Source organism: Dipteris shenzhenensis, chromosome 16, assembly GCF_047967505.1.
Source record: "Dipteris shenzhenensis isolate YYH24624 ecotype China chromosome 16, Dip_SZ_1.0, whole genome shotgun sequence".
Taxonomy (NCBI): Eukaryota; Viridiplantae; Streptophyta; class Polypodiopsida; order Gleicheniales; family Dipteridaceae; genus Dipteris; species Dipteris shenzhenensis.
Window position 1 is genome coordinate 41,384,627 of NC_141611.1, and position 113,859 is coordinate 41,498,485.

Genomic DNA, 113,859 nt, shown 5'->3' on the forward strand with positions numbered 1-113,859 from the left:
TGGGTACAATAGTAGCGACTAGTGAAGCTGACAAAAGATGGAAGCTCTTATAGACGATGAAAACACAGAAGTAGTAGAAGACCGAGGATGCAAATGGAGATGATAACTTGAGTCCCTAACCCAATGTAGCCAAACAAAATCTACAACTTGATGTCCCATCAGATCAATGGTTGCATGCGTATCCATATCTTTAGCATGATGATTCTGCATTAATGTGCCCACAATATTTAAAGTACCACGTGTTTGCATGATATGGATATCTTCCACTATCACTAGGCAGCTAGCTGGCACTTTGGTTAATGTGAAATTCACCAAGGCATTGTTGACTGAGTGATCTACATCCAAAGCACCTTCTTTGTCCAAGGAACTCATTGTATGGCTTCACTTTGCTTCCATCGTATAACTCGAAGAATACATTCCCTTTCATATCTTCAAGTTGAACTGTCCAATTGGGAAAGGCTTTAGCTAGCTGATAGAGACCATCACATGCTAGTTTGAAGGTCATTTTGAGAGGCCCCAACTTAGCATTATAGAGTAACATGAGCATACCCTTCTTTAGATGCTTACACATAATATGCATATCACGCCATGCCTTCAATGCTACAAAGTATCACATGTTGTGACCAGGCTGTCACAGGCATAACTCATCCAAGTGGCTTAGCTACTGCACAACACTTGATTGATTCTAACTCATCCAAGTGAGGCTCGATAGTAACTCGAACACTCGGAACGATAAATTATAAGGGGAGGATTGCTTCCAATGTGAAGTCCATACGAAAGGATGTAAGAATTGTAGTGACCTTATAAGAAGTTTGATATACCCCCATAAAGCAAGAAGAAGTTTATTATCCCATTCATCGTTAGTTGATTGCACTATCTTTGTGAGGATGAGCTCAAGTGTTTTGTTAGTGGACTCGACTTCACCATTTCCATGAGGATAATAAGTAGTGGAAACTATATGCATGATTTGGATTTATTCTTGAGCAACTATACCACATCATTAAGGAAATGTGTACCTTCATCACTAACAAGCTACAAAGGGCATCCATATCTATAATATTTTCAAAATAAACTTAGCAATGTTCTAAGCTAAGTTGTCTCAGAGTGCCTTAACTTCTTCCCACTTAGTAGCATAGTCAATGGCAACAATGATGTATTTATTATGTGTAAACCTCATAGGTTTTAAAGGACCAATAAAATCCAAACCCCATCTTTGAAAGGATTTCCACGGACAAGTGGGTTGTAATGGCATAGACTGATTGTCTAATAACCATCTAGTGCATTAACAAATGTTGTAGTATATACACTTACTTTGAGCATCTTTGAATAAGATTTCCACGGTGAGTTGCCTGCACTTATCCCAAGGCATTGCATCAGGAAATGTACCATTAGACAAGTAATCCATCAACTCAGCATTCTCATATTCACAGTAGTCAATCATTAGGGGAATTTTGGATACTGGGGGCACTCTCCGCTTGGGAGAGTAGTAGTAACTTAGGTTACCCAGAAGAGGGGTTGGATAGGTGCACAGATTTGGCACCTGCAAACACTTTGAAGCATCCGATCTTAAGTGTGTGGGAGGAAATGCATGACTCTACTAATGCAGTAGTTATTACAGAGATGAAGTTTCATGAGGTCCAAGAAAGATTGTAGGCAGAGAGGGTGTGGAAACACCAGAGACTTGAGAAAATTACATAGGCCTCATCATCTGGCACCACCTCTAGGGGAGGAAGATGGAGATCATGATATTGAGGAAGAAGATGATGATCATCAAGAATCACCCGAATTTATTGAAGAAGATGATCAAGTCTATGGTGACCGTACGATGCCAGAGTACACTGATGATATAGGAGATCAACTTAGTATAGAGTTGGAGATAGACTTGTTTGGCACACTAGACTTGGCTTAGGATGATGAAGCCAAGTCTCAAATGTGGACATGAATATATGAGCTTCAAACTTGATGTACATGCTCTTGTACTTTTATTCTTTCAAAGGATCAAACATGTATGAAAAGAAATTTTTTTTGTCATTGGGTAAAACTATCTTTAAAGGTCGGTATGGAGAAAAACACTCTCTCTGTAAAATGTCGCTATATAACGACCTTATACAAGTCTGGCAAGTGTCGCTATATAGTGACACTTTTATAAACATTACTATATAGTGACGTTTATAAAAGTGTCGTTATATAGCGATGTTTATAAAAGTGTCACTATATAGCGACACTTTTTAAGCCTACTTTGCATACCAATGATTAGCACCTCGCACGCGCTAAACATCGATGCTTAACCGTCAAAATAAGGCCCGTGTGTAGTAGTGGTGATTACTAGTCTCAAGTCTTCACAAGCTTTAGCCTGCACCCTAAAGTTAGTAGAGTAACAATCCTACCAACACCTCGGGAGATGCACGCCCAAGATGTGATGCTCTCTAACCTGAGAAATGGCCTATAGAAATTGAAAGGGGTGCACAGCTTAGATCAACTAGCTATAGAGAGGGCGACATTAGCTATGTTGGTGTCACCTGAGACAAAGTAGAAATGGCTTGGGTGCACAATGTCAAAGATGTTAATTAGAAGGACCAATGTGGCTCCAGTGGTTGAATGTAGAGCAAAAGAAATGCACAATCATCCCAATCCGAGAAGTTTGTGGGCTTAAACAGAATGCAAGAAAAGGAGAGATAGCCTAAGTACAAAAGTCATTGCTATAGTGATGACATTTTGGCACGAAAATATGAGAGTTTTTCCAAATAGAAAGGACATCTGTAAGAAGCAGACGAGATGCAAGGTGTTTGAGGAGCACATCATACACATGCTAGATACAATGCAGGCCAATGGTGTCTAAACCAGCCCAGTGGTTGTTTGTGATTGAGCTTTGGGATAGTTTACTTGTTTCATATCTTAAACTAGGCTTGGACTAAATGTGATTGTCCTAAACCAGCCCGGTGGTTGGAACATCATGCAACCATAGGCTGGTTCAGCTCAATCACCAGTTATGTGATTGTCCTGAACCAGTGTGTCAAACCAATCACCGTGCTGGCAATAACTTATCCTACACTACTACCATGCTATCCCTACACCACTACCGTGCTATCCTAAAATTTGTTGCACAGTGCTATACTAAAACAATGCACTTTAGACTGTTTATCGTTTCGTTAACCAACAAATTTCATCCCATGCTTGTTTTTAGTATATTCGAACAACCACCATGCTGGTTTCCCATAACAAATCCACACATCCTACAAATCCATTCATCTTGTAATAATAGAAGAAAACCATCGCGCTGGTGGCTGTTAATATCCTAGTGCAACCATCCACCGTGCTAGCAATAACTTATCCTACACTACTACCATACTATCCCTACACTACTGCCATGCTATCCTAAATTTTTTTGCACAGTGCTATACTAAAACAATGCCCTTTAGACCGTTTATCGTTTTGTTAACCATCAAATTTCATCCCATGCTTGTTTTTGGTATATCCCAACAACCCCCACGCTCGTTTCCCATAACGAATCCACACATCCTACAAATCCAATCATCATGTAATAATAGAAGCAAACCACGGCACTCATGGCTATTAATATCCTAGTGCAACCAACCACCGTGCTGGCAATAACTTATCTTGCATTACTACCATGCTATCCCTACACTACTACCATGCTATCCTAAAATTTATTGCACAATGCTATACTAAAATAGTGCCGTTTAGATTGGTTATCGTTAACTACTAGATTTCAACCACCGGGCTACTTAAAACATTTAAGTACTAACATGGAAGCAAGTTGATACAAAATTAGGTATTATGAGCACCATGAGAAAGTCTAAAATTCCAAGAAATGTTTGCAAGATTTTTATTTTTTCAAAATATGACATTTTGCAGCTCAAGGAAATTTCAGACTCCCAACTATCTTATTAGCCTCTCTTTAGCAAGCATCTCCCAGTTCTTTAGGCTAGTCTGATGTAGAATGGCAGACCTTAGATTACACACTGCTTGCTTGACTCTGCCAACTTATACACCCATAGTAACTCCTCATTTTGCTAGGGGTCCTCTTCATCCTGGTCTTTGGGATCTATACATCTTCATGCCTCTATCATGTCCTACCAAAAGAAACCTACATCATGAGCTTGACAAGTACCTTAAAAGAGCAAGAAAAACAATAGCCAGGGAAATTAATATTCACAGTCTCTGCCAACTCCAAGTAATACACCCACCACCGAAGCATGTCCTCCTTGCAGCGATTTTCCTCCTTAATCTCTAGGTCTATTTTTGCAAGGATGCCATCCAACATCGTTTTTAGATAGAACAAAAGCATTTAAAAGTTATTTGGGTATGCCATATATTCGTTGTAGGTGGATCAGTGTACAAAGTTTGGATCGTTGTACAGATTTTTGGGGCTACATTTCACAATGGGTTCTTAGTTGTGTATGCACTGCACTTAAATAGGGAGGGAGTTCATTGAGCCTGACCTTCTCAATCTTGAGTCTCATGTTAGTTTGGTAAGTGAAATCTTTGAGTTCATTGAGCCTGCTGTGGATCTTTGATATGGGCCACTATCAAATGCTAGCATTTGTTCTCCATTTGTTTGAGTTTATTGGGATCCTCTTTCAGGTCTTGTATCTCATTTTTCTGCACTACAGAGCATGAAGTAAGTTTGTTCTTTTGATCCTACTCCACTCATACTTGGGATCCTCTTTCAGGTCTTGTATCTCATTTTTTTGCACTACAGAGCATGAAGTAAGTTTGTTCTTTTGATCCTACTCCACTCATACTTGTCACCTATCAAGTTATGTTGCTAAGCATTCTATAATTCATGCATTAGTTGTACTTGCTCTTGGAATACATCCTTAAATTGTTGTGTATTTTGCAATGGGTCTATTCCGTGTTGTTCTCCCTTTTGCAAGTCATACGATTTCTACTTACAAATCCTAGTATGGTTATTGCATGCATTTTACTCATTGTTCTTATTTCATAGATTATATGCTTTGTAAAGGACAAGGGAGACTTATCAAGTTGATATACAAAATCATTGACGTGAACTTTCCACTCCCTTGGGACTTTGTGGGAGTTGGAGGAGAGGATGGAAGATGACTCAAATGGGATAGCCCATCTTCTCCCTCACCTCCCCCCATTTGGCATGCCTCCTCCTATGAACCCTTTTCCTAGGTGCAGGAGCTATGGGCCCTCACTAATTTTCCTTCCCTCCTTGACATTGTCTTCTTATGAGCCTCTTCAACACACCTCAAAAAGGTTCATCCCCTCTTCTTCAAATCTCCTTCAAATGGACCCGCAAATGTATTTGTTGGAATCCACACCTGATCCCCTCAAGATACTTATCAACCTATCAACAATAAGGGACCCCCATATGGGCTTGAAAATGGTCCAGATGGGCAAGTGCAAGCACATGCTCTAGTTGGAAGCAAAGAGGTTCACTCAACAAACTCCCGTCCCTCTTATTAAGGTGCCAACCAAAAGTCTAAGGGAGGATTCTTTGATATCCCCTTCCTTATGAAAAACCTTTTCCAATCCTTTTTGGATCAAAAGAGGTGCAAGTACCAAACAAGATTCATGACGAGAAGGCTCACAAGTAGAAGAAAGTGAATGGTTCATAGGTAGCCTTGAACCCATAAGAGTGAAGAATTGGGATAGCTGTTGTACAAAAGTCTCCCCAATTCTTGCTTATTGGGTGGTCTTTTTGGGCACACAATGAAAATGTATTCTCATAAGAAGTCAAAATTCAAGCCTACAATAGATAATCCCCCCCTCTTGTGGTCCCAAAGGACAAATACATTCCTAAGACTAACAAGCCTCTTGTTGACTCTCCCTCTGATGAGTAGAGAGGACAAGGATCTAGAAAGGAAGTTGAGGCTAGCACTAGTAAAGATAAAGGAGACGTCTCATTCATATCAAAGAACAACTTTGAAACTTTGGCAAATTAGGAAATAGAGGCTTAAACACAAGATAACCAAAATGAAAAGGTGGAACAAGGGTCGTCCAAGGATTTTGTGGATGAGATAGATAATGATGATGCCATGGTTAGTGAAGGGAATGAGGAAGACGATTCAAAGGAAGAGCTCCCAAGCCCCCAAATCTCAAAGAAAGACTTTGCTATTCAAATCTTTAGCGATAATTCAAAATAAGAGGAGACTTTCCTAGGTCAAAGAGTCAATGACAGAGTCCCAACCCCATGGCAAGAAGGAGCACAAGAAAAATCCTAAGTAAGCCAATTTCTTTTCTCACACTCAATGTATGTGGTGTAATTGGGCCCTCCAAGGGGGAAATTATTTCTAGTTGTTTGGGAGACAATCTTACGGACTTTTTTGGCTATTCAAGAAGGTCAAGGTTACAAATCAAACCTTAAAAACTAGATTTAAGTATATAGAAAAAGAGAAGAGTATGGTTTTATACCAAGTATAAAGAGGGCTGATGGAGATGGCCATAGGTGTTCTCTCACAAGGAACTGACAAATAGTGATCACAGATGGATTACTCTCTCATGTGTATTAAAAGGAGTGTACTTCATTGTGGACTTGGTATATGCCCCCACTACTATGCAAGATAGGAAAAATACTTGGTAATCATTGACAAAGTTAAATGGAAATGCAATTGTCCTAGGTGACTTATATGGTAGAAGACAAAAATGGCAGATGGCAGGGCAAAGGAACAGTCATCAAGGGTACTAAGTTGCAAGTTTGGAAAGACCTCAAGGGTCAATTCACCTTTGGGACTCTGGGCAGAGTCTACTTGTCCCAAGATCTCCTAAAAGAACTTGTAATATCAACACATACTTTTTCTTCTCTCAGTCTGTCTATCACAATCCACTCTACTTAATTTGTGATTTTGGACTAGGAAGGAAAGCCCCTTCATGGTTTAACCTGATCTACTAATAAAGATTGTACAAAATCAAATTATTAGAGATTTGGAATACTCCCCATGTAGTTGATGAATCTCATACTGAGACTTGGCAAAGTGCAATTGAAGACACTCAAACAACTAAAAAGATGCTAGGAAGAATAGATCTAAAATCATGGCAAAAAAGATGGACCAAATCGTAGCCAATATAGAACAAACATTGGGGCAAAAAGGATGGAACAAATTGCAAACCAATATAGAAAAACTTGAAGTTTTAGTTGGAACGGATATATCAAGGCCTAGGAAGACTTCATATTGGCAAAGAAAGAGTACAAAAGACAAGAAAAGTTAGGCTAATTGACTCCAAGGTTTACTTTAAGGACTAGTGGACAAGGAAAATTGATAGGCCCATGAAGGAAACCCTCAAGGTTATTAGGAGAAAGAAAGTAAATGAAGAAATCCATCTCTTGCATAAGCAAACTCATCCCAAAAGAGGGTAAAAGGGAAGAGTTAAAAAATTAGAGACTCCTCACCATGTTGAACTCTAGTTACAAATTTTTTGCCAAAACCCTTTCTTTAAGGATCCAAAAAAGGATGGACAAGTAGATACTTGAGGATCAAAAGGGTTTTATCAAGGCCGAACATCCTCTTTAAGCAATGGTCAATGGTTGTGATTATGTCAGAGATATAGATTAGGATATTTGCTTTCTAACACAGTAGATTTTAACAAGGCTTATGATAGATTGGAATGTTTTTTTCTCCTACAAGCCCTTCAAGACATGGGACTACGACCAATCTTTGTGTCTTACATTAGGATTTTGTTGACAAATGCTTCAGGAAAACTATGTGTCAATGGTGAGATGACATAGTCCTCTTTAAAACAATTTCATGGGGCAAGATTGCCCCGTAGGCCCCCTTCATTTTTTTGTTGCTACAGATGCTCTCCACCCTTATAGCTTGTTTGTATCAGGTCTTTCATAGTCTCATAGACCCATCGGTCTTCCAAAGGCTTTAATAAACTTTCTCTCTTTCTTTATTTCTTTCTCGGATGGCTCCAAACAAAGTACAAGGGGGAAAATTAAATGAATTGAGCTTCCTTCTGGAAAGCATTTGGTCAATCAACAATTTGCAGATGACACTAATTTAACCCCAAGAAACACTCAACAAGATGTGAAAGGGGTTATAGAGTGTCTTGATATCTTTTGCAAAGACTCTGTTTCTCTCATCAACCATACAAAGTCTAGGTGCTCCACACTTAGTCGTGGGGACTAGATAGCTCTTGAACACTGTAGGCTGCAAAAGGATACCCAGGGGTCTTATTAGACCTCTAGGTACACCAATGGGTTTTGACATTTTCCTGAGGGACAGATGTGATTGGGTTATGGAACGATTCAAAAAAAGGATGGAGACAGATGGAGAGGTTTTTAGGCAAAAAGATGGTCTTAAACACCATCGTATCTATCCTGTTGAGAGTGCTCTTCAACGGAAGCAAGAACGGAAGAAGGAGAGAGAGAGACAGAGAGCCACACAAGTTTTGGTGGGTGCAGAACCACCCTAATCTTCTTTTTCATTCATTTATATATGTGTTTGAGTATTGTACATAACCGGGGTAAAGGCACAATGACCTTTAACCCCCACAACCTCCCACTTAAAGGACAATGTGCCTTTAAGGGAGAACAACCAATGAGCATACTATCCAATGCCCATCAATACACGACAATACTCAAACCGCTGACTAGGTAGACTCTTCGTCAGCATATCTGTAGGGTTATCATCTGTATGAACCTTGACAAGCTCTATGCGCTTGTCCTCAAGTACCTCCCTGATGAAATGGTACCTAACCTCAATGTGTTTGGTCTTTGCATGAAAGACCGGATTCCATGCTAGCTGAATAGCACTCATGGAATCACTATGCAATGTCGGTACACCTGTATGAATCCCCAAATCTCCCACTAGCCGATCAAGCCATATAGCCTCCTTGCAACCCTCTGTGGCTGCAACATACTCAGCCTCTGTGGTAGACAAAGCAATGCACTTCTGTGTGCGAGACATCCACGACACTGCACCACTTGCAAAGGTGAACACATAACTAGAAGTGGATCTCCTACTATCCACATTCCTTCATAGTCTGAATCTGTGTACCCAAGTACACGCATGTCTCCTTTACCAAAGTAGATGCACATCTCCTTGGTACCCTTCATGTACCTCATGATGCACTTAATTGCCTCCCAATGCCTCTTTCCTGGATTAGCCATATACCGTCTAACAACTCCCACTACAAATGCAATGTCTGGTCTAGTAGCTATCATAGCATACATAAGACTCCCAACTGCTAATGCATAAGGAACCTTGGCGATCATGGCCCTCTCCTCATCTAATTTGAGACTATCTGTATGACTCAGTTTCATATATGGAGGCAATGGAGTACTCACTGCCTTCCCCCCCTCCATATTGAAATGCTGCAATACTTTTGTAACATACTCTTTTTGTGAAAGCCAAAGGAGTTTCCTACTCCGATCACGCGTGATGCGCATACCAAGAATATGACCTGCAAGTCCCAAATCCTTCATATCAAAGGCCTCATGCAACTTGGCCTTTAATGCATCTAGCTCATAAGTATTCTTGCTAGCCAATAGCATATCATCCACATATAGTGCCAAGATTACCAGGCTATTATCCTTAGCCCTTTTAGTGTAGAGGCAGTGATCAATTTCACTCCTCCTAAAATCTTGGGACCGAATGAAAGCATCAAACTTCTGATACCATTCTCTAGGCGCTTGCTTAAGACCATAGAGACTCTTCTTTAGCTTGCAAACTAAATGCTCTTTGCCCTTTTCTTCAAAGCCTTCCGACTGCACCATGTAAATTTCCTCATGCAAATCCCCATGCAAGAAAGCTGTCTTGACATCCATTTGCATAAGCTCCATATCCTCTACTGCCACTAGTCCAAGCATGCATCTAAGTGTGGTCATTCGGAGAGAATATCTCATCAAAGTCCACACCCTTCTCTTGCTTGAACCCTTTAGCAACAAAACGGGCCTTGTACCTAGGCACATCATCACCTGTGACCTTCATTTTGTAGACCCATTTACATGGCAATGCTTTCTTTCCATGTGGCAAAGAAACCAAGTCCCAAGTCTTATTCTTCATAAGTGAACTGATTGCATAGCATACTCCAACTTGCGTTGATCCTCACGCATCATAGCCTCTCTATAGCAAGAAGGCTTCCCACAATCAGTAAGCATCACATAGTCTACCCCTGGAACAAACCTATCAGGCGATCTAGACACTCTAGATGATCTTCTCAATGGCATTTCAGCTTGCTGTCCCACCTGCATATCAGCCACATTTGGCTCATCATTTCCACCAATAGATGATCCATCATCTACCCTTGATTGTATACCTGTGGGAGTACTTGGTGGTACCATTTCTTGTACATTTGGTGCATGGACAGCTTGCTGTCTATCAACATATGCAGGTGGATTCACATCCTGAAAAGTGATTCTCCTCATTTCCACATCCCTCATGGGTGCCTTATGCATCTTCTTCTCATTGAAGACCACATCATGGCTGCATATGATCTTCTTTGCTTCTGGATCCCAGAGACGATAGCCCATCTCACCACTTTCACCATAACCCAGAAAGATGCATTTCCTAGACTTAGGATCTAGCTTCTTTCGAAGCTCTTTTGGCACATGTGCATATGCCTCACACCCAAATATACGCAAATGGGAGTAAGAGGGCTTCTTGCCACACCATGCTTCTTCAGGAATACCACCATCCAAACTCTTACTAGGTGATCTATTGATCACATGCACTGCAGTCTTCATTGCCTCAGCCCAAAAACCACCAGAAAGACTTGTATTGGAAAGCATGCATTGCAACCTTTCTTGAATGGTACGGTTCATCTTTTTTGCAACTAGATTTTGCTCTGGAGTACGAGGGGATGTGAGCTCCCTCTTAATCCCACGTGTATCATAGAAATGCTGAAAGTCATGAGAGAGATACTCTCCACCATTGTCAGTCCGTAGGCATTTAAGCATTCTACCTGACTGTCAACCAAGGCTAGCCATTTCTGAAATACCTGGAACACATCACTCTTCCGAGCTATAGCATAAGCCCACACTTTCCTAGTTGCATCATCAATGAATGTCACATAGTATTTAGCCCCGTCTAATGACCGTGTAGGCATGGGACTGCATACATCTGAATGCACCAAATCAAGCTTTTCAAACTCTTTCTTTCCCCTTCTTTTATGGGCTGATTTAGTCTGCTTCCCATAGAGACAATGCTCACAAAATTCAAAATCAGAGAAACTCAAATGCGGTACATAACCCAAACGGCATAAGAGTTTCATTCCATTCTGGCTCATGTGCCCCAACCTGCAATGCCACAAAGAAGTGCTTGGCTGCTCGGTTATTGCAACCACATGATCAAATATCCCTGATACATGTAAGGGATACAAAGTCCCACACTTGGCACCCCTGGCCAAAAGCATAGAGCCCTTCTGAATTTTCCAACTCTGAAAGCCAAAAGTGGTGTGAAAACAAGCATCATCTAGCTGACCCACTGAAATAAGACTCTTGGTCAGCTTAGGCACATGTCTCACATGTTTCAAAACAAATGCAGACCCATTTGCAAAAGAAAATTTTATGTCACCTGCTCCCACTATGTCACATGCATAGTCATTTCCAAGATGCACACAACCTGTCTTTCCACTATCATAAGTGGAGAACCATTCCCTATGGGGAGTAACATGGAATGAAGCACCAGAATCCAAAATCCAATCCTGGGAATATGCATCATCTGAAGTGGTAAGCAACTCTACAGATAAAGTAGACATGAAGAGAACATCATTGTCACTATCATGTGTGACTGCATTGATCTCCTCGATCTTCACTTTTCCTTTGTCCTCCCTTGGACTCTCTTCCTTTTGATTTGCACCCCAATTTGCATTCTTTTTCTTATCCTTTTGCTCTCTTTTCAGCTTGTAGCAATCCTTTTTCATATGGCCCTTCTTGCCACAGTGGTAACACTCAATGTTTCGTGCCCTGGATTTGCTACGAGACTTCCCTCTTTCTTGGGACTTCCCCCTGAGCTGTGATCTACCCCCTTGCACATTTAAGGCTGCATCCTGCTTGTTGCCATCCATAGACTTCCGTCTAATCTCCTCGGCCAACAAGCTACCCACAACATCATCAAATTTCAGTACTCCACCAGGTGCAGAGTTACTGACAGCTGTACGGAAGGTATCCCATGAGGATGGCAATGAACATAAGAGAAATATTGCCTTAGTCTCCGCATCAAAATTCATTTTCTGAGCCTGAAGCTGGCTGAAAATAATATTGAATTCATTCAAGTGAGAAGCAATGGAGACCCCTTCCTTCATCTGCAGCTCAAACAACCTCTTCATGAGGTAAACTTTATTAGAGGCAGTTTCCTTCTCATAAGTGGCACACAGTTTCTTCCACAAATCTTCTGTAGTCTGCTCATTTACTACTGTGAAATAAACTGACTCTGCAAGATGAAGTCTAATAGTAGACTTTGCTAATGCATCCAACTCATTCCAATCATCCTCAGACATATTTGCAGGCTTAGCTTCAATCCCTGCCAAGGGTTTAATCTGCTTCTTTTGAATAAGCACATCCCTTATTTGTTCTTTCCACAAAGAAAAGTTTGTCCCATCAAACTTTTTAATGCTAAAAAACTCCTTTTCAGACATGGAAGAGGATGCCATGATGCAAATAAAGCAAAATCCCAAATGCTAGTGCCTCAAGAGAGAATCACATCAAATACCAAGTGCACCCAAATGTGTATGCCACAATAGAGTGAAATATCACCAAAACTCAAAGCTCAAAGCATCAAAAGATGCATCTAACTCATGTGCATATACTATGCATCCATATGAGCAAATCTGGCCCAAAAGAAAATGCCAATAAGTGCTAAATGACTCAAGCATAAACACCGTCCACTGGCATATGCATCAATAATATCTCATCCAAGAGAGCATAGCACTATCAATGCATCACCTGAAATGTGTCAAAGCTGTCCCTCAGCATAAAATAGCATCCATGTGCAAAGTGTCCATAAAAAATAGCATCCCACAAGGCAATTTGGGCCTATCAGTGCATCCAACAAGGACCGCAATGCATCCAAATGGCCTATAAATCATCCACTACAACCCAATGCATACCACGAATGAGCGCGCACTGCTCAAACTGCAACCAGAGTGATCTGCATAAGGTATGCTCAAGAAATCATAGTCCCACGGTAATGACCGCTACTGAAAATAGAACCTGAGATGCCTCAAAACATAGGCGCCATTGCATAATCGGACTCAGCAAGAAAATCTGCAAATATCTCTCTTCTGCCAGAACTCCAAAATCCCAACCGATGAGTGAGAAATGGGAGTCAACACTTATCCACTGCCATGTGGCATAAATCTAAGGTTTCAAAACCTTAGAATGAAAAATGCATAACAGAGAGACGAAATCGAATACACAGAGATCTATAACTCTGAAAATCCTCCACCGAATTGCGCAAGAACTGATAGGTAGGGGTTTTTAGGCGTCCAGAATGTAATGGGACAGACGGTTTTGGAAACCGTGGTCTCAATCACTGGGTCCAACACACGGACTGAAAAACGTTTTTGGAAACAGAGCTGTTTGTAAACTCCACCGGAGTGTGAATGATGAGCAACATAGAAGTTTTAGGACCTCCTGAGTCCACTGGAACTGACAGATCTGCAAATGGTTGCTCCAAACTTGAGTTCCAACACCCGGGCAAAAAACGCAGGAACTAACACAGTGAGTCAGAAATCCAATGAAATGATCCCAGATTCAAGAATGAAGGTGTTTCCAAGCTCCTGAAGTGAAGTGGACACCAAAAGCAAGCAATAGTTGCCTCTACAAGTCAATATGAAGTCTCTGTCATCGAACGGAACAGGGAAAAGCTCAAAAAACAACTTTTTCTTTGAAACCACTTAACAGGCTCTCAAAACCACTTCGCAAAGCCAAATTGACTTTTCCAAAGGTTCCTCCAAGGTCTCTGCACACTCGGATGCAAGTAAAGTCACCCACAAAGCTTCCCACAAAGCTTCTCCTTCCTCCCACAGAGCTACTAATCTTCCAAGCATTCACGCACGCTCAACTAGATCACCCGAGCTCTCATACCAGTTGAGAGTGCTCTTCAACGGAAACAAGAATGGAAGAAGGAGAGAGAGAGACAGAGAGCCACACAAGTTTTGGTGGGTGCAGAACCACCCTAATCTTCTTTTTCATTCATTTATATATGTGTTTGAGTATTGTACATAACCGGGGTAAAGGCACAGTGACCTTTAACCCCCACACCTATAGCCATCTTCTATTTATCTTATTGGCACCCTTCAAAAATAGCACTTGATAGGTTCCTTAGCAGATGTAGCTCTTTTTTGTAGGGAGGGAATAAGGAAGTCTTCAAGGTCGATGGAGTTACTACACAAGACCCAAGTAGGAGGGGGGGGGCGAGTAGGTGTCATTGATCTTTAGCAGGCTACTACTAAGCTTGCAACTAGTTGTATTATTAAAACCATTCTGAACCTAGGCCCAACTTTTGTGTAGAAACTTCTCTCTAGTCTGACTCATAAGGGCTCAGAAGTGGGAAAATTATCCTTTTATATCTGCTACTTGTTCTTCTGAGTCCTTTCGTACTAAAGGCAGTGCACTTTGGAGATAAATTTGGAATGCCTTTAAATCAATCAAAAGTTAGCTAGTTCTATTAGGGGAGTGTGCATCCATCAATCTAGACTGCATCTGGGTTCTTATGATACACAAGAGTGCTCGTCTGGATGATAAAGACCTCACCATAGCCAGCTTTCTACTCAAACAAGGTTTGCAATGTTGGGGCAACTTTGGCATAGGGACTAGCTTATATGGAAAACTTGGTAGGGAATTCACGATCTCAAAATCAAGTTGAAGGTAAAGTATCTTTACATTCATCTTGTATAGTCTAGACTTTAGAAGCTTCAAGAATCTTTTGTTGATGTATATAAACATCTTCAAATTATCCTTTAAAGCTTGGTCTACAACTATACTACTTCAAAAGCCTGACATTCAATTTTGAGCTCCTTGACCAGAGATTGACCAGAGAAAATGAGTACATTGTTTGCAACACCATGGCGTTGAGAAAACTCCTATAATAGCCTCAATTCCAATGCTTAGCTATGATTTCAAGGTGAAGAAAATTTGTTTAGCGTATCAATATAGCTGCAAGAAGATTTCAAAACAAAATAATACTCGCAACAAAAGCATCATGTTCATTGAAGCCATCCATTACTTCTAGGCCATTTCTTTCACTAGAACTTAGTTTGTTTTGCATTTTTGTAACTCCTATTGTGGAGCGGGTAAGGAATAAAATGAGCACTTGTAAATTATGTGAGCAGGTAAGAAGTGATAGAGGTTGTCATTGGATCAATTACCTCTAGTGTGGCGTTGTGGTTGCAATCCTCTCCGGTTTTAATTACGTATTTCTTATATAAATCAACTAAAATAGGAAAGCAATTTAAAGTGTTTAAGTACTTTAGAAGGTAATCTATTTTTTGCACTCAAGGCACATATTTGCACTTTGATTTTAAATAACTTGCATGCAAAACATGTAGTATTTTTTGAAATAACCAAAGTATAAAATTAACAATTAATTAAAAGGGCAAAAAGCATTATAACTTAGGAAGGAGGGCCACGTTTGCTTAGCAATGGGCAAATCTTTGTTTTTTTCTTCGATTCCCATGACTTTACAGATTTTACAGATCTTTAGTTACAAAACTACTCTTTAGACTACTGTCATATTAGTATGCAATCTAATTCTAAGATGGCATTCCCGTGTCCTGCTCTCGTCCTACTGGACTGACATATATGCTAGTCGGCCTGTCGTTGCAGAGTCGGGATCGGCTTCGGCCCCCACAAGGTGCCTGCTACGCCAAGTTGCCTACAACAGCACTCGAGCTCCCTCATTTTCAAATCCATAGGTTGAACGGAGGCTGGAAATGTGAATCCATAGGTTGGATTACAGGCAAGCCCCGCAATGCTTGGAATTACCTGTCTCCATCGTGCTAAAGTTTAGCACTGTGTTTCCAGCGGCTTCGAGCGTGGGAACAACTCGACGTGGCTTACGCGTGGCGAATCGAAGGGTTCCCTTGAACCTTCATGGGACCGATACTTTGACCATGCACTTGTGCTTAGACAGAAAGAGTTGACTCGGGAAGATCTTGACGTACTTCTACGTTGCATGAAATGAAGCCTCCTTCCCGCCATGCAGACACTGTTGTGAGATTGAGAGCCTACGCAGTACCTCTCTTCAGCGATCCTTGCTCAGCAGCCGCATGAATTCCACGATGCCCCGAGAGATCATCACTATTCAGTGCGGTCAATGTGGAAACCAGGCATAGTTTGAATCTGCATAGAAAGATAGAGAATATCCTCTTTTCCGAGGAGATTAAACTTTTTAGATTGTAAATTCGACGGGTGATCGTGCAGGTTGGATGCAGATTCTGGGAACTAGCTTTGAAAGAGCATGCAGCTGCCAATGCCTCGGCGACCTTCGACTACTCACTAAGCAGGTCTTAGTTCGTTATATAGTTCGATATTTATACGGATGAATGATTGTTTTCCTGTCCACAACTCTCGACCTTCGGCCTTAAGCACTGTAATTGCGAAGTTTAATTTCCAAGTCGTCCCTTGGCTTGCGCAGTTTCTTCCGGAATATGGATACCAGATACCATCCTCCAATAGGCATTCCAGTGGGGGAAGGAAATTCCTTGATCCATTCTCTAAAGGTGCCGGAAAGCCCTGGCTCTACAGAGTAATGTAGCAGTCAATTTTGAAGATGCTACTTTTTCGATCATAATAGAATAAAAATCATGCGTTTCGTTCTTCATCAGAAGAACATCAATGATGTGTGTGTGTGTGTGTGTGTGTGTGAGAGGGAGAGAGAGAGAGAGAGAGAGAGAGAGAGAGAGAGAGAGAGGAGGCCGGCCTGGGGGGAAGTTGTCAAGAAGTATAACCGTGTATGTGGACGATGACATTTGTAGGTGAGTAAATCCATGTCATGCCTAAAATAGATGAATTTATCTGTCTCCTCATTTGTGAAGTGGCGAAGAAAATAAGACTAGACTGTTGGATAATTAGTGTCAATACCTCACCTGTTAGGCCCCAAATGAGGAGTGTTAAGGGCTTGACACCTTTCTGTGTAAGTGTGTAGATGGTGTTACATTGGCACCTGTAGGGGCACTGAGAGAGGCTGTACATGGGCAGCAGACACCTTTTAGATAGTGTCATATTGCGATTGAGAGAGGCTATCACGTGGGTTGCAGACAGGACGTTGCAGCAACGGCCACATGGGCCACGTGTCCTACAGGGCCTGGACAGGACAGCTATAGGTGAATGTAGAGATAGAGCAGTACTGTAAGAAGTGATCTACAGAAGGTGCAGCATATGAGGCTCAGGGTGGTGCCTTACCTTAGCAGAGGTGTTGGTACACTTTTGGAGCTCCTTTTTGTACTGATTCTTATATTTATTTATGAGATCGTTCTGTACATACAGTGGGTGTTGTACCATGGTATTTCTTCCTGCACTAGATATTTCGAGTTCTCAGCTGCTGGCATTGGTTTATTTACATGTTGTATTAGCTGTGTTATGCCATAGACAAGTGCATGTCTGTTTTCCAACAAAGACATCCTGTTAGTGTGTTTGGAGATCAAGCCCGTTTTGTCTAACAGTAAAAGGTGTCGAGTTTAATCTGATCCCAAAGACTCCTATCATGAACAGGGTCACAAACTGCAGCAAAAAAAACTCTCATAAAACCTGTCCACAGAGCCTTTTTAGCTACAAAGTGCTCCTAAAGATCTAGAGGGCTTGAAAACTACTTAACACAGCAACCCAGATTGACAAACACAACTGCCATGCAGCTGAGAGAACAGTTTAGTCAAAATGAACACCACTAAAATGCTCAAGAAGAAACATCAATGCGAACACAGCTGAGACAAGAGGGAGAGTAAAAATGAACACCCCTGAAAAGAAAACGCAATGCAAACAACAAACTCATAGCATAGTGACTACTAAGCTCAAAAACACAAGCTGGTAGCTTGGCGGCCAGTCTATTGGTGGTGGGCAGCTCACCTATAATAGGAGCCCAATAGCTTATATTATCCTCACTTCCATTCAAACCTCGCAGTACGGTAAAATCTAGGGATTGCAGTTTTGCTGCCCTTGAGCAGTATGTGGGGGCAGCAATTGGAAACTACAACTTTCGTACTTGAGCATGCGGATTCTGTGAAGCGATGGTATTGACTGCACTATACTACTTTGCTGTGTATTCCCAGAACTCAGTATTTCCCCATTCATCCCCTCATGCACTTGGGAGTAGAGTGGACTGAGTATAGTGAGATCCTCGTGTCCACTTTGAGGGTTAGCATAGAATGCTGCCCTATTTTCTGAGACACACAAAGTTGAATAGTAGTTTAGAATATGTAGCGTATTGTGGCTCCATGGGCCATGATCGTAGGGGCTGCCATGACAGATCTTTGCTAGGTACAGATCCCAGTTTCCACCTGTCTCCCAAGGTTGGGGCTAGTTCTAGAACCTATACATGCAAGGCGAGTTGTATGTGTTTGCAGAATGGCATGGCTTAGATGTGGAGTGTGGGTGTTACAATCAGTAAAGCCTCTGCTTTGGGACGAGACCTCATATGGCCCATATTCTAACCTGCAGCCTGGCATAGTTCCAAGACGTGTCCACATGTTTAAAAACTTTTAGATTCTTTCCCAAAACTATACACATGCTTAGATATGTATTAAATAATCTCATTCTCCAAATAACAAAACAAATTAAAAAAGAAAGCCTAGGCCCATCATTACCGTTTCCGGGTCAACAATGAACAGCTTGGAAGGCGATGGAATAAAAGCTATGTATGGGAAGGACTACACTTGTTTGAGCTGTAGGTAGGAGCAGCACTTCGCAACCTACATAACGGATGTACTAGATCAGTCCAAACTATGTGGGCCTATAGTATAATATTTTGGCTGTACTACACTTTGCTTTGTATCTCCATAACTGACAATTTTCTCATTCATCCCCTCGTGCACTTGGGAGCAGGTGTGGATTGGAGAGTATATTGAGCTCATTGACCCCTAAGTTTCTGCTTTGAGGGTTAGCATAGAATGCTGCCCTGTGTTCTCGCACAAAGTAATGCTGCTATAATGCACAAAGCCAATAAAATTAGTAATCAGTAGAGCACATGTAATGGATAATAACACCCTGTCACATTCCCTCATGCAATTCTTAACTCTTGTCTCTCTAATCCGAATTTGCCTTAGCTTTTATTGCTGATTGAACTCATGCGCAGCCCGGTCATAAAAGATGCTTCTGCTGGTAAATACTCCAAAGGAATGATGCGGGCTGGCGACACATACAAAACTTGGGCTTGGGGAGGGAGGCTGGTGGCTACCTCCATAGTCTTGTAAGTGACCCGAAAATCTTCCTTCCTAGGAATAACACACAAACTATGTGTTGGCATATACAATGCCGTAGGCAAAACTTCCAAGAGAGGAGATAGAGGCTAGCAACATGATGAGGTGGCTCAGGAGTACCTTTCAAAAGAACTTCGACCGATGTTGAAGGCCCCTCCTAAATGGGTGACTACTTGCCAACAGTGTCTAGCTCATCTAATATTGATAGTACCCGGGCCGTAGAAGCGTCCAAGGCAAGCTGTGTACGGTGGGCTGCTCGGGTGGTGCCAATTGCCTAGGAATGATGGGTGCTAGCCGTCTTGGACCTAGAAGTGTGTGCCGTCTTCTTTGGTGTAGCAGCCCACAAAAGGAGTTTCAAAAGCTGACCCTCCCTAGCTTGCCTGATCTTCATCATCTTCGGGGTCCCTCCTTGACCTTTTAGCTGGGTGCTCATCAAGGGGCGGCCAGAACATTTTCTCAATTCGTTTGACAGTGCGGAGGCAGTCCTCATATTTCAGATTTTGCTGTTTGAGGTCTGCATTCTCAGTCTACAAGCGTGCTACTTCAGTAGTAGGGTCTGCTAATTCCTGAGTGGCCTCCAGATCCAGGATGCGCTACATGTGACCTTAGTTCCTCTCTAAGGGTGTTAATCCACTGCTCTTCTTCAGTGAGCAGCTTCTTGTCTTCTTCCTACTGGAGCTGCAAGGCAGTGTCCTCTGCCTTAAGCTTTTCGTTGCTCTCTGTCAACGCTTGAAACTTGACCCGCAATGCATCATAATCCATCTGTAGGCAAGTCTGAATTGCCTGGTGTACTTGGTTGCTAGTAGCATACTCTCTTTGCACAATCCGAACAAACCACAGAGGCACCTAGTAATGTGAGACATGGTACATGGTGCGTATGGCATTGGCGACTTCAATACCCATCTATTGGCACACTTCTGTGTGCTGGTCTGTGAAAAGGAGTCGTCTTCAACAAAGAAATTTTCCTTTACTCCCTGGCGCTCAGAAGAACCTGGTGGAAGAAAGGCAGCCTGGGTGGTCAGGATCTTTCCGCCCATTTGAGGTCGCTCCCTGACTGGTTAGATGGGGACTCTAGACCTGTAGTCAAGGAAACAGTAGCAGGGGCCGAACCAGTAATAGGAGGGGGTGAAGATGTATAGGGAACCTCTATAGTAAGGAAAAATTCAGGAAAATGGCACTAGTGGCGGTGTCAGTGCCACTATTGCACCGTGTGCCCTTGTTTTCGAATAAATGACTATGTCCACACTGAAGCCAGGCAAAGAAGTGAAGGCTTCAATAGGAGTGGAAGTAGGTGCAGAGGTAGCAATAGAGGGAACTGGCTTCGAGGCGGGAGCTGGCTCAGAGGTAGGGATGAACTCACAACAACAAAGATGGGTGCAGAAGCAGGAGCATTGACAGCAATAGATGCTGAAATAGAGATGACAACAGTGACGGCTGCAGAAACACAGGCAAAAATAAAGGAGGTAGAGGAAGCAAGTGTTATGGATGCGGAAGAAGAAAGGTTGAGGAAGAAGCCTCGGTAGTAGTGATGAACGAGACCGGTGGCAAAGCTTGGGGTATTGTGGTCTAAGCAATAATATTGGCTAAGGGCACAAGCCAGGGTACCTATCCCAAGGAGTCAAGCGAGTGATGGTCCCAACTGGTTGTGGGCTTGGCCCTTGGCCACTTTCTTCACTTGCTAGCTGAAGGCCTTGGTGAAGACTGTGAGCCAGTCCACAGCGGGAAGGCTTGAACATAATCTATGGCTGCCAGAACATATTTGTTCAGCATGTATGAGCAGTCTTGAATGTGAAGGTGCATGGTGGAGAGGGGGAGAGAGAGAGAGGGTAGGCGAGGGAGAGAGATAATGATACTCAAAGAGAGACATAATGAAATGGAAATGAAATAGCAAGAGCAATGAACAAAATGAAAGTGCTTACATGTAGACCAAAGAGCTTGTAGGCTTGATACTTGATTGATGTGACAAGTAACAAGTACAGCTCTTATATAGAGCACACACACACATATGAGTACCAATGCATATGGGATAACTCTCAATGTGACACGTGGCATCCATAGGACACACTAGGCTAAACTCACACTAGGACTCACTAGAACAAACCAAAATTGACTCAACTTGACTCCATTTCCTAACACCTCCCCATGGAGCAAAGGTGAGTGACTACTGGAATGGAACCAAGAATAGAACATGACAATGACGGTCATCGAACTGTGCAATGACGGTCTAGAACTAGACATGGCTCCCATGCTAACTCAGAGGCAAGTGAGCATGGCTCAGAGGCTAGGGAGCATGGTATAGACTAAGAGGCTCACCTAGCATGGCTTAGAGGCTCATCATGCATGGATGCATGACCAACTCAGAGGTCTAGGAGACCAATGCACCAACATCCTGGAACTCACATGTCAGGTCTAATAAATAGACCTATCAAAGCCAATACATGGCTCCCACAGTACATCCCCATCCTAGCCCCAGAGACTAATGAGGGACATGGAGCCACACATGACAAATATAAAATCAATACATCATTTTAGGAGGACTATCCAAGGCTCAGAATCTTTATTGATCCCAATCATAGAAAATAAAAATATATTTCATTCATTTTATGCATAGCAAGGGCAGAGAACCTGTAAATGACCCCAAGTAGCTGCTGCACATAAGAGTGCATATCCCGATCCGAAGAAGTATGTCGGTGAAGAATATGGCAAAAATGCTCCAAATGATATGTCGATGTCGGCCATGGGAGCAGCTACAAGGAGCAATCACATGATGACTCTCAAATTTTTGCAATGTGAGTCACCAAGATTGGAGTAGAGCCTCAAATTTGAGCAAATATGCCCAAAGGAATGAATGTACCAAATAGTAATAAAATTACATCAATTTCGGGAAATCCCCATAAATTTTACATATCAAAGGATGCAATTATGCCAAAGGACTACAAAAGTCAGAAAAGCCCTAATTTTGGAAATTAGGATTCTGTAAAAAATTAGGGCTTTCAAAAATTTAGGGCTTTTAAAAATATGTTGCAGGAAAGTGTCCTAGCAACACTCAGGAGCCCTATGATCATGAAAGTGCCAAAAATTACTGAGTATAAGGGTGAAATTGCAAAACTCGACTTTTAGGTTTAAAAAAACATAGTTTTGACTGTTTTTCTCAGATTTCAGCATTGGATTTGCTGTTCAGAGTGCCTTCCAATAGCAATAGAGGTGGGTGACTGTAGAGCTAAAGGTAGCAGCTGAAAATCGTCTTCAACCAAACCCTAAATGGTACAAAACAGTGTGGCGGCTGGTAGAGAGGCCATGAACTTGCTGAAAAAGGAGTCTAGAGTGAAGTTTTAGCGATAAAGATCTCCACGACCAGCAGTTTCACCAATGGCAGCAGCTTTAAGCTTGAATTTATTGAAGAAGAGCAGCTCATGGAGAGGCTAAGGGCAAGAAGAGAACAAGATGGGAAGAAAGGAGTGGAAGGGAGCTCAATATGGCTTTCATTTGCGGGCTTCCCTCATCCTCTAAGGGAAAGGTAGGAAAGGAAGCTCTGATACCGAAGGTGCATGGTGGGGAGGGAGAGAAAGATTAAGAGGGTAGGCTAGGGAGAGAGATAATGATACTCAAAGAGAGACATAATGAAATGGAAATGAAATAGCAAGAGCAATGAACAAAATGAAAGTACTCACATGTAGACCAAAGAGCTTGTAGGCTTGATACTAGACAAGTACAACTCTTATGTAGAGCACACACACACACATATGAACACCAATGCATATGGGATAACTCCCAATGTGACACGTGGCATCCATAGTGTTGAGATATCGAGCTCCACTCGTGATATGCCAGGGTGACCGTTGTGCATTTATGTCACCAACTTGTTAGCTGCAAATGCGGTTGGTACACCGCCCATGAATAATAGCTGGATGACAGCTATCTTTATGTACTCTAGTTAGTGGCTCAGTTAGTATGCCACCTAGGTTAGTTGAGTTTGGTTTGAGACCCACATATAGGGTTCATCTATTCCTTTTGTACTTAGAGAGAGTTCTTTTGGCTTTCATAACTAAGAAGAGGAAAACTGTTTTCAGCCTCCACCTTTGTGTGTATTCTCCCATTGTGTATGTGAGAAAGCTGCAAGTGAGACTCCTTACTTCACTCCCACTCTCTTCACATGGTATCAGAGCTCGGTTCGTGGTAAGTAGCTCAAGAAAGCAAACCAAGTTCACGGTGTCTTGGTAAGAGGATCAGTGTTGCTTTCCTTTTTCGAGTTTGGGAGCAAATCTCTGTAGGTAGCACAGCCGAAAAGTGCAAGAGCTCCTTTCTCGTTGGGAGGGAGAAGAACCCTCCTCTAGCCTTCTGCGCTGCGGCCGCATAAGATACCGTGTTCCCCCTCTCCCAGCTCTGAAGGCTGACAGGGAGCGTCCATCCCTGTCCTGTGGTGCTGGAGTTTCTCTCAAGTTGGGAGACACTCTGCCTTGCCTAAGGGCCCCTGTGCCACTTTTCAGCGTCGACTGGCGGCGTTCAGCTGCGAGTGCTCTCTCTATGGAAAGTTCAGGAAACACGTCTTCAAAGGTCACATCCGCAGACCACTTTGGATGGGATCGAAGATCCTGTCGAGTTAGGACGTCATTTTTGTTTGCTACTTCCATGTCATCATCATAGTCATTTCCCAGATCATGGCCAATGTCAGCTCCAAGTGGTGGGCGGGGGAATCTAGTCTGAATACTTCCGTCCTCTTCTCCTTCTCCATCGTCTATTTCCATCATTTTTTCTCACCAAAGCATCAAACTTCAAACTCGTGTGGTTTTATTTTGGATTCAATGGAAGGCAGAATTAAAGGTTGCCCTTTTGTTTCTAGCATGCTGCTGGATTGGAAGCACATCCTCTCTCATTTGGAATGGAATGGACAAGATTCTTTACAAGGCAACTCTCTCAAAGAAGATGTAATTCAAGATAATGGGTCTCCTCTTTCTTTTCCATTGGCTACTATAGGGGCACTTGGGCCCTCATATCATATCACTTGGAGCAGCAAACAACTAGCAGATAGGAGCAGCAAAGAGCTTCCCTTGGGCCTATATTCAGGAGGTGAAGGGAGCACAAGGAACTACAGACTAAGAGCTGGGTGGGCTGCCCACCTAGACTGACTTTCCAGATAGCCAAGTGGAAGAGACCCTTTGGACAGAGAGTCTACATATGCTCAGTGGAGCACACCGGCTCAGAGATCTAGAGGTGCTAGGCATATAATAGGAGAACCTTTTGGTATTGTATCTTATCTAGTTTGTGGAAGACGGATGGAAGCAATTATGCCCAAAGGAGGCAAAATGCTCAAATGGATGTACCAAATAGTAATGAAATTATATCACTTTTGGAAAATCCCCAAAAATTTTACATGTCAGAGGCTTCAAGTATGCCAAAGGACTGCAAAAGTAAGAAAAGTAGATTATGGAAATTAGGGTTTCTGTCAAAAATTAGGGTTTTGCAAAAATTTAGGGCTTTTCAAAATTTGTTGCAGGAAAGTTTCCTAGAAACACTCAGGAGCTTTCTGATCATGAAAGTCCTGAAACTCCCAACAAACACTAAGTATCCCAACCTGAAAATTCAAAACTCGACTTTTTTTTTTTCATCTGTGAGAGAGCTGCTGAGCTCCCCGTCCTGCTGCTCCCTGCTGCCCTCCGTCCTGCACCCCTCTCCCCTCCCTCCCAGCCCTTCCCTTCCCCTCCCTCCTCCTCTCCCTGCCAGCCCCTCCTCCTGGGCTGCTACTCCCTCTCCCGCTGCCCTCCCCCCCGCTGCCTCTCTTGCTCCTCTCCCTCCCTCTCGTGCTGCCTACCCCCCGCTACCTCTCCCTCCCTACTCCTGCTACCTCTCCCTCCCTACCCCCGCTACCTCTCCCCGCCTCTCCCTACCCCCCCGTTGCCCCTCCCTCCTTACCCCCTGCTCCCCCTACCCCGCTCTTCCTACCCACCCCTCATTGCCCTCTCCCCTCCTCTCCCTACCCCCCGCTGCCCGTCCTTCCTAACCCCCTGCTCCTCCTACCCCCCGCTCCCCCTACCCCGCCTCATTTCCCCTCCCCCACCCCTACCTTCTGCCCCTCCCTCCCTCCCTTTGCCCCTTTCTCAGCCTCTCCCCCGGCCTCACCACCTCCCTCCTTCCCTCCCCCTCCCCTCCTTCCCTCCCCCTCCCCTCCTGCCCTACCCTACCCCTCCCTTGTCTGCCCCCCCCCCTCTTCAACCCCTTCTAGGAAAAAGAGAGAGATTTTCTCTCTCTGGCAGTAGGTTTTCGGACGGACAAAGCATCTTTGTGTTCGTGTTGGCCATTCCACCTTGATTGACGAATGGGTTCCCATTCAGCCAATCCTCAGCCGCTTCCACCGGCCACAAAAACAGTTACCTTTCCCTTCGGCTTCACCTGGAGACCTCACAAGGCACCTCACCAATGTTTGTTTGCTTGGACGAGGGTTCTTCCAGGTGGTCTTTGATTCTCCAGAGTCAACAGGTTCAGTACTCAGGGCTAGTGTTTTGGCATTGAGCTCCTCATGATGTTTTTGACACCCTTCACTTTGGATTACGATCCGGTAGAGGAAGGTAGCAGGGTTACCTCACTTTTCATCAGATTCCCCAATCTTCCTCAAGTTTACCATCGACTCTTACCGTCCATAGGAGCCACTTTTGGGTTGGTCACAGAGACCCCCCCCCCTCCCTGGCATGCCTTCTTCAGCGGTAGAGGCTGTCAGATCGGATGGGGTTCCACAAGTCAGGGTCATCGTCTCTGACCCTGATATTACAGATGATCACATTATGCTTGAGCGACCAGATGGTTCCTTTTTTCGACAGAGAGTCGAGGTTGCTGGGAGACAGGATCAGTGTCGGATTTGCAGGACCCTTGGGCACTTCGCCAAGGATTGCCCAAGGAAGAAGAAAAGGCCAAACGGTTTATTCCGCCTTCTCGTCCTACTTCTTCTACACGCGTTACCAGAGCCCCCCCTTCTCGCCCAGGACTTTCGGGACCAGCCCCTAGACCTGGACCCTCTTCTTCATCGCGCACAGTATGATCAGTACGTCTTGCTCCTGTCATCCCCCGTTGGATGCCTGTGAGGGTTGCTGACACCCCGCCACCTCTACGAGGCACCTCGGACCATTCTCAGTTAGAGGCAGGTGATATTCCTGCATTTATAGGCGTAGATGTGGTTGCCCCAGTCCCCCCACCTACTCATCAGCAGGGGCAACCCATTTCTTCAGGTCCTATCATTGATGCTCCTGATCAGCCCCCTCCCTGTGTTAGTCACACTTCTTGATAGAGGTAAGGGGGTTTTTTCTCCTACTCCCTCGAGTGCAAGGATTCTTCGCACTCCTATGCTAGTTCCCTCCTACAGGAACTCTTTTGCAGTACTGGCAGATTTGGTAGAGTTTGAGACAGAGGAGGAGTTTGTACCCTCTACCTTGGGGGAGCCTGTTATTGGGATTCTGTTGGACAGGGCTTCCCCCTCTACTGGAGTGGGTTTTCTTTCACCAGTTGGTTTCCCTCTGCTTGACAGGAGGACTCTTTCACAGGAGAGGATTTTCTCCACCACCAGGTCGGGTAGGGCCTTTCACCCAATGAGGATTGTTAGTTGGAACGTTCAGGGCCTCGGTGGTATACCTCATTGCCGCCGTAGGCAGCTGATTCGTAACCAACTCCATCCAGGTGTTTCAGGTGGCCCCATTGATATCCTTATGCTCCAAGAGCATAAGCTGGATGGTAGAGATTGTGCCAAGTCAGGTAAGCTTCTTTTTGGCCATACTTTTTGGTCACCTGCCTTGGGCACCAGGGGAGGCATTTGCATTTCTATCTCTTCTGCGATGCTCCCCTTGGTCATTGGACACGGAGTCATAGTCTCCTTCAGAGCACAGTGGGTTATTTTGTTGATTGGGGGGCATAAGGTTGGCTTTCTTAACCTTTACGCACCCAACTTGAGAGGGGATCGTGTCCCCCTTTGGAAGGAGTTGCTCTTTTGGTCCCATATTGCAGATTCTTGGATTATTGGGGGCAATTTCAACATGGTTGAGATGCCTTTAGACAAAAGAGGGGGTAGGAAAGGTGGCATTCACTCCCTTGAGAGAGCAGCATGGGATGCCTTCCTTTTTTAGTTCAATGGCAGAGATATTTGGTATGATGATGCTTTTCACACTCAGCCACAGTCTCTTCTGTTTTCTTGGTCGAACAGGAGAGTAAGGATGCCTATCCACGCACAGATTGACAGATTTTATGTGGATGATTGGGCACTAGACAAAGATGGGATAGTATGCATCAACGGTGGGGTGTCCACTTCAGATCATTTTCCGGTTTTTTTGGTGGTTTCAGAGCCTCGGGCGAGAGGCCGCTCTACTAGTATTAGGATTCCAAATGCCTTCTATGCAGAGGAGGGCCTCACAGAGGCATTGCTATGGATTCGGGTTTCTCATCTGCAGGGTGGGCAGTTGTCCCCGTCAGATGTGGTTGCAACCCTCACTGACATTAGCAGCTTTTATCATTCTGTTGCTAGTATCAGGAGAGATGAGATTCGCAGGTGAGAGATTGCCATTCGGCAGTTGCTGGCAACTTTCTAGAGAGGAGAGCAGAAACGGCCTACAGATGCTTGGATTCAGGAGTGCCTTGCTGCAGCAAGGGCTCATCAGCAAACACTTTTAGATCAGAGAGCAGAGTATGCCTTTCACACCATAGAGTCTTTCTGGACGTAGATCGGAGGTAGAGTCAACAAGCAGTTCTTCTCTATCTTGGCCCTAGACATAGTAGAGAGAGTGTTTCGCAGCTTGTGGACTCAAACGAGATACTTCAGACACATCCAGATGGCATCATGTAGATTGCTTGAGATTACTATGCCTCCCTTCTGACTGCAGATCCTAATTCATAGGCCAGAGATGATGCTAGACAGGTTATTTGACAGCATATTCCTATGTTGGTGGATTGAGGTATGAGAGCCTCACTTGATGCACGCTTCACCAACATAGAGTTCAGGACTGCTCTTACCGCCCTTCATAAGGGTAGTTGTCCAGGGTCAAATGGACTTACACCTTCTTTTTCTATTATTTTTTGAGATCAGATTGGGGATTACATCACCTCAGCCCTGCAAGGCGTTTGGGACTTGGGTGAGATGTCAAACTCACTCTCGGAGGGTTTCATTCATCTTATCCCAAAAGGAGGTTGCAGAAATTTAGTGTCTCAGTGGAAACCGATCACCTTATTGGGGACTTTGTATAAGATCTTGGCGAAAGCCATCAGCCTGCGATTGCAGCCCATCCTACCAAATCTTATACATGACACACAGACACGCAGCATTTTTTATAACATATTCTCATTTTGGGAGGCTTTTGAGTGGGCTATGCATCAGGGCCATAGACTGGCAATTCTACTCCTGGATTTCAAAAAAGCATATGACAGAGTAGATTGGGGTTTTCTAGAGGGAACCCTTCTTCGCTTTGGATTTTCAGATTTGTGGAAAGAGGGGTTTCTGCTCTTTACAGGTCAGCCCATGGCCAGGTACTCATTGGTGGAGTCAGGGGAGACAGGTTTCAGATATCCAGATCAGTCTGACAGGGATGCCCTCTAGCACCCTTTCTATTCTTATTTGTGGTTGAAGCTATGAGCCTCTATATTAGACCTCAAGCTGATAGTTTTGGGCTGAGACTTCCATTGAGACAGGAAGAGGAGTTGTTGGACAGTGAGCTGGTAGCTGACACGGCTATTTTTTTGGATGCCACTCCAGAGACACTCACCTCTTTCAGGACAGCCTTGGATTTGCTTTGCATTGCACCAAGGGCTCACATTAACTGGAACAAATCCAATGGTTTCTGGATTAGTGATGAGGACACTCCAGATTGGGGTGCTGATATTGGCTTTACTTGGATTCAGAGGGGTGTCTCCGTCAGGTATCTTGGATACCAGGTTGGGGTGGGCATTTCTACAGCACAGCAGTTCGCTCCTGTGTTGGAGAGCATCAGGAGGAAACTCCTATTTTGGAGTTCGGCCAGACTTGATCTTGCATCCACAGTGGTGGTTGTAAACCAGGTACTGTTGGCTACAGCGTGGTTTGTTTGCTCTTGTTGGTGGCAATCTACAAGCAGTATCACTCAGCTCAAGAGACCTATCAGGAATTTTTTGTGGAGTGGATTAGACGGCACTTCAGATGTGATAGCGAGGATGGCTTCAGAGACTCTTATTCTATCCACTGAGGAAGGCGGTCTCAATATTATTGATCCAGACTTGCAATGTAGAGCCTTACTCTGCAAGATGGTGGTTAGAGGTTTGATGCCTAGTCAGGAGCCATGGAAGGATTTTTTCTTACGCAGTATACAGGCATGCACACCTTCTCAGGGAGGAGATTGGATGGACAGCCCTAGATGGATCTTTATGTCAGCCCATCTCAGATCTCCTGCCTCCCCTCTCATGGCTGCCATTCTAAAAGCTTGGGACAGCTTCAGAAGTACTCTTCGGAGGGTTCCACCCTCCGCTCTGACAGGCAGCCCGTCATGTGGAATGATTGCATACTAGATGAGCATGGTAGATCATTGGGCATGTCACACTATATGCAGTGGTCTAGATGGGAGTTAGGACCTGCATCCACGGTGGGTGCTTGGAAAGTTTTCAGGATGCTTCTAAAGGATCAGAGAGCTTGTTTAGTTAGTCACCTCAGAGGAAGTGCAGCTAGGATGCAGTAGATAGATGCAGCCATACTAGTGGAGTGGATGGATACGGACCATTTGCCTATCTCGGAGTCCACCTGGTTGGGGGCTTTTTCGAGGACAGGTATCCCTCTGCAGGTTACAGCCTTGCAGGATGCACATGAGGATACCCTTGTCTTTCAAGTTCATGCAGGAGGCAGACTCCATAGATCTTCAGAGGACATTCTTTTGGAGGCTCCTTTTCAGCCTGTCAAGAGCAGAATTTTTTCGAGGCAATGGCACAACTCCCACAATTGGCACGAACAATTCTACAGAGGCAGCAAGAACATGCCTCGCAACTCTCCTCTAGGAACAGCTCTCCGCGCGCGACAGCCACACCCTAATGGTTGCCACCCAAGCCACAGGGCAGACGGCCCTAGATCAAGCAGAGGAGTACCGCACAAAAGCTGAGGAGCTAGAGCTATCAGTCACCAAGCTTAAGGATGAGCTAGCCGCCACAAGCGAATCCCTAGTCCAAGCACTCATGGACCAAGTCGACAAAGCCAAGTCCTATCTTCGGACTGCAACAAATGAAGAACAGGTGCAAGCAGATGCACATCAAGCATGGACTCAGGAAGGCTACGAACGCCGGTTCCAAACATTGCAGGTTACATGGAGATGGGTAGAGACTCACAGTGGTATCTTGATCTAGACCCCGTTCTCCTGGCTCTTGGGTCTTGGAGGCTTTGGCTGTATGGAGGTTCCCCTATTAGATCCTTGCAGTGGGATCCAGGGGAATGGGAGTGGATAGATGCAGGGCACCTAGAGAAGAGCATCCCTTGCTTTCATTACACGGTCAGAAATGCCAGGAGATTCCAGCTCCAGTTGTAGAGGTTGGAGGCCCTCTAGAGCTCCTCATGATTGCAGTGAAATCCAGGTTTGGGACTGACCCTACATGTCCTCGATGCCACTCAGCAGCAGCTGAGTGAGTGCAACACTGCCTTTGGGAGTGCACTCAGGCGAGGACGATTTGGAAGGGTGTTGCTAGGATACTTTGCATTTTTCATAGAGCACCCTTCTTCATGACCTGAAGATCAATTGCTTAGTTGTCACTCACTGGGTGGTCCACAGGCTTTCTTGGAGGGACATGACACGGACACAGCTTTCTTTGTTCAATGACACCTTGTGGAGTCATGCTCCCTTCGGGATGTTCCGTTTACTCCATTCAGAGCTCCCCACGCTTTTGTAGGCACATCTTGGGAGATTCTAGCTAGTATTACAGCATGGCATATTTGGAGAGCCATATGTACAGAGGCTTTGGAGGACTCCGAGGTTCACCCTTCTCAGACTATGGCCAGTATCTGGGCAGATACTACACACTTTGATGGCCATTTGGGTGAACATATAGGGAACCTTCAGGACTGCTACTGCTAGGAGGGTTGCTTTTCTCAGAGTCTGGAAGGATTGTCCTTTCTTCTCTGACTCTCCTTCAGGGATGAGATGGCATTTTCAGCTGCCACCTAGGATTTTTGTTTGCTCATTCTGAGCTGTTTTTTTTCATGCTTGACATGATGTAGTCCCACACCTGAGCTTGCTATGCAGTTTTTATTCATACTTAATGAAGTACTTTTCTTGAAGGAAAAAAAAAATGACTTTTAGGTCAAAAAACAGTTTTCACTGCTTTTCTCATATTTCAGCACCACTAGATTTGTTGTTCAGAGTGTCATCCAGCAGCAATAGAGGTAGGCGATTGTAGAGATAAAGATGGAAGCTGAAAAACAACCTCAACCAAACCCTAAATCGTCCAAAATATTGTGAGGCTCGTAGAGAGGCCATGAACTTGCTGAAAAAGGGGTCTATTGTGAAGTTTTCACAATGAACAACTCCAAGACCAGCAACTTCACCAATGGCAGCAGCTCCAAGCTTGAATTTGTTGAAGAAGAGTAGCTCATGGAGAGGCTAAGGGTGAGAAGTGAACAAGATGGGGAGAAAGGAGCAGAAGGGAGCTCAAGGAGAGGATGGCTTCCATTTGCGGGCTTCCCTCATCCTCTACATTGAGCATGGAGAAGGAATGGAGGCTCTCAAGTTCCGTGGTGGAGAGAGAGAGAGAGAGAGAGAGAGAGAGAGAGAGAGAGAGTAGGCTAGGGAGAGAGATAATGATACTCAAAGAGAGACATAATGAAATGCAGTAGAGGTTGGAGGCCCTCCAGAGCCCCTCATTGGGACAATTTTCAGATTTCCGCGGAAAAAATTTTGGCGTAGGCTCTGGAAATCCCTCAGGATTAGAAAAGATCACTCTTTTCTTTTGGCTTTATATTCATGTAGGGATTGTAGTGAACTTGTAGAGATCCAGGTTCGGCGGGGCTGGCCCTACTTGTCCTCGTTGCTACATTGCAGTTGAGTAAGTACAACATTGCCTTTGGGAGTGCAGATAGGCGAGGACGATGTGGAAAGGTGTTGCTAGGATTTTTAGTATCTTTCATACTGCACCTTTCTATATGACCTGGGTTTAGTAGCATGGTTATCTCTTATTGGCGCTCAGGTGTTCTTCGAGGGACATGATCCGGATCCCCAGCTCTCATTGTACGGTGACACTCAGTGTAGTCTTGTTCCCTTCAGGATGTTCCTTTCACTCCTTTCAGACCTGCTCATGCCTCATTAGACACATCATGGGAGATTCTGGCTAGCATTGCAGCTTGGCATATTTGGAGAGCCAGGTGTACAGAGGTGATGGAGGGTACCCAAGTTCACCCTTCCCAAGCTATGGCCAGTATTTGGACCGACACAGTACACACTCTGATAGCCATCTAGGCGAGCATGCACGGATCCTCCAGAGCAGCCACCACTGCCAGGAGAGTTAACTTCTTTAGAGTTTGGAGAGGATCTCAGTACTCATCTGAGTCTTCTTCAGGGTTGAGGTGGCATTTTCAGTCTCCGACTTGGTTTCTTATTAGCTCATTTTGAGCTGTTTTTCCTCATGCATAAATTGATGTATTCCCGCATTTGAGCTTGCTCTTGCTTTTTTCGTTCATAATTAATGAAGTAATTTTCTTGAAAAAGAAAAAAAGGAACTGAAATAGCAAGAGCAATGAACAAAATGAAAGTACTCACATGTAGACCAAAGAGCTTTTCGGCTTGACACTTGATTGATGTGACAAGTGACAAGTACAACTCTCATATAGAGCACACACACACATATGAGTACCAATGCATATGGGATAACTCCCAATGTGACATGTGGCATCCATAGGACACAATAGACTAAAACTCACACTAACACTTACACTAAGACTTAATAGAACAAACCAAAACTAACTCAACTTGGCTCCATTTCCTAACACCCCCCCATGGAGCAAAGGTGAGTGACTACTGGAATGGAACCAAGAACAGAACATGACAATGACGGTCATCGAACTGTGCAATGACGGTCTAGAACTAGACATGGCTCCCATGCTAACTCAGAGGCAATTGAGCATGGCTCAAAGGCTAGTGAGCATGGTATATAGACTCAAAGGCTCACCTAGCATGGCTTAGAGGCTCATCATGCATGGATGCATGACCAACTCAGAGGCCTAGGAGATCAATGCACCAACATCGTGGAACTCAAATGCCAGGCGTGATAAATAGACCTATCAAAGCCAATACATAGCTCCCACAATACGTCCCCCTCTTGGCTCCAGGGACTACTGAGTGACATGGAGCCACACATGACAAATATAAAATCAATGCATCATTTTAGAAGGACTATCCAAGGCTGAGAACCATTATTGACACTTCAAACATTCATTTTAGAGGGACTACTTAAGGTAGAGAACCTTTATTGACCCCAATCATAGAAAATAAAAATATATTATGCATAGCAAGGGCAGAGAACTCATAAATGATCCAAAGTAGCTGCTACACATAAGAGTGCACATCCCAATCCAAAGAAGTATGTCGGTGAAGAATATGGCGAGGATGCCTTGAATGATATGTTGATGTCGGCCATGGGAGTAGCTACAAGGAGCAATCACATGATGACTCTCAAAATGTCGTGATGGGAGTCACCAAGATAGGAGTAGAGCATCAAATTTGAGCAATTATGCCCGAAGGAGTCAAAATGCCCAAATGAATGTACCAAATAATAATGAACTATATCAATTTTGAAAAATCCCCAAAAATTTTATATGTCAGAGGCTTCAAGTATGCCAAAGGACTGCAAAAGTAAAAAAAGCCCTAGATTCTAGAAATTAGGGATTCTGGTGAAAATAGGACCAGAAAAGAGCACTCCTACATAAGTGTATGACGAAACAATCTCAACTAGTGAGCCATCGAAAGTGAACTGGTCTCTATGCATAGTTGTTGTTGATGTGTTGAAGTTCATGACCTTGGTTTTACTAAGGTTGACCTTCAAATCATTTGATTTACAAAAAGACTGTAGGGCATCTAAGTGTATCTGGAGGGCCTTTGCAAAGAAGGATAGCAGTACCACGTCATCTGTGTACAATAAGATCTGAATTAAGGAAGCACATAGCATCCCTAGTATCTCCAAAAATGTCTCAAGGTCGTTTATATAGAGGTCAAATAGGGTTGGTGAGAGAGGACACCCTTGCTCGATCTCGATAGTACTCATGACCTCGTCAAGAGGTGACGAAAGAGGAGCAAAAGAGAAAGGGGGCTGCTGATAGAGTTAGGGCTGCACAATGGGTTGGGGGTCCCTTTTGGGGCTGTTCGATGAGTAGACGCCCCATCGGGGTTGTGAACATGGGCTGAATGTCCCTTTTGTAGCAGTGTGCAGCATGATGAACCCTCCTGGTGAGCACGCGCGTGGTGCTGGCAAGGCCTGTAGTAACCCGGCGTTGGGTTCTTGGAACCGGACAAATGCCGCACTGCTTGAGAGCTATGGTGGGCTGAGGGGAGAGCAATGGCGGGTTGGGGATCAACAACAATGGCAGGTTGAGGAGTAGCAATGGCGGGGGCTGAGGCAAAGCAACAATGATCAACGATGTGGCAGGCGAGGAGCAACGAGCGGGAGAGGGATGGCGGGTGGGAGGATGTACGAGCATATGTACTGTTTGTATGGAGTGGAAAGGGGTGGATTGGGCGGGATGGCAGGCAAGGAGGCAGAGTGGTAGGCAGTGGAGAGAGGGAGAGAGAGAGAGAGAGAGAGAGAGAGAGAGATTAAAGAATTTATTATTTGCAATGCAGGCAAGGGCTATTCTAGTTGACATGGAGGAAGGAGTAGTAAATCGTCTGCTAAAGGTGAGATAGCCCCCATTCAAGCAAGTTATTAATTCTTGTTGCTTTAAACAAGAAAAAGATTAATGCATAGGATGCATACTTTGTCAAGGGATATGCATATTAAACTCTATTTGCCCACAATGTCATGTCAGGAAATATGTTGTTTACGCCCTAATGCCCTTGGGAAGTCATGCGGCGATGACACCCAAATCGTAGTAAAATCCTTTGATAAGTCATCTCACATCTAACTCAAATGGAGAGCTGATCAATGCATGGAATGCCATCTATAAAGCTCATCATTCAAGTAGAAAACTTGACTAGAGTTCAACATGTGAGCCTAAGGGTCTTGATGCATCCATGATAGAATCCTTGAACTATGAACATCCATAGCTTATACCATACTCTCCCTCTCCATGGGGAAGATGTTGCTCTAAATTGAACAGTGACCAACCTACCATCCACGTGGCCAGAATATGCCACCTATGTAGCTTTCAGTTTGTTTTAGGCTAAGGCTTCCTGCCCTAGCCCAATTGGGCATTGGAATCTTTTGTCTAGCAATTAAGGCAATTATGTGCTCTAGTGAAATTCTTTTTGTTATCTGTGTTACGCATCATCCTTTTGGTTTATGTATTTTTTCAATCCAACTTAGTGGGAACTTGGGGATCTCATCTCATTGTGCTTTTGAACTTTTGTAGTGCTCGTGGAACCTAGGTGAGGTCTTTGACCAAAGATGTGCCACACTCTTCTTATACAAGCTCAGCCGGTCTAGACTCAAGATCCACCATTAGCCATATACACAAAAGGTGATCGCAGGCTTCTCCATACGTGACGAGATGGCCAAGGGACGTCAAGGCCAAGGCTTTGACTTTCAAGCACACCAAGTCAGTACGATATTGGACACAGGCCCCACAAACATCCATCCCATTAGAGGGACCTTCATTGCAGCATCTAGGCAATAGGCAGCCTCACACTGTCCACAAGTATGCCCAACAGAGAGGAGTCAAGGTTGGTAGCGACTAATCTTAGACATGCTCCATAAGCACTAGGATTCCAACAAGGAGTTCATACTACTCATGATGGACTTGATTCATGATATATGTTGGGATATGACGAGCTACTTCCAACACATGGAGCCTTTCTTGTCATTCCTAGGTTTACCAACTGCTTTATTTTATGTCTTGTTTTCAATGGTGTGATAGAAACCTCCAGTTCCTCCCAAACATATGTGTACTTCATGCTGACTTTAGTCTCTTTGTCCTTTTTTGTTTTTGTACCAGCGCATCAATAAACTAGGCTTTAACTCTCTTTTACTTGGGACTAAACCTAAAACCTTGGCATTGAGGAATATGTCTCATTTTGTTTTAGGAATTGATGTGCCCTCTTCCAAAAGGTGGGTGGGTAAGTTGAGCCTTTAGTTCTCTATTCCACTAATTAATAGCTATTGGCCAATTGATTGAATCCCTTCCTAAAGAACCCTCTCTACATCTCGGAGAGTGTTGAACACTCCAAATGTAGGGGTCTAGCAAAGCTTGAGCTGAATGAAGCGAATGCAAGATGAGCAACCCATTTGAATCATCTGGACCAATGTGCAATGGGGAGGCGAATTGCAAAGAATGCTCCTTACACCAAGTTTTTTATAGTTGTTATTGCAAGTCTCATAAGTCGGTGGGGAGGGGGGAGGGAGGGAGGGGGGTAAAGGGGGAGAGGAGGCAGGGAGGGAGAGGGGGAGGCGGGGAGGGAGGAGGAAGGGAGGCGGGTAGAGGGGGAGAGGAAGGGGGAGACGGGGAAGGGGGATGTGGGGAGGGAGAGGCCGGGAGGGGGAGGCGGGGAGGGAGGGCAGCAGGGAAGGGGGAGGTGGGGAAGGGAGGCGGTGAAGGGGCTGAGGGGGAGGGAAGAGAGAAGGAGGGGCTGAAGGGGAGGGGCTGAGCGAGGGAGTGGAGGGATGAGGGGGAGGGGCTGAAGGGAGAGGGCAGATAGAGGGGAGGAGCAGCAGCTCGAGGAATTTTTTTCTCGGCCTCCCTCTCCCTGCCTCCTCTCTCCTCTCCATGCTGACTTTAGTCTCTTTGTCCTTTTTTGTCTTTGTACCAGCGCATCAATAAACTAGGCTTTAACTCTCTTTTACTTGGGACTAAACCTAAAACCTTGGCATTGAGGAATATGTCTCATTTTGTTTTAGGAATTGATGTGCCCTCTTCCAAAAGGTGGGTGGGTAAGTTGAGCCTTTAGTTCTCTATTCCACTAATTAATAGCTATTGGCCAATTGATTGAATCCCTTCCTAAAGAACCCTCTCTACATCTCGGAGAGTGTTGAACACTCCAAATGTAGGGGTCTAGCAAAGCTTGAGCTGAACGAAGCGAATGCAAGATGAGCAACCCATTTGAATCATCTGGACCAATGTGCAATGGGGAGGTGAATTGCAAAGAATGCTCCTTACACCAAGTTTTTTATAGTTGTTATTGCAAGTCTCATAAGTCGGTGGGGAGGGGGGAGGGAGAGAGGGGGGTAAAGGGGGAGAGGAGGCAGGGAGGGAGAGGGGGAGGCGGGGAGGGAGGAGGAAGGGAGGCGGGTAGAGGGGGAGAGGAAGCGGGAGACGGGGAAGGGGGATGTGGGGAGGGAGAGGCCGGGAGGGGGAGGCGGGGAGGGAGGGGAGCAGGGAAGGGGGAGGTGGGGAAGGGAGGCGGTGAAGGGGCTGAGGGGGAGGGAAGAGAGAAGGAGGGGCTGAAGGGGAGGGGCTGAGCGAGGGAGTGGAGGGATGAGGGGGAGGGGCTGAAGGGAGAGGGCAGATAGAGGGGAGGAGCAGCAGCTCGAGGAATTTTTTTCTCGGCCTCCCTCTCCCTGCCTTCTCTCTCCCTCCACCCACCTCCCTCCTCTCCTCCCCGTCTCCCTCCTCTCACCTCCTCTCCCCCCTCCACCCTCTCTGCCTCCTCCCTCCTCTCCGTCTATCTTCCCCCCCCCCCGCCCCCCCTTCTTTGTCTTCAACCTCCCTCCTCTCCGCCGTCTCCTCCTCCGAGCTGCCTCCTCCTTCTGGCCGGCAGCCCTCCCTCTCATCCTCCTCCTTCCTTTCCAGGCAGCTTAGTACAGAAGGAACTTTTTCAAGTGTTCAAGTCGGCCTTACCCACCTTGATTGGCAATGGCTCTGTAGCCAATCTTCATCCACTCCCACCAGCCGTGAAAACATTAATTTTTTCAAAAGACAAGTTGTAGCAGCTTAAAAAAGACGTAGAGAAAGAGAGTTTGACATCACTCTTTGCTCGCATCCATGGGTCCCACCCTTCTAGATTACAAACCAGGGACTGGATGCTCTCTCCTCTACTTGGAGACCTCTCAAGGCACCTCACAGATGTTCATCTGCCTGGGCGAGGATTCTTCCAAGTTGTTTATGACTCCTCGGAGGTAGCAGGTACATTGCTTCTGGCTACTCCATTAGCACTGAGCTCCAGGAGGATTTTTTTGACCCCTTTCTCCTTGGGGTTTGATCCTATCGAGGAGGATAGCCGGAAAACATCACTCTTCATCAGATTTCCTGGGCTTCCTCAGGTGTACCATCGACTTTTGTATTCCATTGTTGGGATGGTTATCGAGATTCCCCCTCTCCCTGGGATGCCTTCAAAAACAATAGAGGCAGTCAGGTCGGATGGGGTACCGCGTGTTACGCTCTGAAGGAACATGGTGGACAGGGAGAGAGAGAGGGGGTAGGCTAGGGAGAGAGAAAGTGATACTCAAAGAGAGACATAATGAAATGGAAATGAAATGACTATAGCAATGAACCAAAACATGTAGACCAAAGAGCTTGTAGCTTGATACTTGATTGATTTGACACTAAACAAGTACAACTAAGCACACACACACATATGAACACCTATCCCAATGTGACACATGGCATCTATAGGACACACTAGACTAGAACTCACTATAGAACACACTAGAACACACCAAACTGACTCAACTTGGCTTCATATTCTAACATCCCCCCATGAAGGCAAGGTGAGAGATTACTGAAAGGACCCAAGGACAGAACATGACAGTGACAGGGCTACTAAACTGTGCAATGTCTGAACTAGACATGGCTCCCATGCCAACTGAGAGGCTGAAGTCTGAGCATGGTTCAGAGGTCGGACTGAGTACTCACATGGCTTTACGTCCCAAACCTGACTCAGAGGCTTATGTCTCAGCATGGATGCATGAACAACTCAAAGGTCCTGTACCATACATCCACGGCATCCTCCAATGATGAGGGGAAGATGTGAAGGAACGCATGCTCATTCTCCACACCTTTAGCTCTACATGCTGTGAGGAATTTCCTCACATGAGCTTCCGCATCCTTATGGAGGTGGCCTTTGAGCTTTTGAGTCTTCACGTGGACCTTGTTGAGTAGCTCGAGAAGTCTAGCTCTTTCTGCAGGACTGAGAATGGCCATCCCCACCCGAGAGGCTGAAGCAGATGGAAGAGTTGGAGGGAGTCCCGATGGAGAGGTAATGAGTGTGGGTGCTCTAGAGGAGGAGACCACACCGACAACACCTCCTGTGGAGGACCACAATGGGGAAGTCACTACTGATGTAGCCATAGAGAAAGTGTACACAGATGGTCCTGCATATGCGGAGGGTCTCGGTGTTGCAAAGGGAAAGAGTGAGAACATAGAACATGTGGGGGTTAAAGAGGATGGGAGAGCATTTGGGAAAGAGAGGGACGGAGTTGAAGTCATGGATGAGTAGGTAGTAGGGAAGGAAGGGGGTGGTGGAAAAGGCAACACGGGTGTGGATGGAAAGGGAAATGAAACCATCATGGCAGGTAAAGGCATGGCCGGAGTAAAAGTACCCCCGAGTGGGATAGATGTGGAAGAAAGATTAGCTAGGAGCCCGGAGCTATGCATAACAGATGAGGTAGCAGCTTGTCCAGATGAGGCAGGAGCAGATGGAGTTACCACTCTGGCAGAAGAGGTGGTTGATGAAGACATCATCGCAAGAGGAGGAGAGGGGCTGCCTTGACCTTGATGAGTCCCTGAGGAGCCCTTGTCCTTCGTAACCTCTTCTTTCACCTATTCTCCGCTTTGCACTTCTTCTCCGGAGTCCGGATCTGATGACCAAGGTTCGTGTTGATCCAAGTCAATGAGAGTGTCGATGAAGTTACTTGCTCTGGCTACTGCTCCAATGGGCTCACTTTGTGCTCGAGTTGAGGACTTCGCAAACTTACATCGCACGTAATGCTTCTTGTACCGAGTTTGGTCTACCGGAAGTCTTTTCTCCACTCTCCTCTAGTACCTCCTAGTTCTCTCACTAGCTCCTTCAAATGTTTCGAAAATACTCGGCATAAGACCTCTCTCTAGGACCCTAGATCACCACTTCACTTGTGCTACTCATCACCAGTAGTGTCCCACCTTGATCGCCATAAACTGTCTGGGGGGGGGGGGGTCCTAACACTTCTAGAAGTATTACCGGAGGCCTAGGGCCACTGGTGCAAGAAGCAAGCAAGACATGCCATAGGTGTCACTGATGGTTCGTAGGTGAGTGCTAGTCGATGGTGTCAACTATGTGCAAGTGGTACAAGTGCTGAAGTGATGTGAGCAAGAAGAAGACCAAAGCGGAACAACATCATAAAAGCCAACCCTCAACATGAATGGAGCAGAACTTCAACCACATGACACAGGGTCTGTTGTACCAGGTGAAGGGAGAGGAGGGGAGGAGAACACAACGGGAAGAGATCTTAGAGAAGAGAGCAAAGATGGGAAGTAGCATATTTCATTAGGAAGCAAGATGACTGATATACCAAGAGAAGATACACACGAGGCGAGCTCTTGACTCCCGCCTCTAACTCCCTCACTCACTCCTTTGGCCCCTGCTAGAATGTCCCCCCCCTTTCCTTTTTCCTCCTCTTCACCTTCTCCTCATTTGCTCCCCACTCGCTGGAGATCTCCTTTCCTCCTTCCTATTGGATGTCTTCCTGCATCCTTAGCCATTCCTCCGTTTGTCGGCCGCTTCGTCCTTGATGGCTTCTATAACACTCCAGCCTATTCTGAGTCAGTGTCCTGTGCTCCATGTGTACTCCAGTCTATTCCATGTGCTCCTGACACTAGTTGGTTGAAAGGGTTGGTACACCACCGATACCTCTTAACTGTTGGACTACTTCCCATGTGCACCAACAGGTGTACCCCGTGCACCATTGCGCCAGTACTTTCCTCTACTTCCCTTTGATCACTTTGACCATGGTGGGTCGAGATTGAGGTTTGGTACTCTTTAGTCATGTATTGCTCCCGTCATATCCAAGTCATGTCCAGGTCCTATACAAGTCATGTACTATCAAGTCATGTCCAAGTCATGTCCAAGTCAAGTCATATCCAAGTCATGTCAAGTCATGTCCAAGTCAGGTCTAACAACTTGGCATGTTGCTGAGGTGACCATGATGTGACCCAGGTGTGACTCTTGGTGGGAGTCCCGGAGACTCAGAGTACAACAACACCCCAGATGAAGGGGCTCCCGATGGAACAATACTAATTGTGGGTACCATGGAGACATACGATGGGGAGGTTGATGAGGTGATACCCTGTGCAGAGGACCGCACTGGTGGTGAACTCACTACTGATGTAGCCATAGAGGAAATAGATGGTACTGCATATGTCGCAAGTGCTACCGTTGCAAAAGTAGATGGTGAGGACATAGAAAACATGGGGGTCAAAGAGGATGCAAGGGCAGTTGTTAAAGAGAAGGATGGGGTCGAAGCCATGTATAATGAATAACTGGTAGAAAGGACATAGGTAATGGTAATGGCAACGTAGAGGGTAGGGACATGACCGGAGAAAAATGAGAGCCCACAAGCATCATGGATGTAGAAACTAGACTCAACGGAGTGGGGTTTTGCATAATAGACGAAAAAGTAGCTTGACCCTGGATGTCAAGTCCGGTACTGAAGTGGGCACTCCTCCCATTGAAGTGGCTGTTGATGAAGACATCGTTGCAAGAGGAGAAGAGGTGTTGTCTTGACCTTGAAGAGCTCCCGAGGAGCTTTCGTCCTTCATGCTTTCCTCCTTCACTTGCTCTCTGCTTTGTACTTCCTCTTCTCCAGAGTCCCGATTTGACAACTAGGGATCTTGTTGGTCTAGATCTATGAGAGTTTCGATGTAGTTGGTTGCTCTGGCCACTGCTCCAATGGGTTCACTTGGTGCTCGCCCTGAGGACTTTACCAACTTCCATCTCACATAATGCTTTTTGTATCAAGTCTAGTCGGCAGGAAGTCTTCTCTCCACTCTCCTCAAGTACCTCCTAGTTCTCTCACTAGCTCCTTCAGGGTATCAAAACTACTCGGCATGAGAACTCTCCCCTCTAGGACCCTCAAATGCCACTTCACTCTTGCTACTCAACACCAACAGTGTCCCACCATGATTGCCATAAACTATCTGAGGGGGAGGTCCGCTCACTTCCGAAGGTGTTACCGGAGGCCTAAGGCCATTGATGCGAGGAGCATGAAGTGGGTGATGCGTAGACTTATGACACAACTCTACCTGAGCTCCACTACAGTGCGTGATGCGTGAACCTATGACACAACACTAGTCGAAGATACTACGAAGTGCTGAGTACTGCTGAGTACTAGAACAGGAAGAACAAACCCAGAAAGGAGATAAGAAGGAACAACGCTAATAACAGATAACGGAGAAAGCGGTAGACAAGAGCACAACGTGAACAAGTGCGTATCATAGAATGAAGAGATCCTCATACACTAGCCTCTCCGAACAAAGATCAGAGATCACTCATCCACAACAATGCAACAATAGCAATACACCATAACAATGCAACAGGCGAGCTCGTAGCTCTAGCCTCTCTCCTTCTCACTCTCAATCCCCGTACAATGCTGAATGCATCCCCATCCCCCTCTTCACCCTCGCCTTTCGGATGGGAAATCCCCTCCCTCTCTCCTATTGGTTGTCCCCTCATCCTTAGCCATCCTACCCCGCTGAGTCTCTTCATGTCTCCTGCAATGGCCAGCTTGCGCCGAGTTGGTGCGTTGTAACTACTGCATGTGCACCGCCTACAGCTACCATGTATCTGACAAGGCACCGCCAGATGAAATCTATGCCACCAATTAGTCAGGTGTGCAGAGGTTGGCAGAGCGTGACTGCGCGACATGAAGACCCTTGACATGGAGACCCTTGACGCATGACCATGTGCTTGGGTGATGTAACAATTCCTGAACAAGGGGGCTCTACACTGCTCATTCCACCCAACCACGATTTCCCCCAAGAGCTCCCTTAGTTTTTTACTTCCTATATGGAGCCTGTCTCTAGAAATCTCCCCTAAACCCAATTCATGACATGTGGACCCCCTTTTATGCCAAGTGCCCTTTCAAAGAACCTTAATATTTTGACCCCTCTTGGCATCCTTCTATAATGCTAAGCATTAATCTTACGTGTCCACCGTTGCACTGTCAAGCCCTCTGGTTTCCCACTTCACCATATCCATACTCCCAAGATTATGGCTGACGTAACATTCCCTTTCCCTTAAGAATGGTTTACGTCCTCGAAAACAAAATTGGGAAACCTCCTCTAGAGACTGCTTACCCTTTCCCATGTTGAACTCTCCTCAGATCTATCTTTCCACTTAACCAGACATTCTTGCCATATAGTATGTCGCGTTCTTTTTTCTTGTTTATCTAAAATTCTTTTTGGTTCATGTGGTAAAGATGCAGGTTCAATGAGTTCAACTAGGACTTCATTTCCAATGAGATTATCATCATCTCCTAATTTTCTTTTTAGCCTACGGACATGAAAAACTGAATGTACTCTACATCCCTCAGGTAAGGCTAACTTGTAAGCAAGTTCTCCAATCCTCTTAAGTATTGTGAATGGTCCACAATACCTAGGAGAGGGTGTGACTTTTTTGTGAGCTTTTTGTCATGAGCTTTTTATCAATTTTCATGAATATTGCGAGCTTTTCATTCACTTGAGAGAGAGAGAGGGGGGGGGGGGGGTTCATGGAGTGGGGTGGGTTGAAAGTTTGGGTTGTGGTCACAGTTAAGAGGAGAGAGGGGGGGGAGGGGAGATAAACGAAAGGAGGAGGGACGGGCGCATGGGTAAGGTGGCATGGAGAAGGAAGGGGAGGGGAGTTGGAACATATATTCGTTATCATAGTGGAGAACGTAGAGGGGGAACTTATAAGGTATGCAAAGAGGAGTGCAAGGAGGAGAGAGAGGATGAAGAATGTGAAAGTTATGTTCATCTACTAAATGCAAAGGGGAAGGGAGAGAATGTGGGAAATTTGTTCATTTTCAAAGTGTATAATTTGATAAGTTTGACCTCATATTTGGTTTCCTCATCGAATTCCGGTCATTTTGAGTACCAACATGACCATATTCCGATAAAAATTGAAAAAATGGTGTTTTTATCATTTTGGCCTGTTTTGGGCCTATTTTGAGTCCAGCGCAGAAGCTTCGACCTCCTCCCCAGTTGCAGCTTCTTCCTTAGATCCAGCACTGCCAGATGTTCCTCTTGAGGATGGAGAGATCTCCGCGGCTGGGCAGACATCGGGTAGAGAGCATTCCTCACTCCCTCCCTTGGATAGGGTGAAGGGGATAGCCTACACTGTTGATCCTCTTCCCTCACAAGGGATCCTTCGTACTCCGGTGTCCGGATTGCTCCACAGGAACTTGTTTTTAGCCTTGGCAGAGAGTTCAGATTTCCCAGAGGAGGAGTTTGTGCCGGCTACTTTTGGGGAGCCAGTGGTTGGATTTCCTATTGACAGGGCTTCTTCTTCAGGTGCCAGGATTCTTTCCCCTATTGACTTTCCTCCACTGGGTTCCTTCCCTCCTTCCTCGAGCAGGAGGTCTTCCCCTGTTGAGGGGTTTGTTTCCACCACTGGGTCGGGTAAGGTGTTCCACTCTACATCCTCCCGTCGATGAGGATTATCAGTTGGAACATACAGGGCCTAGGTGGCGTCCCACATCGCCGCCGTAGACAGCTGATCCGGGATCAGCTTCATCCAGGTGTTACTGGGGGTCCCATTGATATATTATTTATTCAAGAGCACAAGCTGGATTATAGAGATTGTGCCAAGTCAGGCAAGTTGCTTTCAGGACATACTTTTTGGTCGCCTGCATTGGGCACTAGGGGAGGCACTTCTGTTTCAGTTTCGCAGTCGGTTCTCCCCTTAGTTGTTGGGCACGGAGTCATTATCCCCTCTAGAGCTCAGTGGATTATTCTTTTGATTGGAGGGCGTAAGGTTGGCTTCCTCAACCTATATGCCTCCAACATTAGAGGGGAACGTGTCCTTATGTGGAAGACTTTGCTCTCCTGGGCCCCCATTGTGGATTCTTGGGTGATTGGAGGTGACTTTAACATGGTCGAGTTACCTTCAGACAAAAAAGGGGGTAGAGAAGGCGGACTTCACTCTTTGGAGAGAGCAGCTTGGGATGCCTTCCTTTTCCATTTCTGTGGCAGAGATACTTGGTGTGATGATGCCTTTCTTATTCAGCCACAGTCCCTCCTGTTCTCTTGGTCTAACAGGAGGCAACAGATGCCTATTCATGCACGCATTGACAGATTTTATGTAGATGACTGGGCACTAGACAGAGGTGGATCGGTATGCATTGCTGCGGGGGTTTCCACCTCAGACCATTTCCCTGTTGTTCTGGCTATCTCAGAGCCTCACTTGAGAGGCCGATCTGCCAGCATCAGGATTCCAGATGCCTTTTACACAGAGGAGGACCTTACAGAGGCAGCCCTACGGATATGGTTTGCTCATGTCCAGGGAGGGCAGCCACATCCTTCACATTTAGCCGCTGCCCTCTCTGGTATTAGCGACTTTTACTGCTCAGTTGCTTCTACCAGGAGATGAGATATTCTCAGACGTGAGATTGGTGTTCGCCAGCAGTTAGCAGCTTTGCAGAGGGAAGAGCAGAAACGGCCTTCAGATGCTTGGATTCAGGAGCGCCTTGCTGCAGCGAGGGCTCATCTGCAGTTATTGCTTGATCAGAGAGCAGAGTATGCCTTTCATGCACGGGAGTCCTTCTGGATTCAGATGGGTGGTAGAGTCAATAAACACTTTTTCTCTACTCTTGGCCCCAGACATAGTAGAGAGAGTGTATCTCAGCTTATTGACTCACATGGGGTTTTACAGACAGAGCCAGATGATGTCTTACGCATAGCTTCAGATTTCTATGCCACCCTCCTTACTGCTGATCCTGAGACACACGATATAGAGGATGCTAGACAGGCTATTTGGCAGAGTATCCCAGTGTTGGTGAATCCGGATATGCATGTTCTACTTGACGCACCTTTCACCAACACAGAGTTCAGGACTGCACTTTCAGCCCTTCACAAGGGCAAGTGCCCAGGTTTAGATGGCCTCACCCTGTCTTTTTTCATTGCATTTTGGGATATGATTGGAGACTATATTACTTCAGCCATGCAGGCCATTTGGGACTCTGGCGAGATGCCTGAATCGCTTACAGAGGGCCTCATCCACCTTATCCCAAAAGGAGGTAGCAGAAATTTATTGTCCCAGTGGAGGCCTATCACACTTCCGGGGACTTGTTACAAGATTCTGGCCAAGGCTATCAGCCTCCGGATTGCAGCCACTTCTCCCTGATCTTATTCATGACACTCAGACGGGATTTGTGCATGGCAGAAGTATTTTTGATAACATTTTTTCTTTCTGGGAAGCTTCAGAGTGGGCCATGCAGAGTGGCCAGAATCTTGCCATTCTACTGTTGGACTTTGAAAAAGCTTATGACAGAGTAGATTGGAGTTTTTTGGAGGGCACCCTTCTACGCTTTGGATTCATTGATGTTTGGATTAGAGGTGTTTCCTCTTTGTACAGATCAGCCCATAGCCAGGTACTTATTGGTGGGGTAAGGGGTGAGAGATTTCAGATTTCGAGATCAGTCCGTCAGGGATGCCCCCTTGCTCCTTTCCTTTTTTTATTCGTGGCCGAAGCTATGAGCATCTATGTTAGATCTCAAGCTGACATCTTTGGGCTGAGACTTCCTATCAGAAGAGAAGAGGAGCTGCTTGATAGTGAGTTGGCTGATGACACAGCAATTTATTTGGATGCCTCTCCACAGACATTGATTTCTTTCAGGACAGCATTGGATTTATTTTGCTTGGCGGCAGGGGCGCATATAAATTGGCATAAATCCAATGGCTTTTGGATCAGTGATGAGGACACTCCAGTTTGGGGGCTTGACATAGGATTCACTTGGGTTCAGAGGGGTGTGCCTATCAGGTATTTGGGCTGCCAGGTCGGCTTGGGTATTTCTACCATGCAGCAGTTTGCTCCCGTGTTGGAGAGCATCAGAAGGAAGCTTCTCTTTTGGAGCTCAGCCAAGCTGGATCTTGCCTCTAGAGTTGTGGTGGTCAACCAGGTCCTCTTGGCCACGGCCTGGTTTATTTGTTCATGTTGGTGCCATTCTAGGGACTGCATCATTCAGCTCAGAAGACCGATCAGAAACTTTCTCTGGAGTGGGCTTGATGGCACAGCAGATGCCTTAGCCAGAGTGGCTTGGGAGACCCTCATCCTCCCTACACAGGAAGGGGGTCTCAATATTATTGATCCAGATTTACAATGCAGAGCCTTACTTTGCAAGATAGTGGTGCGAGGACTTATGCCAGGACAGGAACCGTGGAAGGACTTTCTTATCAGCAGCATACAGAGGTGCACACCTTCCTCAGGAGGAGACTGGATGAGCAGTGTTAGATGGATCTTCACCTCAGCACACCTCAGATCACCTTCATCCCCTCTCATGGTTGCCATTCTGAAAGCTTGGGCTAGTTTCAGAAGCTCTCTTCGGAGGATTCCTCCTTCCTCCCGGGAAGAGATTGATAGGCAGCCCATCATGTGGAACGACAGTATTTTAGATGATCGTGGCAGACCACTGGGTGCCTCACTCTACATGCAGTGGGCCAGGTGGGAGAGGGGACCTGCTTCTTCTTTGGGATCTTGGAAAGCTTTCCATAGGCTTCCAGAGGAAACCAAGTCAAGGTTGACAGGACATCTCAGAGGGAGTGCAGGGAGGATCTTGCAGATTGAGACAGCCCTTCCAGAGGCTTGGATAGACACAGATGATATGCCTCTCACTTCCTCTACTTGGGCAGGTACTTTCTCGAGAGGCGGGGTTCCACTTCAGGTCTTAGCCTTCCGAGATGCACAGGAGGATGCTTTGGTTTTCAGTGTCCAGGATGGTGGCAGATTGCTCAGATCTACAGATGATATACTGCTTGAGTCTGCTTTTCAGCCTATCAGGGTCGTAGGCCTTTTGATGCAGGGATCAGATTCAGAGTGGTTCTTAGACCCTGACCCCCAGTTACTCTCCACCGGGTCTTGGAGACTTTCCCTCTATGGAGGAGTTCCCATCAGGTATTTACAGTGGGACCCCGGAGAGTGGGAGTGGATTGACGCGGGGCATCGAGAGAAGACCATCCCCTTCTTTCGTTACACGGTCAGTAATGCCAGGAGATTTCAGCTCAGTAGTAGAGGCTGGAGACCCTCCAGAGTTCCTCATTGGGAGACTTTTGGTATTACTGCGGATCAGCAGAGGTACTTCTGGAGGAGGCTCTGGAAATCCCACAGGAATAGAAAGATCACCATCTTCTTTTGGCTTTCTATTCATGGAGGGATTGCAGTGAACCTTTGGAGGTCCAGGTTCGGAGCCGACCCTACTTGCCCTCGTTGCCTTTCTGTTTCGGAGTCTATTCAACATTGCTTATGGGATTGCAGACAGGCGAGATTGATTTGGATGGGGATAGCCAGGATCTTCAGTCACTTTGCCCATTCCCCACTCTTTATGACTTGGGGATCGGTGGCTTGGCTTTCTCTTACAGGACCTCAGGTTTTCTATGAGGGACTTGACTCCTCTCGGGCCATTTCGGTTCGACGTCATCGGGTTGAGTTCTGCTCGTTGGATGTGGTTCCACACCGTCCTTTTACAACTGTACATGCCTCTGTGGATACTTCTTGGGAGATTATAGCGAGCATAGCAGCCTGGCATATCTGGAGAGCCAGATGCACAGAGGCTATGGAGGGTACTCAGGTTCATCCCTCGCACACATTGGCTAGTATCTGGACAGACATCGTACACACTCTGATGGCCGTATGGACGGGTATGCAGGGGGACTCCCGTGCAGCCTCAGCTAGGAGGGCTTCTTTCTTCAGGGAATGGAAGGATTCTCCTTTCTTCTCTGAATCTACTACAGGGTTGAGATGGCACTTTCAGCCTCAGCCTTGGTTTCTTTCCACCTCACTCTGAGGGGTTTTTTATTATCCTCATGATTTCATGATGTATTCCGCTTTGAGCTTGCTCTCGCGGGTTTTTGCTCTTACTTAATAGAAGTCTTTTTCATGGAAAAAAAAAAAATGATCGGAATTCAACGAGGAATCCAAATATGAGGTCAAAAGTTTCAAATTATACACTTTTAAAATGAACATATCTCCCGTAGTTCCTCCCTTCTACTTTGAATATGGACATATCTTCCATAATTTTTTGCCTCCTACTACCACTCATATCCGCCCCCCCTTTGTGCATACTATACACTCTTCCACCCCTCCCACATGCTATGAAAATGAACATATCCTATATCCTCTCCCCCTCTTTCTAACCTCCCCATCTTTGTTATAACAAAACCACGTATGGATTTCTAAAAAAAGCTCGCAAAAACAAAGGAAATGGTAAAAAAGATCACATTAAAAAGCTCGCCAAAAGATTCTCCCCCCTAGGAGATAACTTCGAACATTTACCTGTTTTTAGTGATTCTGAAGATTCAGGCTTCTTAAGGTAGACTTTCTCATTTACTTCAAACTCCAACTTTCTATGGTGGGGATTTGCATAACTTCGTGCTCTATCTTGAGCTCTTCTTATGCTATCTTTAGCTAACTTAAGCGTTTGATTCATATCCTCAAGAAATTCTTTGGCGGCTTGAACCTTCTCTTTGTCGAGTCCCACGGTCATTGGGGCTCTTGGTTGAAATCCATACATCATCATGAATGGACTGAAGCCTGTAGCTGAATGTTTGGCACTATTATATGCAAATTCCAATATGGTCCAATACTGTTCCCAATTAGTTTGCCATTTACTTACATATGCTCGAAGCATATTCTCAATTATCTGATTGACCCTTTCAGTTTGACCATCACTCTGTGGATGATCCGCGGTGCTCATATTCAATGAAGTTTCTAACCTTTTGAACACAGCCCTCCAAAAATGGCTGTTAAATTTGCTATCCCGGTCAGTAACAATACCGGTTGGTAGCCCATACAGTCTATAGATATGCTCCACAAATAGCCTAGTTAATTTTGGAGTTTTGACATCTTCGCTGACAGGAATAAAATGAGCCATCTTGGTCAACCGATCCACAATTACCCACACAGAGTTATGCCCCCTCTGTGTCCTAGGTAGTCGCACAATGAAATCCATGGAGATACTTTTCCATTTGCCAGATGGAATCTCCAATGGGTGTAGGAGACCTCCTACCTTAAGGCGTTCAGCCTTATTGACCTGGCATTTTTGGCACTTCAATACATAATCTTGGACGTCCTTACCTATTCCAGGCCAAAAGAATTGACTTTTCAGAAGTACACACGTCTTCTAAATTCCCGGGTGTCCAGCACTCGGACTATCATGACATTCAAAAAGGATTTGGCGCCTAATGTCATTATCATCCGGGACACATACTCTACCTTTCTAGAGTAGGTAGCCATCTTCAATAGTATATTTTCTCCACTTGAGTCCTCTATCACCAACTTGTGGTGTGTCGCCATTTCCATGCGACTCCTCAGTGAAAGCCTCTCGATTAGTTGGATCCCTGTTTTTAATTGCTTTCCATATTTCAGAGAAGTGACGATCAAACTCACATTTCCCCTTTAAGGACTCTAGGAAATCATTTTGAAATTGAGTAAAAATCAATTCATTAACAATTGGCATTCGGCTAAGAGAGTTTGCTACCACATTGAACTTCCCTTTCCTATATGTCAATTGTATATCAAACTCTTGCATTAACTCAGCCCATCTAGCTTTTCTACCTTTAAGCTCTGGCTGATTACAAATCCACTTAATGCTCTCCTGATCAAAGATGATCTCAAATTTTGCACCATATAGATAGTGCCTCCACTTTTTTAAAGCATAGACTATAGCATATAGTTCCTTTTCATATGCCGAGTAATTCCGTTGGGCACGATCTAACTTTTTGCTTTCAAAAGCCACTGGTCGACCTTTTTGTATAAGTACTGCCCCAACAGCGAAATCACTGGCATCTGTTTCAACCACGAATGGTTCATTGGGATCCACTACTTTTAAGACAGGAGCTGCCGCTATAGGTACCTTTAATTTTTCAAAACTTCTCTTTTGAGATTCATCCCATATGAAGGTGTTTCCCTTCTCCTTAAGCTGGTCCGTCATCGGAACAGCAATCTTAGCGTAATCTTGGATGAATCTCCTATAGAATCCTAACAAACCTAAGAATACCTGTAATTCTTCTAAATTTGTAGGATGTGGCCATTCCAATATGGCCCTTACTTTGTCAGGGTCCATACGAACCCCTTCTTGGGATATTATATGTCCCAAGTATTTCACTTCTTTTGCAAAGAATTCACATTTGGATTCTTTTGCAAAGAGTGAATTATGTCTAAGTAGTTGGAACACTTTTCGCAAATGTTCCGAATGCTTTTTCCTGGTTTTACTATAAATAAGGATATCGTCTAGAAATACTATAGCAAATTTCCCTAGGTATGGCCTTAAGACACTATTCGTAAGTGTCATGAAAGTTGCTGGAGCATTTGTTAATCCAAATGGCATTACTTTAAATTGATAATGCCCATACCTAGTACGAAATGATGTCTTAGGGACATCCTCTTCCCTAATTCGTACTTGATGATAGCCTGATCTTAAATCAATTTTAGTAAAGTATTTTGCCCCTTGCAATTGATCAAAGAGCTCATCAATGCGAGGCATAGGATACTTATTTTTTATGGTGATTTTATTTAGTGCTCGGTAATCTATGCATAAACACATAGTACCATCCTTCTTCTTTACCAGTAAAACTGGTGCAGACCAAGGTGAGCTACTTGCTTGGATTTGTCCCTTCCTAAGATATTCCGTTAACTGTCTTTCAACCTCACATTCCTCCGTTTGACTAAGCCTATATGGGGGTTTACAAACAGGGGTAGATCCAACAATTAAATCTATTTTATGATCTACTTCTCTCTCAGGAGGTAAACCATCAGGTAAATCAGACGGAAAAACATCTTTAAATTTAAACATTAAATCATTGAAAGAAGATTCATACTTTTTAACATTATCAAAAACAACATTACTTCTTTCCGATGTAGAAGACATAAAATCACCAATAAAAGTAAGTTCACAAAAATATACCTCGCATTCTTCTTGGTGTAGTAGTCATTCCAATTCCATTGAACAAATGAGAGGAGAGTTAGGCACATCATGTTCCCCCTAAATCTGGAAGACTCTACCCTCTTTTTCAAACATAATGGAGTTATTAAGATAACTCCTTTATAAGCTATGTCCAAGACTATACAGCCATTCTCGACCAAGCACTACATCTATTCGGGCGAGATGCATGATTTGGAAATCCAAGGCATCTTGATAACCTTGAATATCCACTCCTACACCATATATCATGGTGTCCCAAATTTTTTTATCACTGTCCTTTGCCAAAGAGACCACATATTTATGGGCACTGGGACTCTCACGCAACTTTAATTTCTTGACTAACGAGTAGTTTAAGAAATTATGTGTCGCACTATCATCGACCATCACTCTTACTCTTTGCCCCTTAATTTTTCCATGCATCCTCATTAAATCATGAGGACCAAAGGTGGGCTGCCACATTGCCGATGATAGACAGCACATGTGGGTGCTATCCTCATGATAGACCTCTACCTCAGTGTACTTTTTAGTACCAATAACCGGCAACACTTGCACCGCATGCACTTGTTTTTGTGGAGGTCTATTTGGGGCTTTAGCTCCTGCTGGTTTATTTTTAGGGTAGTTCCAAGCAGCATGGTCTTTGCCCAGACATTTGAAGCATAGATTTTCTTGCCTGGCCCTTTCATAATTCTCTTTCTTCAAGAGAGGATAATTTTGTGTTTGAGGTTTTTTAGGTAGTGCCTGAGGAACCTCCTTCTTAAAGTGCCCCTTCCTTTTCAAGTTGGAAAATTTATTGATCTTTGGAACAAAACCCGTTTGCTCTGAAGTTCCAACTTTGAATTTTCCCGTTGTATCATCGTATATTTGGGCATACTTAATAGCTTCCTCAAAGGTTTTTGGAGAATTGCTTTTCACCTCAATCTTATAAGTGTCTTTGAGACTTCTCACGAAACCCCTTATCTTTTGGAATTCATCAATTCTCTTCAACTTAAGGACTGCCTCCCTATAGTTCGCTATGTACTAGACTAGAGTGTTTTTACCCATAGTACAATTATCCCAAGCTTCCCACGCTCTTTTTAATTCATTTTTCGGTAAAAACATTTTTAGGAAGGCTTGTTCAAACTCAGTCCAATATCTAGGAATTTTATCACTCTCCCTGAGGCTCATCCACCATTTATAGGCTTTATTTCCAAGGGAAAGACTTGCTTCCACGACTTGATTTTCAGGAGGTGTATTCCTGAGTCGGTGGAAGTCTTGCCATTTTTGCAAGAACGTGTTAATCGCATCTTTGTTGCGTCCCTTTTCTTCCCCATTGAAAATTGGCGGTTTTAAGTCCTTAAGGATGTTCGAGGTTTCTCTAAGTCGAGAGGTGGACCTCTCAACTTGACTAGGAGGAATCGGTGATTTTTCAGTAACAGATACCGATTGAGAATCGGCTATCTTAGTTATAGCTTTAGCTAGGGTTTTTAGTGTTTCACTGATAACTCCTAGCTGTGTTTCTATATTTTGTGTTCGAGTTTCAAGTTTAGTGAATTCCGTATATGGAATTCCATAGTCACCGTAATCAATATCCTCCATTTCTACATTATCCTCTTGATTTTCAATTTGTACCTCCTCATGTATTTCCTCTTCAACTATTGTTTTTCCCTTTCTTGCCCTTTCCTCGACCTCCCTAACCATATTATCCCTTTCTGGAGTTGTCATTTTAAAGACGTATATTTTTTCATAAAATATAAAGCAAAGCGCTCTATGTCAGAGAGAAAAATGTAATGCCCACTTCCCTGGTATTTGTTCAAGGTATTGGATTTGTCTTAGAAGTCGACACGTCCTCTCACGCTTTTAATATTTGATCTCTCGTCCCGATCCGGTTCTCCGTTATACTCTTTGCTTCGAACTTTCCTTCCCGTTCTTCGATCTCCCTCTTTGAGTTTGGCGAGGCTAAGGGGATTGGGGTGAAGAAGAGGGTGAAAAGACTTTGAAAAGAGAGGGGGGGGTTTGATACTTTAGAAAGAGGTATAAAGGCTTTGATGAGGTGGCTTTTTTCCAAAGGTTTCTCAACCTTTGGATGACGTGTCTTTGTGCTTTTTAAGATAGATGAGGAAATGGTAAATCGGCGAAACGATGCGCAGCTTCCCCTTCACTTCTCTATAACTCTCTGTACTTATACTTTTGTTTTAGAAGGTTGTCGATGACGATACTGTGGGATTGGATGGAGCTCGCATGGGACTGAGCATGGGCGTGACTGCATCAAGCGGGGACGAGATGAGAGATTATCGCCAGCAGTCCAATTGAGTACCAATTGCATGGGACAATCCTCTGGTGGGAGGGCCCTTGGCAGAGGTGTTGCAGTCGAGCAGCACGCCTAGGGGGGTAGTGGCGATGAGCAGCATTGCTTGAAGCTTGACAAAGGCTAGGCAGATAATGTGCGCGGAAACATGTGAGTGGAGATCGACAACTCGGTGCCAGAGACTGTCCTGCACTTTTGCTTCTCGTCCAAATCAGACCACGACGAGTCTCGAGGTCGAGGCCATACCAACGTAACAATTCACAAGGGCTCCCGTGACTTTTCCTTCATAGCAGCGCCGCCAACCTTCACGCAAGTTATTCCTCGAGCCCTGGTACTGTGATCTCCCTGCTTTCACCTTCGCAAATGAGCTCTATAGCTTTCGCCACCTTCACAATTGTTGGTTCTAATACCAATGTCACAATTCCTGAACAAGAGGGCTCTACACTGCTCATTCCACCCAGCCACAATTTCCCCTGAGAGCTCCCTTAGTTTTTTACTCCCTTTATGGAGCCTGTCTCTAGAAATCTCCCCTGAACCCAGTGCATGACATGTGGACCTCCTTTTATGCCAAGTGTCCTTTCAAAGGACCTTAATCTTTTGACCGCTCTTGGCATCCTTCTATAATGCTAAGCATTAATCTTACGTGTCCACCGTTGCACTGTCAAGCCTTCTGGTTTCCCACTTCACCATATCCACACTCTCGGGATTATGGCTGACATAACAGGTGATATGTCCTCCTAATGACTATGTCTTCTTGTGACTATGCCATCCTGGTGACCACGTCCTCTCCATTACTTGTGTCATCCTACGACCATGTCATCACCATGACTTGTGTCATCCTTGTGACATGTCATCACCATGACTTGTGTCATCCTTGTGACCATGTCATCCCCTGACTTGTGTCATCCTTGTGACCATGTCATCCCCTCACTAAGTGACCGGTCGATCTCAATATAACACTCTTATAGGACAGATCCATGTTGTGTATGCATCGCCATCTTCCTGTTGATAGGCTCCATCTGTTACAACCACCATGGCTCTTCCAAGTACTTGTTTCGTTACTGTGAGGTGCTGCCCATGTGGTAGCCACCTCCCTCTCTCTTCTCTAGCATATCCTGCCCTAGATCTCCCTCCCCCACACTCTCCTCATTTGGGGCTTACAAATGAGGAGGTGACCTTTCCAATAGACCCAGCCAACAGGCTGAGGATGCAGCAAACCGAGACAACTTGGCGAGGCAAAGGCGGAGGAGAGAAATGGGAAGAAGTAAGGAAGGGGGTCAAGGGAAAAGGAAAAGTGGAGAGGAAGGTGAAGGGAGCCATGATGGAAGAGATCTACAGCGCAAGCGGGGGGCAGGGGGAAGATGGGAGCAGGAGGAGCAGCTATAACTGTGACTTTCTATGTGGTTTCAATAGGCTCGTCTTTAACTGGATACCCAGCTCATTTCTCTTGCTCAGCAAATCGCCCTTCTTGTGGGGATTTTTTTTCACCACATAGCAAGCCATTTCAGGTCCTGTTTTTGTTCCTGCTGTTGGTCACCTTGTGGGGATTTTTTTTCACCACATAGCAAGCCATTTGGCCACCTTGTTCTTGCTCATTCCCAGCCCGTTTTTGAATTTTTTACTTTTTTAAAGAAGTGTTACTGTTGCTACAGTCTAAAAATCAACACGACCTCTTGATACTCTTGTCCAGCTCGTCATTTTTGCTCCTGTTGTTGGTCAACATTATCTTCTTCAGGACAACCTGATTCAGCTCAGTGTTGGTGTCTAAGCCATGAATGAGGTTTAAGGAAATTTTCAAAATCATCTACCTTGCCTATTCTATGTCTTAGTATTTGTCTTATATTCTTGAAGTTCACATATTTGGATGCCCAAGCATCATCCAACAAAGTGTATTGTCTGGGTTATCTTAGTTAATATGCCATTTTGTATGCTTTGATTTGGTCTTTAGGTACTTATATAAACTAATTGTCATCCTTTTTCTAACTAGGATGGCATTTATTCAAGGAAATGCATTCTAATCTTCAATGATTCAATATTAATTGTGCATGTTACAAAAAGTAAACAAGCCCAATTGTGAGCTTGCAATATGGGGTCTTTACTGTATGTGTCTGATCTTGAAAGATTTTAAATTACAAAAGTTAAGCCAATAATCCAAATTGATATTTAAATTATAGGGACCTTTGGCAGACTTATTTATTTCAAAAGAAAGCATTACTGGAGTTTCAGGTTCAGGAAATAACTGGTGAGTACAATTCATTGAGCATCTTTGTAACATGCTCTCAGATGTTGCTGATAAACGTAGTATCTATTCAGTGCATTATCACAGCTGATAAGTTCGTGAGTAGTTGAGATTTGTCATGCTATAGGGCACATGGGCATGATATCTATGGCCCAGAATATCAGGAATCTATAGTGGAGAAGATTCGTTGTGAGGTAGATAGCTTGATGCTTCCCAAATTTCACATTGTCAATCCTTTGATTTTGTTAAATCTCCACATTGAAACTAATGGATTGACACAGGCTGAAGCATGTGAGTCTTTACAAAGCTTTTTTATGCTTCATTCGCTTGGTGGAGGAACAGGCTCTGGCCTTGGGAGCTACATCATGGAATTGCTTAATGTACACAGCTCCTCTCTCAAAGACTGCAGTGATGTTGTGTTTGTTTTTCACTCAAGCACTTTGGTGATGTTTTTGTATAGGAATATATGTTTAATATTTTGAAATACTTGTTGCATATTGCTTCCATTATTTGCAGGATATCTACCCTGAAGTGCACCGTCTCTCAGCTTCAATATTTCCTTCTAAAGATGATGATGTTGTTACATCTCCATACAACAGGTTATCTACCAATCTCCATATAATATGCTACCTAACAAGCAGATATTTCTAAGGGTAGATACGTATTTTGATAAATTTTGTTATGGATGGTTTGAGACAGCATGTTCATTCTTAATTGCAAAAGAAGTAAATGCACAATTGCAAACATAGTGTCCATGCAGATGTTCCTCACCACTCTTGAATGTTGTAAATTTCATGGAAAGATTCGAGCCAAGCAATAAATCAAACCATGAGTCCTATGAAAGGCCTAGTCTTGAAACTTTGAAGTATAACACATCCCAAAGCAAGATGATACCATATGTTAGGTACCATAAGTACGGCATGAATACTGGTATGGGTGCTGTATGAGGAAAATTTTAAGGTACGTCAACTATATACCCTATGTAAATTATCGTTTTTCCCCAAAAGAAATAGGAAGGGGGAGAGATAGGGAGGACGGAGAGGGAGAGGAACAATATCATAGTGACTATTGTCCATAGAATGCAATCATCACGATCAAGTGGATTTTGCCATAGTTGACTATAGATGTCATAATACGTAGAACTAAATAATGCACAAAGAGATTCAACTTGAAGCTGAAAGCTCTAAGTTGAAACCAATTACTAGATTGACTTTGTAGGCACAACTTGAAGCTCAAAGTTGAAAACAATTACTAGATCGAGGAGTTTGTAGACACAAGTCTATACTTTACAGTCTACCCGGGGCTATGTGCACCATGGGAGTGACTATAAATTGGAAGAGGAGGATGTGACTGTAACTTGGAAGAGGAGGGGGGCTGTTTTGGCTGAAGGAAGGGTCAGCAATCAGCCTTGAGATGGGATGACAAGGGAGAAGGTGGCCATTGTACACAAACAAATGCCAAATCAATTTAAAGCGGGAAAGGAAGATTTTTCAAACAGTAAAATGTAACTTATTCCATTCAAAACAAACTATGCAAGAGGTGGCAGAGGGAGAACTCTCTCTGTAGCTTTCTACAATATAAACAAATAGCCATCGGGGTGATCTTCAATGCCACGTCCCATATGTAGTAACACAAAAGAATGAGGAAAACAGTCCCTAGTCCACATGAATGCAACTAGTCTCTCATGAGCAGCTGCAGATGTCCCAGTGCATCTTGAAGGCACATGGTTGGAGAGGGAGAGAGAGACATAGTATGCTAGGGAGAGAGGAAGTGATACTCAAAGAGATACATAATGAACTGGAAATAAAATGACTAGGGAGAGAGAGACAGAGTATGCTAGGGAGAGAGGAAGTGATTTTTAAAGAGATACATAATGAACTGGAAATAAAATGACTAAGCAATGAACAAAATGAGAGTACTCACATATAGACCAAAGAGCTTGTAGCTTGATACTTACTTGATTTGACACTAGACAAGTACAGCTCTTATCTAAGAGCACACACACACATATGAACACCTATGCCTATGGGATAACTCCCAATGTGACACGTGGCATCCATAGAACACACTAGACTAGAACTCACACTAGAACACACTAAACTGACTCAACTTGGCGTCATAGAGGCTACTAAGGCGGCTGATGGCGAGGCAAAAGAAGCAGCCGTCGGTGGGGCATTTTGGGCTGAAGAAGGGCGAGGAGATCAGCTCCAAGTCAGCTCCAAAGGTAAGGCTAAGGAGTGGAAGGGAGCTCAATCATGGAGGAGAGAGGAACTTCCTTTTGGGGGCTTCTTTCATCCTCTAGGTAGAGCAAGAAGAAGGTGGAGGTAGGAAGGGAGGCTCTGATACCACATGAAGGCACATGGTGGAGAGGGAGAGAGAGAGAGAGAGAGTATGCTAGGGAGAGAGGAAGTGATACTCAAAGAGATACATAATGAATTGGAAATGAAATGATTAAGCAATGAACAAAATGAGATTACTCACATGTAGACCAAAGAGCTTGTAGCTTGATACTTGATTGATTTGACATTAGACAAGTACGGCTCTTATATAAGAGCACACACACACATATGAACACCTATGCATATGGGATAACTCCCACTGTGACACGTTGCATCCATAGGACACACTAGACTAGAACTCACACTAGAACACACGAAAGTGACTCAACTTAGCTTCATATTCTAACACCTCTCCCAGTAACTCTGAATAGTAAATCTGATATATTCCCAAATGGAAGCCAATATATCAACTGCTGTGAATTTTTGTCCACCCATATCCATCTCGGCGAAGGGAATTTTTAGTACAATCTATAATTATGAGTATGCATCTAAAGGGAAGGAGACATGTCACCCCCTCTAAAGTAAATGCACCCTTACAAACCACACACATACCCACAAATAAAGAAAATTTTTTAAAAATATGTATGTGTGCTATACAATACAGATGTGCCGTATTGTTTCATATGGTATGCGTACTAGAACTACCTTGTCCCAAAGACAATGAAATGTCATTGTGGGGAACCTAGCGAAAGCAAATCCCCTGTCAAATAGAAAAAGAGAATACATCAAGTGGAAATCTTGAAATGAAGACAACCCAAACTCGGAAAACCAAAAAAGGGGGATGACCTTGAGCTTATAAAATATGAAAAGTGTTCCATTTCTAAGTAGAGCTAGAATGGAGGTTGTTTCTTGTAAGTATAATAATCATAACAACAACAACAACAACAATCATAATAGTGACAAGAACAATAATGATAATAATAACAGTAGTAATAATAGATATAATACTATGTTTCAAAATGTTTATTTTTTGTCTTTTGAGGGTTTCAACCTAAATTAGAGGGACAAAGATGTCCAACTTGTAGACATCCTCATTGATCTCCAAGTAATAGATTTATTTTAGAGTCTAGTTTTGGCCAATGGCCACTGCTTTTGAGCTTTGAATCTCTGATGAAATGAATTTTAGTTTGATTTATCATTGTTTAATGGATATGGTATCGTGTTTTCAACTTGCTCATGTGAATGTCTCAAAGTTAAACCTTATTCAGCTTCATTAAGCCTTCTCTTATTTGCACGCCTTTTATTTCCCAAGGGAAAAATAATTCTATCATCAAAACAAAACACCTTACTTGCATGAAAGTAATGGTGCATGAAAGTAATTCTATCATCAAAACAAAACACCTTACTTGCGTGAAAGTAATGTTGCGCCCTGACGCAAAGCATTTACTAATTCTTAATAATCCATCCCAATGTTATACCTGAATATACAAACTGTATTGATAAACATGTGGCAGATATACATGTGTGGCAAACTCCCAAGTAATATGACTTTTAGTGTCGTCCATTTTCAATCCAAAACTCTCTTGTTTGAGCATCGACTTAGCATGTTTCTTCTTTGCTCCAAATAGCCTCTTCCACTCATTCCAGTTTTATGCTTGTTTTAGACCATGTAATCCCCGAGCACGATTGTTGTTTGCATCCCAAATCACAATCTTTTGAGCACCCAATGTATTTCATGGCTTTTTCTCGTTGCTACCATTGGCCATACAGCATGCGCCATCAACAATAGACTAGTGTTCCTCCAAGTCAAGACTTTGATGACATTTGTTCCGTCCATTGGATCTATAAGGTTAGATCAATCGGCATCAATACTGTAGGAACAAGAATGGTGAACACAAGAGAACAAGAAGTGAACACAAGTGAACTCCAACTGAAATGTTCAACCAAATGCAGTACAAGTACTTGGTATATATAGTCCAAGTACGAACTCACAAAATAAGACTAAGTCCTAGTCTATCCTACACCACCATATGATTGTATATCTGTACAAATCCCCCCTCAATGACATGGCTGAAGTACTCTGGAATGATCTCAGAAGTACTTGAAGTACCATGGTTGCACAAATTCATCCACATGTGGATATAGCAACCTATGGGAGTACAAAGAAAAACAATGTCATTTTACAAGCCCCCTTGACATTGTTTGAATGTCTCAGATCCCCAAGCCATGTCGATGACGTGTGAAGAGAGGCGCTGACAAGATTTTCGTGAAGATATCAGCCACATTGTCCTCAGTGGAACAATATGTAAGATCAATGAAGCATCCAATCCCACACATAATGATAGTGATATTCAATGTGTTTCATGCGAGCATGAAACACAGGATTGCTGCCAATGGCAATGCAACTCTGACTGTCACAAAAGATCGGAGATGCCTCACCACCTTGAGTATGATGCAAATCCTGCAGTAGCTTCCTTAACCACATACATTCCATAGTGGCTGCGTTTGCCATTTTATATTCAGCTTCACTGGATGATAGAGAGGCACGGCTTTGCTTCTTACTGAGCCATGACATGGACGCGGAGCCCAATGAGAAGCAATAACCTTAAGTGGAATTGCGGTCATCAATGTCCCCTGACCAATCTGAGTCTGAAAAACCACTCAAAAATACATCACCATCTGGAGCATAATGCAGCCCATAAGAGAGTGTACCATGTATATATCTGAGAACCCTTTTTGCACTTTCAGCCTACACCTTGGATTTTTGTTCGCTTGTTTTGGGCTGGGTTTTTTTCTCATGCATGACATGATGTACTCCCACATTTGAGCTTGCTGTTGCAGTTTTGATTCATACTTAATGAAGTAATGTGTTTGAAAAAAAGAACCCTTTTTGATACGTTCCAATGCATGAACTGACTGAGTAACCCTGTGGCATAGGCAATGTCTAGTTTAGTGGAACATAAGTAGATACGACTACCCGCCAGCTGCCTGTAGAGTATGCCATCAACTTTTCAGCCTCATCATGCTTACTCAGCTTGATTCCCTTTTCCAATGGAGTGGCCTCAGGTTTTTTTTCCCCCTCGAAAAGATTACTTCATGAAGTATGAATGAAAACCGCAAGAGCAAGCTCAAGTGCGGGAGTACATCATGCCATGCATGGGAAAAAAAGCCAGCTCAAAACGGGCTCACAAAAATCCAAGATAGAGGCTGAAAGTGCCACCTCAACCCTGAAAAAAGACTTAGAGAAGAAAGGAGATCCTCTCCAAACTCTGAAAAAAGTACCTCTCTTGGCAATAGTTGCTCTAGAGGATCCCTGCATGCTCTCCTAGATGGCCACCAATGTGTGTATAGTATCAGTCCATATACTAGCTATAGGCTGGGAGGGGTGAACCTGGGAACACTCCATCGCCTCCGTACATCTGGCCCTCCAAGTATCCCAGCTTGCAATGCTAACCAGAATTTCCCATGATGTGTCCACTAAGGCATGAGCAGATATGAAAGGAGTGAAGGGAACATCCTGGTGGAGAGAACAAGGCTCCATGGAGTATCGTCGTATAATGAAGGCTGAGTCTGAGTCATGTCTCTTGAAAAACACCCGAGGGCCAGTAAGAGATAACCATGCCACTGATCCCCAAGTCATGAAGAAGGGTGCTCTATGAAATATGCTAAAAATCCTAGCAACACCCTTCCAAATCATCCTTGCCTATCTGCACTCTCAGAGGCAATGCTGAACTGACGCAATTGCTGTGTGGCGTCGAGGACAAGTAGGGTCAGTCCCCGACCTGGATCTCCACAAGTTCACTGCAATCCCTCCATGCATAGAAAGCCAAAAGAAGAGAGTGATCTTTCTATTCCTGAGGATTTCGAGAGCCTCCTCCAAAAGTTTCTTTGAATCTCTGCAGAAATCCGAAAACTATCCCGTGGCCTCAGGTTTACAATTCTCCATTTTAAATTTTTGCAAGAGGCCCTTATGTTACGCTCAAGTCGAGGTAGCATGACCTCGGAAGGGTCAGTCGGCATTTTCCTTTAAAGGATCAATGTTTGTATTATATTTGTTTGAGCTTCATGTAAATGATAAAAAAGGAATCAAGGTCAAGGTCCTTGGTGAGGGTGACATGGCACTAGACTAGGTGGATCTAAGGCTAGGGGACCTAAATGCATGAAATGTGCCAAGGGGCAAATAGTTTTAATGATATCCCAAGAGAGTGGTAAATGATGCATTAAGGAGGGACCCTAAAATGAAGACATGTGGCATACTAGATCCATCTAGGGAAATTTGGAGCTTGGTGGAGATTTAGTAAGCAAGAGCTCAACGTAGAAATTTAAAGAGAAGCTTACGACCACTGAGATCGGCTGGGAGGTGATGAAATGTGTCAGTGCCTGTGATTCGACGTAACGAGCTAGGAGTAACAGATTTTCGCGTTCATTTGGTATCAGAGCGCAGATTTGGGATCTTGTCGAGTTTGGAAGGCTAACGATGAATTAAGGTTTTCCAACGATTTCCAGTCAGGATCAGAGAAAAAGACTACGGGTAGTTCATTGTTTTGATTGGAGAATAACAGAGACGTACCAGATACACGTATCATCTGGTATCGCGAGAGGTCTGGGACTGGCTGGGCGTTTGACGACGGACAATACGGAGCCCAAATTCTACACAGATTGTAATTTGGCAGTTCGTCAGTCTGGGTAGCGTTGATGAGCAGCGCACGATGAGAGCTACTGTGTGGTCACGGAACTAGCTGTTGCAGGATTTGGTAAGGTACTGTGATTCCGTTCTTCAACTTGTAGTTAGCTTAGGGCCATGGAACTGATCTAGACATCCACGACGAATCACTTAAAGGAACTCTGGCTTTTGATATCTGCGTTACATGGAGGTCCTTCAACGTTATCGATGCTGGGTGAGAAAAAAAAACGTAGTGCTGTGGATTTTGCAAAGTCATGGAAATGAAGAGACCTGCGGACGTGATAAACGATCACGCTCTTCTTAGTTCGCAATAGCTCGTCAACGTTGGGGTTGCATGGAATAATTCGATTGATAGAGGACACATTGGTTAAGGTCATTGGACCTTAAGGTCGTTGGCCACATCAGCTATGCAGGACAGAGTATAAATGCAAAATGGGTCTCCAACGAGGGTGTAGCTGAGCCATAGCAGGAACAACTTGATCTCTCTATGCTACATGAATGACCAGGGGGTTTTCTATGCCTTCTAAGTTTATTGGTCTCCGTGTTTGAGTTATTTCGGATTGCAGGAGTTTCCCTAGTATAGGGAAAAGTGGCTTTGGTTACAGTGTGATATATGCTTTGTTAGCTGTAAATTTGGAAGTTGGACTTTCGAATTGTAATTATAGTTTCAAGCGGTGTTTTATTATTATTTAAAAAAAAAAAACACACACACACCCATTGATCTAAATGGAAGTAGAAGAAGAAGCTTCTAGGATGGATCCCGTAGAGTCGGGAGTCCAGCCAACCCCGCAGGTATCGCGCCCAGCAGGTCATACACTATCTGGCAGAATTGCAATGTTAGAGGATGCCTTACAACAGATTTTAGCACAGCAGTTACAAGCAAACGTAGGGCAATCTGAGCTCAGGAAAATGGTGCATAGTATGTCTGCTAGGCCATCCCGTGAAGAGAAAGGTAAATCTCCAATGGAACCGGAGTCCAGTGTTCATACAGTCGAGCCTAGGAGGGCTAAGGTGCCTAATATTGCCAACTATAGGCCAGAAAAGTATTCTGGTCGGATGTCTGACCGTAGTTCCGATATCATTGAGACCTGGTTACACAAATGGGACAAGGCCTTCGCCATTTGTGAAATCAGGAATGATATGAAGAAAATTTGCGAGCCACCCATATGTTTAATGAGGCAGTGGATAGGTGGTGGATAAAACAACAGAAAGATGGGGTAGCATCCACTACTTGGGAGGGGATTTAGAAAACACTTCCTACCTCCTGACGAAGCATCTCGAGCTTGGGATCAGTATCGAAACCTTCGTCAGAGAAATTTATCAATGGCGGAATACACTGATAAGTTCAGAGAAAGTGTAATGAAGGTTGATGAACCCCTACCTTAGTCGATCCAAGTAATAGATTTTATCTTTGGATTGAATGATCGAATAAAGATGGAGGTTCCGGCTAAGTATGCGAACACGCTAGATGAAGCAATTGCCATAGCCCTGAACTATGAAAATGCAAAAGGGAACAGACCAAGTGGGTTTGTGTAGGTTGGGACTCAGTATGGGTACCCGAAGAAAACTGGGTTAAGAATAAGTGGATTAGCAAAGGGAGTGCCTCACAGCCTAGTGGTCAAGCCAAGTAGGCAAAACCAGTTGAGACTCCAAAATCAAGTACCACCATTGGAATGAAGAGAAAAGTAACACCAATGGCAGCCCGGGCTTGGTCGAAGTCTTCTTTGAACCCAGAGCAAAGGGAAAAAGCGAGGAGAGAAGACTTGTGTTTTGGATGCCTTCAGCCTCATCAGTGGAAAGATCGTCCACGAAACAAAGATTGTCGAATGGCTGAGATGGTGGTCTCAGAATGCGACGTGGAAATGGAGGAAAGTCCTAGAGCAGCAGAACAGATGCAGATTCAGCTAGCGGGATCTTCTCAAAGGTCAGTACTTGTTTTGTTATGTGTGTCTGTTGCTAAGTTAGTAACTAGTGCACCTGATAATATCCTGTCAAAGCCCGCAGCAACGGGATATACAGCCTTTGATGATACGGAGTTAATTAAGATGAAAGGGCAAGTAGCTAATCATGATGTCATTGTGTTGTTTGACTCAGCGTCAACGCACAATGTAATTAAATCCAAGCTTGTAAAGAGGCTGAAACTAAAGACTAGCCCATCTAACTATGCATATACAGTCAAAATGGCAGATGGAAGTTCAACTAAAGTATGGGACCAAAGGATTACCCAGTTGGAGCTTCGAATTCAGGGCTATGCTGAGAAGCTTAATTTTGAAATGACTAAGCTTGCTCATGCAGACATAGCCCTGGGTAAGGCTTGGCACTCTAGGAAGAATCCAGCCATAGATTGGGAAAAGCACATTTATCAATTCAAGATGAATGATGTGATGTATGTCTTACGAGGTGAAAAAGATATACCATCGATCTTGGAGGAGCTCCCGTCTGCAACTGCCCGCCACCACCCGTCGCCATCACCCAGCCCCCCCTTGGCAGCGCCCTGCTCCCTTGGCCGCGCCCTACTCCCTTGTTGCTCCCTTGGCCGCGTCCTTCAGGTCGCCCCCCTTCAGCCCGTCTTGCTGCGCCCTGCTGGTCGCGCCCCCCTTGCCCTTCAAGTCGCCCCCTTCAAGCCGCCATCTAGGCCGCCAGTCGTTTCTGCAGCTGTTGTCCGCCCCTCCCTTGCGCTTCAGGCTGGGCTGCTTCACGGCCCTCTCCGGGGCTGTTCTGCTCGTGTTCCGGGGAGCTGAGTTCCTGGGCTGTTTCCAAGGCATTGGCGGAGCTTTTTGCTTCAGCATTGGGCGGCCTGTTTTCATCCCACGCAGGCTGAAGTTTGAGGCATTCATTAATCAAGTTTTTTGGGGATTGACTAGTGGTTGGTTGCGAGTTCTTGGTGGGTATTTTCAGTAGAGGTAGCTCCTCCCCTCAGGGCAGCGCAAGCTGAGACAATGGAGGACACTAATGCCACTCCCGTCGCCGAACCTAGAAGATTGAAGTCACAGTTTCTTTTCCTCCCAACATTGTGCAGATGATTGAGGTAGCAGAGGAGGGTTTTCATTTGACGCACATCATGGCTTTCTACCCGGTAGAGGCCAACAATTACGTGATTGGGTGTACACTAGCATGGCTTCATTGGGTGTCTCAGTTACGGTTTTTCGATTGCTTGGCAAAGGGTACTTTTCTTTTGGCCTTCAGTCTGCAGAGCAGGCTCAAAGAGTACTTATGAGCTCACCGATTCAGTTTCAGAGCAGAGTCATCCATTTGTGGCCTTGGCGGAAGCACTTCAGTACTACTTTCCTGAGACCGCGACAGGTCTCTTTTTGGATGCTTTTCCCTGGACTTCTTGATGAGGTCAGCTCTTGTCGCAGAGCTGTGGAGCATATGGCTAGTGTGGCAGGTACAGTCATCCCATCAGGTGCTAGACTTTCCTATGCTCAGTCACTTGCTGGTACAGGTGTTACGAGGGTCAGACTCACTTCAGAGTTCCCCCCTCCTCGACCTTTGCCTACTTTGATTTCATACTCCACGGGAGATGGGGTCTAGATTCAGCATAGGGTTTCGTACGAGGGTCTTTCTGATCAGTGTCTTTTCTGTCGGAAGAGAGGTCACTTTATTAGGGATTGCCCCAGTCGTCGGCCTCGATCAGAGACTCCGGATCCATCTCATCCTACGAGTGACCCAGAGCCTACAGTTCAGCCTCCAGGGGTCTCTGAGCCTGCTTCGACTCATTCAGCAGAGCGAGAGGAGACTCCTCCGGGGGAGCCTCCAATGGACTCAGAGGACTTAGTTGTGCCTCCAGTGGAATAGCTTTCACGGAGAGCTCGGAGGAGCCGGAGACAGAGGGAGAGCCAGCAGTACGAGCAGCCCCATGTACGAGCTCAAAGATGGCAGAGAGTTGAGACACATGTGCAGGAGACCCCAGAAAGGGGAGATACAGAGGACCATCCACAGGCAGGTCTTGACACTGTGCAGGAGACGGTAGCTCAGGGAGTCGAGACACTTGTGTAGGAGACCCTGGAAAGGGGAGATGCGGAGGACCATCCGCAGGTAGGTCTTGACACTCTGCAGGAGACTGTAGCTCAGGATTTGATGACTCTTGACACTACTACCCCGGAGGTTCAGATATTGGTTCCTGAACAGTTATTCAGCAGAGACTGCTCAGGCTGCAGTTACTATGATGGATGCCTCTTCCCAACAGTCCATCCAGCAGTCCATTGAGAGAGTGGTATTTTACGACACAGGTCAGAGTCAGAGCCCATTCTAGGATCTCATGCGCCTATACGAGGTTCCCTCGAGACCTCTTTCTCTTCCCCGTCGCAGAGTACCTTCCTTTGTTGCTATGCGAAGCGTCCTTCTAGACACCCCTCCCAGTACAGCCTCGTCCTCGCAGCTTTTCACTCGTAGTTTATCCAGATCTTTTGCGAGTGTGGTCACAGATTTCGCTTAGTACACCCAGACAGGCATGAGGATTGGGAGATCCTAGCAGATGAGATCGAGCGAGATTATCAGTCACCCACGCTGACAGGCACCTCATCACGGATTCTTCCTCTCCCTCTCACCTATTCCAGGAGCAGAGTTACTCAGCGCTTTTCAGCTCTTCTGGCTCCTAGACCTGACCCATGGTTGACAGAGATCTGCCCGTTGAGTTTTGGTCCTTTTTGGCTCGAGGGGTTACCACAGACTCCCTCACTCGATTGGAACTTCTCCCGGTGTTTTGCCGACGGTCAGAGGAGGTAGAGGAGTACTTGGGATCTGTTACTCTCTCCAAAGAGGGGCACGTTCTTCGTTTCTCCACAGGCAGCTTTCGATCTCGAGGGAGCGAAAGCTAGTCAGTTGAGTTACTTGACAGCGAGATTGCTAGACAGCTCATGAGCATGACTCAGTTTTCATCGGCTCACCGTATTGTCGGCTCGCAGATTCATTCATGCCCTAGGACTCTTCGACCTGGCTTCGGTGGTAGGGCCTTTCTGTTTCTGTTCTTTGAGGTTCAGGGAGACTTTGATTTGCCCAGGAGTGCTGGTTGGTTTGACTTTCAGCTCCTCAGTTCGCGCCAGAGTACTATTCCCTTGGATGGAGCCATTTTACATGAGTTGGGGCAGATTTGGAGTTTGATCAGAGACCGACTTTGGATTGCGCTGTCAGAGAGAGAGATTTGTGCCGTTGCCACTGGCACCCCCTCACTTCCATCCGATGTCTAGGTTGTCCATCATTTCATGGAATGTGAGAGGACTGAACGGCCGCAGATTTACCTCAGATGCAGATGGTCGTAGATCGGGAGTTCCTAGATTGCAGTTGCTTTTAGGGACTCCCTTCGGTTTATTTCCTCAGGGTCCCCTCCAGACATTGTGCTTATCCAGGATCCCAGGACAGGATTGACAGATGCAGATCCTTACTCAGAGGACAGAGCTGGACATATTGGAGCCCAGCAGATGGCACGAGGGGAGGAGTTTGCATTTCAGTTTCAGCCAAGTGGGCCTCAGAGATCACCCAAGAGGGTACACTAGTGGAGAGCAGGGCATGTTATGTTATTCTTCAGATTGAGAGCACAGCAGTTGGTGTTCTCAATGTGTATGCTCCCACGGATCCAGCCCACAGACGTGCTTTTTGGAGACAGCTCAGAGAGTCCCTTCCTCAGGCAGACACCTGGATTATTGGAGGAGATTTCAACATGGTTGAATTCTCTGAAGACAAGTCGGGCCAGACAGAGGGTGGCCTTTCTGATAGGGAGAGAGTGGAGTGGGATAGTTTTGTTTTGCATGATGGACTTCACGATGCAGCTCAATTGGACGACCTTCGTCACTTGGCTGACAGTCTTCAGTTCTCTTGGTCCGGGGTTTTCCATGGCTCTCTTTCTTTGGTCAGACTTGACAGGTTTTATATTGGCCAATGGGGCCAGGCCAGAGGAGGACAGATTGGGATCCGCGTGGGTTATGTTTTATCTGACCATGCTCCAGTCCTATTGCAGATTCTTCCTACATCTCGATTGGAGAGCACAGGCTCTGTGAGAGTTCCAGACTTTGTTTTTCAGGACACAGAGTTCGTGGAACGATTGAGAGAGGCTTGGTTGTCAGAGGACACTCCTGTGGTTCAGGGCTGGTTGATCTGGGTAGAGGGGGCTTTGGCTAGAGTCAGCATGGCCTGCCAGTTGAGGGCAAAAGAGGAGAAGGAAAAGCTCAGAATCAGAGATCGGAACGCAAGAGCGGAGGTATCCAGACTTCAAAGATTGATTCAGAGTTTTCCTCATTCTCTTTTCATCAGAGGGCAGCTTTCGGAGGCTCAGGAGAGACTAGAGGAGATTCAGGGCAGGAGGACCCAGTTCAGGTTTTACTCCCATCAAACTTTCTGGATCCATAAGGGGGATAGATGCTCTAGAGAGTTCTTCAGGGCAGTGGGTCAGAGATACTCTTCGGACAGCCTTCGTAGACTTGTGGATGAGGCCGGTCTCTTCAGACGGACCCTCACCGTCTTGTTGAGATCACTTCCGATTTCTATTCCACTCTTTACACCGCCGATCCAGTCACTGAGGAGATGATCAGAGCCAGAGAGAAGATTTGGAGTCATGTCCCCCAGATGGTCTCAGACAGGATGAGTCATGTTTTGGATAGCCCACTATCACTCCTGGAGATCACGGACGCGTTACATGAGCTGCCCAAAGACAGATGCCCGGGGGAGGACGGTTTGTCGCCACTTCTTTTCAGAGCTCTTTGGGATACGATTGGGCCTCATCTACTCTCTGTCTTTTCAGAGGCTCTCGATACAGGATCTTTGGGCGAGACATTATGCACACGTATGATTTGTCTCATCCCGAAAGGGGGAGACAAGACATTCCTACGCAATTGGAGACCCATTACACTTCTAGGGACAGCCTACAAGATCCTAGCGAAGACCTTGGCTCTTCACTTAAAGCCTATGCTGCCAGGATTTGTCCAAGATCGGAGTATCTTGGATAACATCTTCACTTTTTGGGAGGCCACTCACTGGGCGAAGGAGAGTCAGCAGGAGATTGCAGTTCTTCTTCTCGATTTTGAGAAGGCTTATGACAGGGTGGACTGGGGTTTCTTGGAGGGCACTATGAGGAGGCTAGGCTTCAGTGATAGATGGATTTCATGGGTCTCCTCACTTTACTCTCACTCTTCTAGCGGGATGGTGGTCTGTGGAGGTAGAGGACCGGCTTTTCAGCTATCCAGATCGGTACGACAGGGATGCCTGCTTGCACCTTACCTTTTCCTTTTCATAGCGGAGGCTATGGGATACTTTATGCAGGCTACCAGTCATGGCACTTTGGGCCTTCATCTGCCTCTCCGGCAGGAGCAGGAGCTTCTGGACACTGAGTTGGCTAATGACACGGCACTGACAGTTAGAGGAGATGCATATAGTCTTGCTACTGCTGCGATTCAATTGACAAGTTCTGCCTAGCCTTAGGGGGACTTGTCAATTGGAACAAATCAAAAGGCATCTGGACTGGAGCTCAGCAAGATACCCCAGCATGGGGAGGAGATAGAGGCTTTGTATGGATACCCAGAGGCACCTCCACGAGATATCTAGGCTTCCAGGTTGGCATTGAGGTGTCCCCGATGCAACAGTTTGCCCCAGTTCTTAAGAGTATCCGGAGAAAGCTAGCCTTCTGGAGTATGGCTAGACTTTCTTTGGCCGGAAGAGCACTGGTACTCAACCAGGTTCTACTAGCGACTATGTGGTACGTTGCATCATGTTGGTGCTTTCATGCTGACTCCATCCGTCAGGTGAGGAGATTGCTTCGGAACTTTCTGTGGAGTGGTGGTGATGGTTCTGAGGACACTAGGGCCAGAGTTTCATGGGATACTATCACTTTACCCTCCTCGCAGGGAGGACTTGGGGTTCTAGATCCGGAGATGCAGAGCAGAGCCCTTTTAGTCAAACTTCTTATCAGAGGTTTGACTCCAGGAGATCAGCCGTGGAAGCAGTTCCTACTGCACGGGATTCACCAATGCACCCCCAGAGCAGCAGGCCAGTCGGCAGGTAGAGTCAGTTGGATCTTTTTGACGGACCAGCATTCTCAGCCTTCCTCACCACTTGTGAAAAGGCTTATTCAGATCTGGGATCATTTTCGACAGCACCTCATCAGAGCAGTTCCCTCCTCCAGAGAGAAAATTGCCCGACAGCCACTTTACCATAACCCCCTGGTTCGGTATCAAGGATCTTCCCTTGGTACAGAACTTAGGACTCCCTTGGCCCAATGGCATGCTCAGGGGGTTGTGACAGTTGGAGATTGGTTCAAGGGAGGTGTGGAGATGTCAGAGGAGGTGATCAGAGATTAGACACGAGCCACTTGGACAGATTACTGATCATGAGAGCTATCCCTCAGCAATGGAGGGATATACTTACAGATCCAGCCTATGTTCACCCCATCTCTACTTGGTCAGGTTGTTTTAGTGAGGCTGGGCTATGCATTGGAGTTCGTTTAGGACCGGCACCATTTATTTATTTTGAGACGGACTCCTCTCACAGATTGTATCCCACTCAGTCCTTGGATCGACAGGAGCTCCTTTGGCAGAGAGTCAGGGTCATTGGTTGCCTGGGTAAGGAATGGGCCACAGATCTTTCCAGATTGACCATTGCAGAGGATACTAGATGGAGACTTTGGATTTTTCAAGGTCGACCTCTTGCGGAGCTTGACTGGGACCCAGGTGAGTGGGCATGGCGTGCTCCGGTGGCAAGCGATCGTCCTCTTTCCTTTTTCCAGTACTCGACGAGGGCAGGTTACAGGCTTCAGCAGAGAAACTCTCATCACCTACCATATGCCTCCTAGCATTGGCACGCACAGGGACTTACTGCAGAGCTCTTGCTGAGCTACTGGACTCACTTTTGGGGCATCAGTAGAGCCAAGAAAGTCTCCTACTTTCTTTGGCCCAAATTTTAGAGGATATGCTTAGAGCATATGTGTCATCATTGAGGCAACATACATGGGACAAGTGGTTGCCATTGTTAGAATTTGCCTACAATGATAGAAAACATTCCTCTACAGGGTTCAGTCCGTTTGAGCTGAACTATGGTTATAGACCAGCGAATCCAACTATAGTTGGAATACCTCAGAAAGTGCCTAGTGCCGTGAACTTTGTGGTTCAGATACGGGAGATGCTAGCACTTGCGAGAGCTAACATCCGCTAAGGCATATACGGATGAAAATCGATCCGCTAGAGAATTTAAGGAAGGAGAAAAAGTTTTTCTCAGAGTTCCTTCGCACTCTAAGTCTTTGACTACAGGAGAGTGTGTTAAATTATCACCCCGATATTGTGGGCCATGGTTAATTCTAAAAAGAATAGGCAAGGTAGCCTATAAATTAGAATTGCCACAGGGTTGTAAGGTGCACCCAGTGTTTCATGTTTCTCGTTTAAAGAAATTTTTGCATACCGGTGACTCACTAATCGAGGGTGTTGTTTTGTTTCAGGAGATAGAGGATAATGCAAGACGCAAACCAATAGGAATCCTGGACCGAGGAACAATGCAAGTACGCAATCAGAAGATACCCACGGTGTTGGTTGCATGGCATGATCTACCTCTATCAAAAGCTACCTGGGAATCCGTATACCAGTTACGGAGAGTGTTCCTAGACTTTATCATCGAGGACACTGATGCCTGAAGAGGAAAGGAATGTTACGCTCAAGTCAAGGTAACATGACCTCGGAAGGGTCAGTCGGCATTTTCCTTTAAAGGATCAATGTTTGTATTATATTTGTTTGAGCTTCACGTAAATGATAAAAAAGGAATCAAGGTCAAGCTCCTTGGTGAGGGTGACATGGCACTAGACTAGGTGGATCTAAGGCTAGGGGACCTAAATGCATGAAATGTACCAAGGGGCAAATAGTTTTAATGATATCCCAATGATGCATTAAGGAGGGACCCTAAAATGAAGACATGTGGCATACTAAATCCATCTAGGGAAATTTGGGGCTTGGTAGAGATTTAGTAAGCAAGAGCTTCAACGTAGAAATTTAGAGAGAAAGCTTACGACCACTGAGATCTGCTGGGAGGTGATGAAATGTGTCAGCGCCCGTGATTCGACGTAACAAGCTAGGAGTAACAGATTTTCGCGTATCACCTTAGAGTACTTTTTATGTGACATAGATATCCCCCCTTGGGTCTACCAAACTTCAGTGCCAAGACAATAGTGAAGCAACCCCAGACCTTTCATGTCAAAGGTCTGACATAAGACAGACTTCACTGCTGCAATTTTCTGCAAATTACTGCCAGTGAGTATAATGTCATCCACATATAGCACAAGAATAACCAAATCTGAGTTTTCTTGTAGAACATAGAGATTGGGCTCCATATGTGTATTCACAAAGCCATGGGACAGCAGAAACTGATGTGTCTTGTGATACCATGCACGAGGTGCTTGCTTGAGCCCATATAATTCTTTCTTCAACTTGCATACCTTGTGCTCATGTCCCTCCACCACAAAACCATGAGGTTGCTACACATAGACCTCCTCTTTGAGATCCCCATTCAGAAAAGTAGTCTTAACATCCATCTGATAGACTGGCCAACCATAATGTGTAGCAAGAGAAATGACACAATGAATGGTAGTCATTTTGGCTACCGGAGCAAAGGTCTCCTCATATTCAATTCCCTCTTCTTGAGCATACCCCTTCGCAACAAGACAGGCCTTGTGTTTCTCAACAGTACCATCTGCATGATACCTGGCCTTGTAGATCCATTTGGTGCCAACCACATTCTTCCCTATGGGAGGATAAACCAAATCCCATATACCACTTTCCTCAATTGATCTAATTTCTGATTTCCTGGATTTCTGCCATGCGGGATGTCCCTGTGCATCCTCAAAACGCTGAGGTTCAATCACTATAGTCATCAAGGGAAAATCGACGTGATTCACGATGCAATATCTAAAGACTCTAACGATCGCTCCTGCGAGCTTCCCCTCCCCCCGTCGTACTCCTACCTCCCCCTAGCCTTCCCCTCCGCCCTCACCGCCCCCCTCGCCCTCTCCGTCCTCACCGACCCCCTCACCCGCCGCTGCACTCGCCCTCCCTCGCCATCCCCGCCTCACCGCCGCTCCACCCCCCTCCGACCTCACCCCCCCCCTCTCGCACCTCCGCTCACCCCCCTCGCTACGCTCCGCCTCACCCCCCCTCGCTACGCTCCGCCTCACCCCCCCTTGCTACGCTCACCCCCTCCCCGATCCGCCCCCCCCCTCGCTACGCTCACCCCCTCCCTTCCCCGCTCCGTTACCCCCCCCCCCGCCTTCCGCTCCACCCACCCCGCTACCACCTCGCTCACCCCCGCCTCCCATCCCCCTCACCCCTCGCCTCCCGCCCCCGCCCCTCTCGCCTCTCCGCCCTTCCGCTCCACCCCCGCATCCCCCTCCCGCCCTCCGCTTCCGCCCCCCCGCCCGCCTTCCCCCCGCCCCCGCTTTCGTTCCGCCTCGCCCGCTCCCCGCCCACATTTCTTCGCCCCGCGCCACCTCCGCTTCCTGCCCTCCCTTCCCGCTTCCTCCGCCTCCGCCCTCCATCCTTCCCGCCACACCCAGGCTCCATCCTTCCGCTTCTATCCCCCCCTTTTTTGGGTGGCAGCCTCTTCCCCATCGGAAGCCTCGCAGTTTGTCTTGGCGGTATGGCGGCTCCCTGCCCGAAACCGGAGGCCCAGACGGACCCTCCCTCTCCAGATGCCTACCGCGTCATCCTGATAGCGCGACAATCATCTCGGGTTCAGGAGGTTGCCAATGACTTTGCCCTTACCTCTGTGTATGGCAGAGTCATTGGACATTCCCCCTCCAGATCAGCCATCAGGGACTGGCTCCAGTCCACTCTCAGGCTAGAGGACGGCCATATTGAGGAGGTGGCCCTTATGGGTAGGGGCATCTTTTGGCTCAAACTCTCCACCGCGAAAGCGGCGAGCAACCTGATTGCTGGCTCCCCCACGTCAGTGGACGGAAAGATTATCATGATAGTCCCGTGGTACCGTGGATTCAGCGTAGCAGATTTTGATGCTCGATTTCGTATACCTCGTCATCCAGTGACGCTTGTTTTTCCAGGTCTTGCTGCTGAGCTGCAGCCGATTGTCAGGGACCTGGGCTCCCACTTTGGCTGGGTTATGCACGATACTTTCGCTGATGCGGTGACTACGGCAGGAGCCCCCCGAGTCCGTGTGGCGGTGGCGGATCCTGCGACTCTCCCAGCAGTGATCGAGATCGTGACAGATGCCGGCAGCGTCACCCAGAGCATGGTGGTCACCGGACAGCCAGGACAGTGTCTGAGGTGTCACGGCTTTGGGCACCTGGCGGCTGTGTGTCCACGATTCGCCAGCTCTTCTCGGCCTCCCCCGCCCCCCCCCTCTCCGCCCCCTCCCCCCCCCTCAGGGCAGCCACGCCAAGAGGAGCAGAGGCAGCCGGAGCCTGGACCAGAGCTAGCTGGCGGCTGGACTGAGGTTAGAAGGAAAAGAGGAAAGAACAAGAAGATTTCTGATAAAGGCAAAGAGGCCGAAGCTACCCAACCTGCAGCTGCACCTCAGAGACCCGACAGGCAGCCGCCCCAGGGATCTGGGAGAGCATCTTCTTCGACGGTAGTCCGCCCTCCACAGCCTCAGGTCCCCCTCTCCTCCTCTCCCCAGCCTCTTCTCGTTCAGCCCCAATCCATCCCACATCTGCCCCCCATATCTCCCAACCCGCAGCTTCAGCCCCATCCTCGTCCTCCTCAGTCTTCTCCCCCTCCTTCTCAGCATCCCCATCCCTCTCCCCCCCCCGTTTCTCTTAGCCCTCCCGCAGAGCTAGATGCACAGACGGTTCCTCAGCCGAGGGCAGCCCCCGCTCCCCCTCCTCCTCCTCCTCCCCCGCTAGTCGCCCCCGAGGAGTCTGAGTTGCCTATTCCCCAGCCTCCTCCCCCTCCCCCTCCGCTGGCAGGACACCCTGAGTCTACACCATCACCGGTGCAGGCCTCTCCGTCCACTAGCCCCTCAGTGGCAGACTCTGACGGGCCTCAGCTTAAGGAGAGAGCGCTCCCCCGCGACTTTTACAGATCTGGCCCCTGGGACTACTTGGATGTGGCCGACCTCGGGACCTTCCCTGCTTGCCTCGACATCAGTATCTTCCTGCTCCGCAAAGGGGCGGATGGGAAGCTAGCCGCCTTGGCCCCCAGGGATGGCCCGAGCTTTGCTTTCACGTTCCTTAGTGACGGCACCGAGACCTGGACAGACGACTCGGTCTGGGAGGCTCTCAGGGAGCAGACACATGCTCAGGTTTGCTCCTGGATAGGCCCGTCCGGTGGGCAGCTTCTCGAGACTCAGTGGTCCGAGGGTGATGTGCGCCTGCGGTGGCGTTGTGTTATGCTCTAGTCGAGATAGCATGACCTCGGATAGATCGGTGGGCATTTTCTCTTAGATGACCAACTTTTGTAATAATTAATGTGCGTAATTAAATGGTCAAGAGAAGTAACTGCCAAGGTCCTAGGTGAGGGCGTAATGGCATTGACTAGATAGTTCTAATAGGGCTAGGGCCTAGGTGCATCTAAATGTGCAAATTGCCAAGGGGCAATTGTTTTAAAAGGAACTCCAAGAGAGGGGTGAAAAAGGATGCATCTAAGTAAGGGCCTAAAATGTAGACATGTGGCCAGGAACTATCTAGGGAGATGTGGGTCTCAAGGATAAACATGAAGGAAATACGTAGTGATGTTTATGAAGAAAAATGAATACGTATCATGCCCTTGAGAGTTGGCTGGGAGGATCGTAATACTGCCATCACTCGTGAGTCTGTTGAGTCAGTGCATCGGTTCAGCATCAGTCAGGAACAGCAGAGAAATTCAGGAGATAATTTGTTACACTTGGTATCAGAGCGCAGCAAGGGAGAGTCGACGGGCAGCAAGGGAGAGTCGACGCGCAGCACGATTAGAGATCGAGGGATACGTGGATAGTAACGATGATATAGGGATCGTGACCTTCACGAGACAGATGAAAGCAAGAAATAGATCGACGAAAAAAAACTGACGGGCTCATCCTCACCTAGACCAAGGCTGTGCGGGAAAGGAAGTCGTTGAGCCTGGAATTTAGAGCGAGGTCAGAGCGCGGTTCCTGAAGGGTATAGATCACGCTTTGTATTGGACAATGGGTGGCAGACTGGAGCGATGGGGAACAACCAGGCGCAGCTTCTAGAATAGACCAGCGTCGAAGAAGATCCAAGATGGCCTATGAAGCGCAGGAACGTGATACGGGATGGAGCGGCGTGCACGATCTACGGCGAATCAGATGAAGACGTGGGATAATCGGTAGCAGGACCTTCTGTAATTCGGAGACATCTGATAAAATCGGAATTGACGAAAGCCCAGGGAGCATCTTTTTCCGTTTGTTTGAGTTTATCGTTTTTCGCAGAGTGGAAATCGAAAAACTGTATATATATTTTACTTTGGAGGTTGGCGTGTAGAGTTTTTGAAAAAAAAAAAAAAAAACCAGAAAAAGGAGGCAGTATATATTTTCCTTTTTTTAAAAAAAAAATTTCCCTTTCAACAAAATGGAAGCAGAAGGGCAGAGTTCAAGGGTGAATCCTAGTGAGTCTAGAGCTCAATCTACACAACAGATGTCACATCACGCAGCACCTACATTGATTGGTAGGATTTCAATATTAGAGGATGCTTTACAGCAGATTATGAACCAGCAGCTTCAGGTGAATGCTGGTCAAAATGAGATTAGGGAGATGGTGCAAGCCTTGTCGGCTAGACCGTCTAGGATTGACAAGGGCAAAGCTCCAGCAGAGCCAGAGCCCAGTGTTCATTCCTTAGAGCGCGCTAGGGTCAAAGTGCCCAATATTGCTAATTATAGACCGGAGAAGTACGCTGGTCGGATGACCGAGCGCAGCTCTGATGTGATCGAGGTTTGGTTGCACAAGTGGGAAGAAGCCTTCGCCATTTGTGAGATTAGATCCGATCTAAAGAAGATCTGCGAGGCCACACACCTGTTTATTGAGGCAGCGGATAGATGGTGGATAAAGCAACAGAAGGATCAAGTTGCTCCAACCACCTGGGAAGGGTTCAAAACTGAATTCAAGAAACACTTTCTCCCACCTGATGAAGAATCCCGAGCTTGGGATGCTTATAGAAATCTTCGTCAGAGGAGCTTGTCAGTGGCAGAGTACACTGACAAATTCAGGGAATGTGTTATGAAAATAACAGACCCTCTCCCTATGTCGGTTCAGTTAAAAGACTATATCTATGGACTGAACGACAAGATAAAAATGGAAGTTCGGGCTAAATATGTGACTACACTAGATGAATCTATAGCAGTAGCCCTGAACTATGAGGATGCCAGAGGCAGGTCTGGTGGATTTGTGCAGGCAGGGACTCAGTATGAGCACCCGAGGAAAGGGGGATTTCAGAGGAAATGGGTTTCAAAGACAAGTGTCTCGCAGCCAAGTGGCCAAACCAAGCAGGTGAAGCCGGTTGAGGGACCAACAAAAACAAGTACCACCGTTGGGGTGAAAAGGAAAATAACTCCAATGGCAGCCCGGGCTTGGTCAAAGTCCTCGTTGACCCCGGAACAAAAAGAGAAAGCTAGAAAAGAAGGATTGTGCTTCGGCTGCCTTCAGCGACATCAGTGGAAGGATTGTCCACTGAATAAAGATCGTCGCACGGCTAATATGATAATATCTGAATGCGACGTAGAAATGCAGGAGAGTCCCAGTGCGGAACATATGCAGATGCAACTGGCGGGACCTTCTCAGAGGTTAGTACCTTGTTTGTTATGTGTATCTGTTGCTAAGTTAGTGACGAGTGCACCTGATAACATCCTATCTAAGCCCGCAGCAACGGGGTATACAGCCTTCAATGATGCGGAGTTGATCAAAATGAAAGGGCAAGTGGCCAGTCATGATGTCATTGTGTTGTTTGACTCAGCGTCAACTCACAATGTGATTAACTCCAAGCTCGTGAAGAGGCTGAAATTAAAGACAAGTCCATCTGACTATGCGTATACAGTCAGGATGGCTGATGGAAGTTCAACTGAAGTATGGGACCAAAGGGTTACCCAATTGGAGCTTCGGATTCAGGACTATGCTGAGAAGCTTGATTTTGAAATAACCAGGCTTGCTCATGTGGATATAGCCCTGGGAATGGCGTGGCATTCTAGTAAGAATCCAGCCATTGATTGGAAAAAGCACGTATATCAATTCAAGATGAATGATGTGCTTTATGTCTTGCGAGGTGAAAAAGATATACCTCAGGGACCGTTGGTTTCCGTGATGGAAATCAAAAAGGCTCAAGTAGAGTTTTTATACCTTTGCACAGCATCGGTAGAGTCGGTGGATGAGTCTTCGGCTAGCACTGATGTTACGCAAAGTGGTGAGATGGCCAAGCTGGCTAATCTTATAACAGAGGAGTTCTCTGAATGCTTTAGGGATGAACTACCTTATGGGTTACCTCCAGAGCGGAAAGTTCAGCATAAGATTGAGCTGATCCCGGGGGCAGAACCTATAAATAGACCTCCCTATAGAATGAGCTTTACTGAAGAAGCGGAGGTGCGTAGGCAACTGGAAGAATACCTCAAGTTGGGGCAGATTCAACCAAGTTTCTCACCTTTTGCTTCACCAGTGATATTAAAGAGGAAAAAGGATGATACGTTTCGCCTCTGTATAGATTACAGAGCATTGAATAATATCACTGTTAAGCATTAGAGCCGAGGATGTGCATAAAACCGCTTTTAGAAGCAGGTTTGGTCATTATGAGTTTTTGGTAATGCCCTTCGGACTTACCAATGCTCCAGCGACCTTCGTCATGCTTATGAACGATTTACTACGTCCGTATATCGGAAAGTTCGTAGTACATTTTATTGACGATATCTTGATATTCAGTAAAAGTGTTACTGAGCATTGTGAACACTTAAGGATAGTGTTCAGTACTTTGAGGAAAGCCAGTCTTTACGTGAATAAAAAGAAAACTATACTGTGTATGGTTAGGCTTGAGTACTTAGGGTTCATAATTACTCCACAGGGGGTAGAAATGGATCCGAAGAAAGTGGCTGCGATACTAACTTGGCCAATCCCTCAGAGTCTGACCGCGTTGCGATCATTCTTGGGCTTTGTCCAGTTTTATAGAAGGCATATCAAAGGATATTCCGAAATAGTATCGCCGTTGACTGATCTGACCTCAGATAAAGTACCTTTTATTTGGGGACAGGATCAACAAGAAAGTTTTAACACCATAAAACAAGCTGTGGTCTCAGGACCGGTGTTAAAAATAGTTGATCCCCAGAAACCGTTGTTCCTAGAAACCGATGCGAGTGGCATTGCGGTAGGAGCAGTTCTCCTTCAAGAGGGAAGGCCAGTAGCCTTTGAAAGCAAGAAGCTTTCTCCCTCTCAAAGAAATTGGCCAACTCATGAATTGGAGTTGTATGCTGTTATCCATGCTTTGAAAACATGGAGGCATTATCTGTATGGTTCAGAGTTTTATGTGGATGTGGATCATGATACTCTGAAACATTTCTGTAAACAGCCTGACTTGAGGGGCCGCCAAGCTAGGTGGGCAGAGCTCATGCAGGAGTTTAATCTAACGATTCGGTACCGAAGAGGAAAAGACAATAAGGTTGCTGATGCGTTGTCTCGCATTATGCACAACCTGAGTTTCACGGCATTAGAGAGTGCTCTAATGACCGAGATCAGAGAAACTCAGAAGGTGGACGAGTTTGTCCAGAGCTTATTGCCTAAGGCTCATGTGTTAAAACCCGGGGAAAATGAAAAGGATGACCTGGCATCCAGAAAAGGCCAAACTTATGCAAGATATACCATAAGGGATGGTATGCTAGTTAGAAATGGCAAGGTTGTAGTACCTGGTCAGAATGATCTCAGGCAGAGAGTCATTCGACAATGCCATGATAGCCCGTGTGCGGGACATCCAGGTGTCGAGAAGACATATGATCTCGTGAAGCGAGATTTCTTTTGGCCAAAGATGAAAAAGCATATTCATGAATATGTGACACGGTGTTTCTCGTGTCAGGTAAGTAAGGCCGAGCGGGTGAAGCCACCCGGACTTTTACAGCCCTTGGAAATACCACTAAGTAAGTGGGAGAGCATTTCCATGGACTTTATTGTAGGGTTACCTGCAACACAAGGAGGGTATAATTCTATCCTTGTGGTGGTTGATCGTCTAACCAAGATGGCTCACTTCATTCCGACTAGAGAGTCTATTAGTGCCCCGCAAGTAGCGGATTTATTTATTAGACATATATTTCGTCTGCATGGATTGCCTAGATCCATAGTGTCAGACAGAGATGTCAGGTTTGTTAGAGTTAGCTCAAATGTCCACCTCTCATGTAACCCACCAATATTCTGTGTACCCAATGTTGTAAGGCCCCCATATGAGGAGAAGCCATGATGGGTATCGGATATTGGGAGGGATCCCCAGTTTAGACACTGGAAGGGGTCTTAGAGTAGACCAGATGGTTATGAGACGGCTTAGGAGCCAAGAGTAGATACCCGTCTGCACAAAGGGGGGGTTCGGGGGGGCGATAGCCCCCTCGATAGCAGGGGGTCCGGGGGGCGCAGGCCCCCGGTGGGGGTCTGGGGGCAAAGCCCCCAGCGGCAGGGTCCGGGGGCTGCCCCCAGCGACGGTATGACCTATGCGCGATCCTTCATCTGCCCGACGGCATGTTTTCTGAAGGGTCGGTGGTCTTCCAGGCCGACTGTCTATTAGGCCGACTGCCTATTACAGGGCCGACCGTCAACCACTTACACTATATAAGTGGCCACCCCCTATCATCAGATCACCAGTTCTTCACGCTCATAGTCCTCCGTCCAGCATCTGTCTAGATCACCATCGAAGCTCTGTCTGTAGAGCGCACGGGTGGACAGCCAACCATCAGTTGTATCAGCAGTTTGGTATATCAGAATTTTTGTATTCTCTCCAGCTTTCCATCGTGTACTTGCGTTTTGTTGTTATCTTCCGCTGCGTACTATTTTCTTACAAGGTTTACCGGTCATTTTTGGACAGCGGTATTTGAGACACTAAGGACTGAGTTGGGAATGAGTAGTGGGGATCATCCTGAGACGGATGGTCAGACGGAGAGAGTCAACCAGACTTTAGAGGATATGCTAAGAGCATATGTGTCATTGAGGCAACATACATGGGACAAGTGGTTGCCATTGTTGGAGTTTGCCTACAATGATAGGAAACATTCATCTACTGGGTTCAGTCCGTTTGAGCTGAACTATGGTTATAGACCAGCCAATCCGACTATAGTTGGAGTACCTCAGAAAGTGCCTAGTGCCGCGAACTTTGTAGTTCAGATGCGGGAGATGCTAGCACTTGCGAGAGCTAATATCCGCCAGGCTATGGATAGAGCCAAGGTGTATGCGGATGAAAATCGGTCTATAAGAGTATTTGAAGAAGGAGAAAAAGTTTTTCTCAGAATTCCTTCGCACTCGAAGTCGTTGACTTCAGGAGAGTGTGCTAAGTTATCACCTCGATACTGTGGGCCGTGGTTGATTCTAAAGAGAATAGGCAGTGTAGCCTATAAATTAGAATTGCCACAGGGGTGTAAGGTGCACCCGGTTTTTCATGTTTCGCGCTTAAAGAAATTTTTGCATACAGGTGACTCACTAATCGAAGGTGTGGTTTTGTTTCAGGAGATAGAGGATATTGCAAGGCGCAAACCAACAAGAATCCTGGACCGAGGAACAATGCAAATACGAAATCGGAAGATACCCACGGTGTTGGTTGCATGGCATGGTCAGCCTCTATCGGAAGCTACCTGGGAATCCGTGTACCAGTTGCGGAGAGCATTCCCAGATTTCATCATCGAGGACGCTGATGCTTGAAGAGGGAAGGAATGTTATGCTCTAGTCGAGATAGCATGACCTCGGATAGATCGGTGGGCATTTTCTCTTAGATGACCAACTTTTGTAATAATTAATGTGCGTAATTAAATGGTCAAGAGAAGTAACTGCCAAGGTCCTAGGTGAGGGCGTAATGGCATTGACTAGATAGTTCTAATAGGGCTAGGACCTAGGTGCATCTAAATGTGCAAATTGCCAAGGGGCAATTGTTTTAAAAGGAACTCCAAGAGAGGGGTGAAAAAGGATGCATCTAAGTAAGGGCCTAAAATGTAGACATGTGGCCAGGAACTATCTAGGGAGATGTGGGTCTCAAGGATAAACATGAAGGAAATACGTAGTGATGTTTATGAAGAAAAATGAATACGTATCATGCCCTTGAGAGTTGGCTGGGAGGATCGTAATACTGCCATCGCCCGTGAGTCTGTTGAGTCAGTGCATCGGTTCAGCATCAGTCAGGAACAGCAGAGAAATTCAGGAGATAATTTGTTACACGTTGCGCCGCCAAACGCTTCAGACTGATTGTGATCCTCAGGCCCCCCCTGTCTTGGCCCCTCCCCCAAGATGTCAGAGCCTGGACTCCTCAGAAACTCCGCGCCTTCTATGGTATGTCCACCTCAGAGATCTCGAGTTGGCTCGAGAAAGCTTTCGCTCATGGTACCAAAGGTCTCTCGCCTTTGCTGAAGGTATTGAAGGATGGGCAGGACGACCCCACCTCCCCCTCCAAACCTTCCCATAAGCGTCAGCGCCTCCACTCCGACATGTCAGCTTCTTCTTCGACCTCGACCGCGAGCAGACAGTTGTTCGCAGCCTCCCAGTCCTCACCATGAGCTTACACCTCGTATCCTGGAATGTGAACGGGTTTCACTCTTCCGGAACCCGTGGTCCCAAGAAGCTCATCTTGAGACAGGAACTTCAGACAGCAGTGATTGGTCGTTTGGATGTTCTTCTGCTCCAGGAGCACAAGCTTTCTGCGGCTCACTCCCGTAGATGCGGGAAGATTCTCCCTGGACGCTCTCACACTTATTGGGAGCCCTCGATCGGCGCTATGGGGAGGAGTGGTGGTGTCTGTACCTCCGTGGGCGAGCAGCTAGCCCAGGGAGTTTTCGGTCATGGCACGCTGATACCAGGCCGTGTCCTTTGGGTAGGCCTGGATCTGGAGGGCTCCAGAGTTGGAGTTCTCAACATTTATGCTCCCACAGATCTCCGTTGTAGAGTTACCTTTTGGAGGACACTTACAGGGATTCTCCCAGACATGGATTCCTGGATTGTTGGAGGCGACTTCAACAATCTGGAGACCTTGGACGACCAGTAGGGCAGAGGACCGGAGTTTACAGGCATGTCTCAGGCAGAGCAGTCCGCTTGGGATTCCTTTATCTTTGCGACAGGAGGAAGGGACAGTTGGCGAGACCCGTCCTTCCGACGGTGGCACGGGAGCCTGGACTTCTCGTGGGGCTTCCGCAGGGAAGGAGGTAGACTCCTGGGGAGGCTGGATAGATTTTATGTCAGTGACTGGGCCATCAGCAGAGGCGGTCAGGCGGGTATAGTTCCAGGGACGACACTCTCCGACCATGCGCCTGTGCTCTTATCATTAGACTCGGCAGCTCAGACCCTTCCTCCCCGCTCTTGCCGGATTCCCGACTCCATTTTCTCGAGGGAGGACGTACGCAACAGTATTTGCAGTCTTTGGGATAGAGACTGGGGCGAGGGCGTGGATTTGGTGGATTCGGTGGCGCAGGCTTTGCAGGAGTCCAGCCAGATTTGCCAGCTCGCAGCCCTACAGGCTCGACAGGAGTGGTGGGGCAGAGAGAGAGCTCTTTGGAGGGACCTCGCCTCCATTCAACGACTCCAGCAGGCTTCCCCGGGCTCGGAGGAGCTCCGGATCCAGGCCCTTCGAGCCCGAGCCCTTCTTGAGGAGACACTCCAGCGTCGCTCAGAGTTTTCCTATCATGCCTCTCTCTCCTTCTGGGCCCGGAAGGGTGACTGGATGTGCAGGGAGTTCTTCAGGTCGCATGGTCAGAGAGCTGCAGGTGATCAGCTTCGGAGTCTCAGGACAGCAGAGGGACACATTATTACGGATCCGGGAGAGGTCTTGGGGTTGGCCACTGACTTCTACAGGACCCTTTTCCAGCATGAGCCGCTTGCCCCTCGTACTCGACGTGCCCGTGAGGAGGTGTGGAGGCACACCCCTTCCCTGGTACAGCCTAGCATGTAGGCGACGTTGTTGGCACCGTTCTCCACGGATGAGATGTTGGAGGCCTTGATGGCCCTCGACGGACAGAAATGCCCAGGAGAGGATGGGCTATCCCGGGCATTCTTCACCTCCTTCTGGGACCAGATCCATCAGCCCCTCCTAGCAGCTCTTCAGAGGATTTTCAGCAGCGGTTATATGCCAGAGAGCCTTTCCTCGGGAATGATTTGCCTCATCCTGAAGGGAGGAGATAGACAGGAGATTCGTCAGTGGCGCCCGATCACTCTCCTTACCACTGCCTACAAAATCCTCGCCAAAATGATCAGCGCCCGAGTTCGGCCTCTACTCCCAGACCTCATCCATGACACTCAGACAGGCTTTGTCCAGGATCGCAGTATCCTGGATAATGTCTTCACCTTTTCAGAGGCGGCGGAGTGGGCTCAGTATAGCGGATCACACCTTGCCATCCTACTTCTCAACTTTGAGAAGGCCTACGATCGAGTGGACTGGTCCTTTCTGGAGGGGACTCTGGAGCGGCTAGATTTCCCAGCAGGTTGGATTCAGGGTATTTCAGCTTTGTACAGGACAGCCTCTAGCAGAGTCATCATTGGAGGCAGGATGGGTGAGCGCTTTAGCTTGGAGAGATCAGTGCGTTAGGGCTGCCCCCTTGCTCCTTACCTGTTTCTCTTCTTCGCCGAGGCTATGACCTACTACCTTCGGGCGAGGTCTACAGGGATCAGGGGTGTTCGCCTTCCACTCTGGGAGGACACGGAGCTCTTGGATTCGGAGTACGCGGATGACACAGCCTTGTTTGTCCAGGACGATGAGATGATGCTGGAGAGGGTGAGGATGGCCCTGGAGGTCTTCTGCTTGGCTGCTGGTGCGAAAATCAACTGGAACAAATCAGTTGGTTTTCTCACAGACCCCGGGGCAAGTTCTCAGTGGGGGAGGTTTTTGGGTTTCAGGTGGATCCCACGGAGACAGACAGCTAGATATCTTGGTTTTCAGGTCGGCCTGGACATCACGCCAGCTCAGCAGTTTCTACCGGTGCTAGATTCCATCCGACGGAAGTTGGCTTACTGGAGCACTGCTAAGCTTTCCCTGGCAGGTCGTGCCCTGGTAGTCAACCAGATCCTCCTAGCCACGGCTTGGTATGTGGCGTCCTGTTGGTGTTTCTCGAGATCCAGTGTGGCACAGCTCAGGAGGCTGGTTCGGAACTTCCTTTGGTCCGGTGAGGATGGCCTCAGAGATACCAGAGCCAGGGTTGCTTGGCAGGCAGTCATTCTTCCGCAGGCTGAGGGTGGCCTGGGGGTTATCGATCCAGAGCTTCAAAGTCAAGCCTTGTTAGGCAAGCTAGTCATCCGTGGTTTGACCCCGGGGGGGCAGACGTGGAAGATGCTACTCCAGCAGGGGGTCAGTTCTTGTGTCCCGCGTCGAGGTGGAGAGTGGTTACCGTCCCTCAGATGGATCTTCACTTCCGCCCCGCTCACTCAGCCCCGTTCCCCACTCATTCGCAGCCTCCTCATGGTTTGGAGGCGACTCCGTCTTAGTCTCATTCAGTCCCCGCCTAGCTGCCAGGAGGAGATCGATCGCCAGCCGCTTATTTGGAACGATCAGGTTAGAGATGCTGAGGGTCTTCAGTTGGGGGAGAGATCACATATCAGGTGGGAGGGTTGGATGAGGGGGCCAGCCCGGTCCCTTCGAGTTTGGAGGGACACGTACAGACATCTGGAGACGGCTGATCTCGCAGACGCAGCTGGAGGTGCACGGGGAACCCAGGCGAGACGCATAGAGATCGACGGCGCGATCCCAGCTGATTGGTTGGTTCCACCTGAGCCTCAGATCCTCATGCCTGGTGACGTTCGTTGGCTGGGACAGCAGTTCACCCCCCGTGGCATCCCACTGGTGGTCGCAGGACGTATGGACGACTCCTCTACTTCCTTCTTCGCGGTTATGGGGGATGGACGACTCAGGAGAGAGGATGCGCTCATCGACCCTCTACTCCCATGGCAGAGGGTTCGAGTTGTAGGCCTTTTTGGGAAGGTCTGGCGTACCGATCCTAGCATTGAGCAGGATCAGTTGCAGCTTTGGCGACTCTGGCTGTGGGAGGGGCGGGCCTTGTCAGAGCTTGATTGGGACCCAGGAGAGTGGAGTTGGCCAGAGATTGTGACAGGACAGGGGCCGACCTCCTTCTTTGCCTACAGCACGACTCTGGGCAGGCGAGTTCTTGGGAGGATGCAGAGCCGCCCCCCCACCCAGCGGCCCAACTGGTATGCACAGGGTATTTCCAGGTTCTTTTTGCAGGCCTTCTGGAAGGCCTTGTGGGAGTGCTGGCGACCGCGGAAGATCTCCTACTTCCTGTGGCTTCTTGCCCACAAAGGTCTTCCAGTGGGGAGCTGGTTGCGGAAGATAGGCCAGGACAGATGCTGTCAGATCTGCCACGAGGACGAGGAGTCACCTAAACACTGCCTGTGGAGCTGCACTCGCGCCCAGGAAGTGTGGAGGTGGACTTTCGGGATTCTTACTCGCGCAGCACCGGAGCTAGGTCTGATCACTTGGGGCGCATTCTGTTGGTGCAGCACAGCACCTGGTTTTCATCACTTATTCGAGGCTTGCCAGCAGGACCCCACTTTCCTTATCACACAGGGGACGTGGGGGCCGCTCGAGGGTATCCCGCAGCACCTAGCAGAGGCGGATACAGGAGTTCAGGAGAGGCAGCCAGTCTGGGAGATTATTAGCAGCATCGCAGGATGGCACATTTGGACCTCTCGTTGCGCGCAGATCCTCGGTGGCACCTCCTTATCGACTGCCCAGATCATGACGGATATCTGGAGTGAGATTATTCATACACTCAGAGGCCAGTGGGACCAGATTCAGGGAGATTCCCGGGCCGGCCAGGAGAAGCGGAGACGCTTCCTCCGGGCTTGGGACACACAGGGCCTCTTCTTCGAGCAGACTTCGCAGGGCCTTCGGTGGTGCTACTCACCACCCCATTGGCTGTTCATTCACACTCGCCTTATCCCTCCGTGAGATAGTGATTTATTTTGTACCTTTTTGGGCTGTGTCCGATTTGTGAACGCAGCCCGTCACCTACAAGCTGACCTTTTGTATCTTGCTCTCGAAGTAATATAATTAGCACTGTTTTTTCAGAAAAAAAAAAAAAAAATCGACGTGATTCTGAGAACTTTTGGTGTTGGCCCTGGTTCTCCCCCTAAGTTGTTGCTTGGCAAGCTACTGGAAGCAGCAATCCTTGGTCTGACCAAGCTTCCCACAATGATTGCATTTGAAAGGCTTGAATGCCTTTGCCCTTGGAGTATAGTACAGTGGAGTTTGGAGTGTTTGCATACCGTCTTTCATGATCAATGAGCATAGCAACCATATCATGATAACCCATTTGTGTCACAGGCAATGCTGGTATGATCTCTCAGTACTTAAATTTTTCTCAATGCTCGAGAGAAGCACATCAACTTGATCATCTTCCCCTATAGGGGCCTTCAGACTAGCAAGCTGAGTGATAAGAGATTCCATATGATTCAAGTCAGCAAGAAGAGAGTCTTCATGCTTCATTTGCAACTTGAAGAATTCCTATCTGAGGAATACCTTTGAATTGATGATTTTGTAGCAGCTCCAAGAGAATGACGGCTAGAATACGGGCACCAAATTGCGGACAGCAGCTCCAAGAGAATGTCACGCAAAAGGAGCAAATGGCGGGCTGGAGTAGAGGTCAATGATGAAGAGGATGGAACGCTCCACGTTGAGCTGGTTGCATCATGCTTGGGCTGTCAAATCATTGAGCTCTAGAACAAAATCCGCGTGCAGAAACAAATTTCGTCACTTCTTGCAAGGGCTATAACTTTTCACAGAAAACTCGGATTGCAATGATGTAAAAACAAAATTTGTAGTACTCAAGGTCCTCTACAACTTTTTTAAAGACACAAAGCCGTGATTTTGCTTCTAGATCCGGATAGAAGTGTCACATCGTCCGCAGGTCACAGAAAGATGTAGCTGAAGGAAGGACAAGAGAGGTGGCAGATCATGGCGTGGAGAAGAGAGCTCAAGGAAGGAGAGAAGAGGGCAGCCTTCCAAGGAGGAGGAGGTAGAGGAGCTTCATTGGCCTCTCTTACCTCAACCTCTTGGAAGAGAAAGGGAAAGAGAGAGCAGGAAAGATAACAAGCATAATGGAAATGAATTGGAAAGAAAATGAAAGCAATGTACAAGTACTCACATGATACCAAAGAGCTTGATGTTGACTGATGTGATAGACAATAGACAAGTACAACACTATATAGTGTGCCACTAGACTCTAGAAAGTCACAATATCTATGGGATATCTCCCAATATGACACATGGCATGTCTAGGACTCACTAGATTGTAAAACGACACCTAGACCACCTAGAACACTCATTTTAGACTCACTTTGGCTTGATATTCCAATAGGTCTAGAACTAGACATGGATCCCATGCTAACTCAGAGGCAAGTGAGCATGGCTCAGAGGCTAGTGAGCATGGTATAGACTCAGAGGATCACCTAGCCTGGCTCACAGGTTCATCATGCATGGATGCATGACCAACTCAGAGGTCTAGGAGACCAATGCACCAACATCCTGGAACTCACATGCCAGGCATGAGAAATAGACCTATTAAAGCCAATACATGGGTCCCACAGTACATCCCCCTCCTGGCTCTAGGGACTAATGAGGGACATGGAGTCACACATGACAAATATAAAATCAATACATCATTTTAGGAGGACTATCCAAGACTAAGAACCTTTATTGACACCTCAAACATTCATTTTAGAGGGACTACTCAAGGTAGAGAACCTTTATTGATCCCAATCATAGAAAATAAATATATATTTCATTTATTTTATGCATAGCAAGGACAGAGAACCCGTAAATGACCGCAAGTAGTTGCTGCACATAAGAGTACACATCCCGATCCGAAGAAGTATGTCGTTGAAGAATATGGCGAGAATGCTCCGAATGGATCAGGTACAAGGAGCAATCACATGATGACTCTAAAATTGTCACGATGTGAGTCACCAAGATCGGAGTAGAGCCTCAAATTTGAGCAATTATGCCCAAAGGAGGCAAAATGCCCAAATGAATGTACCACATAGTAATGAAATTACATCAATTTTGGAAAATCCCCAAAAATTTTACATGTCAGAGACTTCAATTATGCCAAAGGACTGCAAAGTCAGAAAAGCCCTAAATTCTGGAAATTAGGGTTTCTGTCAAAAATTAGGGTTTTCAAAATTTTAGGCCTTTCCAAAATTTGTTGCAGGAAAGTGTCCTAGAAGCAATTAGGAGACCTGTAATCATGAAAGTCCCAAAAAATACTGAATATCCGACCTGAAATTTCAAAACTCGACTTTTAGGTCAAAAAACACAGTTTTGACTGTTTTTTTTCAGATTTCAGTATTGGATTTGCTGTTCAGAGTGTCTTCCAGCAGAAATAGAGGTTGCGGATCATAGACGTGAAGGCGACATCTGAAAAATGATCTCAACCAAACCCTAAATCGTCCAAAACAATGTGGCGGCTCGTAGAGAGGCCATGAACTTGCTGAAAAAGGGGTCTAGAGTGAAGTTTTCATGATGAGGAGCTCCAAGACCAACAGCTTCACCAATGGCAATATCTCCGAGATTGAATTTGTTGAAGAAGGGCAGCTCATGGAGAGGCTAAGGGTGAGAAGAGAACAAGATGGGGAGAAAGGAGTGGAAGGGAGCTCAATCATGGAGGAGAGGATGGCTTCCATTTGCGGTCTTTCCTCATCCTCTAAATTAAGCATGGAGAAGGGAGAGGTAGGAAAGGAGGCTCTGATACCACATTTTCGAGAGGGAGAGAGAGAGAGAGAGAGAGGGTAGGCTAGGGAGAGAGATAATGATACTCAAAGAGAGAGATAATTAAATGGAAATGTTGCAGGCCATGTGCCTACCCACACGCCTCGCCAGATAGCTTGCCATGTAGGCGCCTATACCCTGGGATACCCCGCCGTCTTGTGCTGCTCCAGATCTGCCTCTTCTAGGCCAGATCTATGCCATATATGCATTGCCATTTGCCATGGTCTTGACGCGATGTGTTGCAGCCACTTTGATGCATCCAAGTACTTTCCTTTTTCTCTCTGACCTCTGCCCCCATGGCAGCCATCTTGCTGCCCATGTGGCCATCCCTCAGTTCCCAAGTCCACCCCCCCATGCTCTCCTCATATGGGGGGTTACAGATGGACAGTGATGGCATGGCAGCTCGGTGGGTATCAGATGGTAGATGATGTGGCAAATTAGCCAGTTATGCTAATGTGGCGGATAAGAGGGCCACGTGTCACAGCTGTGACCAACCTTGGGTATGTGGTGATCCTTAGGATAGGATAAGCCATGTGTCACTGACGGAATCTTTACAGATTTCGATGGAATCTTGCTAGATTCTGTTCATGTTCTAAATGATCCGTTGACTGGTTGTTGAGCGTCAGGCTTCGTGTGCTCAGTCGTAGGTGAGTACGTGAGTGTAGAGCATCATGTAAGCTTGTGGTGGCTGAGTCGTTCGAGCAATGGAGGTGTCAATTGCATTCGTGGAGTCGGGCTTTGCAAGTCTACTTGTGGAGAGGTCGCATGCTTTTTGCGTTGTGCCGTGCTGTGGATGTAGAAGGAGACTGTGCCGAGGAGCCACTGTTGCAGATAGAGACGTTTGCTTTGCATGGGCATTTCCCCATAGTAGATGTCTGGACGATGTTAGAGTTGTTGGGGCTCATTGCTAGTGGAGCCGTGTAGTTCGTGGATATAGACGTGGTTTGGTAGCTTGATGGTCGCAGCAGTTCATGGCTACAGTCGGGAATGGCATCTTTTGACCTTGCAGCCGAGTCGTGGAGCTATTGAAGCTCTGGCGTTAGTCTCGCTTGCAGTCGGCTGGGTAGTGCTCTAGTCGGCCATGTGTTTCTACGCGTTGCCAGTAGATGCTTGGAGTTGGCCATCGTGGAAGCCAGTGGATGGAGCGCTTTGGTCGTGTTGTTTATTCTTGGAGGCCTCGCTCTCTCGTGTGTTATGGCGCTTTGCCTGCACCTTAGGAGCCAACTAGGCAGAGCTTGTTGTTGAAGGCCTTGAGCTACCTGGCAAAGATTGGAACCAGAACTAGCTAAGGGCTCCAAACCTCAACCTTACAGAACCTCACAGGCCTTACAGAATCTCAAACTTACTAAATCCCTCAAGAAGGATAAGCACTAAAATGAGAGTAACTCTCTCTCCATAGCTCGGAATGACGAGCTTTCTAATCCAAATTGGAGATGGAGAAGAGCTCTACAATGAGAACTAGAGAAGGAACTGAGATGCCTCAAAGAGAGGGCTTATTGCCTCGACGGATCAAGGGCTTGCATGCCTTGATGGAACAAGGGCTTGCGCTGTCTCTAGCAGAAAACTCTCTCACAAGGATCGTAGAGTGCCTCGCACAAGGAGGGCTTGGTGCCTTGACAAGAAGCAAGGGCTTGGGAGCACCTGGTGCTTTGATACCATGACAAAATGGGGAGAGAGAGAGAGAAAGAGGAGTGCACACAATATAGCTTCTTGTACACTATGTTGTATTGAACATAAACATGAATATATACATGAGTATCCCTTAGGGTTAGGGTTAGGGTTTGCCCCTAATGCCCTATCTAGATGGTGCAATTTACACCATCCTTAACACTCCTTCATGCAGTCTACATCAATGCTGCTATTTGCGTCCTTTTTTATTGCATGGTCTAGTCCATGCTCTGCGCATCAGTTCTTGGTATCGGTTGCTTTCGATCCATCTGTAGCCACCTTTTGCTGGTCCCATCTGTCGCATCTGCCATTGCGCCAATCTAATCTACTATTGGTTCTGCCTGGTGCCCAACCTTCTCTACCCTTGTGTCGATACATCTTCTTCGTGCTCTGTGACCCTATCCGCTGTTTCGCATCGTAGCTCACAGTCTACGAATGCTTGTAGTCTTTTTGACTCGTTGCCAAAGCCTGTCAGTCTTGCACTATTCTACGCTAGCTTCTCTGCCAAGGTTCTGCACCCATGCACGTCAATTCTATGCTTGTAGTCTTTTTTACTTGTTGCCAAAGCCTTGTCAGTCCTGCTATTCTACGCTAGCTTCTCTGCCTGGCTTTTGCACCCATGCATGTCAATTCTCTACGTGTCTGTCATTGATTGTTGACCGTCTGCATGTCAACTTGCCAGCACCTCTTCTGTTGTGTTGGTTTTTGCTAAGTTGTTGCTTGCTGCAGCTTTGTCCATGCTTTAGTTCTTGGCGTAGTCTGTCCCGATTAGTTGCCTTGCAGTCTACCATTTGCTCACGTCTATGTTGTCAGACTGGCCCGCCAGTCTACTGCAGCTGCTGTCTTTTGCAGTCCTTGTCTACCACCTTACTGTAACAGTATAGTGCAGTCCTATGCGTGGAGCCGTCTACGGAGGGTGCCCTGACCCTCAGCCACGTAGCCTCCTAGGAGCCTCATCACCAAAAGTGGCTCCAAAGGATTTGAGGTTTCTATCACCAAGGCTTTATATGCCTTATTGGGCTATCCACTTTGTATGTAGGATTAAGTCCTTGTACAGCCACATGGCATTACAAGGTGAGGTATCATATAGCCCTCTCCCTTCTTGCACCTTCATGCACTCATGATTGCTCACATTCTAACATCGAAAGCTAGTATCTCTTCATCTTATGTTATCAGGTTTTGTAGTGTTGCTTCTATGACAAGGAAATCTACTTAAGTAACTTTTTCGGTCTCATGTCTAAGGAAAAAGGTCAGCTGTCCTGAACATGTAAAGCTTTAAAGTTTAAACCAATAGAGAAAGATCCACCTCATTTGTTTGACACTTTCATTGACAAAAGTATTTCTGTACAGCCTTCTATCCATGGGGAGCTTGATAGAGCATGCAGATTGTGTACTACCAATTGAAAACCAAGCACTGTGTGATATATTAAAGTGAGTGGGTTTTATGCTAAATATTTCACACATCTCTTAAAAATATACTGATTCTTACAAAACTTCTAACCTATGTTTTTGTTCATTTGTAGGCTTAGTGTGCTCTTTCGTATGCTTGAATAAAGTATTAACTTGTCCACGAATTTTAGAGGGCCTTTTCCTGTCATGAAACTACTAACATCTTTACTAAAATCTGAATTGATTCATAAAGTAAGATGGAGGCATACAATGTAAAGAATCCTCCAGCTTCCTCCCTCAGGGGCTTTAAAAGCAAAAGAAACCCTCTAGGCAAAGCCTTTGATGGAATGAATGGAATAATCGCCAATTTACTTTTGCACTTGACAAGTTCTATTCGATTTGGAGGAGCCCTAAATGGTATAACTTCATGCTTATGCAACCAAAATTATGTTTGTTCTATAATGAATTGTACACCTCTTCTTAAATTTGTGGCAATATAAGATATGGCTGTATATTGGAATGAAGAGTAATTGTGGTTTTTGTCAAGATTCTAACTTTTTTCCAGCACAGTTGACTTAAATGACATCACAACAAATCTTGTTCCTTTTCCTCGATTGCACTTCCTAGTGTCGAGTTTATCGCCTCTTTGCACAGTAGCCTGTGGTAAGTCACATGCACAACTATGTGCCTCTGTAGTATCTCTGTTTCCAAAGTAGAGCTGGTTCAGATGATTGCTTTATCAGATCTTGATGTAGGCTTGTTCCCTAAATCACAGAGAATGCAACCCAGCGAGCTTGCCCTGTCAATCAGGTTTTTTCTCTACTAATATTTGCTGCTCAAAAGAAGTTTTAAACTTTTTCAAATATCCTGTATCTAAAAGTATTTGTAAGATAAATATATGTACTTAAATTTAGAATCAACATTTAAAATAGGAATGGCTAAATCCAAAATTCATGACATGTTTGTTGTTGCTAGAAAGGAGTTCATTAAATACTCTTTGAATTTTCAGCTATTTGCTGAGACCATCTCTCGAAGAAACCAGCTTATCAAGGCCAATCCTCTTGCATGTACATATTTGGCCTGTGCATTTTTCATGAGAGGCGGTCAGTGCAACATCTCAGACCTGAACGAAAATGTGTTGCTTATGAAGCGGCGGATGACTATGGTTGCCTTTCCTCTCTCTTTTGTTTTCTGAACATACGAATATCAACATTCGAATTTTTGTATTCGACTTATGCCTACACTTTTATCCCAAATATGATGTATATGCTAATTTGGGTGGCAGGTCCATTGGAATGCAGAAGGCTTCAAGATTGGAATCTGTCATCGGCCTCCTTTGAATGCTCCTCGCTCCCTCTTGTGCCTGGCCAACAACACTTGTGTCCGGTTAGTAATATTTTGCGATGAACAGTACGTGAATTTGGAAATAGAGTCATGAACTCTTGCTAATGCAAGTTCTACCCTAGGTGTATTTAAAATATGCCCTACAACACAAATTTGAAATTATGTCGAATTTATGTCAGGAATATAGCAGTGTGGTACTGTGCATCTCTTGTAAATGATATTTTTTTCTAGGCTTTCCCCCCTACAAGGTCAGCTGTAACACGAAATAGAAATGAATGCAGGCATCGCTTTCGAGCTATGAAGGAAAGCTTTGAAAAGCTTTACAAAAGACGTGTCTATATCCACCATTATGCACAGTATATGGATCCTGCAATGTTTCAAGTGTGTTTAGGTGTGATTCCTGTCCCTCTACATTAAGAGTAAAGCAAAAACAGTAAAGCTAAAGAATATATTTAATAATAACTTTCTAGATGGCATACATACTCATGCATAATTTTGTATTAGACTAGATGCATAGAATCTACTACTTAGTATCCATGATTTGGAATGCTGCAAATTTGACTAATTGATGAAGGCATTCTGGTTCTTAGTAAAAGTTTTCTCTGGATAGAAAAAAAAAAAATTCCCCAAGAAAGAGACTTCTATTAAGTAAGAGAAAAAACCCACGAGAGCAAGCTCAAAGCGGAATACATCATGAAATCATGAGGATAAATAAACCCCCTTAAAGTGAGGTGGAAAACAACCAAGGCTGAGGCTGAAAGTGCCACCTCAACCCTGTAGGAGTCTCAGAGAAGAAAGGAGAATCCTTCCATTCCCTGAAGAAAGAAGCCCTCCTAGCTGAGGCTGCACGGGAGTCTCCCTACATACTTGTCCATACGGCCATCAAGGTATGTACGGTGTCTGTCCAGATACTAGCCAATGTGTGCGAGGGATGAACCTGAGTTCTCTCCAATGCCTATGTGCATTTGGCTCTCCAAATATGCCAGGATTCTATGCTCGCTAGAATCTCCTAAGAGGTATCCACAGAGGCATGTACAGCTGCAAAAGGAAGATGTGGTATCACATCCAACAAACAGGACTCAACCCGATGACGTCGAATCAAAATGGCCCGAGAGGAGTCAGGTCTCTCATAGAATACCTGAGGCCCTGTAAGAGAAAGCCAAGCCACTGAGCCCCATGTCATAAAGAATGGGGAGTGGGCAAAGTGACTGAAAATCCTGGCTACCCCCATTCAAATTGTCCTCGCCTGTCTGCAATCCCATAAGCAATGCTGAATAGTCTCCAAAGTAGAGAGGCAACGAGGCCAAGTAGGGTCGGCTCCGAACTTGGATCTCCAAAGGTTCACTGCAATCCCACCATGGATAGAAAGTCAAAAGAAGAGAGTGATCTTTTTATTCCTGTGGGATTTCCAAAGTCTCCTCCAGAAGCACCTCTGTAGATCTGCAGTGATATCAAATGTCTCCCAATGAGGAACTCTGGAAGGTCTCCAACCTCTACTACTGAGCTGGAATCTCCTGGCATTCCTGGTCGTGTAACAAAAGAAGGGGATGCTCTTCCCTTGATGCCTTGGACAGAATTTTTCGTAAGACCGACCACATTAAATCTAGTGAATAAGACATGAACAAACTTTAGGACTTGCTGGAAACTCAGTTATGTACTGCATATTATTCTTAGAATTGAAAACTACGAGTTTAGTTGACAGGCATGGCTTTAAGAGATCTTGTTGGGTACTTTCTATTGCGCAACGATTTAGAGTAATTTTTCAAAATCTTCATCATTTTTAATATTTAACCATTTCCTTTGTGGGTACTGGCAGGAGAACTTGATAATTTGATAGAGGAGTATGCTGGCCATGATTTTGGAAAGCCAATTCATGACAGTGTCCATGTCAAGCCCCTTGTTGCTGATATATCCTAGCAAGCCTCTTATGAAGTTCTCTCAACCCCTAGGTTTTGCATTTGTCGGAAATTGGAATGTTTTCTTTTTACCTGCTGTTCCATATGTGCTATTCCTTCTATTGAAAAGGAGAGTGCCATCCCTCCGGAGCAGTTTTGGGCACATTTGCAGCAAGCATGCATTCTGAGCTGTGTTGCAGAACATGAAGTTATCAGGATAAGAATGTAGAAGAGTGGCCTCCAAAAGTGGAATGAGAGCACCAAGAAGGCAGCTGCTACAAGGAGCATGCATAAAAATTCTCTGCATGAAACACAAGTAAAGAAAATATTATATAGTTGAGAGGGTCCAATATAGAAATAAGTTTATGGGGTAACGTAATATCTTCTTTAACCGAATTTCAAAGAATACGTAGATCGCTTTCATGTGAGATTTATAAATCTGTGGTTGTAGGATTTGCTGAGAAGAACATACAGCATTGTTAACTCTCTCTGTCTCTCTCTCTCTGTCTCTCTCTCTCTCTCTCTCTCTCTCTCAACCATCTAAACAAGGCTTGGTTCCTGGTCTAGCCAAGGAATATTTGAAGAGCATAAAGACAATACCAAAACTATATAAGAGTTGGCCAAGATGCAGAACTCCCTATCCCATCTTGTTGGCTAAAACATGTATGCTGCCAATAGAGGGAAAAGCATTATGCAAACATATCCCACTATGTCAACACAATTGCAAAGATTGATGTAAATAGATTTACATGCAAGATAAACATGGGCTGGACAAGTTTGGGCCACTAGATGTGCCTGGGATTCATTCTAGTACATTTAGAGTATTCCATACGATTTTGGGCGGATCAATTCCTCAAATCTACGAAACAAGTCATGGTCATTAGAGATTCGGAAATATGGAAATTTTGTGTGGAAATTTTGGCATGACCCAAAGGTGTAAATGGCAATTTACAAGGGAGATCAACCCCGCAAGATGGCATTTACAAGACAAAGACCACCCCATGTTGGTTTTCATGAGATAATATGTATCTCTATTCAAAAGACATTTAATATGCATGAAGATGATAGGCTAATTTGAATTAGTTTATGAGGGAGAGATCAGCTTTTCATTCATTATTTTTTAACCTTTGTTTAAAGAGGAGGAGATTTCAATATTTAACTACTCGTCCATATCGAATCTGGCGCAAGAGCAAGAGTCTTCTCCCTTGGTAGGTCTTATACGACTTGTATGAAAATTAAGGCTAAGTTTGTCTCAACTTTCAAAATCCATAAGTGCAATTTTAGTGATGATAATCAAGAACCCCCATTTACATAGAGGATTTCTCAGGCTTGCTCTGGTAGAGTGCATTATGTCTTGAGGATCTTGTAGGAAGCGTGAAGATAATGTAAATTATGAGCATTGAAGAAGCCCATCATCAAAGACCTCCAACCTCTATTTGATGGGCATGAGGCTTACATGATTTTTTCACTAATATGTGTGTGCAATCTATTAAGTGTAGATGCATGAATGCTATTTGGGGGTGTTGGGCGGGGGGGAGGGGGGGGGGGGGGGGGGGGGGGGGAAGAGAGAGAGAGAGAGAGAGAGAGAGCGACTATATGCAAGCTTGAGATTCATCAACACATACTCATAACTTACATGTAGAAGATTGAGGTTTATGCTAACTAATATCTTTACTAACTATGGCCTTAGCAATCACAAAAGACCAAAGAATGCAATTGTAGGCTGAAGGAGGCTGCTTATTTTGTTTGGATACTTCATGGAATGGTTGGATCTTCGTGCTGAAGAAGATATGGTATCCTGGCTCGGACTAACTGCAGAATAAAGAAATAAAGAAATTGTATTAATGTCCACAAACTTGATTGATTGTTGGGATCATGTACATGAGCCTCTTTTATAGGCTGAGGTAGCCTTATCTTCCACACGTTACACATCATAGGTGATCTCAAGCGAGGGAACCTCATCGACAACACATGTGAGGTCATGCACAAATAAAATCTTGACTAAATCAAATCCCAAATGTCAATTGACCCTTCAAACTCACGGACATAAGACAAACCCCTTGCATGCTCATACTCAAACTAGAACCTAGTTCGCACAACTTGGCGTTGAAATACCCCAACATGCTAGTCTTGTCCTTGCATGCATGCAATCAAAGGTTGGTGCGTGTCTTGATTGCATCTTGTGGGTGAAGTATCCCAACAGCCGACTCGTCATTGCCTGGCATCGTTTCCTTGAAACACTCTTCTCCTTCTAACTCCCTCAAAGCCTCTACTTCGGGTTTCTATGAGGTAGTCCAATGCTGCATTGCCTACTGGACTAACCTGGACCTCCTTATGCCTTGTGATTTGCTATGTCATAAATCTACTTGTGTTAGGGACCTGCACTCTCCAATCCTAGGTTTTGAGGTTGGATTCCACACACATCAATTGGAATAAATCTAATGGCTTCTAGACTAGTGATGAGGACAGCCCAGATTGGGGGGCTGATTTTGGTTGTACTTACATTCAAGGAGGTGTTTCTATGATACTCTATCAGATACTCTTCATCACCGCAGTTTGCTCTTATATTGGAGAGTATTCGGGGAAAACTCATGACTTGACCTCACATCCAGAGTGGTAGTTGTTAACTGGGTATTGTTGGCCACATTTGAGTTTATTTGTTCTTGTTGGTGCCACTCTAGGGAATGCATCACTCAACTCAAAAGGTTGATAAGCAATTACTTATGGGGTGGATTTGATGGTTCTAAAAATACCTGATTTAGAGTGGCTTAGGAGACCCTGATTCTCCCCACACAAAAAGGGAACCTCAATATCATTGATCCAAATTTGTAATGCAGAGCCTTGCTCTGCAAGGTTTTGGACAAGGAGCTTTTTCCAAGATTAAATCCTTGAAGAGATTAATTTATAGTCTGCTCCTCTTCCTTAGGTGGTGATTGGATGGACAATATTAGGTGGATCTTTACCTCGGTGCACCTTAGGATTCTTTCCTCCCTCCTTAAGCTACCATCTTGAAATCTTAGGATAGCTTCAGGATTAATCTTCAAAGAATCCCACCCTCTTAATAGGAAGAGATTTATAGAGGTAGCCTATCATCTGAAATGACCTCATAGCTCATGATCATGGTAGACCTCTTGGTGCCTCTGTTTATAGGCAATGTTCCAGATGGAAGAGAGAACCCGCTTCCTTTGCGGACTCTTGGAAGGATTTCAAAAACCTTTCGGATAATCGTAAGCTTCATTTGGTCATTTACCTGATAGGAAGTGAAAGAAGAATTGAGCATATTGATGCGGCCTTACCTTTGGATTGGGCTCTCACAAATAGCAAGCCTTCCCATCACTCTAGATGGCTTAGCGGTTTTACAAGGTCAGGTATCCCGCTTTAGGTTATGGGGCTTCGACAAGGTTCAGAAGGGGATAGCTTGATTTTTTATGTTCACTTGAGATCCAGATCCACCAAGAATAAGGATATCCTTTTGGATGTTGTTATGAGCATGTTTTAGAGTTTTGGGTCATGTGAAGCAGTGTTTCTTGGCTTTAGGTTAATACCTAGACCCACTTTGGGAGGACATTCCCTTGGGTCATGTGAAGCAGAGTTTCTTGGCTTTAGGTTAATACCTAGACCCACGCTAGAGGACATTCCCTTGGGTCATGTGAAGCACTGCTTTGGGTCATGTGAAGCAGTGTTTCTTGGCTTCAGGCTAATACCTAGGCCCACACTAAAAGGTCATTCCCCTAGGTTTGGAATAATTGAGGAGTCCCCATAAAGTGTTGTATTGGGACCTTGAGGGATGGGAGTGAATTGAGACAGGGAACCATTAGAAAAGAATACATTTATTCTACTATACGGTTAGCCATGCCAAGAGGTTTCAGCTCGTTCTTAGGTTGGAAGCATGCCAGAGCTTCTCATTGGGTGAATTCAAATTTCTATAACCTTGCACAAGTATTTTTGGAGAAGGCTCACGAAAATAAAAAATCACTCTCGTCTTTTGGATTTGTATTCATGGAGGGATTGTATGACCTATGGAGGTCCAGGTTCGCGACTTTCCCTCATTACCTTCCTACTAACAAGTCCCTTTACTATTGTTTATGGGATTGCAAATAAGCTTTTTTTTTTTGGAGGTCTCTTTTGAAAAAGAAGCGCCTAAGTGGGTAATCCTACTATCCTCACTCTTGAGAAGTGAGAGCCTGAAATGGGTCATCATGCTCTAAACTTGGTGGAGAAAACTAGCATTAAGTTCATACAATACTGATTTTGGTGCATGTAACTTTACTAAATAGTGCAACAAACATGATAAATATGTAAATCATCTCTTTCGGTTTGATTTAATGCTACACCACCCAATTTGGGTTTGTCAAAATTAAAAGATATAAGTTGTCAAAGTTTGGTAGCTGTTGGCAATCAACATAGATTTTTCAAAATAAAATTGAACACCATGGCTGCCTAGCTTTTTGTCCAAATCCCAAATGAGCACATAATTTTCTAATTTTCACCTTAAAAGACACTATTGTAGATAAGACATTTTGCAGGAGAGCTTATGGTCCTAAGGTATTGCAAGTTGGAGTATGGTGGCCTACTTTATTTGCAGATGTGGTCAAATTTGTCAAACATTGAAACCCTTGCCAAAGGGCTTCCATCCCTCAAAGAAGGAATATATGCCCCTTATAGGAATTCTTACGAACCAACCATTTGAGAAGTGGTGCATCCACTTTATAGGACCTATCAGTCGAGCAACCAAAGGGACACAAGCCCGATATATCATCATAGCAATAAACTACTTCACTAAGTGGGAAAAGACAAGGTGACCATCAAGGCTGATGCTAGGGCAATAGCTAAGTTCCTATATGGAAACGTCAAATCCGACTGTTAAATTAGCCTCCCCTCAAAAATAGTTACTAATCAAGGAACTCACTTTGTTAATAAAACTATACAAATCCTTATGAGTGAGCTTCTGATCATGTAGAGGAAGTCTATTCCTTAGTTCCCTAGAGAAAATGGCCAAGCTGAGAGATCCAATAAGACTTTATGCAACACCATGACATGCATGGTAGTGGCTAGGAGCACAAGCTTGCCACTGCATTATGGGCGTATTGCGTCGCATATAAGGTTGCCAACAAATTGTACTGCCTTCAGCTTGCCTTCAAGGTAGGAGCAATAATGTCCAAGGAATGACTCTTGATAACTCGTCTTATGATGCCTTGCTAACTTATTTATTTCTAAAACTTGCATTTCTCGATGCTTTTGTAGCTCCACAATTGCTTGCATTAGCAAATGTATACAAACATTTGATGTTGCAAAATGATCTCTTGAAGGGAGGTACATGTTTTTTTTTAAAGAAATGTTGACACTAGCTTCTTACAAATTGAGCAAACAATCTACGGTGTTTGTGGATTACAAAGAAAACATCGACATCTATCACTGACACCATCTTCACCATACTCATTGGGTAAAAACTACCACAGCATAGCATCATCTGCAGAATCAACCATAACCCAAGGACGGGTAATCAAATTGGTTCAGGGGAGTTGTTAACCCTATGGCAACAAGGGTCAAAAGTGGAGTCCTAGAGAAATGGCGATGAGATCATTGTGTGCGTAGACTAGCAATAAAGCTCTACTTGTAATATTCTATGCCTTGAAGATGGTATGATGAATCTTAAAGGATGAGGATAGACAAAATCCTCTCTAGAAAAGATCCAATCGTAGTTAAAAAATCAGGATCCAGAGAGATAAGGCTAATACTAGAGAGAGAAGACTAAAAGGAAACCATTTTTGAGGTCCCCCCACTTTGTGGAGGGACCCAAAAGGCTCCCCCTCTTTGTGGAAGGACTCAAAGGATCCCCCCACTTTGTGAGGCTCCCCCTTTTTGTGAGAGACCCAAGAGGTCCCCCCAAAAAGTGGAGAAACTCTTGTCCAAGAGGTCCCCTACAAAAGCGGTACCACCTTGAGGTACCTACGAATTATATAGAGACCAACATGTATAAATCTCTCTCAATGGAAAGAAGCTCCCACTCTTTGGAGTTCAGTGTTCAAGCTCACTATTGTGTTCATGTGATTGATCTCCATTGTGTCAGTGCTTCCTTACACTATCATGTTCTAGCATGCCCTTACCCTTGCACCGCCTACCCTTCTACTTCTTCATTAGGGGAGATTGCAATGCCCCAATTCCAAGGCCCCAACATTTAATATTTGTACAAAACAAAAAGGCCTCTCATTGGTGGAGAGATGGTCCCAACTCCCTACCACTAGGACCCCTCTCATCCACTGTGCCCCACCTCATTTGTCCTTTTGTTCCCTGCTTCCACCCCCCTCTCTTGGTCATTGACTTTTTGGAGAACTTATCCAAAACTTCCAACAGCTCTCCCAAACCAATCCCATGCACCCAAGCCTTCTACCAAGGTGAAAACTACTCTTTCTCTTCTTCCAAAGTGAGATCTGAAGGGCCTCTTTCTCCTCTTCATATCCTCTTTATTTCAACATGGTGGACCATTCCCCATCTCCTAAACCAAAGGTATCTCTTCAATCTTGTATTTGCCACAACTTGAAGGGTGCTAATGGTATTTGGACCCCTCAAGAGTTCATATCATGTCCTACGTTATAATGAAATCATGTGCAATAGGTCCACACAAGGTTCCTAGGAAGAACAGAGCTAACAAATAGAAGAATTGGAAAAGTTGTATCATTAGTTTCTTGAACATCAAAAAGGCTATCAAGGTAGGGGTTCAACACGTGTACATGACTCATCACATGCTAGTAGATCCTTCAAATCAAGCTCTCTTTCCTTCACATTGTAAGTGCTTATTCAAACTTTTATGGGGTGTGTGTGTGTGTGTGTGTGTGTGTGTGTGTGGATGTGAGCACACATAATGAAAGTGTTTATTTTTCTTTATGTTTGTAGTGTGTCTTTGGGTTTATTGGTGCCCCATGTGACTGAGCATGAAGAAACTCATTTGTGTATTTGTTTGTGGCTTCCAAGTTACGAAAATTGTGTGTGTGTGTGTGTGTGTGTGTGTGTGTGTGTGTGTGTGTGTGAGAGAGAGAGAGACTGCTTGCAAGTTTTGAAACTTGTGTGTGTTTCGATTAAAAAGTCCCATCAATAATTGAGCCATATAATTAATTCCACCAATTGGATAAAAAGTTAAAAAATGGAAACATATAAGGAAAAAATGTTTGAGACATATAAAGAAAAAGTCAAAATATTTGACAACATCAATTGGATAAAAAGTTTAAAAAGGAAAACATATAAGGAAAAAATGTTTTTGAGACATCTATATATAGCTTTGTAAGACTAGAATTTGTGACATCTAAGTTTTAAAATGCAACAACTAGAGTTCGTAAAAATTTCCACCAAAATTAAGAATTTTTAATAATATTGAGTTTGATAAACACAATATTGAAAAAAGATGTCGAATCCTTAGGCAGTCCAAGTTTTGAGGTCAGGGTCCACTGACTTGCCACCATCCAAACAAACTAAGTGTTAAATAATCATAGTTACATTTGGGTAGATAGGTAATGCCTATTTTCCTCGTCTTGTTATTGCTTTACCTAGGAATATAGACAACCATATGGATTCTTAGACATTTAAAAAAAAAAAAAAGTCATAGGTAGAGTAAGGAGTGAATGAGTGCATGGATTGAGGGATTAGAGGAGGTATGGGTAGATTAGTGTGCTTGGTGTGTGGGGTCATTGAAAAGAGAGTGTAAATGGGAGATTTCACGACGGGGGTACATAAAAGAATAATTCATAGTTCGGAAAGTATACATGTGCATGCGCCCATGTGTGTGTGTGTATAAAGTAATAAGTGTATGTGTGTCTGAGATACATTTACTAATCAAAATTATTGTGTGTGTGTGTGTGTGACCTAGAGGGTAAGACCACATGATGCGGAGTAAGGCCACCATGTGGAACTTACTCCCCACCTACTCATAATAAGTGAATAAAAGTGGATCTGTATGATAAGTGTCAAAATGGAAAAATGATGCCAATAAACCACTTCTACAAAATAGATATAAAATTTAGTAAAAAATAAGGCAGGTCACAAAATGAGTAGGGATTATCCATGCTAAAGAATCATCCAATAATGTGAATTAACTGTATGGCACTAGCTCGCTAGTTGGAAAATCAAAGTGTATGTTTAGATTAAAAAGTCCCATCAGTAATTGAGCCATACAATTAATTCCATCAATTAGATCAAAAGAAAAAAAATGGGAATGTATAAGGAAAAAGGTTTAAGACATATAAGGAAAAAGTAAAAAGTAAAAAATATTTGACACATCAATTGGATAAATGTTTAAAAAGGAAAAAATGTTTGAGACATTTATATATAGCTTTGTAAGACTAGAATTTGAGACATCTAAGTTGAAAAATGCAACAACTAGAGTTTGCAAAAATTTCCACAAAAAACACAATATTGAAAAAACATGTTGAATACTCAGGTAGTCAAGGTTTCAAGGTCAGGGTCCACTTACCTCCCACCATCCAAACAAACTAGGTGTTAGAACATCATAGTTACGTTTGGGTAGACAAGTAATGCCTGTTTTCCCCAACTTGTTATCGCTTTACCTAGGAATATAGGCAACCATATGGAGTCTTATATAATTTAAAAAAAAATCTAAGTCACAAATGGAGTAAGGAGCAAAGGAGTGCATGGGTTGAGAAGGGATTAGAGGAGGTATGGGAGGATTAGTGTGTTTGGGGGAAGGGCAAAAAATGAGTTTTTTGAGCAAGTTTAGGAGCGACAACCAGCATGTTTTGTTCCACCTATTCCACTTATGGCATCTCTCTCTCTCTCTCTCTCTCTCTCTCTCTCTCTCACACACACACACACACACACACACAAAATATTCTTTTTGTCTCTTTTCTCTCTTCATCCTCCTTGTCCTCATTGCAACCCTCTATCTCTGTCTATGTCTAACTCTGTCACATCTCTCTCTACCCCCTCCCTCATGCTCTCTCTCTCTCTCTCTCTCTCTCTCTCTCTCTCTCTCACATGGGTCGTTTTTCGGCCCCCAGAGGACGATAATACAACATTCTATTCTATTCTATTCTCTCTCTCTCACACACACACACACACACAAAATATTCTTTTTATCTCTTTTCTCTCTTCCTCCTCGTTGTAATCATTGAAACCCTTTATCTCCGTCTATGTCTAACTCTGTCACATCTCTCTCTACCCCCTCTCTCATGCACGCACTATTCTTTGTGTGTGTGTGTGTGTGTCTCTCTCTCTCTCTCTCTCTCTCTCTCTCTCACACACACACACACACACACATCCATCCTCAACAACCTTATATGGTACACAATTTGTAAGCACAAATGCCCTATATTTCATTTTTATAGCTTCCCAATTTCATCCACTTGAGGTTCCAATACTCTCTCTCTCTCTCTCTCTCTCTCTCTCTCTCTCTCTCCCTCTCTCTCTCTGTGTCCTATGTATAGACCCTCTATCTCCGTCTATGTGTAACTCTGTCATATCTCTCTCTATCCCCTCTCTCATGCATGCACTATGGTTCTCTCTCTCTCTCTCTCTCTCTCTCTCTCTCTCTCTCCCCACCATTTTGGGTAAAATTGTCAACCCGAAAGGGCTTTTAGAGGAGAGCTAGCATGCAAAGAATCATACCAGAGACAGAATTTCATGAAATTAACAAGAGAGATGAGATCATTTGATGTGCTCCGATCATTTTGATACCAAACATGACTAAATTTGGATATTTCTAGCAAAATTTGTGAAACTATGTTTAGCCCAAACTAACATCCAGAGGAGGGCGCCAGTGCCCTCCTTTGAATGCCAATTTGGGATAAGAAAAAGTTATTTTTTTACTCTCTCTCTCTCTCTCTCTCTCTCTCTCTCTCTCTCTCTCTCTCTCTCTCTCTCTCTCTCTCTCTCTCTCCATGATTTGTGTTTTTTTCCCACCATTTTGGATAAATCTTTAGGCTGAAAGGGCTTCTAGAGGAGAGCTAGCATGCACAGAATCCCACTAGAGACATAATTTCATGAAAGTAATAAGAGAAATGAGCTCATTTGATGTGTTTTGATCATTTTGATACTAAATATGACTAAATTATGATATTTCTAGCAAAAATCGTGAATTTTTCAAAGCCCAAACTGGCATCCAGAGGAGGGCACCGGTATGCCAATTTGGCCGCCCTCCTTTGGACGCCAATTTGGGCTTTAAAATTTTCATTTATTTCTTTTCTTAGTCCCTCTCTCTCTCTCTCTCTCTCTCTCTCTCACACACACACACACACACACGAAAGCTCTCTCTCTCTCTCTCTCTCTCTCTCTCTCTCTCTCGTGTATGTGTGTATGTGTGTATGTGTGTGTGTGTGTGTGTGTGTGTGTGTGTGTGTGTGTGTGTGTGTGTGTGTGTGTGTGTGTGTGTGTGTGTGTGTGTGTGTGTGTGTGTGAGAGAGAGAGAGAGAGAGAGAGAGAGGGACTCAACAAAGAAATCAATGAAATTTGTTAAAGCCCAAAAAACGATCAGAACACATCAAATGAGCTCATTTCTCTTGTTAATTTCATGAAATTCTATCTCTAGTGGGATTCTGTGCATGGTAGCTCTTCTCTAAAAGCCCTTTTGGGCTAAACATTTATCCAAAATGGTGGGAAATAAAGACAAGTTATGATGGTAAACAAGGAGAGAGAGAGAGAAAGAGAGAGAGAGAGAGAGAGAGAGAGGACCGCAATGCATGCATGAGAGAGGACGTAGAGAGAGATGTGACAGAGTTAGACATAGACAAAGATAGAGGGTCTATATATAGGACGAAGACACGCACACACACCACACACAATAGTGCGTGCATGAGAGAGGGGGTAGAGAGAGATGTGAAGAGCTAGACATAGACAGAGATAGAGGGTTGCAATGAGGACAAGGAGGATGAAGACAGAAAAGAGTGTGTGTGTGTGTGTGTTGTGTGTGTGAGAGAGAGAGAGACCACGAAGAGAGAGATGTTATAGAGTGGGGGGATGGTAATGTGTTGATAAGACAGACACACACACACAGAGTGTCATATGTGGAATAGGTGGAACAAAACATGTTGTTTGCCAAAAAAAACTCGCTCAAAAATCTCGCTCCTCGCCACACACTCATGTGCTTAGTGTGTGGGGTGGTGGAAAAGATAGTGTAAATGGGAGATTTCATGGGGGTACTATTGTGGGAGTTGAAAACCTCCAACATGGCACGATAGCGGGGCATTCGTGCATACGTACCTCATGATGAGTGCGTAAAGGAGGGATAATAACTCATCGGGAGGATGGAAATATACAAGTGAGATGGGGGGAATGGGGGAGAGGGAAGGTGAACCAAAAACGGAAGGTGGGAAAATGAGGGGGAAGAGGAGGAGTGAGGGAAGAGATCATACACCATGAGGCTATGGGGAGTAAAAGGTGGGGAAAAGAGAGGGGTGGTGTGAACATCATGGAATAAGGGGGAAAGACATGGGAGAGGATACAGGAGAGTGGGAGAGTGATATGCACACTAAGAAGTAATGGCTTAATTCTCTCGCATGGTGGCTATACAAGTGAGTAGGTGTCACATCAAAGAGCTCCCCCCCCCCCTCTTTTATCATCAAAGGGAAGGGGCTTCACATTAATTGTCCCTCTCCCACATGCATGGTGTGGAAGGGACATCTTCCATGGTGGTGCGCACCCTCAATTGCAATTGACAATTTGAGGGTTGCATACTCCAAACCCATATCCCTAGTGCAAGATGCACTTTGATTTTCTATCTTATTTAATATTCACATGGGTGGGCTGGCACAAAAGATGCTTGCCACCTCAATCCTTTCTCACACATTTTATATTCAAGCTCCCATTGATGTTTCCCTCACCTCATTCAATGCTACCAAGGTGGAAGCATAGCACAAGGGGGTATCTTCTGCATCACCTACTTTACATATAAAATATAGCAAGTTGCATGGACTATATGCCTTATTTTCAAAGATGCTTCCAACATGGAAGGGTGGTACATGGACTCCCTTTCCACCTCAACCATGGGGCCTTGAGTACTCAATATATTATGTGACTATTGCCAGATACACACGTAGTGGTTTCACTTATTACATTTACATCGGAAATTTTTGAGCAATAACAGTTCTACCCCCCCCCCTCAGGCATGGAATGCGCAATCTTACATGCCTAGGTCACAACGAAACAAAGAGGGCTTGAGGTAACGTTTGTTGAAGACCTTTTTACCGTGGGGCTCTTCTAGTTCTTGAACAACTACAGAGCCGTTGCTTCATTCTTTCACCACTCTGTATGGTTTGGACCAAGTGGGAAGGAACTTCTTGTGCATTTGGTGGTCTGGCGTGCTATCAAAATGCAATACTAAATCATCATTATCATAGTGCCTTTCCCATCCTTTATGGACTTTGGCATCCATCCATGCTTTTTACCGATTTTTTTGAATCTCTGCATGATGTTGAGCTTGTCGATGGGTCTCATCCAACTTTTCTAGCTGCACTAGCCTAGCCCCTTTCCTTTCATCTTCAGTTATCTACTGCTCTTTGGCCAACCTTAAAGCAATAATCTCTATTTCTAGCGGTAGAACTGCTTCAGTGCCATATACCAACTCAAAATGAGTATGTTCAGTGGATTTCTTGTAAGTGATGTTGTATGCCCATATTGCTTCAGAAACCTTTTGATCCCACTTTCTACGATATCATGCCACCATCTTACCCATTTATTTGTATAAAAGACCATTGGTCTGCTCCACCTGCTTCAAAGATGCAGGGTGGTAGATGCTAGAAGTGTGGTGACCGATGCCCATTCGGTTCATGAATAGCCCCATTGCTTCATTCCAGAATGGGCTGCCATGGTTTGATAGTATTTTAGTGGGCGTTGTGAACCTAGTGCATATCCATTCGAAGATGAAATTAGAGACAACTTTTCCATTTTTAGCAGGGAGGGCCATGGCTTCAGCCCACTTGGTGACATACTATGTGGCCACCAAAAGGTATTTCTTCTTGTGAGCTGTCATAGGCAAAGGTCTCACAAAATCTATTCCCCACTTCTAAAATGGATGAATTGACATTACTCGGTGGTGTTGCCCCGATCGCAAATCCTTTCTGCCAAAGAACTAGCAACACTCACAAGTTTTGCAATACAAAGCAACATCTTTGAACAAAGTTGGCCAATAGTATCCTGCATGCAATTTTTTTTTGGTAGTATAATCCCCATGCATAGTGCCCTCCACAAAAACCATCATGATAATGTTTCAGCACTTTGGGCACTTCATCTGCATCAATAGCTCTCCTCAACACTCCATCAATACCTTGGCGGTACAATGCCCCATTAAAGAGGGTATAATGCCGACTATCTTTGCGGATCTTCTTCCACTCATAATTGGTGTTGTTAGGTGGAAAAGCGAAGGCAGCCAAGAATTTGTAAATGCTTCCATACCACTTGCTTCTATGGCAGCCATAAAATTTACATCAAGACACTCTTCCAAATCAATTAAAAGGTGTTTTTCAAATTGGAACACCCTCCTTTCACAATCTTGAATGTAAAGTCATATTCTCGTAGGATTGCTAACCATACAGCCTAATGGATTTGAGGATTGCAACACCTGCTTTGTAAGGTCACTGCTTGAAATGATGACAAAGGGTCTTCCCACCACATAATGTCTAAACTTTTCAATGCAAAATACCAAAGACAAAGCATGCTTATCTGCCTCTGAGAAGCACTTCTTGGTATCCAGCATTTGTCGTCATGAAGCAAACCAAATAGGATACTTGAACTAGTGTTCCCCTTGATGGAGAAGGATGCCGCCTAAAGTGTGTTCTTCGAACCTAGGGTTGATGTAGAAGGTCTTGGACCAGTTGGGATTGCATAGGATGGGATCAGAAGCAAGGGCACTCTTAATTTGCACAAACCCTTGATTGTAATCTTCATCCCTAGAGAAATTTTGCCGTCTTTCAATAGCATGGTCATTAGACATGTCAAGGTAGCATACTGATCAATAAAGCATTGATAATACCCAACCAAATTGACAAAGGAATGCACCTGGCGCTTGGTAGTAGGTGGGGAAATCTTGAGGATTGCTTCCACTTTTTGTAAATTCAGCCTGATACCATCTGTAGAAACAATGTGCTCGAGTAAACTCCTTGGGTAGCTCTAAGAGTGCATTTCTCAGAGTTAAGGCTTCCATTTGCCTCATCAATTCTTTGGAAATCCATCCAAACCTTCATGACATGCTCACCTCATGTGAAGAAAATGCAAAAATCATCTAAGAATACCAAGAGAATACCTCAAGAAATTTTCCCAAATAGGGAGACAAACACCATCTGCATGAACCACTGGAATGTGGCTAGAGCATTGGTGAGGACGAACGGCATCACTTTGAAAGCAAATGTTCCCCATGGGGTGGCAAATGTAGTCTTACATACATCTTTCTCAGCAATTCTAATTTGGTAAAACCCAGAGTAGCCATCACAAAAAGTACATCCCGTGGTCACTCACCTTTTCCAAGATCATATCTTGAAAGGGCAAGGGGTGATGGTCTCTCTTAGTGGCAGCGTTGAGCTTCTTATAGGCGATGCAGACTCGCTAATTGTTGTTCTTCTTGGGCGTGACAACTACAAGTAAGACCCATTTCGTATTGTGAACTGGAACAATGAACCCAACTTGTACTAACTTCTGCACTTCTATGCACAATGCATCAGTCTGAATGGGCCCCAATATTCTGTACTTTTGGGCTACCAGCTTGACATCTGGTTTTAGATCTATTTCATGTTCTATGGCGATTCACATGGCAAATATGATGGTAACTAGTTGCAAATAGATCATGAAAATCTTTGAACATCTCAAGGAATTCATTCTTTTCATTTAGGGTGAGATCAGGGGAAAGCATGGAAGCTAGTTGTTGAGGAGTGACAGTCACCTTCTTTGTAGGCTGTGGTGCAAGGGGCACGTCCATTATATAGATTGTGTCTTCAGAGGCCTCTTCTCCATTTGAATCTTCAGGGGACTCAAAAAATTGTAGATGAAGCGGTGTCTCACTTTCTAGCTTCTCCTCTTTTTCTGGCTCTGTCGCACCATGCTAGACAAGAATCTTCTCCTTTGAAGCACCAAAAGACGTGTGTCCAGTTTTCCAGTAGCTGATTACATCACTCCTTAGCCATGGTTGCCCTAGTATGGCCGGATAGCTTCTTCCAGTATCTTCTATATGAACCACATAGAAATTGACTGTGGTGGTTAACCCATTGGCTGTGATGGGTAAATCCTCAATGACTCCTAGGGTGGCAAGTCGTCTACCATCTACTACCTTGATTCGAGTGGAGGAGCACCTAGTGCATTTCAAATTCAACTTTTTCATGATGCAGGGGACCTTGATGTTGCATGCGGTACCCCCGTCAACACACTTTTGATGCGGCAATTATCTATGATGACATCTATGATGTGCATCAATCAATATCTTCTACAATAGATGAGATTTCCCGTACCTTCTCTTTCTTCTTGGCCCTTCGTGCAGACAGTCCATGCTGCAGTTCATGCCTACCCTTAGGGCTTAGTGCTACCAGTTGCGGGAGAGTGATGCTCAAAGACCAGCTGGCGATGTCTTGAACCACCGAATAATCTTCCTGCCTTGCTACTATGGGGAAATCTGAGGGTGACCACTTGCTTTTTCGAGTTCTGCAGCCTTTACTCTTTTTTGCATGAGGAACAGGCATCTCCACATCTAGGGTTTCTTAAAAAAACACCTTCCTCCTT

At 45.3% G+C, this 113,859-nt stretch overlaps 1 protein-coding gene across 1 annotated transcript; it reads left to right on the top strand.

Moving 5' to 3' along the window:
- The first annotated feature begins 16,212 nt into the window (after window positions 1-16,212).
- On the top strand, window positions 16,213-98,176 carry LOC147892962 (uncharacterized). The gene is made up of 16 exons (XM_087387792.1): window positions 16,213-16,260; window positions 16,355-16,437; window positions 16,569-16,653; window positions 35,148-35,201; window positions 57,001-57,068; window positions 57,193-57,259; window positions 57,347-57,445; window positions 57,582-57,664; window positions 94,877-94,957; window positions 95,169-95,332; window positions 95,486-95,578; window positions 95,691-95,725; window positions 95,925-96,080; window positions 96,201-96,301; window positions 96,541-96,650; window positions 98,076-98,176. The coding sequence occupies exons 1-16, from the start codon at window positions 16,213-16,215 to the stop codon at window positions 98,174-98,176; spliced, it is 1,428 nt and encodes a 475-aa protein (XP_087243918.1).
- The last annotated feature ends 15,683 nt before the right edge of the window (window positions 98,177-113,859 follow it).

Coding starts and splice junctions, on each gene's coding strand:
- LOC147892962 (XM_087387792.1), top strand. CDS start 16,213: ATGCCCCGAGAGATCATCACTATTCAGTGCGGTCAATGTGGAAACCAG. Junction 35,202..57,000: donor TAGTAAATCGTCTGCTAAAG/GTGAGATAGCCC, acceptor TTTAAATTATAG/GGACCTTTGGCAGACTTATT. Junction 57,446..57,581: donor ACATCATGGAATTGCTTAAT/GTACACAGCTCC, acceptor CATTATTTGCAG/GATATCTACCCTGAAGTGCA.